The 143,495-nt window shown below is 44.9% G+C and overlaps 5 protein-coding genes and 2 long non-coding RNA genes across 11 annotated transcripts in view; 3 read left to right on the top strand and 4 right to left on the bottom strand.

The window, feature by feature from the left end:
• Positions 1-4,725: 4,725 nt before the first annotated feature.
• Positions 4,726-18,736, top strand: POMGNT2 (protein O-linked mannose N-acetylglucosaminyltransferase 2 (beta 1,4-)). Of its 2 annotated transcripts, none has more exons than XM_081882987.1 (3): positions 4,726-4,991; positions 12,947-13,068; positions 16,439-18,736. In XM_081882987.1, exon 3 carries the CDS (start codon positions 16,529-16,531, stop codon positions 18,263-18,265), a length of 1,737 nt encoding a protein of 578 aa, XP_081739113.1. In that variant the 5' UTR covers positions 4,726-4,991; positions 12,947-13,068; positions 16,439-16,528; the 3' UTR covers positions 18,266-18,736. The 2 variants fall into 2 exon arrangements, with proteins under 2 accessions (XP_081739113.1, XP_081739114.1); XM_081882988.1 differs by lacking the exon at positions 4,726-4,991 and adding an exon at positions 5,046-5,401.
• Positions 18,737-28,028: 9,292 nt separating this feature from the next.
• GASK1A (golgi associated kinase 1A) lies at positions 28,029-52,518 on the bottom strand. Of its 3 annotated transcripts, none has more exons than XM_081882975.1 (5): positions 51,866-52,514; positions 36,974-38,371; positions 31,108-31,230; positions 29,367-29,470; positions 28,029-28,411 (listed from the first exon to the last, which is right to left on the bottom strand). In XM_081882975.1, the coding sequence occupies exons 1-5, from the start codon at positions 51,866-51,868 to the stop codon at positions 28,201-28,203; spliced, it is 1,839 nt and encodes a 612-aa protein (XP_081739101.1). In that variant the 5' UTR covers positions 51,869-52,514; the 3' UTR covers positions 28,029-28,200. The 3 variants fall into 3 exon arrangements, with proteins under 3 accessions (XP_081739101.1, XP_081739102.1, XP_081739103.1); XM_081882976.1 differs by lacking the exon at positions 51,866-52,514 and adding an exon at positions 40,140-40,223; XM_081882977.1 differs by lacking the exon at positions 31,108-31,230 and having other exon boundaries at positions 51,866-52,518.
• A 10,227-nt stretch (positions 52,519-62,745) lies between these two features.
• RPL14 (ribosomal protein L14) lies at positions 62,746-68,967 on the bottom strand. The gene is made up of 6 exons (XM_081883092.1): positions 68,815-68,967; positions 67,600-67,701; positions 66,432-66,526; positions 64,977-65,076; positions 63,686-63,739; positions 62,746-62,854 (listed from the first exon to the last, which is right to left on the bottom strand). The coding sequence occupies exons 1-6, from the start codon at positions 68,815-68,817 to the stop codon at positions 62,780-62,782; spliced, it is 429 nt and encodes a 142-aa protein (XP_081739218.1). The 5' UTR covers positions 68,818-68,967; the 3' UTR covers positions 62,746-62,779.
• Positions 68,968-72,238: 3,271 nt separating this feature from the next.
• ENTPD3 (ectonucleoside triphosphate diphosphohydrolase 3) lies at positions 72,239-100,570 on the bottom strand. The gene is given in 12 exon segments (XM_081883102.1): positions 72,239-72,498; positions 76,387-76,524; positions 77,560-77,670; positions 78,230-78,502; positions 79,445-79,675; positions 84,009-84,168; positions 86,662-86,812; positions 92,495-92,612; positions 94,204-94,331; positions 98,683-98,737; positions 100,507-100,512; positions 100,514-100,570. Coding segments are annotated over 12 exon segments (1,653 nt in total). The 5' UTR covers positions 100,562-100,570; the 3' UTR covers positions 72,239-72,264.
• Positions 72,595-74,057, bottom strand: LOC309353648. The gene is made up of 2 exons (XR_014161972.1): positions 73,350-74,057; positions 72,595-72,757 (listed from the first exon to the last, which is right to left on the bottom strand). It is a non-coding gene; the product is annotated as an uncharacterized lncRNA (long non-coding RNA).
• A 7,147-nt stretch (positions 100,571-107,717) lies between the features above and the next one.
• LOC309353666 lies at positions 107,718-114,392 on the top strand. Its single transcript, XR_014161989.1, has 2 exons — positions 107,718-108,575; positions 112,533-114,392. It is a non-coding gene; the product is annotated as an uncharacterized lncRNA (long non-coding RNA).
• A 26,167-nt stretch (positions 114,393-140,559) lies between these two features.
• Positions 140,560-143,495, top strand: part of GGCT (gamma-glutamylcyclotransferase) — a 23,145-nt gene continuing 20,209 nt past the window's right edge. Inside the window, exon 1 of one of the 2 annotated variants that reach the window (XM_081883069.1) lies at positions 140,560-140,654. The gene's annotated coding sequence lies outside the window, so the exon portion shown is untranslated. The remainder of the gene's footprint in view (positions 140,655-143,495) is intronic. The other variant, XM_081883070.1, reaches the window with a different exon arrangement.

Raw genomic sequence — 143,495 nt, 5'->3', positions numbered from 1 at the left:
AGAATCTTAGAGTTGGTAGGGACCCAAGGGTCATCTAGTCCAACCCTGTGAAATGAAGGAATCTCAAGTAAAGCATCCATGGCAGATGGCCATCCTACCTCTGCTTAAAAATCACTGAGGGAGGAATCTACCACCTCCTGACTCCCAAGAGAGTCGGTACCACTGTCCAACAGATCTTACTGTCGGGGACATTGGTGATGCTGTGGTCTAAACCACTGAGCCTTTTGGGCTTGCTGATCGGAAGGTGGGCAGTTCAAATTCCCACAAAAGGGTGAGCTCCCTTTGCTCTATCCCAGCTCCTGCCAACCTAGCAATTCAAAAGCACACCAGTGCAAGTATATAAATAGGTACCACTGTGGCGGGAAGGTAAACAGTGTTCTGTTGTGCCAGAAGCAATTTAGTCCAGCTGGCCCCATGACCCAGAAAGCTGTCTGTGGACAAGCGCCAGCTCTCTCGGCCTGAAAGTGAGATGAGCGCCGCAACCCCATAGTCGCCTTTGACTGGACTTAACTGTCCAGGGGTCCTTTACCTTACTGTCAGAAAGCTCTTCCTGATGTTTAGTCGGAATCCCCTTTCTTGCAACTTGAAGCCATTGGTTCGAGTCTTCCTGCCCTCCATAGCAGGAGAAAACAAGCTTGCTCCATCTTCCATGCGAAAGCCCTTGAGATATTTGAAGAGTGCTGTTGTTTCAAAAGTGAGGTAGCGCTCACTTTTAAGATCTGAATTTCAAAATGCTGCAACATGTTGTTGGACTGTAACCCCCATCATCTCTGACCATAGGACATGCTGGCCAATGAAAGGAAATGGAGTCTACGGGCCACACATTCCTTGTCTCTGGCCTAGGTACCTTGTCAGTGCCAATCTGGGGGGTGGGAGGCAACACAGATATTGTTGTTGTCATTTAGTCGTATCCGACTCTTTGTGACCCCATGGACCAGAGCACGCCAGGCACTTCTGTCTTCCACTGCCTCCCACAGTTTGGTCCAACTCATGTTTGTAGCTTCGAGAACACTGTCTAACCATCTCGTCCTCTGTCATCCCCTTCTCCTTGTGCCCTCCATCTTTCCCAACATCAGGGTCTTTTCCAGGGAGTCTTCTCTTCTCATGAGGTGGCCAAAGTATTGGAGCCTCAGCTTCACGATCTGTCCTTCCAGTGAGCACTCAGGGCTGGTTTCCTTCAGAATGGATGTGTTTGATCTTCTTGCAGTCCATGGGACTCTCAAGAGTCTCCTCCAGCACCAGAATTCAAAAGCACCAATTCTTCGGCAAAAGAACACGGATATACCCCCCCTCTATTTCTCTAGGGTTATGTAACAGTGAAGGACTGCTGTCAGTTTATTGCTCGTGAGGAATCATTAAAAGCGATTGTCTGATGAAACCTAGAGCTGTTTGATCATTTCTTAGAAAAATTGCAGGAGGGGGAGAGAAAATGTCTTGTTGCACTTCAAAGACTAACACGGAAGACGGTGGGGTTTTGATGCAACGTGCTAACATAGAGACATCGCCCCCCCAGGAAATGGTTAGAATACAGTGGTACCTCGGGTTAAGAACTTAATTCGTTCTGTAGGTCCCTTCTTATCCTGAAACTGTTCTTAACCTGAGGTACCACTTTAGCTAATGGGGCCTCCCGCACTATTTCTGGGTTAGGGGAGTCTGTAACCTGAAATGTCTGTAACCCGAGGTACCACTGTAATGGGCTTTGCTAATTATCAGACCTTTCCCCAAAATCCACCCAGCAATAGCTTGTCAATGCAGGAGGGCAATTTCACTTGGGGGCTTCCAGCCTTATTCTGTATTAGCAGCCTGGATCCTGACATGAATATATTCTATCAAAGCACCTGTGATGTGCAGTCGGGTGGGTGGGGGAGGAGGAACGCACAGCTATTAAAAACTTAGTTTTCCCCAGATACGCATCAACTGATCAGGGCCAAAGACTTCAGCAGTTAAAGCCTGACATTAATTTGCTGGAAGGATGCTTAACAATCGTATCACCTTGGGACAATCTCATTATGCAGACAAACACCAGCTAATATGAGACGACAACGCAAGCCCCCTCTGATTGTTATTCTTATACCGTTATAGGGCAGCAGGCTTTATTGATGATGTTCAAAATTCCTCCTTGCTATGAGGCTGACATTGACCCACAAGATTCGCCAGGTGAAATCTGAACGTTAGGACAGAGAGATTTGGGGGTGGTCCGAATGGGGCCTGTTCCCAGCATTCAGCCAGGCTGGACACAGACCAAGGGAGTCCGCGGCTTGGGAGAGAACCTCCTTGGCATGACCAGGGGCAAACTTTGGTCATCTTTCATATATATATGATTTTCATATATATATGATGACTTTTTAAGCCTGGAAAAGAGGTTAAAAAGTCAGGGGTCGTCTTATATGCTGGGTATGGGAGTCCGCCCCCGCTGCTTCGGAAGCAGCAGCAGTGGCGGTGGGCTCTGCTCCGAGCCGAGTGGCTTTCTCCTGCGTGAAGTTGCCCAGCATTATTAGGTGACTGGGCTTATAAGACTGCCAATTTGGGGGGTTGTCTAATACTCCCAGTCGCCTAATACGCCGGAATCTATAGTAATCCTTTCCTCCCGCATCTTTTATGATAGTCCAAATTCTTTACCTCTTGTATTATGTCCAGAATTCAACCTTATATTATTTTAAACGATATACCAACAATGAGGGGTTTGACAACGGGTTGACATAAACGGGCTCTCCACACCCTTACAGTGGTACCTCTGGTTACATACGCTTCAGGTTACAGACTCTGCTAACCCAGAAATAGTACCTCGGGTTAAAAACTTTGCTTCAGGATGAGAACAGAAATTGCGCTCCGGCGGTGCGGCGGCAGCAGGAGGCCCCATTAGCTAAAGTGGTGCTTCAGGTGAAGAACAGTTTCAGGTTACGAAGGGACCACCAGAACGAATTAAGTTCTTAACCCGAGGTACCACTGTACTTCTGCTCAAAGACTCATACCCGCTGCCTTCAGATGCATGTTTCCTGGGACAGCAAAGTCGCCTTGAGTTCTGTGCAAAAGCACCTGTTATTACAGCTTCGGTTTTCCCAGTAGTGATGTATGGAAGTGAGAGCTGGACCATAAAGAAGGTTGATCGCCAAAGAATTGATGCTTTTGAATTATGGTGCTGGAGGAGACTCTTGAGAGTCCCATGGACTGCAAGAAGATCAAACACATCCATTCTGAAGGAAATCAGCCCTGAGTGCTCACTGGAAGGACGGATCCTGAAGCTGAGGCTCCAATACTTTGGCCACCTCATGAGAAGAGAAGACTCCCTAGAAAAAACCTTGACGTTGGGAAAGATGGAGGGCACAAGGAGAAGGGGATGACAGAGGACAAGATGGTTGGACAGTGTTCTTGAAGCTACCAGCATGAGTTTGACCAAACTGCGGGAGGCAGTGGAAGACAGGAGGGCCTGGCGTGCTCTGGTCCATGGGGTCACGAAGAGTCGGACATGACTAAACGACTAAACAACAACAACAACATTACAGCTTCACAACTAGGCCTGGATCTCTCCCCTGTCTTTAAAAGTGCACCTTATATCCTCACCTCCATCCAAGGAGGTCTTTGTGTTAGGCCTCTCTCTCCACCCCACATCCTAACATCCCTCTAAGGTGGCTTCAGAGACAATCCAAAGGGTCACACACAGAACTTTCTGGTGACGGTAGGCGTTTCATAAAATCCTAGAATTGTAGACTTGGAAGGGCCCTCAATGTATGGAAGTGAGAGCTGGACGATAAAGAAGGCTGATCGCCGAAGAATTGATGCTTTTGAATTATGGTGCTGGAGGAGACTCTTGAGAGTCCCATGGACTGCAAGAAGATCAAACCTATCCATTCTGAAGGAAATCAGCCCTAAGTGCTCACTGGAATCCTGACAGAACCTGAAGCTGAGGTTTGGCCACCTCATGAGAAGAGAAGACTCCCTGGAAAAGACCTTGACTTTGGGAAAGATGGAGGACACAAGGAGAAGGGAAAGACAGAGGACAAGATGGTTGGACAGTGTTCTCGAAGCTACCAGCATGAGTTTGACCAAACTGCGGGAGGCAGTGGAAGACAGGAGTGCCTGGCGTGCTCTGGTCCATGGGGTCACGAAGAGTCGGACACGACCGAATGACTAAACAGCAACAACAACAACAAAGGGTCCTCGAGGGTCATCCAATCCAACCCCCTGCAGTGCAGGAATTCCGAACCCCCAAATCAGAAAATCCTAGAATTGTAGATTTGGAAGGGACCTCAAGGGTCATGCAGCCCAACAATGCAAGAATCATTATTAATTTTTTTGCCCAACGCGGAACTCGAATCCACGACCCTAAGAATAAGAACCTGCAACTGAAGCCAGACGGTCTGGATCAAGTCCGCTCGCGTCATGCATTACTCCGGGAAGAAAGAGACGTGTGGACCCCATGCAATGTTTGACCCACTCTCTGCCTTCTGCACCCGCTCGACAGGATTCCCTCTTGCAAACAGATCCCTCCCCCCGCACCCCCTTCCTTAGAAGACGCCGACTGGCTTTAATGATCCAGCCTTTTCCCAGCTTCCTCCCTCCCGTCCGGCCTGCGGCAGAAATACCTCTCTCTCCAACCCCCTCCCACCATAAAAGAGAAAAAAGGGCAGCCCCCGACCCGCCTCCCCAGGTCACCTCCCCCCAGCGATGGTCAAGGGATGAGCGGCCTGTCCATCACCTAAAGGGGCGGAGCTAGAGGATCCTGCTCTCCTCCCTTCCCTCCTTCCTTCCTTCCTTCCTCCCTTCCCTCCTTCTTTCTCTCCCCTTCTCAAGTTTCCGCTCCTCCCTCCTTCGCGCGAACCGTCCCGTCGCTCCTGCTCGGCGCCGGGGGGCGGGGGGCCTAATTCGGTGCCAAGGCGGATTGCTCAGCCGGCATCGCTCTCCCGAATCGGGAGAGGGAGGAGGAGGAGGAGGAGGAGCCGCCGCAAGAACTGCTGCAGTGTCCTAGGAAGGAAAAGCAGCGTCGGCAGGGGGTGAGGTTTGGCACCTGGCCGGTAGAGGGGGCTGCAGGGCATTTTGGGGGTGGGGTGGGGGGTGGCAGAGGCTGCAAATGGATGGTTTGCATGATCAGTGCCCAAAACCTGCGCGCCGGAGTTCCAGAATGGAACGTCGATCATCTCTGGACGTTCCATAGAACGCGCAGAGAAATCCTCCCCCGCTCCTGTTAGACACCCTCCGTCGTTTCGATGGCGTCCTGACTGCAAGATCCTGATTCGAGGGCAGAATATTCCGATTTATTCATTTATTTCGCGTGCTTGTGTGTGTTCTTGTTCGTGAGATTTTGGTGCTAGAGATGCTCCGGCGCAGGCTCTTAAAGAGAACGCGGTTTTACGCACAGGAAGCGGAGATATGCCCAATTGATGAGGCCAAGTGCGGGATCGGGGTAAGTTTTAGATGGCTGATGAATGGTAAGGGCTTTATTTCTCCGTGATAGATGGATAGATAGACAGACAGACAGACAGTGTTTTTTTCTGGGGGGACGAAGGGGTACACATACCCCCTAATCATTTTGTGAATCTTTGTACTTTTGTCCATGTACTGTATTTATTTTTCCCAATTTGAACTATAAAATGGTAATTTTCTTGAGTGAAAATGAGAGTAGCCCTGAACATTTTTAAGGTGGGGGGGAAGTACTGGATAGATAGATAGAAAAATAAGAGTGCTTTTTTCTGGGGCTATGCAGGGGTACACATACCCCTAAACATTTTGTGAATCTAAGTTTGGCCTCATATTTCAATATGAGTAGGAAAATGAGAGTACCCCCCTAAACACATTTTAAGAAAAAAAGCACTGGGTAGGTAGATAGATTTTATTTAATCTTTATTTATTTTTTATAATTTGTATACAATTTTCTGTTTCACAGTTTTGAATACTCATTTAAACATCTCTAAAATATCAATGACTTCCCTTCTTCTCTCTTCATAGTTCATTTGGCATACCATATATCCCTGCCTAGTTTAAACAAACCAAACCATTCAGTATTCCGTTATTACATTCATCAAAACTTATTTACCCTGTTGAATTTATCTTAATGCTGCCAACGATAGATGGATGGTGCTTTATGACATTTAGGAAATGTCAGCAGCCCAGTGCTGCTTCTGAACCGGGGAAGGAATATTATCCCCTGCTGGGTTCCTTCCCTACATTGGATCTGAAATTTGACTTGAGTGTAACCTCCTGTCCTTTCAGGGTCAGGGGAATAGGGTCTTAAAAACTATCTATATTGTAGTACATGTGTAAGCAAACTAAGGGCCGGATCCGGCCCAATCGCCTTCTAAATCCAGCCCGCGGATGGTCCGGGAATCAGCGTGTTTTTACATGAATAGAATGTGCCCTTTTATTTAAAATGCGTCTCTGGGTTATTTGTGGGGCATAGGAATTCATTCATTATTTTTTTCCAAAATATAGTCCGGCCCCCCACAAGATCTGAGGGACAGTGGACCGGCCCCTGCTGAAAATTTTGCTGACCCCTGTTGTAGTATTTTACAAGCGGAGGGCACAAGGAGCAAATAGGAGTTCAACTATACCAAATATCTACTTAAGAGTTATATGCCCTATAGCTAGCCGTTAGGGAGCGCTGCTTCTGGGGTTTTCCTCCTCTAAAAAAACCCCAACTCACTGCGTCCTCTGAATGTCCAAAGCCCATAGACTGGCAAAGATGGGCGTGTGTCTGTGTTTGAGTGTAATATTTGTGTCCATATGCCTGATTGTGGGTTTCCTATGTTCATAATTGTGGCGCATCTCTATACAACTCAGATAGACTTATAAGGTATACATGGGAGTTTGTCACTTAAAGCACCCCCTTCTATGCGTCTACGCAGAAGTAAGTCCCGCTGCGTCAAGTGTACATAGGACAACGCCCTTAATGTCTTTGTCATGCAACATCCCAGCAGCCTATGATACTCTGAAAGCTCGCTCTGTGTTTTGATCGATATACCGCCCAAAACTGGTTTGAAGTCCATATCACGATGTTTGTTTCATAATTTTTGACCTGGCATCGTGTTGCGAATCATGATGTGTGTGTGTGTGTGTTATGCAAAAAAATAATAATCACAATAGAGGGGGGTGGATTGTGAAGCCGGCCAAGGCCTTTCTCTACGTAGCTCCATCCTTATTTCAGACATTGTGATATATCAGTATATTGCGGTGTTTAAGGTAAAGGTAAAGGGACCCCTGACCATTAGGTCCAGTTGTGACCAACTCTGGGGTTGCGGCACTCATCTCGCTTTATTGGCTGAGGGAGCCGGCATACAGCTTCCGGGTCATGTGGCCAGCATGACTAAGCCGCTTCTGGCGAACCAGAGCAGTGCATGGAAACGCTGTTTACCTTTCCCGCTGTAGCGGTACCTATTTATCTACTTGCACTTTGATGTGCTTTCAAACTGCTAGGTGGGCAGGAGCAGGGACCGAACAATGGGAGCTCACCCCGTGGCGGGGATTCGAACCGCCGACCTTCTGATAAGCAAGTCCTAGGCTCTGTGGTTTAACCCACAGCACCACCCGCATCCCATTGCGGTGTTTAGCTGGTGATATATCACAAAGTTGAAAACCAGCCCTACCCACCAGTAAAACACCAGTCTGCAAGGGCCCAGAGATTCACTTTTGTTTCCAAGTGCTTGTTCAGAAGTGAGTTATGCCAGAGCTATTGTACTCTAAAGCTATTCTTTTGAAAGCGTACGACACAACCTTGGACGACATTGTGAGATGTGATTAAGGGCAGGCTCCCAGGCTTGTTCCTGTGTGTCTCATGACCGGGACAGAGAGGCAGAGTGCTCACTCACCTTTTCTAATTTATTGTGGGGGTATCTGGGTACAGTAAGTTATCTGATGGCCAGTGGATTGCTCCTCTATATTTTACAGACCTCCCTCTGTCTAGTTACCCCTCACAAGCCTTCCGTCTCACTTACCCGAGAGTAAGCCCCTCTGAAATCCATGGGACTTATTTCTGAGTAAACATTCATACGGATGCACTGTAAAGTACTCAACTGGGGGTGGGGAATATCGATACAAATCACTGCTTTAAAAAAAGAAGAATTAACTATCATATGCAGTAGCCTAAACAACAGATGTTAACATTGATTTTATTGATCTCTCTTCACCATCCAAGGTCAGAAAGCCATGAACAATAAAGGGAGCAAAAAGCTGGTGAGAGATAAGAAAATATTTCATAATGTTGCTGTGAAGTGTATTTATTATCCTGTATTACTTTGAGCTGTTTAGGAAGAGTTGTATCTCAATCAGTACGGTGCTGTGTTTCCAAACTAGGCTCTCCTGCTGTTTTTGGACTACAGTTCCCATCATCCCTGACCACTGATCCTTCTAGCTAGGGATGATGGGAGTTGTAGTCCAACAACACCTGGAGACCAAAGTTTAGAAAACACTGTTATAGCACGTCCTCTGCATGCAAAAGATGGCAGATCCAGCCCAGGACATCTTCAGGTGAGGTTCAGAAAGACCCTTGTCTGAAACCCCACAGTGCACTGCCCCTCATTATAGACAACACTGAGTTAAGAAGATGGTCCGACTGATAAAAGTTGACTTCTAGTTTTCCATAACGTGTCTCTCTGAAAGCTTGCGAAGAGCTGTTTTCTTTAGGTATAAGCTTGGAAGCAAAAGCTGTCGTTTTAGAGGGATCTGTTAGAATTGGGGCTTCTGCCAGATTCTTTTAAGGTTATCAGCGGTTCCCAAACTGTGGTCCATAGACCACCACTGATCCCTGTGCATCATTTGAGTCATGTGCCTGTGAAGAACAGTCAGTGCAATGGCTGTGAACAGCAGACAAAGCACGTTGAATATCAGACTTGTTTTTAATTGTATTTTTTAATTTTTGTTTTCATTTTTTCATTTCATTTTATTATTTGATCTGGCATTTTTCCATTCTATGGAATTCAAGTTGTGCTACGAGAAAAAGCAATATAAGGAAGAAAAGAAGCAGTAGAAATTATAAGACAGCATCGAGTGCAATTGCTATGGCAGGCAGAAAAACCATGAAGTGGTCTGCCAGCCATTTTCAAGTGGTACATGTATGGGAAAGTTTGGGAACTATGGATGTATCTGGTATTTTTCCGTTCTTTGGAATTCAAATTGTGTTACAAGAAAAAGCAAAAAGTAGAAAAGAAGCAGTAGAAATTATAAGACAGCATCGAGTACAATTGCTATAGCAGGCAGAAAAACCATGAAGTGGTCTGCCAGTGGTACGTGTGGGGAAAAGTTTGGGAACCACAGATGTTGCCTGGAAACACGGTTTCCATGTTGTTTGAAGCCAAATCATAGCTTAGTGTGAACACATGAGCTCCTGGAGAGAAGATTGTGGCTGCTTTGCTCCTCCTGAAATCATTCTGCAGCTGAGCTAAGCCATGGTTTGTCTTAGCAAGTCATCTAAACCTGGCTTTATGGTTTAGCTTACCATGGTGTGGCAGTAGAACAACCAAGGAGGAGCAAAGGGATCTCCTGGAGCCCGCCTGCCTGCCTGCCCATTCACGTTAAACCATGGTTTGACTTAGTGTGTCGTGCAAACCAGGCCACCATGAGAGATGTCTGAGCGGTTGACCTGGTCAAAATGGTTGCTTGTGTGATTGGCATTTTCTTTGGCGTATTTGGGGATAGAGTGCCAGTTTCGGATACTGCTGAACGGTTTCAGTCAAGAGCTTTCCGTTATGCAGGCAGAATGAAGAAGGCCAACCTTCTCGTGCCAAATTTTTGTTTGGGGTTGTGGCGTGGAAGCACGAGATTGCAGAATCTCCAAGTTCTCTTCTCTCTCCCCTTCCATCCTGTAGGGGTGAGGGACCTCAGGCCCAGAGACCAAATACAGACCTCTCTGTTTAGCCTTTGAGACTTTTCCCAAACCAGTCTCCCGGAGTGCTCTCGTTCTCTGTTCTGTTAACGTTCATAATCTCATCATGCTTTGCAAATATTTTGACTCTCCCTTTCAAAAGATCCTTGCAAGCATCTTTCCTTTTGCTTGCACGCTCTCTCTCTCTCTCTGTTGCATAATATTTCACCGGGGAAGTAGATTGTTGGTGACAGCTGATCTCGTCTTAACCCAGGCAAAAATGCATAGCAGTTCTACAGCGTTGAATATTGAAGTTCACATTGCGGTCCCAAGGGCTATGTGTTATTAATAAAAATACGGAGTTACTTTTTTGGCTGGGCACATCTATCTTTGCTTTTGAAACGGATGTTCAAAATCTGACAGCATAGCGCTGTTTGAGTAACCCATAATCATCACAGCCTATATTCTGCTTAGAAGAACGTTACACATCTGAGTCTTTTCTTTTTCTGTCTTCAGTGGGAGAATTGAGCAGGTGTTTATGTTTCTCCAAGTAATGTACAATACATTTCACCCACTCCCCATTGAAGTTGCATTTATGCCATGCCAAGCCAAGCCATAGTTTAGGAGAGAATGTGCAACCATGTAGCTCCTTCCCGTTCTTTCTGCTTCTGTGTTGATCTAAACCATGGTTTGCTGTAGTGTTTCCTCTGAACCTGGGCCCGTGGTTTCACTCTTCCCAGACGAACAACGAGCAGTGACCAAGGTCTGCCGTATGGGTTACGGCTTGTGGTTTGTCTAGAAGAGAAGAAGAAGAAGAGTTTGGATTTGATATCCCGCTTTATCACTACGCGAAGGAGTCTCAAAGTGGCTCACATTCTCCTTTCCCTTCCTCCCCCACAACAAACACTCTGTGAGGTGAGTGAGGCTGAGAGACTTCAAAGAAGTGTGACTAGCCCAAGGTCACCCAGCAGCTGCATGTGGAGGAGCAGGGAAGCGAACCCAGTTCACCAGATTACGAGACTACCGCTCTTAACCACTACACCACACTGGCTCTCTAGGAGAGCTAAGCCACAAACCTGGGTTTGGACAACACACCGAGCCAAAGCTTAGCACAACATGCTAACCAGAGACTTAAAGTTGTGACTATCTGATGTGAAGGAGCGGCCCAAACATGGATTCAACTTCTATGTATCCACCGCACTGCAGCTCTGCCCTGAATGCAGATACTAAATGTGGATTTGCTTCTGTTGGCGTGAAAACAACTCAAAACACCTTATGTCTCTGGTTTGAAATACAGCATCAGTCAGTTAATGAAAAATACATGGCATTCCTGGTGAGTTGTAAGGGATACAATGTAAAGAGATACTTGAAGTGCCTTAGGGCTTGCAATTTGCAATAGGTCTGCGTCCTTTTTGGCCAAACGATTCCCACGCCACATGTAGGACATCCGAGGATGCTGGAGAAGTCCGACGAAAACAGGAGATGAAGTTGCTGGCTGTTGGTTTCGCTTAGTCATCCCATGTCTCGAATGGAAGTCAGTCGATACTCAAGATTGCTATGTGCAGCAGCTGTTGCTTTTAGTCCAACAAGCGACTTGCAATTGATTCCGCTTCCCGGCGCATCTGTATTGTGCTCTCTTTGCATTTAAGTGAATGGACTGGAGTCATGTCATGGCAACAGGAGACAGCAAGGCAAATAACATAGCTATTGGCAGAAGACTGACTGCAGTGGAACAGAAACAGCGCTGCATACTGGGTGGAATTCGAAGTGATGGCCTTCATACACCCCTAACGGCGTCAAGCAAGACAGACAGGGGAAAATTTTGCAAATTTGCCGCAGGCCGGCCAACTTTGTCCCGTGCCGTGTTCTTGATGGCTTTCAGAAAATTAAATACAGTATGTTTGAATTTTAGCTTTATTATTTTGTTACTTTTTTGTGTTTGCCATCCTGGGCTCCTTTGGGGAGAAGGGTGAAAGGAATATAATAAATGGATATTTATATGGTATCGTAGGAGTTATGCAGCAACCTGGGAGCTTGCCTTGCCTCCTGATCACGCCCCCTCTTAATAAAAGGGTCCCTGAGTGAATGAGCAATTGTGAGAGCCTTACTACCACTTGTGGGATGCGGGTGGCGCTGTGGGTTAAACCACAGAGCCTAGGGCTTGCCGATCAGAAGGTTGGCGGTTCGAATCCCTGCGACGGGGTGAGCTCCCGTTCCTCAGTCCCTGCTCCTGCCCACCTAGCAGTTCAAAAGCACATCAAAGTGCAAGTAGATAAATAGGTACCGCTCCGGCAGGAAGGTAAACGGCGTTTCTGTGTGCTGCTCTGGTTCGCCAGAAGTGGCTTAGTCATGCCGGCCACATGACCTGGAAGCTGTATGCCAGATCCTTCAGCCAATAAAGCGAGATGAGCGCCGCAACCCCAGAGTCACCCACGACTGGACCTAATGGTCAGGGGTCCCTTTACCTTAACTACCACTTTCAAGCAGGTACAGAGGAAAAGTTTGCGCTTTGAAACGCCGCGTGTCCCAGAAATGGTGAGTCGAGCTCATTAATGGCCCATCTAATAAATAAATCATCCCTGGTGCTTTCTTACAGAGCGACTGCATCTTTTAAAAGACGGGAGATGCTTTGCTGCACAGACTGCAAATGTGAGCTGTTAGAAATTTATGGTCACTTACCTCCTCCCCAGGTTTAGAAACAGACAAAATTATTCACCGTAGGCATCAGGAGAGTGGCCATTTTATTTTGGATCCCTTTCCTGGTTATCCCAAACATGGAATTCACCTTTCTCACAGCTGCCGGGTTGACATTTTCCGGAGCAATCCACTATGATCCCAAGAGCTCTTTTCTGTTAAGTCACCGCGCCGGCTCAGTCCACATCAGAAGCTGCAGTACAGAATATATTTTCCCCCAATGTTCCTCGCTGTATACTAATTTTTGCTTCACCGCATTTCATTACACATTCCACTTGCCATCAGTCTGCCGCGAGTCCGTTACTGACCAAAAACAAAACAAAACAAAGCAGCTGCTAAAGGACTCTAGCATTATTGCAAAATGCTGTGACATGGGCTTTGGGCATACAGTTTAGCAATGTGATTGGAAAAAAATGCAGATATTACAAGTGCCTGATTTATCTCCCTTGGTTTGCTTTTCAGCACAGTCCAGCTGGTGATTTTTTTACAGCTGCAAACTGCAAGGAGTATGAAGCCAGTCTGGATATTCAGGCCCTGAAGAGGAATCTGAAAATCAACTGCTTTGAATCTTCAGGTGCTGGCAGGCAAGTTCAAGTCTCTTGGCTGTGAATGTGTAGGATTTCATCGCATGCCATGGTTTCCTGTTCTGAGAGATCTTATATACATAAGAAGCTCCTACCTTCATGTGGGAGGAAAGTTTTTATTGGAGACGACAAAGGCATTCAGAAAAATCTGTGTGGCCCTGACTTCGTAGGACTCTGTCATTCAAAATGCAAGTAGTGGGGGGTTTTGTTTTGGTTTATATATATATATATATATATATTTAATTTTCTGTTTTACAATTTAAAATACTCTTTTTGCATCCTTAAGATGTCAGTGATTTCCCTTCTTCTCTTTCCATGGTTCATTTTACGTTTCATAAATCCCTGCATATTTTACAAAAACTACAATTCAGTATTCCATTATTGCATCCATCAAAACTTATTTACACTGTTGAATTTATCTTAATGATGCCAGTGTTTTCAGCTGTACACCATTATTTCCCATATATTCAATAAACATTTTCCAATCTTCTCTAAACATATGTTCTTCTTGTTCTCTTATTCTAGATGTTAAGTCTGCGAGTTGTGCATGTTCTGTCAACTTAAGTTGCCATTCTTCTTTAGTTGGGTCCTCTCTCGTTTTCCATTTTGGGGCTAACAAAACACGGGCCGCAGTAGTAGCATGCATAAATAATCTTTTTTGACACCTGGGAATTTCAATCTGAATTATCCCCAACAGAAAGGACTCTGGTTTGGGGTGGGGGAAAGTACTTTTAAACATTTTTTTCTATTCATTATGGATCATTTCCCAGTACTCCTTTACCCTCTTATAGGTCCACCACATATGAAAGAACATTCCCTCCACGTTGTTTTTGTGTGTGAGTTCATTAATTCAAGAATTTGTTGCCCCCTGGGTGTATTTTGCTGCCGTTAAATATGTGGCCATGCTCCATCGCTGCCCTCCCTGTTCCACTGAATCGCCAATCAAGATACTATACTCAAAGTTTTAAATGCTGTGTATCCGTAGGTTCCGTAGGGAACTTACGTAGGGATGCGGGTGGCGCTGTGGGTTAAACCACTGAGCCTAGGACATGCTGATCAGAAGGTTGGCAGTTCGAATCCCTGTGACGGGGTGAGCTCCCGTTGCTCGGTCCTAGCTCCTGCCAACCTAGCAGTTTGAAAGCACAAAGTGCAAGTAGATAAATAGGTACCGCTCCGGCGGGAAGGTAAACGGCGTTTCTGTGTGCTGCTCTGGTTCACCAGAAGTGGCTTAGTCATGCTGGCCACATAACCCGGAAGCTGTATGCTGGCTCCCTCGGCCAGCAAAGCGAGATGAGCGTCGCAACCCCAGAGTCGGTCACGACTGGACCTAATGGTCAGGGGTCCATTTACCTTTATCCGTAGGTTCCACTTAAAATCAGCATTAGATATTGTGCTGAAGCTTTTGCGCATTTTGTGCTTAACTCGTCTCCATTGGTACCATCATGCCTGTTCATTTGCTATCAGTAAGAATTGAACATCCAATGATGCTCTGGGTGTTTTTTTGGACTACAACTCCCATCATCCCTAACCACTGGTCCTGGTACCTTGGAATGATGGGAGTTGTAGTCCACGGGAAAAAAAAACAGTCGGAGTTTGGAATACCCTGAACTAGACCAATGAAATGATGAGGTGCGTTTTTTTGTTTTCTTCCTGATCTCGCATCTAAAGCTGCTATCTTCTGCTACTCTTGTGTGGAATCAAAGTAGCTCACTCCTAAGCCGTACGGGAGATTGCGGCCTAGGAAAATGGATTTTCTGCCAAGAAATAGCCTATCGCTTAGATATAACACGCTTGGAGAAAATGTGCGGTAGTTTGTTGGCACTGAACCGTATCCCCGTCCATCGTAAGTAGGAGAGCTTTTAAAGCTGAGGGACTAGTTTGGTAGGAACAGGAAAATATATATATTCAGCTGCCTTCTCTTTTTCCCATGGTTGAAAACTATTTTTCTTCTCCAGTTTTCTTCATGTGTGTGTACGCTTGCCCTCTTCTTTGAATGTTTAATTGCCTTAAAAGCACAACAAACTTCCTGTCTGCCTCCCAGGCAAACTCTGGAGCTTTACAAAATGGTAAACGGTAAAGGGACCCCTGACCATTAGGTCCAGTTGTGACCGACTCTGGGGTTGCGGCACTCATCTCGCTTTATTTAACCTGAAGCGTATGTAACCTGAAGTGTATGTAACCCGAGGTACCACTGTATTGCTCTTTTCCATGGTCAGTCTCGGATGTACAGAAGCCGTCCCGGTTCAGATTTGATCCCGGAATGTCCTGCTTTCCCTTAGGACGCCCCTATTTTCATCAGAGAAATGTTAGCGGGTGTGGAATAGGGCGTCCCTATTTTCATTGGAGAAATGTTGGAGGCTATGGAGTTATGTGACTGCCCGAGCCAAGACGTTAACTACCGTATTGGCCCAAATATAAGCCGTGCCCGAATATAAGCTGTACCTTATAAAGAAAAAAAAGATAATATCTGAATATATGCCGCTCCCTTAAAATTCTGCAGGCACGCACACCCGTTCCGTTTCACCGTATCTGTTTCAGCAGCGATATCGTAAAAGCCCATTCTTAAAAGGTCGCAAATTTAAGCCGCAGTTTTCATGGTCGGAATTCAGTGAATTTTGGCTTATATTCAAGCCAATACAGTATACAACCTTTAGAAGACATCTGAAGATACAGGGAAGCTCCTGCAGCCAATCAGAAGCTGCGGAAGCCCCGTCCGACATTCGGTTTCCAAAGAATGTTCGCAAACTGGAACAGTCACTTCCAGGTTTGCAGCATTCGGGAGCCAAAGTACGACTGTACAGTGGTACCTCGGATTATATACGCTTCGGGTAACATACACTTCAGGTTACACACTCTGCTAACCCAGAAATAGCCCTTCGGGTTAAGAACTTCCGGATAAGAACAGAAATCGGGCTTTGGCGGTGCGACGGCAGCAGGAGGCCCCATTAGCTAAAGTGGTGCTTCAGGTTAAGAACAGTTTCAGGTTAAGAACGGACCTCCGGAACGAATTAAGAACTTAACCTGAGGTACCACTGTACTTTATTTTCCTCCCCATACACTCCTCCAGCAATGAACTTTTATAAGGCATAGTTGAGCAAACCGTTTTCTATTTGATAGTCATTTGGTAGCATCTGTGCCTCCGTCTGCAGCATGACATGTATTTTTGCACTGCTAAAATTAGAGAGGAATCTGTTTTGTGCAGCTGCTCTGAAAAGTATTTTTGAATTTATATCGGCACGTCTTCCTCTTTGCATAAAAGCTGGGAAATGTTTGAACTTACTTTTTATGTAAAAAAAAGAAACTTTACAGGAACATTCCCGAGATGAAAATTAATTTTTCTCCTGGTTTCTGTCTCTCCTTCTTATTTTAGACCTCGTTCCGCAATGTTAAAGAGGACTCATGATGCCTCGCTCTTCCTCCGTCTTTGCCACCTGCCCGCCTGCTAGGGTTTGCGTCCAGAATGAACATAGCAGCTGTGTTTAATGCCTTGCTGGTGTCTCTCCTGGCAGCCGTGCTGTGGAAATACATCAAGCTGCGAGATCACGCCTTTGTGCTGGAAGAGGAGCTGGTCCTCACTCGCCAGACGCAGGAGCTTTCTCAGGTCCGCATCGACTACCACGCTGCTCTTCAAGCCCTGGTCCAAGATGGCACCAGGATGGTATGCACCGGGAGGATGCATACGGACCGGATCTGCCGCTTCGAATCCCTCTGCTACTCCACGGAGGCGGAGGAGTTCATCTTCTTCCACAGCAACTCCTCAGTCATGCTCCCCAACCTGGGCTCCAGAAGATTCCAGCCTGCCCTCCTTGATCTCTCCTCGGTGGACGACCACAACACACAGTATTTCAACTTTGTAGAACTGCCTTCCGCCTCGCTCAAATACATGCCCAAGCCGGTGTTTGTCCCCGACGTGGCCCTGATTGTGAATCGATTCAACCCGGACAACCTGATGCATGTTTTCCATGACGATCTCCTCCCCATCTTCTACACCATGCAGCAGTTCCCAGATTTGGACCCGGACGCCCGGTTGTTTTTCATGGAAGGCTGGGGGGAAGGCCTGCACTTTGAGCTCTACAAGTTGTTGAGCACCAAGCAACCGCTTCTGAAAGAGCAGCTGAAGACTCTGGGTCGCCTCCTTTGCTTTACCAAGTCGTACGTGGGCCTGTCCAAAATCACCACGTGGTACCAGTACGGGTTTGTCCAGCCCCAGGGGCCCAAGGCTAACATCCTGGTCTCCGGGAACGAGATCCGACAGTTCACCAAATTCATGACGGAGAAGCTGAACGTGAGCGCGGAAGGGTTGCCTGGCGAAGAATATATCGTAGTTTTCAGCCGGACCATCAACAGGCTCATCATCAACGAGGCAGAACTTATTCTGGCGCTGGCCCAGGAATTCCAGATGAAAACCATCACCGTCTCCATAGAAGACCACACTTTTTCAGATATCGTGCGCCTGATCAGCAATGCGTCTATGCTGGTCAGCATGCACGGAGCGCAGCTCGCGATGTCCCTCTTCCTGCCCAGAGGAGCCACTGTTGTGGAACTCTTCCCATATGCCATAAACCCTGAGCATTACACCCCTTACAAAACGCTGTCTACTCTCCCTGGCATGGACCTCCAGTACATTGCCTGGACCAACACCGAGAAGGAGAACACGGTGACTTATCCAGACCGGCCTTGGGATCAAGGAGGAATTGCCCACTTGGACAAGGCGGAGCAAGACCGTATCGTGAAAAGCGGCGAAGTTCCGCGGCACCTCTGCTGCCGCAACCCCGAGTGGCTTTTCCGCATCTACCAGGACACAAAAGTCAACGTGGCTTCCCTGATCCAGGCCATCAGGCAAACGGTGAAAACGAAGCCTGGGCCCAAGAGGCAGAAGGGAACGAGTGGCCTCTACCCGGGCAAAGTCAGAGACGCCAAGTGCCAAACCTCCGTCCAGGGCACCAGCGAAGCCAAACTCTCTGTGTCCTGGCAGATCCCTTGGAACCTGAAGTACCTGAAGGTCAGGGAAGTGAAATACGAAGTGTGGATACAGGAGCAAGGGGAGAACACGTACATGCCTTTTATCTTGTCCCATCAGAACCACACCTTTTCCGACAACATCAAGCCCTTTGCAAACTACCTAGTGTGGATCCGTTGCATTTTCAACAAGAATCTCCTCGGACCCTTTGCAGACGTGCTGTTGTGCAGCACGTAACCGCCAGCCAGTGTGGGATAGGGGATTTTATTCCGCCAAGGGGCTTTCAAATAAAGCAGGCTGGTCCCATTGACCTCTGGTTTCTCATGGGGTTGACCAGGACTTTGAAGACCATGCTAGTGCCTCAGTCTCCATTTTCTGGTGTTCCGTGTGTATTCTCTGCGTGGCATTATTTTCCGTCGCTGTCTGAGCTCTCTTGGTCCTTGAAAGAAGCCTACAGTCCAAGGAGATGACGAAAATGAAATCGGAACGGAAGGCAGCCATTGTACCTTCACAGTAACTTTCAAAATCTCCCTTTTGTGTAGTGAATATTTTAAGCTCAGCTTTCTACCGGGATTTAATGACGTCTCTGGCTGGGCAATCTCTTTCTTATTCTCCACTGTTTATTTTTATGCTCCCCCCCAAAAAATATCTGTATCCCAGAGCAAAAGATTTGGTACCAGAGTTCTTCATTAAATGGTTGAAAACGTACCCAGGCAATTTCTCTTTCTTTGATATTTATGCTTGAAATTTTCTGGAGGGTTATTATATGATAAAGCTTGTGTGTGTGTTGATTTGTGTTATCAGTGCTTTTTTCTGAAAAAATGTTTAGGGGTGCTCTCATTTTCCTACGCATATAGAAATACTGCCACTCTATGAGGCCAAACTTAGATTCACAAAATGTTTAGGGGTATGTGTACCCCTACGTCCCCCCAGAAAAAGCACTATGTATTATGATTGGTTTAACCATTCTATTTTGCACCTTGTATCATCTAACAGCGCTTGCCCTTTTTGTTGAAATTGAAAACTGTTTAAATGTTAAAACTGAGATTTTAAAAGGCGGGAAAAGTCATCACAGAGGATAAGCATGTACACAAGCAAAGGTAGGTAATGGGAAAGGACCCCTGGATGGTTAAGTCCAGTCAAAGGCAACTATGGTGTATAGCACTCGCTTTTCAGGCCAAGGGAGCTGGCGTTTGTCCAAAGACAGCTTTCCAAGTCATGTGGCCAGTATGACTAAACCACTTGTGGCGCAACGGAACACCATGATGGAAACCAGAGCACACAGAAATGCTGTTTACCTTCTCCTCGCAGCAGTACCTGTTTATCTACTTGCACTGTTGTGCTTTTGAACTGCTAGGTTGGCAGGAGCAGGGACAGAGCAACGGGAGCTCAGGATTCGAATCGCTGACATTCAGATCGGCAAGCCCAAGAGGCTCCGGGATTTAGATCACAGCACCACCCTCGTCCCATGTACACAAGTACTGTGATGTGTACCACTTTCCAGTTTTGACTAGCAAATTTATAAAAGCGCTCAAAATCAGATTTACGTTCAATTAATAGCAACGTATCATGCTGTTTTGTGCTCAGATAGCTGTTGAATTATGAGAAATATCTTTTGAAATTGAGTGAAAAGGATAAGCAGGCATCAGCGTTCCAAAGTCAACATTTCATTGCTGTAAGTTGGAGTGGCTGAGAGTAACCTGATTCCCTTTTTTGATACCCCCCCCCCCATGCAATACAACGACAAACAAAATGGACAACAAGCAGACTTGGAATTCAGCATATTATTTTCAGGGTGCATTTAGTAATACACAGAGGAGGCGGGTCCATTGGGGTTAATGTGCAGCCCCTTTAACTACAGCCTGCCTTCATACCCTCCAACATTCTTTAGATGAAAATAGGGAAATAATAATAATAATAATAATAATAATAATAATAATAATAATAATATAATAATAATTTAATATTTATACCCTGCCCATCTAGCTGGGTCTCCCCAGCCACTCTGGACAGCTCCCAACAGAATATTAAATACACGATAAAATATGAAACATTGAAAACTCCTAAACAGGGCTGCCTTCAGATGTCTTCTAAAAGTCAGATAGTTGTTTATTTCCTTGACATCTTATGGGAGGGCATTCCACAGGGTAGGCACCACCACCGAGAACCTCTGCCTGGTTCCATGTAACCTCACTTCTCACAGTGAGGGAACCCCCAGAAGACCCTCAGAGCTGGACCTCAGTGTCTGGACTGAACAATGGGGGTGGAGACGCTCCTTCAGGTATACTGGGCTGAGGCCGTTTAGGGCTTTAAAGGTCAGCACCAACACTTTGAATTGTGCTCGGAAACGTACTGGGAGCCAATGCAAGGCCTGAGTTGCTGCGCTCATTAGGCCTGACTCTCCTTTGCAGATCCTGTTCTGCTACTAAAAGAGTTCACTCCGGCTTTCTCAGTGTGATTTACTGCTGGCTCGCTCCTGTCAGTGGGGCTTAATTTCCAACTAGATTGTGCCCAAGTGTTGAAGAAAATGAGTGATATAACACCATGTGCTATCAAGTGATGCACATCATGTGTGAAATGGCCCAGAGATTTGAACTGCTAACTTTTCTTTTTTCTCTTTTTAATGACCTCTTTTGATGAGTTTTGAAGACATCCTTGTCAGGTTTCGAGCTGGGATGTGAGAGCAATTATCTGTGCTTAGAGCTGATTCTTTTTTTCTTTTCCCCCTTGTGTGTAATAAGATTTTATTTCCCCCTGCATGTAATACGTTTTCATGGATATTCCTTTATGGAAGAACAATGTTATGTTGGCATTAGCTTTACAAAATTAGGAATTTATTTTTTAATTAAATTTTCGGTTTTACATTTTAGAATATTCATTTAAGCAGCCTTAAAAAATCAATGACTTCCCTTCCTCATTTTGCATATCATAAATCCCTGCATATTTTACAGAAACTAAACCATTCAGTATTTCATTATTTCATCCATCAAAACTTACTGTTGAATTTATGTGAATGCTGCCAAAGTTTTCAAATGTACACAATTTCCCCCCATATATTCAATAAACATTTTCCAATCTTCTCTAAACGTTTGCTCCTCTTGTTCTCTTATTCTGTATGTTAAATCCGTAAGCTGTGGATATTCCATCAGTTTATGTTGCCATTCTCCTTTAGTTGGGGCCTCGCTCGTTTTCCATTTTGGGGCTGCTAACGAAACACAGACTGCAGTACAGTGGTAACCTCTGGTTACATACGCTTCACGTTACAGACTCCGCTAACCCAGAAATAGTGCTTCAGGTTAAGAACTTTGCTTCAGGATGAGAACAGAAATCGTGCTCTGGCAGCGCGGCGGCAGCAGGAGGCCCCATTAGCTAAAGTGGTGCTTCGGGTTAAGAACAGTTTCAGGTTAAGAACGGATCTCCGGAACGAATTAAGTACTTAACCTGAGGTACCACTGTAGCGGCATACAGAAATAACCTTTTTTTCACACCCAGAATTAGAAATTATGATGCTCAGGTATTGTGGTGCGGTACATTATTTCAAGTACCTTGCCATTTAAGGCTTCAATTCTGGGAGTATGTCCCATTAAACTTACTTCTGGGTAGATATTTCTACGAGTGGATATGTAGATATGAGTTAAGTTTATACAGTAATAGTTGGATGGGGGTCAATGAATCACCCTTTAACTTCCCAGGCCCTTTAATGATTTGACTCATAAAGTACCCTTTAATGAATAACTAATATTTCCTTCCAGACTGAATAGCTTCTTTTCTGCTTGAATGAACACTCAGGAGGCTAGCATGAAAGGAAAACAGAATCAATTTATTATTTCTTTCGCCTGAAGTCATTTGAATGTGATGTTGCTCTCAAAGGGTCAAATTTCCCCACGGAGAAATTGAAGCAGTTGAGCAAATGTTAAAATAACTCAGAATGACTAGGTAAATTGGATTGGCTTTCCCCCTCCTTAAAAAATTACCGTACCTTTTTAAAATAATAATTGCTATTAGTTTTCCACTACAGTCCAATAATAGCCTCGTTATAACAATACCAATTTATAATACAAATATTAATACCAATCCTTCAAATACCTAATTATATAAAGTGAGGGGCCCCACATGTTAGATTTGATTATTTTCTTTATTTCTGCGTTCCAGAACCCTGTTAATTTCCATTACATTCAGGTCATTAATAATCCCTTATACAATACTAATGCAATACTTATGCAATACTAATAGCTTCTATTCGTGTTGACACAATTATAGTGGTACCTCGGGTTACATACGCTTCAGGTTACATACGCTTCAGGTTACAGACTCCACTAACCCAGAAATAGTACCTCAGGTTAAGAACTTTGCTTCAGGATGAGAACAGAAATTGTGCTCCGGTGGCGCGGCAGCAGCAGGGGGCCCCATTAGCTAAAGTGGTGCTTCAGGTTAAGAACAGTTTCAGGTTAAGAACAGACCTCCGGAACAAATTAATTACTTAACCCGAGGTACCACTGTATTTATAAAACTGCAAGTGAGGAACTCAGAACTATATCATTGTTCTTCCTGTGTTTGGCAATTATTCTGTCCATGGTGTTTCTTCCTGTCCTTTTAAGATGTTATGTCTTCCTTTCCCCAGGTTGTTGCTGTTTCCATCATGCCTTGGGCAGAGATTTAATTGTTGTTGTTGTTGTTGTTTAGTAGTTTAGCTGTGTCTGACTCTTCGTGACCCCATGGACCAGAGCACGCCAGGCACTCCTGTCTTCCACTGCCTCCCACAGTTTGGTCAAACTCTGTGTCCAGTTCTGGGCACCACAGTTCAAGAAGGACACTGACAAACTGGAACGTGTCCAGAGGAGGGCAACCAAAATGGTCAAAGGCCTGGAAACGATGCCTTATGAGGAACGGCTAAGGGAGCTGGGCATGTTTAGCCTGGAGAAAAGGAGGTCAAGGGGTGATATGATAGCCATGTTCAAATATATAAAAGGATGTCACTTAGAGGAGGGAGAAAGGTTGTTTTCTGCTGCTCCAGAGAAGCGGACACGGAGCAATGGATCCAAACTACAAGAAAGAAGATTCCACCTAAACATTAGGAAGAACTTCCTGACAGTAAGAGCTGTTCGACAGTGGAATTTGCTGCCAAGGAGTGTGGTGGAGTCTCCTTCTTTGGAGGTCTTTAAGCAGAGGCTTGACAACCATATGTCAGGAGTGCTCTGATGGTGTTTCCTGCTTGGCAGGGGGTTGGACTCGATGGCCCTTGTGGTCTCTTCCAACTCTATGATTCTATGCTGGTAGCTTCGAGAACACTGTCCAACCACCTCGTCCTCTGTCATCCCCTTCTCCTTGTGCCCTCAACCTTTCCTTTAATAGGGTATTGATGCTGGGGGGATAATATTCACCCACCACCCGAATAGCCTTCGGACTTTTAATGGAACGTCAACACCTTAATGGAGAACATTGGCTGTCATTTGCCGCAGCAATGACAGTGTTGACAGTGTCAAGTTTTCCCTTTCTCACCTTCTCCCCTGTCTCATTACCATGACCAGAGATGATTTACATGAAAATAGGATATTCATTTTGTGAAGGTTCTTCCGCCTGCCTCCCGTGATAAGTCATCTTAATCATCTCCATGGCAACCGGCTGCGGCTGACGAAAAGGCAGGAACACGTTAGGAAAACGTAATATAAAAAGAAATGATACAAAAAGGTGCAATAAAAAAAATGGGGCTTTTCAAAGTTGTCATCGCCTGCTCTTTCAGTCCGGAGATGACAGACAGAGGAGATGCAAGCTGGCTGTTTGAGTTGACCAGATGCCGATGTGATTTGCTACACCCAGGAGCACACAAAGAGAGAGGGTTCAAGCGCAGAACAGCATGATCAAAGCAGATCAGTTTGAGTTGCCAAATCCATTTTTACTGTCGCTACTCAGGCATCTTTAAAATCCAGCCTTTCCCCACCCCTTCTTTTTTTTGACAAGGCTCCTCTAGCCATGCGATTGTGAAAGAAATGGAATTTCTAGAAAGATTTTACCAGTTGTGCGAAAGCTTGCTGGCCAGAATCATTGATGGGCACATGCTCTTGATGTGAGTTTGCATATGGTAATGTTTAGGTTAGGGTTGCCACCTGTCCTATATAATACAGGATTAGGGACGCGGGTGGCGCTGTGGTCTAAACCACTGAGCCTCTTGGGCTTGCCGATCAGAAGGTTGGCGGTTCGAATCACCGCGACGGAGTGAGCTCCCGTTGCTCTGTCCCAGCTCTTGCCAACCTACCAGTTCGAAAGCACACCAGTGCAAGTAGATAAATAGGTACCACTCTGGCGGGAAGAGAAACGGCGTTTCCGTGCGCTCTTGTTTCCGTCACAGTGTCCTGTTGCGCCAGAAGCAGTTTAGTCATTCTGGGCACGTGACCTGGAAAGCTGTCTGTGGACAAACGCCGGCTCCCTCGGCCTGAAAGAGAGATGAGCAACCCCATAATTGCCTTTGACTGGACTTAACCATCCAGGGGTCCTTTGCCTTTTTACGTTTTTTATAATACAGGATTGTCCCTTATTTCAATGTAAAAGGCTATGTCCTGTATTGATTCAATATAGGACAAAGTTCTCCCTATTTCTGCTCTCCTGCTTCATGCATGTGCCTCTCACTTCTTTCCTTTCCTTTTTTTCTCCTCACCCCTTTTCCTCATCCCGACTCCAAGGAGGAACAAACCAGGGCAAGGTTTTTGTGTTGACCCCTATAGTTCCCTGCAGTTTCGGGTGGGTTAAGGCAACCAGTGTGGTGTAGTGGTTAAGAGCGGTAGATTCGTAATCTGGTGAACCGGGTTCGTGTCTCCGCTCCTCCACATGCAGCTGCTGGGTGACCTTGGGCCAGTCACACTTCTCTGAAGTCTCTCAGCCTCACTCACCTCACAGAGGGAGGAAGGGAAAGGAGATTGTTAGCCGCTTTGAGACTCCTTAAAGGGTAGTGAAAGGCAGGATATCAAGTCCAAACTCTTCTAATCTTCTAACCATCTGCAGAGCTGCAGTCTGGGAGTGCCAGGCCCTGTCCCTAGAGAACAACAGGTTCTGAGTCTCTAGAAACACGCGATTTTGTGTCAGTGTAGCCCAGAAGCCCCAATTTTGAACATAGTTATCTACACGATAGTTGAGAGAGAAGGGTGGGGGAGAAGTAGCTCCCCACAAGGAAAGCTTGACAGCTGAGTGAGAATTTGAACCCGGATCTCCCGGGTCCTAGTCCAACAGTCTAACAATGGCACATCACTGATTAAACTCGATGAGACATGAAAGGTGAGTTTGTCTATATGTGGTGGTTGTGTCAGAAAGCCATCACCATCGCTCCATAAGATGCACCAGACCATAAGACGCACCTAGTTTTTGGAGGAGGAAAACAAGAAAAAAAATATTCTGAATCTCAGAAGCCAGAACAGCAAGAGGGATCGCTGCACAGCGAAAGCAGCGATCCCTCTTGTTGTTCTGGCTTCTGGGATAGCTGCGCAGCCTGCATTCGCTCCATAAGACACACACACATTTCCCCTTACTTTTTAGGAGGGAAATAGTGAGTCTTATAGAGCAAAAAATACGGTACATTTTGGAAACTGATAAGAGAGACAATCAGTTAATTATATCCTAAACTGGATCCCACCTTGCATTCGATGGCTGCAACGTGTAAAAACGGCCGCTCCGCTAGATAAACCAGAACCTATTTTGTAACAAACACATATCGCTCACAAAGAAAAACCAAAAAACAAAACCAGCCAGACAAAATTAATCCAAAACATCTGGGACCAACTAGAGATTGTGAAATTAACAGCATTAGGAAGATCAATGCAAAAAATATAATTTCATATTAGGAAATGAAATCCAGCAACAGAATGCATTATAATAAGTTATGTATCACTGATTTGGATAATAGCTTTATGACTGCATTAATTTTCTATTGCATATGCTCTTCCTTGTAATCGTATCTTGTGCTCTTTTTAATATATATTACTTGTATTATATTGTATTTATATCGGATATGAATATGTAGAATTGTATTACTCTAGGCTGAATGTTTTAAGTGTGGTGTTTGTGTACCTGTGGGTCACAAAGAGTCGGACACGACTAAACAACAACAACAACAACCACAAATAATCCATACTCTCTGCTTTGCGGGATACAAAAAAACTAAGGAGTAAACCCGTCATTGGAGTCCCTAAGACTTGCCTTCAATCCGGAAACTTCTGCAGCCAAGCTGGAGCCAAATGTCTTGCTCTGCTTTCCTTCATCAGCAAGGCTGAGAAGCGGAAGAGTTGTTTTCTGGGCAGCCCAGGACCTGGAGAGGTGACTTTTGTCCTGCCAACATAGCAAAAACAACACAGGAGGCAGCAGTTCCGAGTTACCGGTCTCTGCAGCAACAGCAGGCGCTGTGATTCCCCAGCAGTTTGACTTCGCCCCTGGAGGCTCACTCCATTGGCTCTCGAGACAAGCAGATGCCAACAAAATCACAACTAAACTTAAATTTTGAAAAAGAAGGCATCCATCTTTACCCCACTTCATTACAAGAACTGTATGAAACACATATACCCAATCAGGAATTTTACTTACCTACACATAGATGTAAGGACGCGGGTGGCACACAGAGCCTATGACTTGCTGATCAGAACGTCGGCGGTTCGAATCCCCACCACAGGGTGAGCTCCCGTTGTTTGGTCCCCGCTCCTGCCAACCTAGCAGTTCGAAAGCACGTCAAAGTGCAAGTAGATAAATAGGTACCGCTCCGGCAGGAAGGTAAACGGCGTTTCCATGCGCTGCTCTGGTTCACCAGAAGCGGCTTAGTCATGCTGGTCACATGACCCGGAAGCTGTACACTGGCTCCCTCGGCCAATAAAGCGAGATGAGCGCCGCAACCCCAGAGTTGGTCATGGACCTAATGGTCAGGGGTCCCTTTACCCTTTACCTTTACTTACACATAGATGTATGCACACCACAAAAAAATTCCATATTCTCTATCCATGTCAATGGTTACCAATTTGCTTTCAGGCCGGATACTGGGTGGCTGGTCTCAAATTTAAGAATCAGGCATTGGAAAGCTTTAACCCTCCAGATGTTGTCAGACTCCAATTCTTAACAGACCCAAACAGCAAACAGCCATTGGTTACGGATGATGGCAGCTGGAATCCAACAACATCTGCAGACTCTCTCAGGTGTTAGTTGCATTTCAGTAAAATATACTTCCATATTAATACGTCTCAGGAGAAATGCCTGCAGATGAGGGCAACCAAGATGATCAAGGGTCTGGAAACGAAGCCTTATGAGGAGCGCTTGAAGGGTGTGTTTAGCCTGGAAAAGAGGAGACCGAGAGAAGACATGATAGCCATCTTCAGATATCTTAAGGGCTGTCACATAGAGGAGGGAAGCATGCTTGCTCTCTCTTGCTTTGGAGGGTAGGACTCGAACCAATGGCTTCGAGTTGCAAGAAAGGAGATTCAGACTAAACATTTGGAAAAACTTTCTGGCAGTAGGAGCTGTTTGGCAGTGGAATGGTCTCCCATGATAGTTGGTGGACTCTCCATCTTTGGAGGTTTTTTAACAGAGGATGGATGGCCATCTGCCATGGATGCTTTAGCCCGGATTCCTGCCTTGGAGGGGGTTGGACTAGATGATCATTGGGTCCCTTCTAACTCTACGATTCTATGATTCTACGAAATGTGCCCCATTGTAATTCTGTCTGTTTCACACCCATCTAGCAAGGGAAATTTCCCCCTTCAAGGGAATGTGAAAGGACATCGGGATGCAAATTCATCCTCTGATGCTCATGTGGTACCCATTGACCCTACTAGATGGACCTCAAAGGGATGGCAATATTCATCTTCATCTCGTTCATGTCAGAAAGCACAATTGGGCTGGCATCGGGTCCAGAGATTGCCTTTCCACAAACAATTTAACAGTGGTATGTGGAAGAACCATACACTACAAAACAGAAAAGGTGATGTAGGATGATTCCTCAGATATAAATACAACAGACCCATTTTGTCACACATTTCTTTTTTAAAAATTAGCTTTATTTTCAGAATTCACATATGACAGAAGTTACATAGCCACTCAAAGGCCTGTGTGTCTGCTGGCAGATCTGGGCACAGAGGTATTTTCACAGACAAAGCTCAAAAGCTCCTTTTTGTTGCAGGTGAGCGTGTCACCCTTGTCAAGAAAGACTAATGCGAGGATTCTTTTGTGCCCGTTAAGTTGTGCTCCTGAATATACCTAAGCAGAATCTGTCCTCTCCTGTCGATGGTTTGGAGCCATTGCTTCATTCCTTCACGTCCACCCTGGTTTCCCCAGAATTCCTCATCGACATACAGAGATTGCAAAAGCAGGTTTTGCAAGCATCCTGACTTGAGCACAGTCACAGCTGTCTCAGGAAACCTGACGAAAGAAATTAAAAGTTATGTTTTTTATAGACAGAATCCCATATTCTAAAGTATTAGTGCATGAAGGCTGCATACGAAGCAATCCAACTTCTGCTCCCTGGGATCTATTTCTTTTCTGCCTGATATTTATTGAAGGATTAATTTCATCCTACCCCAAATCTCTAAATTTCTCTTTATTTCTTTCCAGATATTTATATAACTATCTTTACATAAGTTAATATTTTTAGCTGTTAGTCATACCCCCAAGTATTTATATATAAACATAAGTCGGAAACTTGTTGTAGATCCTTTTTACATTGTTTTGTCATATTTTTCATCAATATCTTAGTTTTATTTTTATTTAATTTGATTCCTGCTACTGTCCAAATTCCTGGATCCTCTACAACACTTTCAGTAAACTGTACTTAGGATCGTCTACTGTAATCACAAGGTCATCTGCAAAAGCTTTCAATTTATATGTTTTATTTCCTACCATTATTCCTTTTATTGTATCATCTGCACGTGTCTTTTTTGCCAGGGTTTCTAATACTAATATAAATAATAACGGTGACAGGGCAGGGGACACCCTTACCTTGTCCCCTTCATTATTTTACATTTTTCCATAATCCCGTTGTTCACAATCAGCATAGCTTGTTGTTCTGAATAAATTGCCTCAATACTTTTACCAAAAGCCTCTCCAAAATCCATCATTTCTATCGTTTTCTTCATAAATGCCCATGAAATATTATCAAAGGCCTTTTCTGCGTCTATAAACATTAAAGCGACTTGTTTCTCATTTCTGACCTCCAGATTATTATTTATTAAATAAGAATGGATAGTCACTAAACCATCTCCTGCTCAAAAGGAACAGGGCTGTCCTAGTTTTATCATCAATATTTTGAGCACCATGGAGAGGAAATGTTATTGAATACATACAGCCCACAGGTAATACTCGCCAATGCCCATCTTACCCGTCTATGCCTTGCAGCAGCCTGAAGTTCAGTTTTGCATCTGGATGGCCTGGTCTGCCTGCGTTGTCAATAAATACTAAATGTGAAGGCTTGCTCCTCCGGATCTGTAAAAGAAGAATCAACTTGGCAGTAAGAAGAAAAGAAGAAGAGTTTGGATTTGATATCCCGCTTCATCACTACCCAAAGGAGTCTCAAAGCGGCTAACATTCTCCTTTCCCTTCCTCCCCCACAACAAACACTCTGTGAGGTGAATGGGGCTGAGAGACTTCAGAGAAGTGTGACTAGCCCAAGGTCACCCAGCAGCTGCATGTGGAGGAGCGGAGATGTGACCCCAGTTCACCAGATTATGCGTCTACCGCTCTTAACCACTACACCACACTGGCTCTCAGGACACAGGTACATGAATGTGAACAGTCTGTTACAGAACATTTTGGGAAATGTTGGCATGTTTACCCTACAGCTCAGTGCTATATGGATATTTTTATGTGTGTGGCGATATCCTTCACAAAGCAATTACGCTTACATCACTAAATGCGAAGTGGTCCTTAGCCACAGAAGTCTCTCACTTCCCCCAAGAGACTTTATAGTTCATCTTCTTTCATTCCTATTTTCTTTCATCCAAATGTTTACTTTGACATTTAGGGCCCGGGGAGATGTTTTAGTAAGAAGCAAGAATTCATCGCCAGGCTAGTCCACATATCACCAAGCGTTAGAACAGAAACTCAGTAATGATACAATGGGCAAAGGATATTGGACATAATATACAACTTTCATAGTGGGAGAAATTATGGAGGGAGGATTTAAAATTCACAGCATGCTGCACATTGAAAGAAAATTATATGAAAAACGATGTATCTTTGGTAACTGGCTCCTACTAAACTAGCAAAATGTATAGAACTGCTACAAATATATGTTGGAAGTGTAAAGAGAAGGAAGGCACATTCTACCACATGTGGTGGACGTGCAAGATGATAAAAGCATGTTGGGAAATGATTTACAATGAGTTGAAAAAAATGTTTAAAATAGCTTTTGTGAAAAAAAACAGAAGCTTTTCTATTAGGAATTCTAGGTCCAAAAACACCAAAGGAACAGAAAATACTGTTCATGTACGCTACGACAGCTGTGAGGATGTTATTAGCCCAAAGATGGAAGGAAGATAAAATACCTACAAGAGAAGAATGGCTGATGAAGATGATGGACTATGCTAAAATGGCAAAAATGACCAGGAAGATCAGAGATCAAGAGGACAATAAATTTAATAAAGAATGGCGAAAATTTATAAGTTACTTAAAAGAACACTAGATCCAGGTAGGTAGCCGTGTTGGTTTGATGCAGTCGAAATATATAAAATAATAATAATAAATTGTCCGGTAGCACCTTAGAGACCAACTAAGTTTGTTCTAGGTATAAGCTTTCGTATCTGAAGAAGTGTGCATGCACACGAAAGCTTATAGCAAGAACAAACTTAGTTGGTCTCTAAGGTGCTACTGGACAATTTTTTAAATCTATTTTAAAAGAACACTGTAAACAATTAAAATCATTGGCAGGGTTTTAAAAAAACACTTGCAATGTAACGACAACTATGGTGAGAACTGAGTGTTAAGAAAATATGGAGAACATTATATGATGCAGTTGGAAAAGAATAACTATGGAAACCACAGAGGGGTGAAGGGAAGCCCAGGGATTCAGAGAATCCTTTGTTAGAACAGAAACCAACTCAATTCACAGTGAAGTGGCATACCAAGATATGAACCAAGACCAGCTCGGCAGGATTTTGGCACTTCTCGTGGAGCAGTTCCTGAACACAGGGCTCAGAAGGATCTGGCTGGAAACCACAGCAGTATCGATCCAGGCGGTCGTGGACCTGCAGGAGATGTGGAGGATTCAGAGGCGTAAAAATTCTGTACGGAAGACAAATATTTGTTGGCAGCTGGCGGACAATCTCTAGGTTGTTTGTCCTTGGAGACTGTGTGGTCTACTGGACTGCAGAGTAACCTAGGATCTGGAGCCTAGAATCCGGAGCCTAATCGTAACTGCCCAGATTAGTCACTCATTCAGCCCCACCTATAAAACAAGAATGTCAATGGGAACCAGGCAGAGGGCCTTCTCGGTAGTGGCGCCCACCCTGTGGAAGGCCCTCCCATCAGATGTCAAAGAGATAAACTACTACAGTGGTACCTCGGGTTAAGAACTTCATTCGTTCTGGAGGTCTTTTCTTAACCTGAAACTGTTCTTAACCTGAAGCACCACTTTAGCTAATGTGGCCTCCTGCTGCTGCCGCGCCGCCGCCATGCAATTTGTGTTCTCATCCTGAAGCAAAGTTCTTAACCCGAGTACTATTTCTGGGTTAGCAGAGTCTGTAACCTGAAGCTTCTGTAACCTGAAACATCTGTAACACGGGGTACTACTGTATCTTGCTTTTAGAAGACATCTGAAGGCAGCCCTGTTTAGGGAAGTTTTTAATGACTGGTGTTTTAACGTATTTTTAATTTTTATTGGAAGCCGCCCAGAGTGGCTGGAGAAACCTAGCCAGATGGGCAGGGTATGATGATGATGATGATAGTGATGATGATGATGTGACTGGCAGTAGCATAGCATGGGAGGACCGTGGCCCCGGGTGCCCCAGGACAGGATTCCAAATTGAGGTCGAAGCCGCAGGGAGGCAAGCAGCGAATGGGACGAGCCTTTGGGGCTGGGATGGGGGCACCCTTCCTCATGGCCAGAGAAGGGATGCTCACGCACAGCCTGACCTTGGGCTGGCCAAGAGGGAGGGCGCTGTCGTTGCCCACTGAGGAGGGAGGGGAACTTTCATTCCTCCTCACTGCTATGAGCTGAATAAGGAGCATGAAATCCACTCTCGACTCTGACTATATTTCAGACTCCCTGGATTAGATGCTGGCCGGCGAAAGGACTAGCCACTGTCCAGTCCACCAGGGAAGCGCAACACTTGCTTGGAGCCAGGAACCTACACTACAAACTGGTGATGGGCACCTCTAGATCAGGGGTCGGCAACCTAAGGCCCATGAGCCACAAGCAGGCCACGGGGGTCATTCAACCAGCGCATGAGCCGCCCTCGAACCTAGCCATCCACTCGGCGAGTCCCCGCTCGATGCGCTAAACCGCCACAGTGCAGCATGGGGACTCACTTCCGTGGCGCCAGAAATTGCATCTGCACAGGCGCAGGAACCGAAAATCGCGTCTGTACAGACGTAGGCGCTGGAAATTTTGTCTGCGCAGATGCAGGCACAGGAAATTGTGGACTTGCGCACATGATCTGGCCCACAGAGGGATCTCCACTGGAGTGAACCGGCCCACGCGAGATAAACCTTGCTGATCTCTAGAGGCACACAAGACTGTGAGAGGTTGGCCTACCAGGCTCCTTAGAGCATAGCACATCAACCTTTCCCAGGCCTGGTGTCATATATGATGTCTGATGATGGAAGATGTTGGCTAAAAGAAGGAACAAGGAGCACAGACTGAAGCCCGTGCTTTGTCAGATGGGCCACTTATTTCAGTCACCCTCCACAGCAACAGAAAAAGGCATCAGATTCCAAAGGTGCCAAGTTTCCGATGCCAAGGAAAACATTGGAGCGAGCTCCCGGTTCTTCCTTTCCCCCCAGGTTGAATTCAAGCCAGGGTTACTGTTATGTACTGAGCTGAATCCTAGAATAATAGGATCCAGAATGCAGCAGTCTGATTGGTCAGCAGGAGCCACCCAATCCAGCTCCAGGTGGAAGTGAATCAACAACCTGACTGGCCTGCAGGAGCAGCCAATCAGACTCCTGAATGAAGTGAATCAGCAACCTGATTGGCCTGCAGCAGCAGCCAATCAGGCTTCTGGAGAAAGTGAATCCGCAACCTGATTGGCCTACAGGAGCAGCCCAGAATTAGCCAATCAGCCACCACCCATTCTGAAAAAGCAATTGTCTGGCAAGGTTGGAGGCTGCTGAACAGGCCAGACCATCTTGGCTGTGAGTCCTGGAAGACCTCATCTGGAGTCTCTGACTGACTCCAACTACAAAAGCGGAGGCTGCTGAAAAGACTCTTGGGCTGGGGGTGTTGTTTTGTGGGTTATGTGGGGTGGAGATCAGGAGCCAACTCCTAGGGGCTGAGGTCCCTTTGGCCCCCAATAAAGTATTTGAGGGTCTCCCCCCCCTAAAGTTGATGGGCATTGCCATTCAAAGAGTGGGTGGGTACCACTTCTTGCAATTGGGCTGGGCTTTCCTACCACCCCCCAATATTTTACTCAAGTTGGCACCCTAGGGTGGGGGTCGTTGCTGTCGTCGCTCTCCGTATTCTCCATCTTTATTTCAGATTTTGTTGCGACTCATGCGGAAACGGTTCCGTTTGGTTGCGTATTTTTAAAAAACGCTTCATTTATTATTTGTGACTCCTTTTGCGATGCGGCAGTTCAGTATTTGTTTCATGTTGCAAGCCGCCTCGAGCCTGGTTTGAACTGCACGCTCCAACTTGTGCAGTTTAAGTGAGGCGTTGATTTCTCGGGCGATTTCGTAACATGAGAAAGCACCGTTTGTTCTCTTTTTCACTGTACCGATAAGTCACACCATTTCAGCAGATGGCGCGTTAGTGGAATATCTGAAAGTGTGAGAGTTGGCAGCCGTTTAATGATGGTTCAGATTTCTCGCCTTCTGAGGTTGCCAGGGAAAATACTGATACCTTCCAAGAATTATCCTAGAGCCATCATTACACAGTTGGTGGCATTGAAATTACTGCTCTTGCATCCATCCCTCCATGGTTCTGTATATTGTTCTTAAGATTGGACAGGATGGGGACCGGGGGGAGGTAATATGTATTTTATGTCTCTATCGGGAACATAGGAAGCTGACAACAGAAAGGACTCTGGGTTTTTTTGGGAAAGTACTTTCAAACATTTTCCCAATTCCTTATGTATTTTTTACCTTGGTTTCCACCCCAGCCCCAGTCGAAACGCTGTCTCCCTGTTGCTGGTTGCTCAACAGCGCCTTCCAGTGTCATATTTTAATAACACATTAAAAGGTAAAGGTACCACTGACCTTTAGGTCCAGTTGCGGACAACTCTGGGGTTGTGCGCTCATCTCGCTCTACAGGTCGAGGGAGCCGGCGTTTGTCTGCAGACAGCTTCCGGGTCATGTGGCCAGCATGACTAAGCCGCTTCTGGTGAACCAGAGCAGCGCACGGAAACGCCGTTTACCTTCCCGCCGGAGCGGTACCTATTTATCTACTTGCACTTGACGTGCTTTCAAACTGCTAGGTTGGCAGAGCAGGGACCGAGCAACGGGAGCTCACCCCGCCGCGGGGATTCGAACCGCCAACCTTCTGATCAGCAAGTCCTAGGCTCTGTGGTTTAACCCACAGCGCCACCCGCGTCCCTATAATAACACATTAAAAACATTAGAAATAGGATGTCGTGTGTCCATATATGTTATCAAAACCATTCCTTAACATTAAAAACCAGGAGTGTAAATCTACCCTTGGAGCCAATCTCTCTTACAATGCCTCTGTAAGGTTTTTATTCTTTAAAGACTAAAACCTTGTTCTCCCTTGCATTCCACACTTCACGCAGCTCTTTATCTCTATAACCCTAGTACCTGCCAAAATAAGTATTAAAATACACACACAAGCCAAGCAAACAAAAAAATGTTTGTATCTGGAAGAAGCAAATATGTTGAATAAATTTTGCAATGATGCCAAACTCCAGTTGCTGCATATTAACTGCCCAGATAGCCTGACCATCCCTGTTTACCTCAACGAAACTCGACAGGTTCAATGGGGATTGGGGTCCAAACTAGATGTTAACATAGAAGTTGCATTTAAGAGCATTCCCTTCTGGTTTCAGCAGTGGGAAGTCAGGGGGAGATATTTAACTCTTTCCCTTCTGTCTGCTTTCAGCTCGAAACCTTGCACCCCTTTTCCCAGCCACAAAGTTACAGAGAAAAGCAGAAAGGGATAATTTGGGGCGTGAAAGAAAAATAAGACTATTGGTGTGTTTTGTGCTGCAGTTTTTGGAGGATAAGTTTGTCGAAGCGTGTGTACGCCTGTGCTACACACCTATAGCACAATCTCGTATGGAAACTGGGGCTGTGAGAACTGCCAGATATTTCAAATCAAGTCCTGAAAATAGCATCTGCTTTGTTGTCATTTTAAAAAAATCATCCACAGCACATGACACTCTCTCTCTCTCTCTCTCTCTCTCTCTCTCTCTCTCTCTCTCTCTCTCTCTCTCTCTTTCTCTCTCTCTCTCTGAGATTTTTCTTGGCAATGAACCCTTATTCCTGTGGAGAGCTGTTCACAGAGCAATCGGAATTATATCAGCGACTCAAGGTGTTAAAAAAAAACCATTCAAACCCACAACCAACAGAAATAGTCTCTCTGTGTGCAGTTTAGGATGGATTTCCAACGAGCGCAGCTGGTCTTTGGGAAAACATGTGAAAGAGCCATATATTAAGAGAGCTGCAAATAATAAGATTATGGCGAAGTCTTGTGCTCACATTTAATAATGGAAAAGCTCTCTCATCTTGGTGGGATTTGCAAAGAGTTATAGGAACACAAGCCATCAGGAGAATACGGCTTGGTTCTCTGCATGAGCGAATCTCTACAGGTCAGTGCACTTAAATCAAAATCTCTGCCCAGCATGGCAGAGGAACATCAGAAAATGCCTTATAGTAAGCCAGGCCAGTGGTTCTTCTTCGTCTTCTTGACAAAGTAATAATCTTAAATAAATAAGAATAAAAATGTGCAACCCACCACTGAGACCGCTCCATTGTAATTATCCAACCTCCCAAAATTTCAACACCTCTTGTGATGGTTTGACCCCTTTGCATTTTAACAGTACAAATTCTAGAAACACCCTCCATATCTCTTCAAAATTATTTATCCTGCTTATTCCCCATCTTATCTTAATGTCACGTGTTAATTTATCATTAATAGCTGTATCCTACACCTCCTTATACCATTCTGCCATTTTATATTCTGCTTGCCCCTTCCACTTCCTTGCTATCATAACTTGTGCAGCTGTCAATAAATTTGTGAGCAAAACAGCCAAGTCAAGGCAACCAATGTTGGTGGACTTAAAGATGTTCATTTGTCGCAAATTGATTCTAAAGACTATGCAGTGCAAATTTTAAGTGATTTGGAGCCTTGGTATGGAAGCATCAAGCAGTGTTCTCATAGAAAATTGACACGTGATATTCCAAGGCTTAAAATGAATTTTAAAGCAGAGTTTACAAAACATGTGAATGAATTTACGGCTGTACAGTGGACGCTCGGGTTGCGAACGTGATCCGTGCGGGATGCACATTCACAACGCGCATTTGCGCGGGTTGCGATTTGGTGCTTCTGTGCATGTGCCAAGCGCAGTTTAGTGCTTCTGTGCATGCGCAATCGCCGAAACTCAGAAGTAACCCATGTCACTACTTCCGGGTTTCGGTGGTCCGTAACCTGAAAAAACGCAACCTGAAGCGTCTTTAACCCGAGGTATAAGGAGCACCATTGAGTCTCTTATCATGACTTGGCAGTTGCACTGTTCAGGAAAAGGAAGGAAGGAAGGAAGGAAGGAAGGAAGGAAGGAAGGAAGGAAGGAAGGAAGGTTGCTCCACCACCAGGTTTACCTGCAGGAGAAAGTCAAAAAGGGCCAGCTTGGCCCATTCCGAATGCAGGACGGTCAAACATCGTCCCTTCCCAAGAGTTGTTCTGGAATCTTCCATGCCACACCGTTGCCTCAGTAGCTCCTGGTACTGCTGCCACCCTAGAGCAAAGGAGTTCTGGTCATTCCCGGGATCATTCAGATGTTGTATGTCGGGGGCCCACCATACAATGGGTCTGGCGGCACCGTCGGTGTATTTGTAAGGGAGCAGGGGACCGCCAAACTTCCTGGCCACCGCAGGCAGGCTCCGGTGGAGCCCCAAAACTCTGTCCAAGTGGAAAGCTAGAACCTCATAGAGGTCGGTGGGCCTTTTGATTACTCCGCACAGCCCCTCAGAACAGAGTCTTTTGGTGTTGTGGGAAATGGCGTCTTGGCTGGGCGAAAGGCCGACCCGGAGTATTTGCCCATGGGCAGGGATTCGGTCTTTGCTCACAACTGTCCCATTGGCAAGGAGTTTCATCTTCTCCACATCGTCCGGCGTAAACCACGGAAGGGCATTTTCGCCCAACCTCAGACTGCCCTCTCGTCTTCCAGAAACGCCGTTGGGTTGGGGCTCCTTGCACCACTGCGATTTCTGCAGCTCCTCTGCATCTCTGGCCCAAAACGGAGATGGTTCTGGGTTCTGAGAGCGAGAGTTTTCCATCGGTCTCCCAAGGCCTGCCGTGCCGCGGAACGACTTTCCGCCTGAGGTGATGGCTTTGATGACACCTGAGTGTTGATGTTTGGCGCCAGCTGCCTGCGCATCGGCCTTACATTGTTCCTGAGGAGAAGTCTGTGGGCCTGTGGATGCATTCTTGAGATATAAAAGAGCTCCAAGCTCCGCATCTCGGAAAGGATGAGAGGATGGGGCCGACTCCCTCTGACCCGCCATTTTCTTTGTGCTCAGATCTTCGCTGGCAAAAGCGGCATCAATCTTTCTCATGTTTTTCTGGCCAGTCCTGAAGGGATAGGCTTGGCGCCGGATTTCTCTGCTGCATTCGGAGCTTTTTGCTGCGACATTATGTTTCTTAACCTGCCCCTTTGATTTTAAACCCCTAAGATTTCGCCCTCCCTGGCTCTTCTGCTTGCGGGCTGAGCTGGGGTTTGGCAGAGTCTGTCTTCCCTGATGCCTGGGCCATTCCCGGTGGCTTTGACGCCAAGCCTGCCAGGCAATGGGGACAGTAGAGGATGCCCACAAATGCTTTGGACGGGCAGCTTTTCCTTGAGGCTCATTCCCAGGCAGGTATTGGAAATTGGACTTCTTGTAGCTGTTCAGGGATGTCGAAGAGAAACTAGTAAGAGCCACCACAGACAAGGCGAGCAAGAAGCAGAAACCAGTCACAGGAGATTTCTTTAGCCTCATTCGATACCATGTTCTTTGGGCCTGAGGAATTTGAATAAGAAAAAGAGTGATTTTTCATAATATAGACATGGAAGCACAGGAACGATTGCAGAAGAGGGGTATAAAATTTACAGCTTGCTATGGTCTAAGAGAAAATTACAGTCGTGCCTTGGATCCCGAATGCCTTGGTGCTTGGACGTTTTGGCTCCTGAATGCCACAAACCCAGAAGTGAGTGTTTGCGAATGTTCTTCGGAACCCAAACGTCCCAAATGTTATTTGGAACCAAGCTTCCTCACTTTGGTGAATAGATGGAAGCAGGGATCTAAGGAGAATGATTCTCGCTTCATATTTCTGTACAAGTGTAGAGATGTATCCTCCAACATTTCTCTGATGAAAAGAATAATAATAATAATAATAGGTAAAAAGGTAAAGGACCCCTGGATGGTTAAGTCCAGTCAAAGGCGACTATGGGGTTGCACTGTGACGGAAACCAGAGCACATGGAAACGCCATTTACCTTCCCGTTGCAGCGGTACCTACTTATCTACTTGCACTGGTGTGCTTTCGAACTGCTAGTTGGCTGGAGCTGGGACAGAGCAACGTCACCTCATCGCAGGGATTCGAACAGCTGACCTTCTGACGAAGAGGCTCAGCGGTTCAGACCACAGCGACACCCGTGTCAATAATAATAATAATAATAATATAATGGAAACTGTGAGAAGGATCTGAATTCTGATAGCACAGAACTGGAAGATTGGAGAAATACCATCAAAGGAACAATGGGAAAAGAAGCTGATGAACTATACAGAGTTGGCAAAGTTAACAGATAAACTGTGTAAAAAAGATAATAGTGACTTTGAGAAAGAATGGGAACTTTTTACATCATATTTGCAGAAACAAAAAAATAATAATAGAGTCATTGGCAGGATTTAAATAAACATTTGCAATTGTATTTATAAAAAACAAGAAACCTAATAGTATGACAATATAGAAGTATATATAAACAGCAGGATGCAATATGAGATGTAATAAACCAGGGATGGAAGTTGAGGGAAGTCAGCAGGGAAGGGGAAAATTTGAATGCAATGTAATGACTATAGGTATTGAGGGGGTTTTTAAAAAACAAAACCCAACCCAATAAAAATTATTTAAAAAAGAAAGAAAAGAAATGACACCTACAGGACATATGCTATGAGCAGTTTCGAAAGAAAGAAAGAAAGAAAGAAAGAAAGAAAGAAAGAAAGAAAGAAAGAAAGAAAAGAAACTGTGAGAAGGATCAGGAACATACCAGAGAGTAAATTCTATTGAACTCAGTGTGACTTAGTTCTGAGTAAAACTGCTTAGGATTGCAGTGTAAGGCTGCACAATCTTTACCCAGTTACCTGGGAGTAAGCTCCATTGAATACAGTGGTACCTCGGGTTACATACGCTTCAGGTTACAGATCCTTCAGGTTACAGACTCCGCTAACCCAGAAATATTACCTCGGGTTAAGTACTTTGCTTCAGGATGAGAACAGAAATTGTGCTCTGGCGGCGCAGCAGGAGGAAGAGGCCCCATTAGCTAAAGAGGTGCTTCAGGTTAAGAACAGTTTCAGGTTAAGAACAGACCTCCAGAACGAATTGAGTACTTAACTCGAGGTACCACTGTACAGTGGGAGTTACGTCTCAGTAGAAAGCGTGAGGCTCCATTTACAATAAAGGAATAAACACTCAATTTGTTTCCTAAGAAATAGCTGGCTGCTGAAGCATTGAGACTAAAGAATTTAAAGCGGATTGGTGACTTTTTGGTGAGGGGACCTGCAGTTCATACTAGCCTGTGTCTCCAGAGTAGTTTCTCATGGCAATCAGCACATCTGTTCCGCTGTGTCTATTCTTCGACTGTAACTTGCTTCTCGTTCCTTTGTGTGCTGGTTTGTGGGGGCATAATACTAGAAAGGCAGGTTAAAATAAATGAAAATTACAAGCAGAAAATTACAAGTTAAAGCTATGGTTTTCCCAGTAGTGATGTATGGAAGTGAGAGCTGGACCATAAAGAAGGCTGACCGCCGAAGAATTGATGCTTTTGAATTATGGTGCTGGAGGAGACTCTTGAGAGTCCCATGGACTGCAAGAAGATCAAACCTCTCCATACTGAAGGAAATCAACCCTGAGTGCTCACTGGAAGGACAGATTGTGAAGCTGAGGCTCCAGTACTTTGGCCACCTCATGAGAAGAGAAGACTCCCTGGAGAAGACCCTGATGTTGGGAAAGATGGAGGGCACAAGGAGAAGGGGACGGCAGAGGACGAGATGGTTGGATAGTGTTTTCAAGGTTACCAGCATGAGTTTGACCAAACTGCGGGAGGCAGTGGAGGACAGAGGTGCCTGGCGTTCTCTGGTCCATGGGGTCACGAAGAGTCGGACACGACTAAACGACTAAACAACAACAACAACACAAGCAGGCTCACTTCCATTCTGGGGGCAAGCCGGATTAAAGTTGGTGGGGAAAGGCCCCAGGATAGTAGTCATTCTGGAAGACTCTGGAACGCAATGGTACCACAAAGCAGATTTTTATGTGATGTCGCAGCCACCCTTAAAGCCCATCTTTTGAGCGTGCACCTTGTTACCGGAACGTGCACAGCAGCCTCTTGCACAAGAGATAATCACTGCCATCCTGGCTGTTAAGTTGTGGGTGAACATATCAGACGACACAGTGATTCTTCAAACAGCTCTTGTTTATTCACAGACCCAGAACAGAACTGAAGGGTTCAGCCAGCCTGCTTATATAGAGCTCCACTACAATGCAACAGTAACCACTTTCTGTAACTATCCAATCACTGAACGTCACTTTCAATTCCTTATTTGCATTTGTATGAAAACTATCTACAGTATCCCCCTGCTAGCCCAGGGTGAGAACTTCAGTACATAACACTGGCAAATGGGTGCCATGGACAATAGCAGACCATCCAAGAATGGATTGTGCTCTTGGTCAGGACAAAGAAGTGTGATTACCTGACCGGGAAAACCAGGAATCTGCAAATATTTCCATTGTATCACTTGATGGGTGTTATATATTCAGTGGTCTACGTTTGCCTGAGCTTGAGTCTGGACTAAGGATTCTGAGCTCCTGTGTTCTGATTCGATACATGATGTCCAATCACAGAACATTTCAGAATTTGGGCCTCTGCCATTGGCCCTTAGACTCTGAGTCGTGATTTGCAGCTTAGAAGTTTAGACAGCCAATCGCGTTGGGAGTGGGAGTGGCCCAGGCTTTCAGGAATGTATATAAGCAGTTGCTTTGCCCGTTTCCCAGTTATGTAGTTCGATATAGGTTCTGGCTGTCATCGCTGTGTCTTGCCTTGTGGGAACCCACCTACATTTCAATGGGTGTGAGGTGGAGGGCAAGGGATAGATGGGGGCAAACCTGATTAGCCGGTTTCTGCCAGAAAAAAACCCCTCCCTGTTTGTGACATATCTATGATGCTTACTAAGGGTGTTGTGGGTAAAAGGGAAAATTTATAAAAGTAAGAGCAACCTTTTGTTCAGGGCTTCTTCCATGTGGTGGGTGGAAGTCCTGTTGCAACAGTCTTTTGAATAAAGATCAGGCCTACAGGCTGCTGTTTTGCTCCTATATTCTTGGCTGGTGTCTTTGGCGATCCAAGTGAGCCTAAGGATTTTCCTATAACACCTTTAAGCAGACACCACGGCAAAGCTCCAGGAACTGAGCCATCGCAAGCAAACAAACTCCCAGCCTCATTCTTGCGCCTCACAAAGCTTCTCGTGGGCTCCCCAGTCTCCTGGCTGAAAGACTGGATAGAATTTTCTGCCAAAAAAACTCCTAAGCAGTATAATAGCCGAGCAAAGGGACATGACAGAAATCTCTGCATTGAACCTGGATAAAATTTAAGCAAAGCGTCCACATTGGGGGACTCAGACTCCAGCAACGCTACCTGAATGAACTCCAAATGAGGCTCTCTGCCTTTTCTCCATCTGTACCTCTTCCTCCTCGAAGTCCCTTCCTTATTATTATAATAATACATTCTATCCAGGACCTTTGCTGCAAGCTTGGTCTCGCATCGCGGAAAACAGAACCAACATAAATTGTGAGGAGATGCCAGAAATCTGTTATTAATTTCCTTGTCTGCTCCTGCTCTGATCTCTTCAGAGGCAGCGAACATCCTCTTCTTGATGCATTCCAGCGCCTGCCTCTCTCTCTCTCTCCCTTCTAAAGAAAGTGATTGACAAGATCGTTCCCTGTCCTGGTTAAATGCCGTGATGATGGAACAAAAAAGAATAGATATATGACTCCTGGTTGGTGTGTGTGTGTGTGTGTGTGTGTGTGTGTGTGTGAAGGCTGGAAACGCAGAAAAGTACAGCAGAGAAATTACTGTAGGGTGGCCACTTAATGCTTTGCGGGGGGAGGAAATGCATCACTTTAAATAAATTTTAAAAGAGGGTACAGAGTTACTTTTTTATGCAGAGTAGGTTAACTATCCGAGGGACGCAGATGGCGCTGTGGGTTAAACCATAGAGCCTAGGACTTGCCGATCAGAAGGTCAGCAGTTCGAATCCCTGCAATGGGGTGAGCTCCCATTGCTCAGTCCCTGCTCCTGCCAACCTAGCAGTTTGAAAGCACGTAAAAGTGCAAGTAGATAAATAGGTACTGCTCCGGCGGGAAGGTAAATAGTGTTTCCGTGCGCTGCTCTGGTTGCGCCAGAAGCGGCTTAGTCATGCTGGTCACGTGACCCGGAAGCTGTACGCCGGCTCCCTCGGCCAATAAAGCGAGATGAGTGCCGCAACCCCAGAGTCGGTCACGACTGGACCTAATGGTCAGGGCTCCCTTTACCTTTAGGTTAACTGTCCAGGTGTTGACTATTGGTGGGCAACATCTAGGCTTCTGGTCTCCCTTCTTACAGTTTTTTTAAAAATCTTTTATCTTACAGGGTTTTTAAATCTTTAAATCAGACTCGGAGGAGACATCCCTTTGAACAGAGGATGCCTTCAAACAGAAGTCTGTCCCCTCTAAAGTAAGGCACATGGTCATCCTAAATTAATGGAACAGCTACTCTTTAGCAGATCTACTAGGAGCAAATGTTTTCAGCCTGCTGCTTTATGCTACAGACTCCAGCTCCCCAACCTTATACAGTGGTACCTCAGGTTAAGAACTTAATTCATTCTGGAGGTCCATTCTTAACCTGAAACTGTTCTTAACCTGAGGTACCACTTTAGCTAATGGGGCCTCCTGCTGCTGCCGCCCCACCACCGTTCGATTTCTGTTCTCATCCTGAAGCAAAGTTCTTAACCCGAGGTACTATTTCTGGGTTAGCGGAGTTTGTAACATGAAGCGTCTGTAACCTGAAGCGTCTGTAACCCGAGGCACCACTGTACTGTACTCAACATTAAGGTCTCACAACAAATGTAACTGATTTGTAAGAAATACAGTTGTACCTTGGTTTTCAAACAGCTTAGTTCTCGAACATTTTGGCTCCCAAATGCCACAAACCCGGAAGTGATTGTTCCAGTTAGCGGACTATTTTTGGAAGCCAAATGTCTGAGGGGGCTTCTGATTGGCTGCAGGAGCTTCCTGCAGCCAATCGGAAGCCAGGCTTTGGTTTCCGAAATTTTTAGGACGTCAAAAGGACTTCCGAAACAGATTCTGTTCGGCATCCAAGGTACGACTGTACTGTACAACCAGAAAAAAAGAGACAAGGCATGTACTTTTGTAAACCAAGAAAATCTCTAATAAAAATATTTAAATAAAAAGAAAATAAAAAAAGAAAACTGTTTGCAGCTTCCAAGCACAAAATATTGCTTTCTGGTTTGTGTCCCCTGGCTTTGGCGAGTTTTGGCTTGAATCCCTTCTGCTCTAGGCTGTTCACCATCAACAAAACGCAATCTCCCGTTCCCTCTCCCCTTTCACAAATGAAAGATGATATCTTAAAATTAAATGCCTTGTGTTGATTCTGGCACCCAATATCAAAAGCCTAAAGCGGCTTAGCGGTTGTGAAGAAGATGGTGTGGAGATTGGGGGTTGGGGAGGAGACGACCCACAACTGCCTTGCTTCTGCAAGCAACATGCTAAACATTTCCCCACTAAAACGCCTGCCTGCGTCAGCTCCACACTGACAAAGGAGAGAGGCGTTTTTATTTTATGGCTGAAATTCAGCCCAGTGCCAAACCCATACATACGGTTTTGATTGCTTGCATGTATACAGGAGAGGTGGGACAACATGTTTCCCCTTGGAAGTTAGGAACATCCCTTGGAAACGGAGAATAGCGCTGCATGCATTGCTTGCAGAACACCCCAGATTCAATTCCTGGCATCTCCAGTTAAAAGGATCTGGTTGAAGCGGGGGATGGGCAAATCCATCAATATCAGTTTTTCTGGGTTGCTGGTTTCCCTAGACTTAGGTCCAGTTCCACACATTTCCACATCAATTTGCAGGTTGCTCTTTCTAAAACCTCGTGAAACTTCTCCAGCACTTTAGCACAAATTTCCCCTCATATCCACAGGTTTGCATGCAATTTGGACAGAAAGTGGTTTGTTTGTTTTTTGCATGCTGTTTTCACTAATTTATGCATCCTGATGCCCATTTCCCCCTACTATATTCTTCTTGTAGCCGAGTAAGATTGTCTTCCATAAACACAGTCTTAAAAGTGAGTCCGTAAGTGACTGTGGAGGCCAATTCTGGATGCACACGTCCTTCCACAGTGGGGACATAGGTTTCCAGGCAGGAGTTGATCACGGTGAGGATTTGCCAAGCGTGCCTTCCTCTTAGCATATTTCTCCATTTTGTCCTGAGTTTGAGTGTCTTCAAAGTCCACGACACCTTTGGAAAAGGCTGTTCTTCAACTGGAGCGCTTGCAGACCAGTGTTTCCCAGTTGTCAGTGTTTCTACTACTTTTTTAAGATTTGCCTTGAGAGAGTCTTTCAGCTTCTTTTGTTGACCACCAACTTTACGCTTTCCATTGTTAAGTTCAGAGTAGTTGCTTTGGCAAACAATAATCAGGCATCCGCACAACATGACCAGTCTAATGAAGTTGATGTTGAAGAATCATTGCTTCGACACTGGTGATCTTTGCTTCTTCCAGTACACTGGAATTAGTTTACCTGTCTTCCCAAGTGCTATATACACATTGCTTGTCTGGAAAACAGCATTGCAAAACTTGGGGAAGTGTGATTTTTGAAGAGCGGCCAAGTTTTGCTTTGTGTATTGATTCAGAAAGTGTAAATTTGCCTTTAAATGAGGACTGCTTCTAATCTGTTGGTGATCCTGAGGTGGGAGGCCTGTCAGATGGGAATTCACTGAATGAATTTCCTTTACTTATAAAGGTAAAAAACAGAGGTGTGTAGAACCAATGAAAGCTTATGCCTTTGTGGGGAGATATGAAAAAGACTTTGGTGATATTCTGGGAATTCAGCACAGAGGAGAAGAAGTGCTAATTGGCAGTTGAATATGTATGCATACTCCATCCCTTTCCCCACTTCCATGGCCCCAGACATTGGCAAGCCACGCTATGCCACTGGCTCCAAGTTGTCTCTTGTCAAATGTTGGCGCAATTACTTGGCTAAGGAAAGAGAAAAGCAAATGTGGGGCAGAAGCATAGCTGTCAAGCGTCCCTTATTTGGCGAGACAGTCCATTATCCAGGCTCCATGTCCCGCTGCTGTCCCTTATTGATGATGTCCCTTAAATTTCCCAGGTTTCAAACGAAGCAGCTCCTCTCCCTCCCTCCTTGCCGGCCAGGGAGGAGGGAGGCTCCAACTGTGTTGCTTGACTGCGTTGCTCACCCAATAAGAAGTCTAAGAATGACTGGGGGGGGTAGAGCTTGCATGCCTTGTGCTGATCAAATCGGCTGCTTTGCTTGGGGACTCGCCTTTGCTCAGCGCTTCCCAGCGGAGAGGTGACAGTGGTATTCCTTGAGGCTTGAGGCTTTGTTTGGCTGCTTGCTGGGCTTTCTGCCTTTGGTTCAGAGGGGCTCAGAAGTTGAACATACCTGTGATTGAAATATCCCTTATTTTGGCTGCTAATCCCTTATTTTCAAATCTGTAAGTTGACAGCTATGGGCAGAAGAGGGTGGGAGAGACAGAGGAAACTATTCCTTCCAGAGAAGGAAGCTGTTATTTAAAAGCACAGTAGCCCAGAAAACACTCCACAGTTATTTGCACCCAGACTGACACTGTAGTTGCTTTTTTGCTGAGATGGGGGCGTTGCCACGAATTAGGCCTTGCGAAAGAAGTCAGAATGCAATGAGCTGGCAATGATGTTGTCTGGATTCTCCATCAGCAGAGGCTGACTGAAGTCGGAACAATTCTAGGCTGAACATCTCGTACAGAAGGAACCACAGTCTTGTTTTATATTTTTCTTTCTTAATGGGATTACCAGCTCTGACTCCCAATGGCTTCAAAAGCTGTTGTGTGCCTCCTCAGATTTTGCAAAGCCGTTCTTAATCATTTGTTTTTCTGAAGGGGAAAAAAATGCTTTACATATTAAAAAACCAACCCTCTATTTTCACACCGCATACAAAACCGCAAAACACAGATTTTCAGTTTCTTCAAGATTTGCAGTGTGCTAGTTTGTTCCTCATAGGGGACAGCATCGGGTTCCATTGAAGGCATGCAACTCAGCAGATATAGTCTCCATTTTCTTTTCCCCAAGGAATGCATAATGTGAATTCTTTAGATTCCAAGATAGCCAGATGAAAGGAGTGGAATTAAGAGTGGGGATCCCTGCAAGTCGCCTGGAGTTTACTTTTTGTACAAAAATGAAAAGGAAAAAAAGCAACTATAATAAATAATCATCCTCAAAGGAGACTCTCCCCCCCCCCCAAAGCAAAATAATTTTCACTTGTTCTGAGACCTACATTTCTGCTGCCATTGAGAGAAAAGAACAGCAAAAAGCCAACACACATATGCTAAAAATCACCACTCATGCAAAGGAGAGTAACCTCTCCAATTCAGCTGTGTACATTGGCCACGATCCCAAAGTCCGCGCGAACGCAGGTTTCCTTCATGGTCTTCCCTGGCCCAGTTCCTGGCCTGGCTGACTTGCTCCCGCAAGTCAACAAGCCACTTTTTCAGACACCCAAGAGGTTAAAAAGTGGGTTGTGGGTTTGCCAGTTTGCTGAAGTGACCTGAATTGGGAGTCGCTGCCACTGCGGAAACATGAGAGAAAGGCCCAAGTGCACAGGGATCTCTGCCGCCACCGTTTCTGCATGACATCAGCAAGGGTTTTTCAGCTGCAGGCATGAAGTGTGAGTGGAACCAGCCCTATCATTTGAGACTGTGGGCAATTGTAATCATAACAGAATGTTTTGAGCAGCCAAGTTTTTTCTGCTGCTGACGAACGACAAGGAGTGAAGACGAGCACCATCCTATGGGAAACAAAAGGCTCATAGGTAGGGGGGTATCACAGAGATAGAAGAGGCACCCCACTTTCTGGGTAACAGCCACAATGCCACGAGAATGAGCAAGGTAAGTCCTACCCCACTCAGCAGTGGTTCTTGCCAGCCATGTGGCCCAATTGGTGGGTGGGTGACTCAAATACACAATGGATGAATGAAGCACTTTGCGCACATACGGTATACTGTACTACAAAGATCAGATGCACCAAAATAGCACATCCAGTTGCCTAAATGGATGTGGTGCAGATTTGCCTGGAAAGACTTAGGTTAGTCGCTTCCTTAAGCAATGGAGAAAGTTGCCATGTTGCACGCTGAAAGAAAACTATATGAAAATGATGTACCATTCGTATTTGACTCCTAGTAAGTTAGCAAAATTAAAAGACGCCTGCTTCTTGGGAGAAAAACAATGACAAATCTAGACCACATCTTAAAAAGCAGAGACAAAGGTCCGTATAGCTGAAGCTATGGTTTTCCCAGTAGTGATGTATGGAAGTGAGAGGTGGACCACGAAGAAGGCTGATTGCCAAAGAATTGATGCTTTTGAATTATGGTGCTGGAGGAGACTTGAGAGTCCCATGGACTGCAAGAAGATCAAACCTCTCCATTCTGAAGGAAACCAGCCCTGAGTGCTCACTGGAAGGACAGATCGTGAAGCTGAGGCTCCAATACTTTGGCCACCTCATGAGAAGAGAAGACTCCCTGGAAAAGGCCCTGATGTTGGGAAAGATGGAGGGCACAAGGAGAAGGGGACGACAGAGGACGAGTTGGTTGGACAGTGTTCTCGAAGCTACCAGCATGAGTTTGACCAAACTGTGGGAGGCAGTGGAAGACAGGAGTGCCTGGCGTGCTCTGGGCCATGGAGTCACGAAGAGTCGGACACGACTAAACGACTAAACAACAACAACAACAACAACGAAGTTAGCAAAAATGTGTAAGACAAGTACAGCTACCTGCTGGAAATGTAAAGAAAAAGAAGGTACCTTTTATCATATGTGGTGGTCGTGTAAAGTAATAAAAGCATTATGGGAAATGATATATAATGAATTGGGGGTATGTGTTTAAAATAACTTTTGTAAAAATAAAAAAAAAACCCAGAAGCTTTTTATTTAGGAATTGTAGGTACCGACATCTCAAAGGAGCAGAAAAGACCTTTTTATGTATGTGACAACAGCTACTAGCCCAGAGATGGAAAGAGAACAAAGTCCCGAGCAGAGAAGAATGGCAAACCAAGCTGTTGGAGTATGCCGAAATGGCAAAACTGCTCAGGAACCAAGAAAACAAAAACTTTAAGAAAGAATGGGGAGATTTTATAATGTACTGTATTTTTCGCTCTATAAGACACACCAGACCACAAGACGCACCTAGTTTTTGGAGGAGGAAAACAAGAAAAAAAATATTCTGAATCTCAGAAGCCAGAACAGCAAGAGGGATCGCTGTGCAGTGAAAGCAGCAATCCCTCTTGCTGTTCTGGCTTCTGTGATAGCTGTGCAGCCTGCATTCGCTCCATAAGACACACACACATTTCCCCTTACTTTTTAGGAGGGAAAAAGTGGGTCTTATAGAGCAAAAAATACGGTATTTAGGAGACCACTGAAAGCAGATGAAAACATTACCAGGATTTTAATAACACTTGTAATGTAACAAATACTGTGGACAATATGAATACATACAAAATATGGATTATGAAATAATATGCAGTTGAAAACGTTGACAATAAGACCCATGAAGGTGATGGGGGGGGGGGAAGGCTAGAGATTCAGAGAAATCTCTAAATGTGGATATTTATTTGGTATTGTTATAACTCTATGCTTGTTAAATCAAATAAAAAATATTTTTTAAAACAACAACAACCGCAAAGGAGAAAGAACCATCCGTTGCACAATTGACAACTCTGGGATGGCTCTATGCAAGAGTGCAAAGCTCCCTTTAATATGCAGACGACATGTCTGCATCAGTGCTCAAATGTGCAACCTTGCACATATTTTTGAAAGCACTACAGCTCTCTCAGAGAAAGGGGGGGGCAGGCTCAGCATTCTTGTCCTCCAAGAGCCATTACTGCTAAAACAATTCCCTTCTCGCTATCTTGCTAACATCTAGCGTCAGGAATCGGTAGGAATCCTTGCCGTGAGTGTTGTGTTGAGGACTGGAAAGTTGAGATCCTGGCTGGTAGGTGTGGAGGGAAAGAATTGGCTCTCTGCTTGACTTCCCGGACAAGGATTCCTAGAAGTTATACTGGAACTAGCTCACATGGTAATGCCGAGAATGTCAGTTGGCTCAAGGAAATAGTCACAGAAACTCTCCGAAGGAGACTTCCATCTTTCCTTTAAAAACAAATCAACTTCATGAACTTTTGTGGAAGGGAGGAGGATGGTTAACTGATGCTTTCATTGCAATACTTGGCACTGGAAATCAACTCATCCTCAAATGCCTGAAGGCACGAAGGATGGAAATATTTGCGCATGGGCAGAATCTTGGGACAGCATCCTAAAAAGCAGAGACATCACCTTGCCAACAAAGGTCCGTATAGTTAAAGCTATGGTCTTCCCAATAGTGATGTATGGAAGTGACAGCTGGACCATAAAGAAGGCTGATCGCCGAAGAATTGATGCTTTTGAATTATGGTGCTAGAGGAGTATTTTCCATCGTTAGGTTTTTACCTCTTATCTTCAGTACATTTTATTTTATTTTATTGCTATGGCTAGCGGCTGGTGCAAATAAAGATTCTTCTGATTCAAGCTCTCGAGGTTTCAAACAGAGGTCTTTCTCTGCCTTCCCTGGAGAAGTCAGAGATGGAATTTCCGACCTTTCGCATTCCATGCAGTATTATTATTACTACCACATATTAAATTTCTATACCTGTAGATCGCAGGGTGGTTCATAACCATGGCCTGACATCTCTTCTCAACAGGCCATCCTGGTTTAGTCCACCTTTCCCCCAAAGTAAGGTCCAAACCAAGCTGAACAACAGTTTTCATTGCCGTCCAGGATAATAAGACCACATTCCCACATGACGCCTGCTGTGCAACTGAACATATAAGAGGCTCCCAATTTGCTTTCCCTCAGCTGACTTGCCACTCAGTTGCTGGCCGCGGGGCCAGGATGGCACCTGTCACAAATCCTAAAACTCATCCGTCTTGTATCGGTCAGCCGTAGATGAGGCACAACTTGTTTTCTTACAGTTCCCCCAGGGTGGGAGTTAATACCACGAGACACGCGGCCGGCTCCACATCACTGGAACCGAAGCAGGGGAAGGCACACTGGGCAAGTCTGCATTTTGGACAAGGGGAAATCCTCGAAGAGTGGAGAACTGTAACGTGGGAACAAGACCTTTGCAAATCCATTTGTCCCCCTCAAGGACTTTGTAGACTGAAACTACAACTCTAGCGGGGCCGGCCCTGCCATTGGACAGAGTGGGGGGGGCTGTCTGAGGTGGCAGACGCTGAGTGAATGGCGACATCCCTCCATTCCTCCCGATTCCCCTGTTGGCCTCAGGTATACCGTCCCATTGTCAGTAAGATTCCTCTGCCAGGATGGTGGGGTTCTCTCTATGGCCTGGGGTGGCAGGTGGCTCCTTTGGCTCAGGCAGCAAAATTCCTTGAGCTGGCCCTGAACCCCGTATAGTGGTACCTCAGTTTACGAACTTAATCCTTTCCATTAGTCCGTTCTTAAACCAAAACCGTTATTGAACTGAGGTGCGCTTTCCCTGATGAGGCCTCCCGCCGCCGGTGCCCTTCCTCCGTTCAGATTCTGTTCTTAAACCGAGGTAAAGTTTGCAAACTGGGACACTACTTCCAGTTTTGCAGAGTTCGTAAACCAAATCGTTCGTAAACAGGACTGTACTTAAACCGAGGTACCACTGTATTTGGGAGTAAGCAACACTGAACTTCCTAGGACTGCACTACAGTGGTACCTCAGGTTAAGTACTTAATTCGTTCCGGAGGTCTGTTCTTACCCTGAAACTGTTCTTAATCTGAAGCACCACTTTAGCTAATGGGGCCTCCTGCTGCCCCCGCACCACCAGAGCATGATTTCTGTTCTCATCCTGAAGCAAAGTTCTTAACCCGAGGTACTGTTTCTGGGTTAGCAGAGTCTGTAACCTGAAGCATATGTAACCTGAAGAGTCTGTGACCTGTGTACTAGAAACAAAACTCTTACCATGCTGAGATGGACAGTTTTCTTCCTTTTCCTCCCACCTCCTGCCTTCACCTCCGGCAGAAGACCCCGGGCTCGGTTGCCTCTTTTAATTGGTTGCCCGTTAATTTCTCATCGCTCAGCTGGAAGACCCCATACGTCGAACTTCCCAAGAGCCCAGAACATCAGCCGTCAAGATCTCTGGTCTCTCTCCATTTCTCGCTCTCTCTTGGGGTAACTGCAACCAGATGTTACATCTTCAAGGTGCATTCCCAGCCGCCACACTTTGCTGGGATAGTTTGGTTTGCAAGCTGAGCCTCCTCTTACTCATCTTTCAACCAAAAAAAGAGAGGCAGAGGAGGGAGTTGGATTTTCAAAAAATACAGCCTGTGAATCTCTTGCTAAACTTTCCAGGTGCTGCTCTGTTTCGTAGAAGTGTTCAGAGGGACCCTGTGCAAATGGGGGAAAGATGATTCTGAGCCATAGGACAAAATGCTCGCTGAGCAGCCAGCCAACTTAGTTGCTGAGTGTTCAAAGTGTGCCAGGACTGGCAGACTTGTGGGAGGGGGATCAGAGGAAGGGGGGAGGCCTGCTCGCATTGCAGAAGCTCTTTTCACAATAAAAGCCTTCTCGGATTTCTCTTGAAACACTAAAAGCCTGAGCCGCGAGCCTTAGTCCTGGGGGGGAAGCTGGCCAGGCGCTCCTCTTGTACAGAGAAGAGAAGCACACTGCGTCGTTTGTGGGCAAACGGTTCGCCAATGAATACTAGGTTGGACAAAATGCAGAAGACTCGAAGAAGTGGGTCCAGGAGGGAGGCAGTATTGCGCAGTGGTCAAAGCAGCGGTTCCCAGTGTTGGTGGCATTGACCTGGGTGGGTGCTAAGAAGCAAGGAGATCAACAGTTATCTCATTGTGCAGTTATCTTATGGGCAGTATTGTTTGCTTCCTTTTGTTTTCCAGTTGCTGTGTCCAATATATAGCCAGTTCATTATTCCTGTTGTGCCTCCCAGAATTTCTGGTTGCTATGAGCTTCTGTTCATTTTCACCACTGTCATAATTATCCTGTTATCTTTATTATTGCTATAAGCTTGGGAGGGGTGGGGGTTCAAGGCTCCCCTAAATTCTGGGATCTGGGAAAGGGTTCGAATTCAACCAAGTTCTGTGTTAGTTAGGTGAGATGTGTCTAGTATCGCAATTTTTCTGATCTGAGCTGGGAGGGATATGGTCAGTTTGCAAGGGTCAGCAGGCTTGGGAAAGTGGAGTCAGAGCACCATGTGGGTTGACAATTTGAACCCTGGATTGTGGCCGTGGGAGAAGCAAGACCCTCTTGGAGTGTAATGCTGGAAGACCCTCCAGCTCAGGTGGCGTATATGTGTAAATAAACCATATATCATAAAGACACCACAGTCTATGCCATGCCTCATTTCCAACCCTGCCTTGGACCCCTGTACTCTCGCACAACACAGAAATTGGGGTGGCAGGTAACATTATTTTGTAGGAACAGTGTTTTCCCTTTTTTTAAGGCTATGGGTAGGTTTCGTTGATAAAATCAACAACAAAATCGACCCACAGTCTTAAGGGGGGGGAACCATCCCTCAAAGTATACACAAATACAGTGGTACCTCGGGTTACAGACACTTCAGGTTACATACGCTTCAGGTTACAGACTACGCTAACCCAGAAATATTACCTCGGGTTAAGAACTTTGCTTCAGGATGAGAACAGAAATCGTGCTCCGGCGGCGTGGCGGCAACAGGTGGCCCCGTTAGCTAAAGTGGTGCTTCAGGTTAAGAGCAGACCTCCGGAACGAATTAAGTACTTAACCTGAGGTACCACTGTACAAAGCAATGTTGCTTCTGGGGGATAGCTCTCATGCCCTAAATCGGCCTTTCTCAACCTGTGGGTCCCCAGATGTTGTTGAACTACAACTCCCATCACCCCTAGCTAGCAAGGCCAGAGCTCAAGGATGATGGGAGTTGTAGTCCAACAATATCTGGGGACCCACAGGTTGAGAACTGCTGCCCTAAATCTTTTCCAGCAACAGATTTTTCAACGTTGTTGTTCCCTGGAAACATGCCAACCCCCCAGGTAGAAATTAGGCACCCTGATATGCAAACTGGGAACCAGAAATGTTGGGTGGCTTAAAATCAGTAATGATACAATGGGCAAGGGATATTGGACATACCGTAATATACAATTGGCATCATGGGGAAAACTATGGAGGGAAGATCTAAAATTTACAGCATGTTGTATGTTGAAAGAAAATTATATGAAAATGATGTATCGCTGGTACCTAACTCCTACTAGATTAGCAAAAATGTATAGCACTGCTACAGATACATGTTGGAAGTGTGAAGAGAAAGAAGGCACATTTCACCACATGTGGTGGGTGTGCAAAAGAACAAAAGTATATTGGGAAATGATTTATAACGAGTTAAAAAAAATGTTTAAAATTACTTTTGTGAAAAAACCTGAAGCTTTCTTGCTAGGAATTTTAGGTCCAGAAATACCCAAGGATCAGAAGAGACTGTTTATGTATGCTACAACAGCTGTGCGGATGCTATTTGCCCAAAGACGGAAGGACAAACTACCTACAAAAGAAGAATGGCTGATAAAGATGATGGACTATGTTGAATTGGTGAAAATGACCGGGAAATTCAGAGATCAAGAGGACAATAAATTTAATAAAGAATGGGGAAACTTTATCAGTTACTTGAAAGGACACTGTAAACAATTGAAAACATTGGCAGGATTTTAAAAATACTTGCAATGAAGCGAGAACTATGGTGAGAATTGAGTTTTAAGAAAATATGGAGAATATGATATGATGCAGTTTGAAAAGAATAACTATGGAAACCATGGAGGGGTGGAGGGAAGTTTGGGGATACGGGGAATCCTATTTGTAAAATGATTATGATTTATAGGTAAAAGGTAAAGGGACCCCTGACCATTAGGTCCAGTCGTGGCCGACTCTGGGGTTGCAGCGCTCATCTCGCTTTATTGGCCGAGGGAGCCGGCGTACAGCTTCCGGGTCATGTGGCCAGCATGACTAAGCCGCTTCTGGCGAACCAGAGCAGTGCACGGGAACGCCGTTTACCTTCCCGCCAGAGTGGTACCTGTTTATCTACTTGCACTTTGTGCTTTCGAACTGCTAGCTTGGCAGGAGATTATGATTTATGCATGATGCTAATTGTTATGAAAAATGAAAAAAATCATTTTCACTTTTAACTACTATCATCATGATTATGATTTATGCATGATGATAATTGTTAAAAGTGAAAATGAATTTTTTAAAAGAGGAAATGTTGGGCTGTTCTTACACTAAACAGCTCCCTCCTGTCCGCCATGAATACCATCAGCTCGTCGATGCTCAGGCAAACAGGTGTAGCCAGGCGAGTCAAGCTGAAAGCACTCTTGTTCTTTTCTCCCATTCCTTGCCATAGCTGTCAACTTTCAGATTTGAAAATAAGGGATCAGCAGCCTCAAAAATAAGGGATCAGCAGCCTCACCTGTCCCGGGGACAGTCCACGGGATATCTAACAATCTGGGATAGCTGCAGGAAACGGTGCCGGAATAAGGGAATTTCCCGCAAAAAAAGGGAAGGTGGACAGCTATGTTCCTTGCTCCTGTCCTCGATACATTACGGTGGACCGGTCTGGTCCCAGAAAACAGGCTGGCTTCGCCCGCCTCACCTCCCCGAGGTCTCAGGCCGCGGGCGCCTTTCCAGGTGTGCCAAAGAAAGGCAGAAAACAGAGCTGCCCGTTTCATTTCTGCGCCCGTTCCATTATTCTCCTCGCCACAGACTGCGAGCTTTAGCCGGTTTAATGAAGTGAAGCCCTAATCATTTAATCAATGAGGGTCAGTTGCAATCAGTGGGGCAGCAAGTTGAGGGCACGCTGGTTATTTATTTGTTTGTTTTGCTTTACGGTAGTAAGGAATCAGGGAGAAATTGATGTGGGTTCAGGCCCTCCTGAATTTCTGCCCTCAACCAGGAGAAAGTGTACACTAGTGGCCAAAATTGTGGAAACCTTTTGGAAAAGGTGTATTTCCAAGGTGTGATAGCATAAGTCACCTGTCTGGCTCTCTAAACACTCATGCTCATTGGCTACATTCAAGTGAAAGAAAGCTACTGCATATCTACCTAAGCAAGTTGTTCTTCCTTTTTCTGGTTATTTGGCTATAACTTTTGATAGAATACAGATAATCAGCATTTTTTTCTGAGGGGTACGCAGGAGTATGCATACCCCTAAACATTTTGTGAATCTTTGTACTTTTGTCCATTTACTGTACAGTGGTACCTCGGGTTACAGACGCGTCAGGTTACATACGCTTCAGGTTACAGACTCCACTAACTCAGAAATATTACCTTGGGTTAAGAACTTTGCTTCAGGATGAGAACAGAAATCGTGCAGCAGCAGCGCAGCGACAGCAGGAGGCCCCATTAGCTATTTATTTTCCCCTGAACTATTTATCTAAACTATAAAATGGTGATTTCCTTGAGTCAAAATGAGAGTACCCTAAACATTTTTTTTAGAAAAAAGCACTGCTGATAATTGAACAAACTTTGTTGCATTAAATTATCTTTCCATTGATATATAATTTTATGGTATTACAGTGGTACCTCGGGTTAAGAACTTAATTCGTTCCAGAGGTCCGTTCTTAACCTGAAACTGTTCTTAACCTGAGGTACCATTTTAGCTAATAGGGCCTCCCGCTGCTGCCACACAATTTCTGTTCTCATCCTGAAGCAAAGTTCTTAACCTGAGGTACTATTTCTGGGTTAACGGAATCTGTAACCTGAAGCGTCTGTAACCTGAAGTGTCTGTAACCCAAGGTACCACTGTACTCCCCGAAAAAGTGGTGTCATGGGCCATCCAACCTCAGAAATACTCTTTTTTCCAGAAGGTTTCCACAATTTTGGCCACTAGTGTATGAATTAACCAAGAAAAGGGGGACAGGAAATGTATTTGTATCCAGGGAGGCGGTACCCTTGCAAAGCAATGATCACGATGGGAAAGAGAAGGAACGAAAAGCAAAGCCATGCTTCCACCGGAGGAAGCACAATCGCACAAAGCTGTAACTGAGTCAGCAGAGGGTTGGATTAGATGTCCCTTGGGGTCCCATCTCAACCGGAAAATTCTAGGATGTCATGCAAAGGAACAAAGCACCGGTCAACACTTCAGTCGTCTATCCACAGGGCTGATCCGTTGTATGGCATAAGAATGCCTTCCATAAGTGTGTGGCCACAGTCCTGATTTGTGTTGGAAGACAGCGGTGGGTGACCAATGGCTTCTTACTGAATTTTGGGCAGGCCAGAGGATGAAGAAGAAGAAGAAGAGTTTGGATTTGATATCCCGCTTTATCCCTACCCAAAGGAGTCTCAAAGTGGCTAACATTCTCCTTTCCCTTCCTCCCCCACAACAAACACTCTGTGAGGTGAGTGGGGCTGAGAGACTTCAGAGAAGTGTGACTGGCCCAAGGTCACCCAGCAGCTGCATATGGAGGAGCTGAGACGCGAACCCAGTTCACCAGATTACGAGTCTACCGCTCTTAACCACTACACCACACTGGCTCTCTAGTCATGACTCTGTTCTCTAGTCCAAGGGGAGGATGTGAAGAGAAGGTGAAGAGGACGCATTGGGAACAAGGCTGGTGCATGAGCTGCTCTCGGCCTAATGAGCTTTGCTTTTCTCTGCCGATGACAGAATAATCGCAGGGAATCAGTACCAGAGTCATGTGCTATAATAATAATAATAATAATAATAATAATAATGAAGAATAATGAATAAGTGCTTGAATAATAAGAATAATAAGAATAATTTATTATTTATACCTCGCCCATCTGGCTGGCTTTCCCCAGCCACTCTGGGCGGCTTCCAACAACACACTAAAATACAATAACCTACTAAACATTAAAAGCTTCCCTAAACAGGGCTGCCTTCAGACGTCTTCTAAAAGTTTGGTAGTTATTTTTCTCTTTGACATCTGGTGGGAGGGCGTTCCACAGGGTAGGTGCCACTACTGAGAAGACCCTCTGCCTGGTTCCCTGTAACTTGGCTTCTCATAGTGAGGGAACCGCTGTAGTATGGGGGAATGGCTATAGTAAAATACGCAGGAATGTATAATACGTAAAATGAACCATGGAAGGAGAAGAAGGGAAGTCATCGGATATTTTAACGTTTGTAAAATGTTTATTTTGAAATGAAAAATTGAAAACTTAATAAAAATCATTTTTAATAAAAAAAAATCTATTGGTGAGAGATTAGGAAAAGTGGGAATAGACCCTCCAGATCCTGAGGCAGTATATATCAAATTTTCAGGCAGTAGGGGTAAGTGGAAGGAGTAGAAATCTCTACCTGCCCATCAAGCCTTGTTTGTGCACTTACAAGCAAGAGGAAGAACTTAGATAACTTTTGAAGGCAGGGGACTGAATTAGATGGAGATTGGTTGATTTGATCTACATCTCCATTTTTGTGTTGTTGCATTTCCGGTTTTTTAATTACAGTGGTACCTCGGGTTACAGACGCTTCAGGTTACATACACTTCAGGTTACAGACTCCACTAACCCAGAAATAGTGCTTCAGGTTAAGTACTTTGCTTCAGGATAAGAACAGAAATTGTGCTCCGGCGGCACGGCAACAGCAGGAGGCCCCATTAGCTAAAGTGGTGCTTCAGGTTAAGAACAGTTTCAGGTTAAGTAAGGACCTCCAGAACGAATTATTTAACCCGAGGTACCACTGTATTCTAAATGCAAGTCTTTTACTATACCGTTGCTTGCAGTTCTGAGAGATTTGGAAGCAGGAGAAATGTCACCTCACCTGTCTGAATTCTCCAGCATTCATGTTCAAACATCATTGCACGCTTTTCTCGGGCACCCTGGCTTGGGGAAAATATGGTGTTCGGCTTTCAGAGGGAGCGATTTTATTTTTTCAGTGGAGCTTGTTGGAAATGGGCAAGCAGGGCAGCGATTCGGGTCTCGCCCTTCCTTACCTGGTTTATTTGTAAAAAATTATATGGGACTTTTCACATACAGTTTCACAAAAGGCCATCATAACACGGCATAAATACAATGACGAAAGACAAATGAATCGGCATGAAACAAGCAGAGAAACTAAATCTACCCAAAAATGGAAAACGAGCAAGGTCCCAATTAAAGAAGAATGGCAACTTAAGTTGACACAGTATGCAAAACTTGCAGACTTAACACATAGACTAAGACAACAAGAAGAACATATTTTTGGAAAACATTTATTGAATATAGGGAAAAGAATTGTGTACAGCTAAACGCTGGCAGCATTCAACAGCGGAAACAAGTTTGGATGGGTGTAATAATGGAATACTGAATGGTATAGTTTTTGCAAAATATGCAGGAATTTATGATATGTAAAATGAACCATGGAAAGAGAAGAAAGGAAGTCACTGGATATTTTAAAATTTGTAAAATGTTTATTTTGAAATGTAAAACAGAAAATAATAATAATAATAATAATAATAATAATAATAATAATAATAATAATAAATTATATAGAGAGAGAAGCAAAATCAATAGCACAGACAAGGAAGTTAATGGACCAATGTAAATAAGGCCCAGCTGGATGAACGAACCTTTTTGATAATGAAAGCGGCAAAGGTAAGACAGGGGCTGAAATTACAAAGATTTAATACAGGGATCAGCAACTTCTGCCCCTCCAGATGTGGCTGCTCTGCAACTCCCATATTGGCTGGATTGGATAGGAGCTTAAGTCCAACATCTGGCTTGCCAGAGGTTCTGCTGAGCTGTGCTGCTGATCTATCGAATCTCTGACACACACATTGAAGTTTTCATTTGGTACATATTCTTCTTCTCGCCAATGAGGAAACGGCACACTTTGCCCGAGGATTTCAGATCCCTGGTCTAAGCCCACCTCCAAGTGTGAGTCACTGTTTCTATCCGAATTGGAAGAGCTTTTTGCAAGGTTATTTTGTCTTAGTAGCAGAACTCTACAGTGTTGCTCAGAGAGACATTTGAAATCTCACGTTTATTGGCCACTCAGAAAAGCCTTGCTTATTTAAATCATCTCAGCTGGAGTTCTGCAAAGGCTGCTTTGTGGTTAGAAAAGCAATTGGAAGCTTTTCAGCATGCACAGTTGGGTTAAGCCATCGGAAGGAGTAAATACTTCTGGAAGGCATGATGGTTGATTATTTCCTGTCGCCGCATGCTTATCTGAGTCATAATCATAACCAGGGAATAAAATGAGTATTTGGGAAATACAAAAAGTACTCCAGTTTGGGGGGCGGGTGGGGGGCATATAACCTTAGCACAGATGTTTCTGTAATCTCTAGAATACGGGTGTTTGTTAATTTTTTCATAAAAGGTTTCTCACCTATTGACAATGCTCTCTTTGGAGGTGACACCCTGTTACTATATGGAAACAAACTTCTTTATTATTATTATTATTTGAATTTATATACTGCCCTGTACCCGGAGGTCTAAGGGCGGTTCAGAGAACAAAATCAGTATATAAAACCACAAAATACATAATCAATATCAATATACTCTGCAAGCTCGTCTTTTGTTTCCCATTCTAATGAAAAAAATTATGCATTTTAGACAGAAGTTTATCTTTATTTTGTAAGAGTACTTTTTCAAATTGTGAGCTTTGGTCCAGAAATCCATTCTTTCTATCTAATTAAAAGATGCTGTGTATTTGGTGATATTGTAAGCAATCTTTAACTTGGCTCCTTCAGTTTTCTGTTGATTTCAGTTAGGGTCCCCCTTCCCGTAAAATCTCTTACCAATATTATTTAACGCCTAGCTACATTGTAAGGCTGCCACAAGCCATTCTCTTTCAGCCACAGAACACACAATATAGAAATAATGGGCTGTATATAAATTCAATAATGGCATTAGCGCTGTGGCATTTTAAAAATATGTTGAAAAATATGTTTTCAAACCTCCCCTGCAAAAGGGTCCATCTCCAGTCTGGTAACCGCGTATATATCCCAGAGGGAAACCTAGTTTTTAACAACTGTCCCACACTGCGACCGTTGCTTGCTTATCTCTGTAGCCAAAATAGCTTTCGTATTCTCCTTACTCAGAATGCACAGCCCCTAACAAAAATGATAATTAATAGGACATCTGTAAACTGAACTTCTTATAACAAGCACTGTATCTCTCCTGTAGGATGTCTGAGAGTTAACAATTTTGGTATATTGCACAACAAATGTCTGCGGTTAAATTTCCTTATTTTAATATTCATTTGCAAACAGATTGAAAAACAACCGGCGCTTCTAATATCAACATCCATTTTATTTTCTGCACCAGACTCTCAATCCCCGTTCTGTCCATCAATAAAGCTAGAGATAATTTGATTGGAATAAATACTGGCAAGTTGAGATAAAAGACAATTTTCCACAGGTACAGATTTGCAGTGTTCACCTGTCAGTTTTAAGAGAAATGCATGATCATGTTTTCCCCAAGAGTTTTCAAAAGGGAGAAACAGCACCACCTTGCGACAGACCACATAGTTGCCTACAGTTGTTGTGTAATGTGTTTGTGCAAACAACCATTAGCAGGTGCTACGGGAAGGTTGTTTCTTCTTCTAAGAACCCCTATAAAGCTCCTCAAGGTTTCTAAAGGATGTGCGTCTGTCTCTGCCCACAGCTTCAAAAATCTAACAGGCGCAACACAAGAGGAAAAAGGAAAGGGGAGGGAAGAGGAAAGCAAGCTGTTCTTTCTCTGGCTCATCAACAGATCCAGGTTCGTCTCTCCCTTGCCATGATGAGGATGCAATCTCCCAAATAAGTTAAGTACTTAATTTGTACTTAAGTACAAACGGGTTAAGTACTTAATTCGTTCTGGAGGTCAGGTTAACTTGAAACTGTTCTTAACCTGAAGCACCACTTTAGCTAATGGGGCCTCCTGCTGCCGCCGGAGCACAATTTCTGTTCTCATCCTGAAGCAAAGTTCTTAACCTGAGGTACTATTTCTGGGTTAGCGGAGTCTGGAACCTGAAGTCTGTAACCCGGGGTACCACTGTACTTGATGCCTTCTCTGTAAAAACCTTATGAGAGAAACCCAGCTGGAATAAAGCTGCACTTCACTGTGCCTCCATCTCTTCCCTCTCCATCGGCCAACACAGACCCACATCCCCAACCTGGGTATCATGTCACATCCTGGCTGAGAGGCTCAAAGAGGATGTATCCATTTACTGCGAGTGCACACTGAACACATACAAATATATGGAAAGAAGAGAAATTGGGCAGATTAGGCCAGTAGGTGGCATCTCAGTTTTATCTGATTGAAGGTATTCTCACAAACGTGCATCAAAATAAAGACATCAACACGAACGTATACAGTTTGAGCCAAAATATGGCACTAAAAAGTGGTAAAGCCCCTTTGACATGATTCAGGAGTCAAGGCTTAACATAACCAATAATGGCTGCCAAGAGGTGCAATTCAAAGAAAGGCATGCCTAGGTTGGTATAAGGAAGCTTCCAATGCATGTAGTTTGAGCTCTGTGGAGGAAATATGGGGTATAAACGCTTTAAATAAATATTGTATATAGACTGGCAGCCCTACCTAGAGTTATGAGGGACTGAACCTGGGACCCTGTGCATACAAACTGTGTTCTATACAGCTCTGTTCAGTTAGTGTTCAGTTACATTAACACCAACAGACACATAGTCAAGTGTCACCAAGGTATGTTGCAGAACTCTAGAAAGAGGAGCGTGCTTATTTATGTCAAGTGCAAACTTGAACAGTTAACCAAAAGACATGGTAATTCTTAACTGGCTATTGCCTAGTTGGCACCCACACCAGGTATCAATTTGCCTGAACTTAAGAGGGATGGAATCGTAGTATTCAGGTTTTATCACAAATCTGGTCAAAGCAGCTGAAGAAACAAGTCATACGGCCATACGAGGTGCACATAAAAATGAAATTTTATTTGCTGACTATTTATTCTTTTTTGGGAGGAGGAGCAGCAGCAGCTTTCTGCAGCTTCTTCACTTCGTGCTTGATGATTCTGTTTCTCTGTAAGGAAACAAAATTATACAGTCGTAAGCAGGACTCACATTTTCAACCTATCTAATTGACTTTATTAGTTACTCGTAAGTGGGCAACTGAAAGATATAAGTATTACAATGCAGGTTGGGGTTATTTTGCTTGAGCAGCCGTCAACGGTTTCCTTTTCCATTTCACAAAAATTATGCTTGCAAGAGACTGCAGAAGCGCACATTGAGTGACAAAACTTCTATCTGGTCAGGCGCAGCCCTATGATGTGGCAGGATGGGGCAACTGCTTCAGTCGGCAGATCTGGAGGGGTGGTAAACAGTCCTCGACCCCCACTTTGAGGTTGCCTCTTGTAAGGAATGGGGCACCATTGAAGTGAACCTTTAAACAGACTTTGCCAACATCAGAGCAAAAATGGTAGGGCTGCCTCACTCTGATGATTGACGCCTTCCTCGGAGTGCACAGCATGGAGGGGGAAAGGTAGAGAGGGAAGTGGGAAGTGAAGGAAAAGGCAGCCATCTACATAAAACACCGCTTCCCTGTTTTCCAGTGTAAAAACTCCCAAGGCAGCGGAGATAACCCTAGAGCCAGCGAGGGTGGCAAGTTGTGTTCCATCCACACACGGCTAGCACTGTTTTTGGACCCACTGCAATTTCCGAGGGAGTCTGCAAATGCAGCCTTGCGTATGATAAATTGCAGCCCATCTAATCAAACCCAGAACATGAAACTACAAGGTGCTCACACTGATATGCAAGACAGTTCTATTCAACTAGTTAAAGGAGGTGTGGTTATTCAAATTACAAAAGAAAAGGAATATAAAACTAGATTACCAGCAGTTTTGCTTTTACCTACCATTTTCTTGGCCTTCATGACCTTGTAACGATCAAAATCTGACATCTTGGCTTTCTGTGGAAAGATTTTCCAGGACAGACAAAAAATAATTGTTAGAAACATAACCATCTTGCTAAATAATGCTGAGTTTTGTTCAAACTTCCAAACTTGTTTCAACCCAACGAAATACATATCTCATGCCTGCCAATTTAGCTTCTGAGCATTCTTATTTATCTTGTTAATTGCATTTATATCCTGCCCTTCCCCCAGCAAGGTCAGGGTAGTGTACTTAGTTCTGCTCATTTCTCCTTTTTATCCTGACAACTCCCATGAGAGGCAGCGTTCGAAAATTGCCAGGGGCCACCATCTGGAGGTGCATGCCTAGGCATCCTTGGATCTTGACGGCTTTCACACAGTACCAACACGATGATAATGAATTTCAGGAACCAAAAAGCCGTTTTGAAAAACACAACTTTTGAGCCGTCTGGTCCCAAAATGGCAGCTATGCATTCCGTATTGGTGGCTGTAAGCCTGGTTTAAGGAGCTGTTTGGCGCCCAGCTTAGATATCTGAGTTTCTAACACTGTGAAAGAGAATTCTTCCACCAAGGTCTGCAAGGTAGGCCAGTTATCTGTTCTGAACGGCACTTCAGAGAGCATGCGGGGCAGATTTGTTTATTGTTAATTATAGCTATTTTTACTGGCCCTTCAAAAAAACTTCTAGGGCTCTTCAGAAAACCAATAACCCAGCAAAAAACAATTAAGGTTTTAAGAGCGGTGGAGAAAGAGTCACCCCGATTCTGAAAGTCCATGAAAGTAGGTACAGTGGTACCTTGGTATTCAAACTTAATCCGTTCCAGGAGTCTGTTTGACTCCTAAAACAGTTCGAAAAAGAAGGCGCGGCTTCCGATAAACGTTCGCAAACTGGAACACTCACTTCTGGGTTTGTGGTGTTTGGGAGCCGATTTGTAAGGGAACCTAACCATTCGACTACCAAGGTACCACTGTACCAGGCAAACCTCCCTAGTAAGAGCATACTACAGAGAAGAGGGGTTTTTCAGTGCTGGCACCCAAAAAGTCATCAATTGCAAAACCTAAAGGTCCTGTCCTAAATTAACCTAACATACCAGCAGCCAGGCACATAGATAGGTGGCTTTTTAACTGAACAGATTTAGATTCAACCATGTTGACCTGCTAGTACTTTTGCTGCTACTAATCATTCTCTTGCCCAAGCAACAGCTTATTTAGCTAGATTAGCACCAGCATCTCAGCCCAATGTTGCAGACTTCATGCTACAGTATTTCAAAAACATACCTTCTTCCTGGCTTCAATTTTTTGTGCCCATCTGGTAGTTTTCCACTTCTCATTTATGTTTTCCTTCTCCCAAGCAGCTCTCACATACTTTTGACGAGCACTAATTTAAGAAAAAACACCAATATTTGTTACTGAAACTAAACACAAGCTCTCATTTTCAGATGAATCTCAGTAGCCAGCATCAATGCACTGAAAAACATTCTACATTGCATTTCCCCGATAGCCTCTTGACCTAATAGTAAGGAGTAAAAGCTTGGTAGCAACCATACATCTGCCCCTTCAAAAAATATTCTCATAAGAGCCACTTAGAAAAAGTAACACTTCAGATCCTAACATGGCTTGAAAAATTATCTGCATGGGATTTTTTTGCTTTGTAAGGACAGTGGTCACAAACAGCAGGTTCTTTATATAGGCAGCTCTTAATAACAATGATTATGTCATACGTTTCAGCAGACATGACCCTATCATGCCAGTCAATTTTTGGGGAGGGCGGGGGGAAGGTTTGTGAAGTAAGGGCTGGTACCCATTTTTAACAAGCTAGCAAATTAGGACCTTCAGCCCAACTATAGCAGGATACCCTTCAAGCTGATACCAAGTGAAGTCTTCCTCTAAAATGGAGGGAAGTCCTTTCCATCTCTCCATCTCATTTTTCCAGATAGAAAGAAGACAAGGTCCCTATCAGAGAGGAACGGCAAACCAAACTGATGGACTATGCTGAAATGGCAAGGCTGACTGGAAAGCTCAGGAACAAAGAGGATAAAAACTTTACAAAAGAATGGGAAAGAATTTAAGTTATCTAAGAGACCACTGTAAGCAGCTGGAAACATTGGCAGGATTTTGATTTCACTTGTAGCTACAAAATACCATGGACAATATGGAGTGATTTAAAAGTTAGAATATGGAATATGTAGTTGTAAGTGTTTAAAATGGGACCCCATAGAGGGGGTGGGGAGAATTGTGCGATTCAGAGAAATCTCTGTATAGTACCTTGGTTTTCAAACAGCTTAGTTCTAAAACGTTTTGACTCCCGAATGCTGGAAACACGGAAGTGACTGTTCTGGTTTGCGAACTATTTTTGGAAGCTGAACATCTGACGGCACTTCCACAGCTTCCAACTGTGCTGAGAAGCTGTGCTTTGGTTTTCAATCATTTTGGAAGTCAAAGAGACTTCCGGAATAGATTTCGTTTGACTTCCAAGGTACAACTGTATATGGATTTATATTTGGATTTTTATAACCTTGTATATGTAAAATCAAATAAAAATGATTTCAATAAAATGGAGGAAAGCCCTACGAAACCACACATATTCGGCAAACATTTCAGCCAATGCTGAACATGATAAACTGTTAAGAGAAGTATCTTGCACTTTGCTAGAGCAGTAACAATGCAAGCTATTTCCACAATTTTTCAAGTTTAGAGAGGAAGTGATGCTAGATTACAAGAAAAAAAACACACCTGTGAGGAAACTTGAGAACAAAGTCAGTCAGCTGCATGCACTTGAAGGGCATAGCTTGCCTTCGGACACCGCTGCAAGGACCATCGACTAGTGCCTAGAGAAAAGAGAAGGCTTTCAACAGGACCCTTGGATTCAGGGAGAAAAATACAATGTTGTTTTGCCAGTCTAAAAGGAAACCTGAATTGATTTAGGTTCTAAACTGAAGTGCAGAAAATTGAACAGAGAAAGGCAAACAGCACCAGTTGAAACAATTATAAAGCAGCAGTTTCTTGAAAGCCAGAAGTTCCCTTACTACCTTAATAGCTCACCTGCATACAAGTGGCAGAAAGAAAAGCATCTATGGCAACCTTTTAATGGTTAAAGTAGCCCATTTAGAATGCAATCTGACACACAATTTCCCTGTGAATAAGCTCAACTGAACATAGTGGGAACTGACTTCTGAGTAAACATGCATGGGATTGTGCTGCACACACTGGACAAGGCAAATGGGATATGGCAGATTACACAAGAAGAATTTGTGAAAGAAGTTAAATGTCTGCAAGTTTACCTTTAGCACAACCCCACCTAAATCTTAGGCAATTGCTCAGTCACAGAGCACACATAGACCAGTCATAGGAACTAGAAGCTTGAGATCTTCAAAAAGACTTACATGGTGTGTTTTTTACAGGCAAACTAAGGACCACCTGCACCCATACACTTGTACATTAAAAACAACAAAGGGCCCTTCTCATTTACCTGCCATTTAAATTAGTGAAATTGTCAGGCAGAAAGAAGGACTTTTGACTGTTGACTTCAACATTTTGGAATTTATTGTCTGTCCACCTCTGAAAAATCACCATCCTCCAGACTTCTAGAAAGGTTCTAAAGACTTGTTTCATGCGGCCTATACATAATTGGGTTTTTCCTGTAGTGCTATGTTAAATGGATGATTTAGTAACTAATTATATATTTTAGGCTTGATATTTTATTACTGCTTTCAAGTACTTGAAATGACTTTGTATATATGTTATTGCTATTCTATTTGAAAATATTTATCATGTACACCATCATGGCAGAGGTGGCTTGCAAGTATTTCAAATAAAAAGGAATGTTTATTTAAAAAATAATGGCACTGACTCTGTTCCTTCTCAGTCATCAAGAGGCACACAAGGAAGCATTCAAACTTACCCTGTTCTGATCAATAACATCCACAATCGCTACCAGCTTGCCCGCATGTGGTCCAAAAGAAATATAGGCAACTCGGCCAATCTCAACGTAGCGTTTGAACACCTTAAAGAGACAGAACATTATTTTAAACAACTTACAATGATGCACTGCTGGACACTTAGGAACAATTTGAACTGTGAACAGTACCGGATTTACTTATAAGCTAAACAAGCTATAGCTTAGGGCCCCACTCTCTTGGAGGCCCCCAAAAACTTTAAAGGGGAAAAAACCGGATGTAAATTTCCAAAACCTAAGATAAAAAACAAATAAAATAAAACCTACATACAGCAACAATGTTTCATGTTGTGTGGGCTCCTATGGTGGCATGCTTATTTGCCTGCATCTTCCTGCTAGCCTGCTCCCTAAAAAAATCACTGGTTTGCTCATTTCCATATATAGGGTTTAGATACCTATGAGGTCCATAAATTACTATATAGCATAAATTCAACACACAAAAACGGTGACAATTTCTTGTTGACAAAGGGCAGCTGGACATAGAAAGGGCCCCATTACCTTCAGTAGCTTAGGGCCTCATCAAACCTAAACCCGGCCCTGACTGTGAACATAGCACTATTAGGGAACAGAAAAAAGAAAAGAAAACGAAGACTGAACAGTAAAACTCAAGATTTCCCGAAGAGCAGATTTCAGGCGGCAGCTGTTCCGCGGGGCCGAAGGCTGGGTGGCACGAGGCGGTTGGCGGCGGGGCTCCCTCCCCCCAAGACCGCACTTTCCCCCACCGCCCCCATTCCTGCCCTCTTGCCCCCCCCTTTGGTCTACAGTGGTACCTCAGGTTAAGAACTTAATTCGTTCTGGAGGTCCGTTCTTAACCTGAAACTGTTCTTAACCTGAAGCACCACTTTAGCTAATGGGGCCTCCCGCCGCGCAATTTTGGTTGTCATCCTGAGGTAAAGTTCTTAACCCGAGGTAATATTTCTGGGTTAGCGGAGTCTGTAACCTGAAGCGTCTGTAACCCGAGGTACCACTGTATTACCTCCTCTCCCCCCCCCCCTCCGAAGCCTTAACGGTCTCCCCCCTCCCTCAAGCGAAGGCCCTTCCCGGCCCCCCCCTCGCCTCACGCCGCTCCCTCCCCGCCCCGCGCGGCCCCCCTCGACGGCCATTCCGGCCCCCACCCCAGTCGCCCTCGAGGTAAAGCCACGCGGAGGAGCCCGCGCTCACCATGATGGCCGCCTCACGAGCCGAAGGCCGCGGGGAGAAAGAAAGAGCTGCTTCCGGTCGCTTCGCGTATCCGTTTCCGCCGCTCTGTACTGCGCAGGCGCCCCGGGCGGGACCTCATGCGTCGATTCCCCTCCGCGCTCCTTCGCCGGATAGAAGCGCCGCCGGTAAGGCGCATGCGCGGCAGTGGAGGCGGAGGGAGGCGGGCGAATCCGAGCGCTCGGAGAGAGCGCATGCGTCGCGAGCGTAGCTGAAGTCCCAGCGCAGGTTGGGAATGGGGAATACTGCTTGCTCGCGAAGCGTGCGCGCATGCGCACTGAGCATTCTGTGTGCCGCGGGGGGATAAGCTGGATTTAGAAAGGAAGCGAGTATTCCGAATAGTTGGACAGTCTTGAGATGCGTGGAGAGTGCAATGCTCTGCTGTGTGGTGGTGCTTTGCAAGGCAGAGTGAAACCCAGAGGTCCGGAAAAACACGAACACAGGACAGCCCATGTCGGAAGTGGGTCTGGGGCTATTTTCCTAAAAAAATAGATTTAAAATTCTTCTTTCTTTTCTTTTCTTTTTTTGAAATTTTGCTCAACCACTTTGGGAATTTTTCGAAAGTCGCGAAAAACCTGGGTAGCAAAAAGACAAGAAAAGAAAGCTCAGCTGCTTTTGGGTCCGGATTTTCACTTTTGGAAATATGGGAACCCTAAAATGACTGAGCATTTCCTCATCTGACTCATTCACTTTTTGAATCGTAAAATAAAAGGTGCTGTACGTACTTGCAAGCTGTATATAACCTGCGCACACAGTTTCCCCACGCTTTCAATATACATGAAGTTGTAACAAATAAAATGTGGAAAGAGAAGGGAAGTTATGGATATCTTAAGGATGTATAAATGAGTACGTACTTTAAATTGTAAAACAGAAAATTTAATAAAAATTATATAAAAAACAAAATGTGCGAGGGGGTATTGTTTTTGTTTTTTATTATATCATGTATTTTTGTGTTTTTATATTGCAAACCGTCCCATGGTCCTCAAATGGTATAGAAATTTAATAGATGATGATGATGATAATCGTCATCATCTCCATTTGAAAGTTACTCCCAGCAAGTTCAGTGCAGCCAGTGGATCACACTGCTAAGAGTTCAGGACTCCCTATTTTTGTGCACAGTTAGTGGGCACCGCTTGCAAATATATTGGCGCTCCAGCCCTATCATTAGGCAATGTGAGGCAACAGGCTCTCGTGCTGTTTATCCCTCAGTGTTCCCCTGCTTGCGACATCCAAGACAGCCCTGTGAACTCCCTAAGGTAGTCTGCTTTCTTCAGGTGCAGTGGAGAACGCTCTCCAATTGCTGAAGTAAGAGCACAGAATGGGACATAGGGGTTTATTTTAGGTGTCGCATATAAAGCTTATTATAATGGATGGATGGTGGCTAACAGATTGAGGTTGAATCCTGACAAGACAGAAATAATGTTTTGGAAGAGGAGCGGGAGGCGCTGTGGGTTAAACCACCAAGTCTCTTGCTGATCAGAAGTTTGGCGGTTCAAATCCGCACTATGGGGTGAGCTCCCGTTGCTCAGTCCCTCCTCCTGCCAACCTAGCAGTTCGAAAGCACGCTAGCGCAAGTAGATAAATAGGTACAGCTGCGGCGGGAAGGTAAACGGCATTTCCACGTGCTCTGACTTACGTCATGGTGTTCCGTTGTGCCAGAAGTAGTATAGTCATACTGGCCACATGACCCGGAAAGCTGTCTGTGGACAAACGCCAGCTCCCTTGGCCTGAAGCAAGATGAATGCCGCAACCCCATAGTTGCCTTTGACTGCACTTAACTGTCCAGGGGTCCTTTACCCTTTTTTTTTTTTTTACTGTTTTTGGGGGACTGGGCGAGCAGGTTCTGAATGGGGTAACTATGCCCCCCGAAGGACCAGGTATGCAGCCTGCCAGCAATTTTGGACTCACAGCTGTCCATGGAGGCACAGGTCTACCAGCTCCATCTGGTATGCAGGCTGAGACCCTACCTGCTCATGGACTGTCTCGCCAGAGAGTTGCTTGCTCTGGTTATCTCCTGCTTGAACTACTGCAATGTGCTCTACGTGGGGCTATCTTTGAAGGTGACCTGGAAACTACAACTAATCCAGAATGCGGCAGCTAGACTGGTGACTGGCAGTGGCCGCCAGGACCATATAACACTAGTCCTGAAAGACCTACATTGGCTCCCAGTATGTTTCCGAGCACAATTCAAAGTGCTGGTGCTGACCTTTAAAGCCCTCAATGGCCTCGGCCCAGTATACCTGAAGGAGCATCTCCACCCCCATTGTTCAGCCCAGATACTGAGGTCCAAGGGCCTTCTGGTGGTTCCCTCCTTGCAAGAAGTGAGGTTATAGGGAACCAGCCTTCTTGGTAGTGGCACCCGCCCTGTGGAACACCCTCCCATCAAGGAAATAAACAACTGTGTGAATTTTAAAAGACATCTGAAGGCAGCCCTGTTTAGGGAAGTTTTTAGTGTTTGATGCTTTATTGCTTTTTATTATTATTACTATTCTGCTTGAGCCACCCAGAGTGGGCAGGGTATAAAATTATTATTATTATTATTATTATTATTACAAACATGAGAACAGAATTTGTCTATCACCCACAGTTCCTGAGTGACCGGTGTATTATATTAGCACTCCTTGTATTGCTTCAATTCCATTTTCTCTATAGCCTAGCTGAACCCAAAGGGCTTAGACCTGCTTTTTGCAGTATAGAGCTAGTTGCTTTTAGATACCATACATAGTGAGTGTACCATTCCAGATCACTGAAAAGAATAAACTGTCAGACTCTTCAGTGGCTGTTGTATGCCTGAAAAGACAATCAGTTGGGCATGGCAATTGTGATTAATATTGAATTGTTTTGTGGAGAGATGAAAGGGGATCTTGGACAGCATGTAATGAACAGGAAAATTAGCCAAAGTCTTAATAGATAAAGACACTTAAAATGGTTATACGCAATCACATGATATTATGATAAAGGCTGATCTGAAAAGCCCAGTGATTTGATTGGTTTAGGATGATGTCATTGGATTGCAACTATTAAGATTGCTGTGATCCTTTCATTGGTGAAATGCAATGACATGTGTAATCTGGAAGTGTATAAAAGATATGGCTTTGGATGTGGTTCTTGTCAGCCTCCTCCTTATTTTTGAGGCTGTCCCTATGCGTATTTTTATTTCAATAAGGGCCTTTCTTTTAACTTGGAGCCGGCACCCTTTTGTTTGGGGTTTCTGGGAGGAAATGCCTCCAGTCTAGGAACTTCTTTTTGAATTTCTCCAACAGATGCATCAGGGCTTTTTTCTGCCCGTACTTCATTTCGTCTTGTTGCTGCACCAGAATGGCTTAATTCGAAAGTACCCGCCGTTTTCCTTATGTTGTAAAACACTGCTTTTTCAAATAAGAGACTGTTCTGTTCTCTCTGTTATGAGCGTATTTATTCTACAGGAAACACGTGGTCGACATGACAGGCGTTCTTTCGCATGCGCGACACCACACAGGAATACACAAGGAAGATGAGGCACAGTAACGCCACGGCTGTGAAAAAGAGCAGCAGCCCAGCAAACAGGGAGGGGCTCATGGGGGACAAGATCATATTGCTCTCTGCCGGAATCATGTTGGTGAGACTGAGCATGTAGCCTAGCGACCAGGCTATGCTGTTGTTATCGACCTGAAACACAGGAAAAGAGCAGCAAATTAGACTCTTCAGATAATAAACCTCAGGGCCATTCTAGAAGATAGAAGATCTGCTTTTCCTATGTACTGTGGGTTGTTGTTTTTTAATATGACCAAAAAAGTTGCTATAAGAAATTAATAGCATATTTTCATACATTTGTGAATAGCAAAACTAGCATGTTGGGTGCATGTAGCAAAAGGCCAGTTCACAAATATCTGTATGTGGAAGCAAATCTTCAGCAGATACAGTGGTACTTCGGGTTAAGTACTCAATTCGTTCCGGAGGTCCGTACTTAACCTGAAACTGTTCTTAACCTGAAGCACCACTTTAGCTAATGGGGCCTCCTGCCGCCGCTGTGCCGCCGGAGCACGGTTTCTGTTCTCATCCTGAAGCAAAGTTCTTAACCTGAAGCAATATTTCTGGGTTAATGGAGTCTGTAACCGGAAGCGTATGTAACCTGAAGCGTATGTAACCCGAGGTACCACTGTATACAGAGCCAGGGCTTTTTCGGCTGTGGCTCCAACCTGGTGGAACGCTCTGTCACAAGAGACTAGGGCCCTGCGGGACTTGACATCTTTCTGCAGGGCCTGCAAGACAGCTGTTCCACCAGGCCTTTGGCCTGACTCACTCCTTTGGCAATCTTCACAGAACTCTAGCCCAATGGTTGCCATCAATTTGATTTGAATTAATTTTATAATGAAATGATTTTAGAATGTTGTATTATTTTGTTGTTGTTAGCTGCCCTGAGCCCGGCTTCAGCTGGGGAGGGCAGGATATAAATAAAATATTATTATTATTATTATTATTATTATTATTATTATTATTATTATTATTATCCATCCCACCTCTTCCCATTCATTGCGTCTTTTCATGTTAACTCCATCTGCATTCGCACACAGACACTGTTCTCAATGCTCTTGCTAAGAAATAAAGGAGTGGACAGATGGCACAAGTGGGACTATTGCATCCAATAATGAACCTGTGAAGAGGCTCTGATTCAAACTGAAGATTTTATATGTGACATGAGAGGGTGCATGCACCTGAATCTTATTGCTGTATAATGTTACACGTTCAGCCTGAGACTCTGAACTAGCTCAAAACTGAAGCTCAGACTGTCTGAAAGGTCAGTATGCCAACTAATAAAATACTCTGGTTGATAATGTTTAAAACAAACAAAATAATGTCAAGCAAGGATTTCCAAAACATGCTCTCCTCTGCCAAAAATAATAATATGAGTATTTACAGAGCAACAATGCTCCTAGGATTGCCAGTATATAGCATCACGAGCCCCCGCTTGCCACTTTTTTTAACAATGCCAAGATATGTTGTAATAATTTCTGGTCATTTTTATTTTGCTTCTGTAATCTGTTGCAAAATGCAGAGTAAAATTATTTTTTGCTGATTTTTTCCTATGTACTGTGTTGCTTCTTTCGTCGGATCTTCACACGTAGCGGTATTTCTGCAGGAGGGATGTGTTATGTACTGAAGTTCTCACCCTGGGCCAGCAGGGGGATACTGTAGATAGTTATGCAAATAAGGGATCGAAAGTGACATTCAGTGATTGGATACTTTTAGAAAGTTTTTACAGTAACGTTGTACTGGAGCTCTATATAAGCAGGCTGACTGAACCCTTCAGTTCAGTTCTGTCCTGGCCTGTGAATAAACAAGAGCTGTTTGAAGAATCGCTGTTTGAAGAATCGCTGTGTCGTCTGATATGTTCACCCACAACTTAACAGGATGAGCAGTATCTTCTGTGCAGGGAGGCAGGGATTACTTGGCTAGCAGGAGCATAGGTATTTGATGCTTTGCAAAAGAAAGCAGAATAGACGTTTTAGTCCAGATTGGCCCACTTCAAATGTATTGGGAAATCATGGTTTTCCTTTGCAACAGGTTCATGGGCTTTGTGCAGCCTCCTCCACTGTTCCCTCCGCCCAATTTAAAAAACAAAGACAATTTTTTAAATTAAAATTTAATTTGCTGACTACTCACATATGATTGCTACCAGTGCTTTCTTCCTCGTTTTTCTTTTTTAATAGAAAAAGGGGGCCAGCACCCGCCAGGAAGTCCTTAATGACAAGCACCACACTTTTAACATTTGGAAAAAGGTGCCAGCACTGTGTACCCTGAAGTAACTCCAGAAAAAAGTACTGATCCCTGGGGTGATGCCAAAAGTTTTGGTGTCCCCCAATTGTCCATTAGTATACACTCATATACACACATAAATATACACACAGGTATATATTTACTAGGGATGCGGGTGGCGCTGTGGGTTGAACCACAGAGCCTAGGACTTGCTGATCAGAAGGTTGGCAGTTCAAATCCCTGCGACGGGGTGAGCTCCCATTGCTCGGTCCCTGCTCCTGCCAACCTAGCAATTCGAAAGCACCTCAAAGTGCAAGTAGATGAATAGGTACCGCTGCAGTGGGAAGAGCAACGGCTGCTCTGGTTCGCCAGAAGCGGCTTAGTTATGCTGGCCACATGACCTGGAAGCTGTACGCCAGCTCCCTCAGCCAGTAAAGTGAGATAAGCGCCGCAACCCCAGAGTCAGCCACGACTGGACCTACCTTTATATATTTACTATCCACTCCCAAGGTCCCCCTGCTCTGATGCCACACTGCACCTTTCAACGTGCGACCCATGGAGGGTTGGCCAAGGGTCAAGGCATCCCTCTACTTGAAAAAAAACCTTAGCCACCACTTCAAAAAACCTCAATCTGCCATCCGACAAAGTCCTGGAGGAGCATCAGAGCTCAGTGGTAGAGCAGATGGTCCCCAGGATCTTTGAATTGGGCTGGGAGAGACCCCTGACTTATATCCTGGAGAGTCAGTCTAATAAATCCTAAACTAAGCAGACAGATGCTCGGACTCTGTAAGCCAGCTTCCGATGTCCCTAGTTGCTGGAAAAAATTTACACATCACTTGCAAAGACAGGCGAACTAATGTCAGCGTCCTGGAAGAAGCAGAGATCACCAGTGTTGAAGCAATGATTCTTCAACATCAACTTCGTTGGACTGGTCATGTTGCCTGATGATCGTCTTCCAAAGCAACTACTCTATTCTGAACTTAAGAATGGAAAGCGAAATACCAGTGGACAACGAAAGAGGTTCAAAGACTCCCTCAAGGCAAATCTTTAAAAACGTAGTATAGACACCGACAACTGGGACTTTACCAAAGTTGTTGTGGACTTTGAAGATGCTTAAACTCAGGACGCAAGGGAGAAACGTGCTAAGAGGAAGGCACGCTTGGCAAATCCTCAACTCCTGCCCGGAAACCTATGTCCTCACTGTGGAAGGATGTGTGGATCCAGAATTGGCCTCCACAGTCACTTATGGACTCACTGTTAAGACCGTGCTCATGGAAGACAATCTTACTCGGCTACAAGTGATCAACAAAGAAGTAGTGGCTGGAGCAATTCTGTTCACAGTAAAGTCAACTGTTTTCCAAATTTATTTTTAATTTTTGCAACAGTTAAGAAACATGTTATGAACTGAAGTTCTCACCCTGGGCCAGCAGGGGGATACTGTAGATAGTTATGCAAATAAGGGATCAAAAGTGATGTTCAGTGATTGGATAGTTTTAGAAAATTGTTATGGTTACATTGTACTGGAGCTCTATATAAGCAGGCTGACTGAACCCTTCAGTTCAGTTCTGTCCTGGCCTGTGAATAAACAAGAGCTGTTTGAAGAATCGCTGTGTCATCTGATATGTTCACCCACAACTTAACAAAACATCTATTGACAATGGCTCTGAGTCCCTAACTTTGTTTTCATCTTTCAAGACTTCCACCCTTAAGACTCCCACCCTAAGACTTCCAAAGTCTTAATCTTTCAAGACTTCCACTATCTTTTGAGGGAAGGGGATGAGGGATGGAAGTTAAACTTACTTCCTTCTGAAAGCGGATCTGTGGCCAAGTCTCTGCACTGAACTTATACCCATGTATAAGCAGGTAATAGATGTAGTTAGCTGAAAAGCAGTAAGATTTTGCGTAGATTTCATCAAATTTAGGTATCATGTACGGAAGCTGAAAAACAAAAACGGTTACTGAAAACCAAATCAACATTAATATTTATTTCGTTGGGGGAATTTCTACTCTGGCCTTCCGTTGTGATCGAGGTCATTAGGGCAGGTAAAGAAATGGTACTCTGAAAATCCAAGGCAAGACTTGGTGTACGGTAATTAGCTGTGAATATGAGTTTGTCAAGAGAAAGAAATACAGCAAGGAAACAATATAAATGTGGAGATCTGCCTGGAACCAATCGTCCCAACTTGTTTTGAAGTGATATATATTATATTTCTAGAGGATACCTGTTAAAACATCTGCTAGGGAACTGTATATTGGTTTTAGTTACCGTATTTTTCGCTCTATAAGACGCACCAGACCACAAGACGCAGCTAGTTTTTGGAGGAGGAAAACAAGAAAAAAAATATTCTGAATCTCAGAAGCCAGAACAGCAAGAGGGATCGCTGCGCAGTGAAAGCAGCAATCCCTCTTGCTGTTCTGTCTTCTGTGATAGCTGCGCAGCCTGCATTCGCTCCATAAGACGCACACACATTTCCCCTTACTTTTTAGGAGGGAAAAGGTGAGTCTTATAGAGCAAAAAATACGGTATTTGTATAGAACTGAGTATGAGAATAATAGAATCATAGAATTGGAAGGGACACTAGTCCAACCCCCTCCAATGCAGGAATATTAGATTTTTGTCTTACCATTCTAACAATAAAAATAAAAAGCATGATCCAGCAACATTTAAACACTTGCATCTAGATAATTTGGCTAGATAATTCTCAGCATTAGGAACATGCTTCTGTTGTCAAGTTTCAGAGTCTGAATCTAAATTTTATGAAAAGCAAGACATATTCACTTGGAAGTAAGTCTCATGGTAAATAGTGGAAATTATTCACAGGAAAGTGTGCGTTGGAATGCAGCCTAAATAAATTTTGTCCTGTCATTTTTTCCCCTTAAGCATTCCGATGAATAAGAGTGTTTAGCTTTGCACAGGTATAGCAAACTTTTGTCAACAGTTCCCTTCTACGAGTTCAGAAGATTGATACAGACCTGATTCCAATTCTGTGAACATAATGTCCACATGCTTGAATTAAAATCAGCCAGTGAAAATTCTCCAGTTAAATTCAGAGCATTGACTGTGTAGTAAAATCCAGAAAAGGCCTATGGATTAAGGCAGGTAAAAGTTAGACCTCAACGGTGGTTTTATTTTTATTTTTTCTTACTTATTTACTATTTTACAAAAACAAAAGCAAGACAGAAATGAAATGGGATAAAATCTGTAAACACACAAACATGTGTATGTCTAGAAACATGATTCTAAACAATAGTTCACCAAATTTCCTTTAGAGCAGAACATGGGAAACAACAAATTGGGATATTATCCTGCATGTTATTCCAGAAATTTCTTAATAAGACCCCTTTTCCGATGAACATTTATTTTCTTGAAAACTCCTTATTTAGCTCTTATCTGGGAAATCCTTATTATCTAAGTTCCTTACCCTGTTCATCCAATAATAGCAACCAACTTTTCAACTTATCTCTTTTTCAACTTATCTCTTAATCATACATAACATGATTATTTGGGGGAATTCAGATAAGCGATATCCTGTAATTTCTTGAATAGTTTCCAGTTGTGAAGAAATGCTGACTACACAACTACACATACATGCACACATAGACAGACGAACAGCACAATAAGCACCAGGCAAATAAAACGTACCACAAAGTTCCCTTTAACCTTTGGCTGATAGACGCCATTAAACGAACAGTCTTCCTTCCCCCTGCAACTTGCGAAATCAAATAACTTGGATACGGCTTCCCTGCAAAGAGCTGGATCTCCACTTCCAGTGACATTTACAAGCTGGTCTGGGTTGTCGTTCTCTGGCCTTAAAAATGCCGTGCAGAGACTGCCATACAAGTATTTCGTGGTTACAACAGTTTTATAATTCCGAGGATAGCATGGGTTACTGATCCTGGATTTATCACCTGAATTCTGTCAGTTGACAAACAATAAACAAACGAGAAGGTTTTAAACAGGAGGGATAATTTCAACAGGAGTCATTGTTACAGGCAACGTCACTAAAATAGGCCGTATGTTTTGCATTTTTCCCTTTCCAATATGCATCCATAAAGGGAGGCAGCTTTGCAGTAGAAAAACCTCCCCCAGTGCTTCTCTGAATTCCACCTTTCTGAAGTTGCTTTGGCTTAATAAAAACCACTGGGTTTTTGTTACATCAGCTTTTGACTTCCTCTGTTTTCTAGTCTCTCCATCTCCCCCTGTGGCCAGTAACTCGGACATAACTTAGATTGTCAATCGCTTTTTTTTTGTCTTAAAAAAGTTCAACCATTCCTAAAATGGCATTTGGGCACGTCCCGCTTTTTACTTTTTGAAAGAAGACTGCTGATTGAATCTCCACTGCTCCAGGCTTTTTGTTATGAGAAAATAGCAAACAAGCCATGCAAACTTATGTACTGAAGTTCTCACCCTGGGCCAGCAGGGGGATACTGTAGGTAGTTATGCAAATGAAGGATCGGAAGTGACATTCAGTGATTGGATAGTTTTAGCAGGGGGATACTGTAGATAGTTATTCAAATGAAGGATCGAAAGTGACGTTCAGTGATTGGATAGTTTTAGCAGGGGGATACTGTAGATAGTTATGCAAATGAAGGATCGAAAGTGACGTTCAGTAATTGGATAGTTTTAGAAAGTTGCTACAGTAACGTTGTACTGGAGCTCTATATAAGCAGGCTGACTGAGCCCTTCAGTTCTGTTCTGGCCTCTGAATAAAGATGAGCTGTTTGAAGAATCGCTGTGTCGTCTGATATGTTCACCCACAACTTAACACAAACTGTTTGTTCCACCACTGAACTCTCTACCCTTCTCTGCATTCAAGAAGCAGACCGTCCTAGCAGAAGAACATTCCCTCAGCCCTACCTGTAGTATCGATGCCAGCAGTTTTTTCTCTGCTTCATCTCTCCCGTAACACTGGAAGCTGTGCGTGTACACACTGTATTCATAGCCGTACAGCTGCACTGGCAGCGTGCTGTTGGTCGTGTCGCCAGTCTCATCAGGGATGAACGATATTTGAGTGGAGGCCCCTCCTAAATCGAGGGCACCCGTGGTCTCTGCTCCGTGGGGATGGACCCAGGCCCTCCAAAGGTTTCTCTGGAAAGGAAGAAGGTAGATTTTGTTATGTACTGAAGTTCTCACCCTGGGCCAGCAGGGGGATACTGTAGATAGTTATGCAAATGAAGGATCGAAAGTGACGTTTAGTGATTGGATAGTTTGTATGCAAATGAAGGATCGAAAGTGACGTTCAGTGATTGGATAGCTTTAGAAAGTTGTTACAGTAACAAGGTACCGGAGCTCTATATAAGCAGGCTGACTGAGGCCTTCAGTTCAGTTCTGTTCCAGCTTACAAATAAAGAGCTGCTTGGAAGAATTGCTGTGTTGTCTGATATGTTCGCCCACACTTAACAGATTTGACATCCCGGGCCACCATGGGGTTCTGCTCTCCTGTCTAAACTTCCCTTCTGAGCTTACAGGGCGTCACGAAACTGTGCTGAGATCGATGCAGAAAGCGCTCCCCAGATCGCCTGTGGAAGCCGTATAAATCAGAATGTTCTTCCAAAGAATGAAGCCAAAGAAGTAGCAAGACGTTGTCACAACAAGAGTGTGGAATAGTATAGTTCACCCTACGTACATTTGATCAGGGTGGTTGGGGCGCCACCAGTTTCACTTAGGAAAATATGCCAACCAGGCCTGTATTGCAAGCCAAATGTGTAGGCAAAGATGTTCAGCCCGTGCACAGTCAGCACCACAATGCTGAAACCAACAGGACGGGCCAGTTCCAGGTTTGAGGGGGCATTGGGCAAAGTGTGTGGGCCCTGGCAAGCTTACCTGGCCATAAAACAATGAACAGGGTGATCGTACAATGACTACTCCAATCGACACAATATAATATCACCACTGGTGATGAAAGCAAACAATAAACGTCCATAGAAATGGCAAAAGCAGTTTATTTCCCAAATACCGTATTTTTCACTCTATAAGACGCACCAGACCACAAGACGCACCTAGTTTTTGGAGGAGGAAAACAAGAAAAAAATATTCTGAATCTCAGACGCCAGAACAGCAAGAGGGATCGCTGCGCAGTGAAAGCAGCAATCCCTCTTGCTGTTCTGGCTTCTGGGATAGCTGCGCAGCCTGCATTCGCTCCATAAGACGTACACACATTTCCCCTTACTTTTTAGGAGGGAAAAAGTGAGTCTTATAGAGCAAAAAATACGGTAGATTTTATCTTGAACAACTGCAAATGCAGTAAATGAAGAGTTCACTTATGATATATCAGTGGTTCAGTGCTCATTTCTTCTCTTTCCAAAATAGGTTTTATCTTGAACAATTGCAAACGCAGTAATGAAGAGTCCACTTGTGATGTACCAGTGGTTGAGTCTTGGATGTTGTTCTGGTAATCAGAAGTTTCATCTCTAATGAATCCTCTGACATTGCGATGTGAGTGGCACTGTGGTCTAAACCACCGAGTCTCTTGGACTTGCCGATCAGAAGGTTGGCGGTTTGAATCAGCGCAACGGGGTGAGCTCCTGTTGCCAGGGGCGTAGGAAGGAGAGCGGTGGGGGCAGTTTGCCCCAGGTGTCATCCCAGGGGAGGGGGTGACAAAAAATCCCCCCGGGCAGATCACCGCCGCACCGATTGCACCCCCGGCGGATTGACGCAGCAACAATCAGCCCCCTCTGGGCGGGACCACCGCCACATCAATCATCATCCCCCCAGTGGACCGTCGCTGCGCCAATCGGACAAATGCCAGCTTCCTCGGCCTGAAAGTGAGATTAGCGCTGCAACCCCATAGTCGCCTTTGACTGGAGTTAACTGTTCAGGGGTCCTTTACCTTTACCTTTTTACCTCTGACATCGTCCTCTTTCTCTGCTCCTCCCGATGGAAACATGCAGATGGAGCCAAATACAGTGGTACCTCGGGTTACATATGCTTCAGGTTACAGACGCTTCAGGTTACAGACTCCGCTCACCCAGAAATAATACCTCGGGTTAAGAACTTTGCTTCAGGATTAGAACAGAAATTGTGCTTCGGCGGCGCGGCGGCAGCAGGAGGCCCCATTAGCTAAAGTGGTGCTTCAGGTTAAGAACAGTTTCAGGTTAAGAACGGACCACTGGAATTAATTAAGTTCTTAACCTGAGGTACCACTGTATACCCCTGCTTTAAGTCATGGACATACTGTCTTCTTTTGTGTATTATTTACTACAAAGCTCGATGACTAAGCTCTTTAGCGATAAAACGTCGGATTATGAGCCCTGAACCACTACTATATCACAAGTGGACTCTTCATTTACTGCATTTGCAATTGTTCAAGATAAAATAGTTGCCCAGGCTTCCATAGTAGCAGCGGCACCGCTCTGAGCAACCCCAGGTGGCTAGGTCTAGCTGTCCTTTTGATTTCTCACAATAACCCAGAGCAACACTACATCAGGTGCATTGTGGGAAAGTTGGCTAGATCTGGCTGTGTGGCACTGATCAGTGCCAGGCCAGAAAAATAATGCCACCCCTCAAATCAGCGGACATCATCAGTGGCCTCTGTCAGGGTACTAGTACCTTGGTAACTTGGCCAGATGCTATCACCACTCCTGTCAACAGAGCTCCTTATTCTGTGCACAGGGAAAGAGTTCCCTGTGGGATTTTGTCAAAGAGCTGTGAAAGCAAAGGGGCTGCCGTACATAGGGACAGGGCTATTGTGCCATCGTTTCCTCTGTTCCCAGTTTGGTGTTTTAGCACCAAAGGATGAAAGGAAGATTGCTCCACTGGAAGAACTGGGGGAACCTGAGAAGGGCAAGGCTTAGGAGGACATCGAGTGTGGAATGTAAACCACAAAGTTGCATCTGCAAGTGTGATCAGGGTGTCTTAGAGTGGTGGTGACTGTTGTAATGTGCTTGGCTTATTCTGGAGTGAGGATTGCCTACAATTTAAAACTTCTGTGAAATTTAGAGGGGTTTCCTTTGCCTGGGCAAGCTACCTTTGAAGGTGCCTCAGAAATTGCAACTAATCCAGAATGTGGCAGCTAGACTGGTGACTGGGAGCAGCCGCAGGGACAGTATAACACTGGTCCTGAAAGACCTACAATGGCCCTCAGTTTGTTTCTGAGCACAATTCAAGGTGTTGGCGCTGACCTTTAAAGCCCTAAACCAGGGGTCAGCAACCTGCGGCCCATGAGCTACAAGTGGCCTACGGAGGTCATTTAAATGGCCCACGAGCCACTCCTGAACCGAGCCGCCCGCTCGGCGAGTCCCCGCACACTGCACTAAACTGGCACAGCGCAGAGCAGGGACTTGCTTCCGCAGTGCCAGAAATCACGTTTGTGCAGACACAAACGCCAAAATTTGCGTCTGTGATCCGGCCCACGGAGCGATCTCCATGGGAGTGAACCGGCCCAGGTGAGGTAAACACTGCCCTAAACGGTCTCGGCCCTGTATACCTGAAGGAAGGTCTCTACCCCCACTGAGGTCCAGCTCCAAGGGCCTTCTGGTGATTCCCTTACTGCGAGAAACGAAGTTACAGGAAACCAGGTAGAGGGCCTTCTCGGCAGTGGCACCCTCCGTGTGGAACATCCTCCCACCAGATGTCAAACAGATAAACAACTACACAACTTTCCGATGACATCTGAAGGCAGCTCTGTATAGGGAAGTTTTTAGTGTTTCATTATGCTATTATTATTATTATTATTATTATTATTATTATTATTATTATTATTATTTATACTCCGCCCATCTGGCTGGGTTTCCCCAGCCACTCTGGGCAGCTTCCAGCAAAATATAAAAAATAATAAAATGTCAAATGTTTAAAACTTCCTGACAGTCTGCAGGCAGGTAGGGTCTCAGCCGGCGTACCAGATGGAATTTATAGGCAGCTGCCCTGGACACAGAATTGACCTGTGCCTCCAAGGACAGCTGTAAGTCCAAAATGACTCCCAAGCTGCACACCTAGTCCTTCAGTGGCACAGTTACCCCATTCAGGACCAAGGAGTCCCCCACACCTGCCCGTCCCCTGTTTCCCCAAAACAGTACTTCTGTCTATATTTGTTGGAAGCTGCCCAGAGTTGCTGGGGCAACTGAGTCAGATGGGCGAGGTATAACAACAACAACAACAACAACAACAACAACTTTAAATGGGTGTTGTTATTTTAAGAACATGACTCAATGTCATCCCCTTATATGATGTTTTATGCCTTTAACAGGAGACACCAGTTTGCTAGGTAAAACAGAAGACTAATTCAATGCAGGAACCTTTGCTATAAAGATAATCTTAGTACTACAACCACAATTTAAGGTGGTTGTATATCTATATATGGATACATCGTACCACAATCTTCCCTTTCCTGGAGGTTATGCTAATCTCAGCGTACATCCGTTCAAACACTAGCAACTCATCAAAGAATAGTATGCAATAAAAACATGCAGTTTTTTCCACGCACCTCCAAGAAATTGCCCATTAAATAGTTGGCTGTTATCCATCCGTACACCCCTTCCTCTTGCCCGGTTATGATTTGAGTGCCCCTAAATTCAAAGGGCAGGTCTGCGAAGTATTTTTGAATGCTCCGAAGGACTTCATGGGCCGCTGATTCATTTTGCAACCTAAGCAAGTCACAAGAATACAAAACGCTGAGTGGCCGAAAGGAGACGTTTGCCCTTTGTCGTCTGCCAAAACTAGTGACTAGACTTGGCAAGTCAAGGGTTGATTCATACATGCATGTACATCACTTAATTATTCAACACTGGATGGTCCAGGGAAATGTGTGGGCTGCTTTCGTGGGAAAATACCAGGTCCAAAATGATAGCAGGGAATATGAATGTTCTACTTGTAGTGATCACTTTGTGCCAGCTGGTCCACACATCAATAGTCAATGCTCTGGTTTGCACATTACAGTAAAGGTAAAGACTGTTAGGTCCAGTCGTGACTGACTCTGGGGTTGCGGCGCTCATCTCGCTCTGTAGGCCAAGGGAGCCAGCGTACAGCTTCCAGGTCATGTGGCCAGCAGGACTAAGCCGCTTCTGGTGAACCAGAGCAGTGCACAGAAACGCCGTTTACCTTCCCGCCGGAGCAGTACGTATTTATCTACTTGCACTTTGACGTGCTTTCCAACTGCTAGGTGGGCAGGAGCAGGGACCGAGCAATGGGAGCTCACCCCGTGGTGGGGATTCGAACTGCCAACCTTCTGATCGGCAAGTCCTAGGCTCTGTGGTTTAACCCACAGCGGTAGTTAATGACTTACCATGAATGTGCATATCTGGGCTGTGAGTCCCCTCACCACTGACGCAGAGAGAAAACAAACCATGAATTCTGGTTTAGCTGAACAACACATCATCAGTTGTTTTGAACCCCCCCCCCCCAAAAAAGAAGTCCCACAATCAGTATGCCGAAAAACTAACCATGGCTATAGATTGGGGTTTGTTGGGAGCATCTAAGTTCTGGTTTATGAATCCTGGTTTATATGTGATGCTAGCCAAAGATCATGGTTTGTTTTCTTTTCTATTATTATTATTATTATTATTATTATTATTATTAACCCCACCACCGAGACCACAGAGAGGACTGTGTGTCATGAGGGGCAGAGCCTCCATCTCTGAGGTTGTCCCCCCCCCCTCAATCTCCAGGTTGCAGATTCTACCATTCTGCTTGTCTCAGTCATGGTCTCCTGAACTCGGGCCCCCAACTGTTTTGGGACTACAGTTCCCATCATCTCTTGCTAGCTAGGGATGATGGGAGTTGTAGTCCGAAAACAGCTTTGGGAAACCCTGGTCTAAGTAACGAACATCAGCATAGCCTGAATTGTGCCAAAATGCTTCAGGGAATGGGTGCCGAGCAAAACCACACCAGGAAAAAAAATATGCTGTGCATCTTATTTATACGGATTAATCACTGGTGTGTTTTTAGTATAATCTATGTGCCCTTGCCGCGGGACCACATTCATCCAGTGCTTTACCAACTGCACTGGCTCCCGGTGGAGTACAGGGTCAGGTTTAAGGTGCTGGTTTTAACCTTTAAAGCCCTATACGGCCTAGGACCCTCGTACTTATGGGACCACCTCTCTTGGTATGCCCCGCAAAGGACCTTACGGTCCACAAATAATAATATCTTGGAGGTCCCGGGCCTCAAGGAAGTTAAACTGGCCTGAATCAAGGACAAGGACTTTTCGGCTTTGGCCCCAGCTTGGTGGAAAACTCTACCGCAGGAGACCAGGGCCCTGGGGGACTTGACATCTTTCTGCAGGGCCTGCAAGACGGAGTTGTTCCGCCTGGGCTTTGGTCCGGGCCCAGTTTGACCCCTTTCTATGGGACCCTGTAAGTTACCTCTTTGGCCCTTTAATCGGCTCATGTGGGACCAACATGGATAGCTGGTCCTGATGAATACTTGAGGTTCCTCACCCCTATGTTGTAATTTGTGGGCAATCATTTAATTTTATCCTGATTCTAATTTATAAGCTGTATTTTAATCAATTGTTTGATTGTGTTTTAATGTATTTGATGTTAGCCACCCTGAGCCCAGTCTTGGCCGGGGAGGGCGGGTTATAAATAAAAATTTACTTACTTACTTACTTACATTGGCCGTTATCTATACCATTTGTCAACACTTAAAAGAAAAATCTGTGCACGCACAAAGGATTTTATACAACCACTGGCACATGCACAACAACAAATGCAGGCTGTTGTCAGGTATGCAACATGGGCCAAGCCCCCACTTTCTCCCTCCTCCCTGGTTGTGGCAGCCCATGGCACAAAGTCCTTGTTTGCCCCCTCCCCCCAAGATTACACATTTATTACAAAATATTCAGGAACACTCTGATCTGGGATCAACTGTCTTCTACAAGGCAGTCAATAGTCACAACAAGTTGAATCTGAGGGAAGATTCTACTCACCAGCAATACCCCTTGGGAAAATCCAAATCCCTCTTTGGTTTATGGGCGTTGTCTTAACATGCTCATATCTATTAATCCCCATAGACTGATAGGTTTTAAGGCGAGGATGAGAAGACTTTGTCATGAATAATTTCCCCCGGCTTTATCCACTTAACAATGGACAAAACGATACACACAACACATCAGCGTCTGCTGTGGTTTCCAACCATACCTCAGAAGTCTCATGCCGGCTGTGGCTCCCAGGTAGACAGGTGTGGTCCTATGTAGGTCTGATGGAATTTTCTCCTTTACTTTATTCATGCAATCATTAATGGGCTTAGCAATTTCTTGAGGGTTGCTCGCATAGCTGGATATCCCAGGACCTAGGAGAAGGGGGTTAATGGATTCAGTTTTGTTACTCACCAAGACTTTTACTATTCCGCTCTATCTTTAAGCTAGTGTCATTCTGAGCACTTTTGTTTCTTTATTTGGAAAGCAAATAAATAAATTTAGTAAGTAAATAGTGTGTAGGAACACTTGAACATTACAGTGACCATAGAACCAGATGCAGAGAGAAGGCCTTTGACAACGTTGAATGGACTTTCATGAAAAAAACTATTGAGATTATGAACTTCGGAAAGTCATTTCTTAGAGAAATGGATGCAATTTATTCTGACCAACAGACAATGCTGATAGTAAACAATGTAATAGGAGGAAAATGTAAAATAATGAAAGGGACGAGACAGGGATGTCCCCTGTCACCATTATTGTTTATTAGTTTTAGAGATCCTGGCTAGAAGCATAAGATCAGATGAAAAAAATAAAAAGGATAGCAGTAAGTTATAAAGCATATAAGCTAAAGGCATTTGCAGATGACCTTGTGTAGAAGACCCTTTGACTAGTATACCGAACAGATTCTTAAGTTTGGAAAAGTAGCAGCTTTTAAATTAAACAAAAGTAAACCGAAAGTATTGGTGAAAAATGTGATGGAGCAATATAAAAAAGACCCACAACAAGTAACAGAACTGACAATTGAGAAGAAAGTTAAGTATGGATAACAGCTAAGAATATAAATATTTTTAAAGATGGAACCATAGAATGGTCGAGTTGGAAGGGGACCACAGGGTCACCTCAAGTCATTTTATTACTGTCGATGACCAATATCAAGCCTAGGGTCATCTAGTCCCAAATAATGCACCATCAAATATATAAGATGTTGGAAGTATGCAAGAAGTGTCATGTGTCATGTTTCATGTTTCAGGCAGGCTTCATTCCTCCATGCTGTGCCCCAGTCCACGGGATTTCAACTGGTGGATTGTAAAACTTATCCCTGTTCCTCCCAGTGGCATAGCATGGGTTGCCAGTGGCCCGGGCCACACAGAGGCAGAAGGGAGGGGAATGGAGGGAGTACGCATGCACATTCAGCTGCCTAATGGCACCTGCGTCACCCAGGAGATCACAGCCTGAGAGATAAGAAAAGGCAACTGTTCCATTGTCTGGAGAGTTCACTTCCTGGTTTGCATGGCGAAGCCGTTTTCAATGGAGACCAGCATCTAATCATTTCTGTTTCAAATTATAATTGCTTTAATTCATTCCTATGTAAACCACTTAGTGAGGTGTATTATTATTTTTACCCTACAAGTAGCACATTACATTCCTAAAATAAGAACCTGTAGCTACTTTCCCTCCGCCCACATGTGTGGTTTACAGCAGTATAACAGCTCTGGCTGACGAAGTTGAAACCTAGTAAGGCTCAACATTATCCATTTTGGCCTGGGATAAATCCAGACGGGTGGCCCTTAAAAGTTAAAAACACATAAGCACATAAGCAACCAGGGTGAGAATTCTGCTTCAGATTTATATAGATAGATTATGCCGAAATGGCAAAAATGACCAGAAGAATCAGAAGTCCGGAAGACAAAAATTTTAATAAAGAATGGGGAAAATATATAATTTATCTTAAAAACCACTGTAAACAGTTAAAATTGTTAGTAGGATTGGAATAGCACCTGTGGTTTAATGGTGAATTTTGGATATAATGGAGATGTAAAAGATCTGGATTATTATAAAAGATGCAGGAGGAAATGACTAACAATAGGACCCACAAAGGGGAGGAGGGAAGTCCAGGAGATTCTGTGGGATCTATGTTGTAAGTTAGATATGTAATTGTAAAACTGTAATTTTTTGCTTCAGATTACAGCAGAGCCGAAATGATCCTGCCTTTAATTAGTTTTTTTAAAAAACCAAACCAATCCCACAAAGCCCATAATTTTCAGACGGGATTCTATTTGCAGGCTTCGGTTCCTATATATATTTCCATTCCTGTAGTACAAGAAGCTTGGAAAGAACTTCAAATGCTCTTTCTGAAATGACACGGCCTAATTGCATGCATGAAAGGATTTGCTCAGGAGTTTGTACCCACCAATTGAAAATCTCACTTTGCTGAACAGCAACCTGGGTGGCACTGTCGGTTAAACCACAGAGCCTAGGGCTTGCCGATCAGAAGGTTGGTGGTTCGAATCCCCGTGATGGGGTGAGCTCCCATTGCTTGGTCCCTGCTCCTGCCAACCTAACAGTTCGAAAGAACGTCAAAGTGCAAGTAGATAAATAGGTACCGCTCTGGTGGGAAGGTAAACAGCGTTTCCGTGCGCTGCTCTGGTTTGCCAGAAGCAGCTTAGTCATGCTGGCCACATGACCCAGAAGCTGTGCGCCGGCTCCCTTGGCCAATAAAGCGAGATGAGCGCCACAACCCCAGAGTCGGCCACGACTGGACCTAACGGTCAGGGGTCCCTTTACCTTTACCTTTTAACCTTTGATTAAAAGAGTCTGTGCCTCAAAAGAGAAGAAGGAGAGGGAAACCGTGATCCATGCAGAGAAAATCCCACGGTTTAAGCAAAATTTAAAGCCTAGGTAGGCACTAGGAAATAACAATGAAAGGGTTAGTCATGAGATACAGTGAGTTAGCATTCGTGTTGAAGCAGGCGACCTCGAGAGTCAACCTTACTCAGATTAAACGACCTCACAGGGGCGTTGTGAGAATTAGGGAACAAAGAAAGGGAAGAACCCTGGCACTCTTTGGAGTTATAGTGGATTAAAAAATGAACGTAAGAAGAGGCTGCGGGATCAGGCCAGTGGAGCATCTAGTCCAGGATTCTGTTTGCAGAAGCCAAACAGATACCCGGGGAAAACCTGCAAAAAAGGATTCAAGCACGAGAGAACTGTCCCCTCTTGCAGTTTTCAGCCACATGCCTTCATATGCAATGACCATCATCGTTGTTCTAACATCGTTGTTCTAATCCAGAATGCGGCAGCTAGACTGGTGACTGGGAGCGGCCGCCGGGACCACATAACCCCAGTCCTAAGAGATCTGCATTGGCTCCCAGTACGTTTCCGAGCACAATTCAAAGTGTTGGTGCTGACCTTTAAAGCCCTAAACGGCCTCGGTCCTGTATACTTGAAGGAGCGTCTCCACTCCCATTGTTCAGCCCGGACACTGAGATCCAGCACCAAGGGCCTTCTGGCAGTTCCCTCTTTGCGAGAAGCAAAGCTACAGGGAACCAGACCGAGGGCCTTCTTGGTAGTGGCGCCCGCCCTGTGGAACGCCCTCCCTTCCGATGTGAAGGAAATAAGCAGCTATCTTCTCTTTAAAAGACATCTGAAGGCAGCCCTGTTTAGGGAAGTTTTTAATATTTAATGCTGTATTGTTTTTAACACTTGATTGGAAGCCGCCCAGAGTGGCTGGGGAAACTCAGCTAGATGGGCAAGGTATAAATAATAAATTATTATTATTCTTATTATTATTAGCCTAATTTTCTTAGGTGTGCATACACACAAGCATTCGCACCCACAGGAACAAGCTGCCACCGCAGTTTCCATTAGACTGGGGCAACAGAGAATGCAGATGATTTCGATCTGCCGCTGCCACTGCCGTCCCCACTTGCTAATCTGTCACATTTTGAAATGCCACAGGCACGCAAATGGCAAGTCGTGCACGATTTCCACCCTACTACATGACGCACCAACTTCCCACGCCCATTTGGAACAGCAAAACCTGTCCCTGAGTCATTTGCCCAGTCAATACCTTCCCACTGAGAAGCCCGCCCCAATACAAGAAGGCTGCTTCAATTGCTTTGCCTGCCATTCTACAGTGGTACCTCGGGTTACATACGCTTCAGGTTACATACGCTTCAGGTTACAGACTCCACTAACCCAGAAATACTACCTCGGGTTAAGAACTTTGCTTCAGGATGAGAACAGAAATCGTGCGGCGGCAGCGGGAGACCCCATTAGCTAAAGTGGTACCTCAGGTTAAGAACAGTTTCAGGTTAAGAACAGACTTCCAGAACGAAATAAGTACTTAACCCGAGGTACCACTGTATTTTGATTTATAGTTGTGGCAGGCAAATTCAGCCACTAGTTGCTTAATTTTGGGGTTTGTTGCATTTCATTCACTTATTGTGTAAAGTGCTGTGATTAATAATGAAAAATAAAATAAAAATAATTCCTTGAAAGCACTATCATACCCCTTTAAACAGTCATGGCTTCACCCAAAGAAACCTGGAATCTATAGTGTGTTGTTGTTGTTGTTGTTGTTGTTGTTGTTGTTAATCGAGTTTATATACCGCCCTATACCCGGAGGTCTCAGAGCGGTTCACAGACAAAATCACAACATATATAATCAGAATAATAAAAACAACAACCCAATAACATCCCCTCAGAAAAGGGGGTATAGGGTTTTAAAAGGTTAGAAAGGAATTTTTTTCCCTGGTGCCTAAAGGTGTGTAATGAAGGTGCCAGGCGAACTTCCCTGGGGAGAACATTCCACAGACGGGGAGCCACTGCAGAGAAGGCCCTGTTCTTGTGTTGCCTCCCTCTGCACGTCTTGAGGAGGAGGCACATGAAGGAGGGCCTCAGAAGATGATCTCAGGGTCCGGATAGGTTCATATGGAAAGAGGCGGTCCTTGAGGTATTGCGGTCCTGAGTCATTTAAGGCTTTATAGGTCAAAACCAGCACTTTGAATTGGGCCCGAAAATTCATTGGTAGCCAGTGCAGTCAGACCAGGATCGGTGTAATATGCTCAAACTGTCTTGCTCCACTGAGCAACCTGGCCACTGAATTCTGCACTAGCTGACGTTTCCGAACCATCTTCAGAGGCAGTCCTGCATATAACACATTGCAGTAATCTAACCTTGAAGTTACCAGAGCATAGACAACAGCAGTTAGGCTATCCCTGCTAAGGCTGCTGCAAGTACTTAAAGGGAAAGGGACCCCTGACCATTAGGTCCTGTATTGGCCGACTCTGGGGTTGCGGCACTCATCTCGCTTTATTGGCCGAGGGAGCCGGCGTACAGCTTCCGGGTCATGTGCTCAGCATGACTAAGCTGCTTCTGGTGAATCAGAGCAGCGCACGGAAACACCGTTTACCTTCCCGCCGGAGTGATACCTATTTATCTACTTGTACTTTGAGGTGCTTTCGAACTGCTAGGTTGCCAGGAGCTGGGACCGAGCAATGGGAGCTCACCCCGTCGTGGGGATTCGAACCGCCGATCTTCTGATCGGCAAGTTCTAGGCTCTGTGGTTTAACCCACAGCACCACCCGCGTCCCAGTACTTAGGGGGCTACTATTCCCTTCACCGAGCTACAAATCTCTCTTCCCAGGGGGCTCTGGGAATTGTAGTTCTGTGAGGGGAACAGGAGTCTCCAAGCATCAGTCGGCAACTTTAACCAACTACAGTTTCCAGGACTCTTTGGGGAAAGCCATGGTTGTTTAAAGTGGAACGATGATGCTCTTAATGGACAGTGTATGTTGTTGTTTAGTCGTTTAGTCATGTCTGACTCTTTGTGACCCCATGGACCAGAGCACGCCAGGCACTCCTGTCTTCCACTGCCTCCCGCAGTCTGGTGAAACTCATGCTCAAACTCACCGTCATAATGGACAGTGTATTAGGGGTTTCAAACACAGAAGCTGCCGTTTCTCTTCCTGCCGCCCTCCTTCACCCAACTCATACATTCCGTCCTTGGTATTTGTTTCAGGGCCACCCCAAAATCCACATTTCCTCCTCACCTTTCACATTGCACTTGAAGGTCTGGCTCACAACTCCCGTGTTGTTTTCTTTCTCTGCCGGCCATTCATATACATAGACAGTCGTCCGAGATGATCCTGCATCAAGCACTATTCCATACTTGGTGATGGGAGGGGGGGGGGAGAGAAAGTTATAGATTAGAAGACAAGCATGGTTTCTTGTTGGAAACAATCAAAGAAAATACAAGCGTTAGAAAAGGAGCCCAAGTCCCTAAGAGACACTTTTTGTATTAAGCTAGAGTGATTTCTTTCCTCCTTCCTTCCTTCCTTCCTTCCTTCCTTCCTTCCTTCCTTCCTTCCTTTTTCTTCCTTTTTCTCTTTCTTTCTTTCTTAGTGATTTCTGGCTTCTTCTTTTCTTTGAACAGCTGTTTCCCTATGGGCCGGCTCTACCGTTGTGCAGAGTGATGGAGCCACCTCAGGCGGCAGATGCCGTGGGGCGGCAGCAGTCGCTCCTGCCTCCAACCCCTCTCCCTGGCCATTCCCATTCTCTTGAGCTTGCTTCTCCTACCTGTTCCTTCCCACTCGCAGTTGAGAGACGGAAGGATAATACTGTGGGCATGTCCAAACTGGTAGGGCAAGCAGGCAGCTACACCCATCGGGTCCCAATCCTGCCTCGAGGAAAACAGAGGCAGCCAAGATATGTTTCTTCAAGAGGAGCTTTCAAGGGGGAAGCCTTCAGCCTTTGGGCATGTAACTGTCCAGAGATCTTCTTAATAAGGATCTCACCCTCTTATGTAATTACTGCCCTAAAATCCCGCTGTGCTGGCGAAGGGAGCTCTTGTTGGTTGGCATGTTATGCCCAGGGTTTTAATACAGGGAATCGCAAGCTTTTTGTTGAGCAGTACTCTCCTTTAATTGGGGTAGCTCCCGGCTGGTTGCCCACGGAAGTATAAAACAGGCATGGGCAAACTCAGCCCTCCAGATGTTTCGGGACTACAACTCCCATCATCCCTAGCTAACAGGACCAGTGGTCAGGGATGATGGGAATTATAGTTCCAAAACTTATAGAGGGCCGATTTTGCCTATGCCTGGTATAAAGGCTAGGAAAAGTTGCTTACAGTCCTTTTTTGTTTCAGTCTTTACAGAAAAGGAACCCAGCCTCTTTCCCAACCAGTCCTGAGTGAATTTCCACCCCACCCTCATCCCGTCTCTCCCACTTCCTCATTCAAAGCCATGATTGGCCGGCTCTTGGGTCCATTCTGAAGCCACATCTAACCCCCTTTTAGATAGCCCACCTGAAGCAAGGGGGGGGGCAGGGAGACAGCACCAGGTCTGGAGGCTGGGTATGTCTCTTTTGTGGAACAAAATTTGGATGGGGGAAAGCAGAGGAGCATTTATTTGAATGCACATGTCCAAAGGAACTTGAGGTTTGATGTTCCAAGATGTCTTTGTCCTGGATCTTAGTTCATTTCACTTATTATCATACAGATTCTACCAAAAGAGGTCTTTCTTGGATAATACTTTCTATGCTAACAGTGATTAGCTTCTAGAAAGAGAGGCAGGAAGACCTGCAAGGCGCCCCTTTTCTAATTGCAGCCGCTTGCAATCAAGCTGTGCTTACTTTCTGCTGCTGGAAAACTCTTTCCACATGCTCAGAAGCCCTCTTGACTACCATTACATCACCAGTTCAGCAGCTGAGCCCCGGCACCCAAAATAAGCAATGGATACTGCAGCATATTCATTCAACTTACCTTCAGCCCTGGCGAAAGGACCTCTCTCCGATTCACTTGGATCAGAGTAATAGTAACAATAATTGCTATGCTTAAAAGCAGAAAGACAAAAGTGACTATGGTTGACATTTTGTACAGTACTCGGGAACCTAAAAAATAAGAAGGGGGGGGGACTGACATCATGAATTTGTCAGGGTTAACGTTATTATTTTTCACTGCACTGTAACCTAAGAATTCTAGGTTCTACATTTGCTCGGAATGAGGAACTCTGTTCATCTGAGTGAACCCAGAAAATATATATACAGTGGTACCTTGCAAGACGAATGCCTCGTAAGACGAAAAACTCGCAAGATGAAAGAGTTTTTCGTTTTTTGAGTTGCTTCGCAAGACGAATTTCCCTATGGGCTTGCTTCGCAAGACGAAAACGTCTTGCAAGTTTGTTTCCTTTTTCTTTTTCAATACATTCCTATGGGAATCCGTGCTTCGCAAGACGAAAAATTCGCAAGACGAAAAAACTCGCAGAATGAATTAATTTCGTCTTGCGAGGTACCACTATAGGATAAACGTATGAAAACCCATTAGAAGCCTTTGATGTTTGGAACGAGCTAGAAAAGTACAGTGGTACCTTGATTCTCAAACTTAAGTCCATTCCAAAACCAAAGTGTTCCCAAAACCAAGGCGCACTTTCCCATAGAAAGTAATGCAAAACAGATTAATCCGTTCCAGACTTTTAAAAACAACCCCTAAAACATCAATTTAACATGAATTTTACTCTCTAACCAGACCACTGATTCATAAAATGAAAGCAATAATCAATGTACTCTACTATAAAATAAATAAGACAGTATTGTAGATGATAAAAATTATCACCCACAGAGTCACAAAAACAAATTAACCGAAAAAGCCTCAAAAACAAAAACACAAAATAAATAGCAAAAACAAAAGTGCCAAACTTAAACCATTCTGGAAGTCCGTTTGACTTCCGAAATGTTCGAAAACCAAGGCGCAGCTTCTGATTGGTGCAGGCACTCCGGAAACAATAGCTGACAACTGCATTGAACGTTCAGCTTCCGAAAAACTTTCAAAAACCGGAACACTTACTTCCGGGTTTGGGGCGTTTGGGAACCGAGGCGTTTGAGAACCAAGGTACCACTGTAAATGTATTTTCATTGACTGGTCTTGGTAGAATGACCCTCCTACCCCCCCCCCCCATCTCCAAACAGAGCTCTGGTGCTTTTCACAACTGCGTAACAGACAGAAATTCAACAGGAACAGTAGAAACTGATTCATAGGCATTATGGAACATACAAAGAGCCTTGTCTCCAGCCTCTGGTATTCAGAGGCATACTAGAAATAATTCCTAGCCTATTCTTAACTACTCTCTATTGTGAAAACCAGAAATATTGCGCAGGCGTAGCCAAGACCGGCTTGCCAGCTCCTACACTTATTCAGGACTTACACTTATTAGGAAACCCAACAGGATTTTGTGCTTAAAGACCAGGGAGGAGGAACGGGGAGGATACTGATAACCGAGATGTAGGACATTACCATTTCCCTTCTTTGCTTAGGGATGATTCATCATCTCATCACAACCCAGTGGAAACAGAATTAGCAGCACTTCCTTACCTTAAAGCCTTGTTGCATAAATTGATCTCTTAAAGCATGGGAGGTGCACGGCTAGCAGTGTTCCTTTAGCTAGCAAAGGAAGGATTAATCATGCCTTTTTTTCGGTTGCCTAGTAGTTATCTTCAAAAGGTGTACATTTTAAAGGGTGTTTTTTCTTAAAACTATTGCACGTAAACAGGCAAATGTGCACTTCTTAAGCATCTTCTTCCCTAGAACTGACAATTATTGCTTAAGCTGGTTTTGTATCTCCCTGCTTTGGTTAGTCTAGATGAAGGTAAAGGGACCCCTGACCATTAGGTCCAGTCGTGACCGACTCTGGGGTTGCGGCACTCATCTCGCTTTATTGGCCGAGGGAGCTGGCGTACAGCTTCCGGATCATGTTGCCAGCATGACTAAGCCGCTTCTGGCGAACCAGAGCAGCGCACGGAAACACTGTTTACCTTCCCGCCGGAGCGGTACCTATTTATCTACTTGCACTTTGACGTGCTTTCGAACTGCTAGGTTGGCAGGAGCAGGGAACGAGCATCGGGAGCTCACCCCGTCGCTGGGATTCGAACCGCCGACCTTCTGATCGGCAAGTCCTAGGTTCCGTGGTTTAACCCACAGCGCCACCCACATCCCTACTAGTTGGTTACTCTAGGAAATGCTAAATATAGCAACAAGAAAAGTAGGAATGGACTCTCAATGTCAAAATGTTCTCAGTGCTACCAGAGAAGAAGAGAGGGCAAGCTTCCAGGAATCTAAGGCAGCCTTGGGAGAGTTTGTCATGCAAATGAACTGTCCTTGAAACATCTGTCATTGAATTCAGCATCTGCCAGTAGTTGCATACCAGTATTTTACAGAAAACCAGACCCAGCCAGCAAATCTTCTGGCAGATACACACCTCATGACCTTGTGTCAGCTGAATGTTTTATTGCATAGTAATTGGCTGTCAGGAGGTTCGTAAGGCAGGAGTGAAACACAGGGCAGTGTTGAAGCCTCAATTTAAACCAAACAAGGCCATTGTCTGCCAATGCCTAAAGGGAAAGAGAGCAACCTTTAACTCCAGGTGGGCTAAACTGTGGTTTTGGTTGTCCTCTAGACGTTTTGGATTCCCATTAGCCCCAGGCAAGATGGCCGCTTCTGAGGAATGATGGGTATTGGGGTCCAAATACCGGTTCCCCATCACGGCTTTACCCAATCGTGTACACATGTGCTCACAAGTAAGTCCCATTGAATTCATTGGGGCTTTCTCTCAGGCAGATGTGCAAAGGCTTGACGGCGTCAAGAAGTCGTTGATGTTACGCCTGGAGTGAATGCCGTCCAATATTTAGGCATGGTTGTAGGGATGTGTGCAGAATTCTGCTCGATTTAGATGAATAACTTCAACTAGGTAAAAGGTAAAGGACCTCTGCACAGTTAAGTCCAGTCAAAGGCAACTGTGGGGTTGCTCACCTCGCTTTCAGGCCAAGGGAGCCAGCGTTTGTCCACAGACAGCTTTCTGGGTCACGTGGCCAGCATGACTAAACCGCTTCTGGCGCAACAGATGGAAACCAGAGTGCACGGAAACACTGTTTACTGTCCTGCCGCAGCGGTACCTATTTATCTACTTGCACAGGCGTGCTTTCGAACTGCTAGGTTGGCAGGAGCTGGGACCGAGCAATGGGAGCTCACCCCGTCGCGGGGATTCGAACCGCCGGCCTTCCGATTGGCAAGCCCAAGAGGCGCAGTGGTTTAGACCACAGCGCCACCCACAAATAACTCCATCTATCCTGAGAGTGCAGGGTGGAAGATAATATTTTGGAAGAAACATCAACAGGAGCCTTAGATGTAAAACAATAAAAAAAGAAGGAGCTGTCTTAAACTGAGATGGCCTTACGTCAACACACCACCACAGTCCTAGTCACCAAACGTGAGCCCAGAGAAGGATGTCTTGCAAACAAGAAAGTCTTCCCCAATACATGTAGACATGTCCATAACCTCTTGCTATGCCGCCTAGGAGACCAGGAAGGACACATTTGTAAACTGGAAGGGAGTTGGTTCTTTTTGGCTGTCGGTTGTCTCAAATAACTAACCAACAAGTAAAAGGAAAAAATGTGAGCTGGTAACTTTTTGGAATTAATTTCAAGGCGGCTCTAGCACAAACTAAAGCGAGTCCCTAGGGGATGGGAACTGCAAACAGGAAGACATTTCTGTCATTGTCCTCACACAGGTGGAAAAATTAAGAGGGTATCCCTAGCAGATTGGAGGGATGTAGGGAAGGCGGCAGAATACAGCTCGCTAATGTTTTCAGCCATCAGTCTTATTTCACAGAAGGTAGAGGAAAAGCCAACAGCTACATTTTAAAAAAACCCAGAAAGAAATCCCACACAGCTTTTGTGTTTCGCTTTTAGAACAGTATCGTTCTGGAGCAAGGGATAAAATAAATACATTCAATTCCCACGCCCTAATTCAAGTTAACAGACCTCACAGGACTATTTGTTTCCAATAACTTACTGAAGATGAAAACATGAAGTCTGCTCAGCAGCTAACTCTCTCCATTACACCAGAATGTGTGTGCAGTCGGCCAGGAGAGGACTTTGGAACAGCAGTCGAGGGCTCCACGCAGATAGATGGGCTCCCAATGTGGCAGGAGCTGGTTTTCATGACATTTTGCAAAAATCGAAGTCATAACGCTGTGCTGTCTAAAGCCCACCTCAACCCACATGACCATTAATTAAGTCCAAAGTCTAAAATCACCTTAACTGCAGCACTGCCCTGAACATACATGATAGCTATAGGTACATTAGGAAATGAACGTACATTTCCTAACATACCTATGGCTATAAAGTATTATATACATGGCAACCAACCCATCTTGGCATGTTGCCACGGCAACCAGCCACAAGTACTGACCTGTATGTTCACAGGATTGTCGGGACAGCGCAGTAAACATCTCTTTTTCTTCAAGCTACACAGCAAGAGAAACAGAATATTCAGCGTGAGGTTGGGTTTATGAAAAACAAGCAAGGAGCTGGGGGGGGGATTATTGCAGGCCCATGACTGCAAAAGGAGCTATTTCTTCCCAGAGATGGAGAACGTGAGAAAGTGCTTTGCAGGGGCAGAGGAGAAGGGGGACAGCTATTGATCTGAGGGGTTGGCCAAATCGCAGCATGGCAGCATTAAAATAGGTGGGATTCTCAGCCAGAAAATGACAGGGGCCTGGTCTGCGCATGCCCTACAGTGTATGGATTTCAGGTACACAAAAAAAGCAGCAGCTCCCTCACACAGAAAAGGACTTCTTAATTTCTCAAACAGAGGCAGGGAAGCAGGTAGGAAAACAGTAGCCCTACGGGAATGGGCTTAGGAAAGGGATAGCTAAGGTGAGGCATTTTGAACTACAGTTCTTCATCGTCCCCAACCGTTGGCCTGGGTCTGGGGCTGATTCCAAACTTCTGGGGGGCACTGAATTGGCTGTGTGAAAGAGAGAGAGAAGGAAGGAAGGAAGGAAGGAAGGAAGGAAGGAAGGAAGGAAGGAAGGAAATACCACCAAGCAGAAGTTGCACACCTGTATGAGGCAGAATAATATTATGATAACAATTTATTATTTATACCCCGCTCATCTGGCTGGGCTTCCCCAGCCACTCTGGGTGGCTTCCAACAAAATATAGAGATACATTGTTTGTGTGTTCCTGCGTGTGTAAGTTGGTGTGTGCTTATTATAGAGAAGGACAAAGCTTTCCAACTGCACATATTATGGGAATCTTTTCAGATGAGAGGACGTGAGCCTGAAAGAGCACGGGACAGGCAGTGTGCCTGCCGGAAATATCTCTGTGGATGTGAAAGAGAGAAAGTGCATGATGTGGGGACTGCCTCTGTGTGTGTGTGTGTGTGTGTGAGAGAGAGAGAGAGAGAGAGAGAGAGAGAGAGAGAGAGAGAGAACATAGGAGGAGTGTGTGCATGAGAGAGGGAGGGAGGAAGAGAAAGTGCACACTCTCAAAAGCCAAAGCCATAGACATGAAATTGCTTAAATGTAGCCTCGGGCAGCAGCCACAGTGCCTAGGCATCTTCCGTGAGGCATTAGACCAGGCATAGGCAAACTCAGCCCTCCAGATGTTTGGGGACTACAACTCCCATCATCCTTAGCTAACAGGACCGGTGGTCAGGGATGATGGAAGTTGTAGTCCCAAAAACATCTGGAGGGCCGAGTTTGCCTATGCCTGCATCGGAGCTTTTGGGAAGCAAGGCCCCTGGTACCTCGGGTTACATACGCTTCAGGTTACAGACTCTGCTAACCCAGAAATAGTACCTCAGGTTAAGACCTTTGCTTCAGGATGAGAACAGAAATCGTGCTCCGGCGGCGCAGCAACAGCAGGAGACCCCATTAGCTAAAGTGGTGCTTCAGGTTAAGAACAATTTCAGGTTAAAAACGGACCTCCGGAACGAATTAAGTACTTAACCAGAGGTACCACTGCACATGGCTCAGTACCCCCCCCCCCCAAACACACACAACAAAGGAAAGGAAATCTCTATTTTTTTAAAAAACATATCTAGTTGTTGCTCATTGCCATCTCTAAGCACCATGCTTTCTAAAACGCAGTGACGTTGCTAAAACATTCAAAGAAAGATGCAGCATCTGTCCAAGAGGAAAAAACCAAATACCGCGACTTTGCATTCAGGGAAAAGCACCAAACCAATCTCAGCTCCGAACACACGTTTAAAATATTGCCAACGCTCCACCTTCCTAAGGAGCATTCGCTGCGTGGTCCGGTCGATTGCTAGCCTCTGTCTCCATGTCCTTGGGCAAGCGGGACTCAAATCATCCATACACGAAGGCTTTCCCTAGGTCATGCCTCGGCCAGCCTGGTGACCCCACCCCCACCCCGGAAGCTTTGAACCCCCAACATCCACCACCGGCCCCATCGGTTCCAAACATCTGGGGGGCACCGAGTTGGGGCAGCCCGCTGGGGAGCTCCAGTGGCGTAGCGTGGGTTGTCAGCACCCGGGGCAAGGCAAGTAATTTGCACCCCCTAACCCTTGGATTTGCGCCCCCTAACCCCCAGATGTTGCGCTCGGTGCGGCCGGCCCCCCCTGCACCCCCCACGCTACGCCACTGGGGAGCTCCAAACTCCACGAGCCTGCGTTCACACACCCAGGAACAGAGGCGTCCCCTCCCGACACACCAACACATCCCACCCAGCAGAATCTCCCCAGCCAGATCTTCTCTCCACAGGTCAAAAAGCAACCCCCCCCCACGATCCTCAGGGTGCAGCTCCTTGCAAATCGCCTGCAAGCCGTCGGAAGGGAGAAGAAACCTTGCAGGCAGCCGGGCTGCTGCGCTCTCCAGCTGCGTAACGATTACGCACGGAAAAGAACCCTTGCCATTCTAATCCGAAGGGAAACCCAAACGCGGGAGCGCACGATCCCTTGCGCCCCGATGCCTTTTACCTTCCACTGCGGCGGCAGCCAAGATGGGGAAAAGCAGAGTGGATCCTTCTCCTTATATCCCGCGCGGGGGGTAGGACAGCAGCCGCCTGGGTGGGGGACCGGGACGCCTCATCGCCCTGTCAGCCGGGCAGCGATGCCCCACAGCAGCGGCGTTGATGGGGCCAGAATAGATGGAGATGGAGGAGGAGACAGAGGAGGCTGACGCCGCTGCAGCCCGGCAGGTTCTTCCTCCCTCCCGCGGCGTCCGAGGAGGAAAGCTCCGGGAAGCTCCCGCGGGCTCCGCCTCTCCGCCGGGAATGGCAAGGGGGCAGGAGGCAGAGCTGGGAGGAAGGGCACCAGCCGGCCACCCGCTCGCTGCCAGGCGAGCGCTTCTTTGCAACCCCCTTCCTCAGGCTTCCAAATAGTGCTGTGGTTTTTTGGGGGGGATTTTTTTAAAAAAAATAATATTCAAGATTTCTTCGTTTACAAAAATACATGCATGGTCTCTTTTTTCCAAGCTGCGTTTTCTACAGATCAGTTTCATTTGTTGTGAGGCATTAGTGTTACATACAGTGTTAGAAAGACTGAAGTGTGCTAGAAAGATCTAGAAAGTGTGCTAGAAAGTGTGCTAGAAAGAAGTGTGTTAGAAAGATCTGAAGAAGTGTGCATGCACACGAAAGCTCATACCAAGAACTAACTTAGTTGGTCTTTAAGGTGCTACTGGAAGGAAAAAATTTTTTTGTTTTGACTATGGCAGACCAACACGGCTACCTATCTGTAACTCTACAGTGTTAGGTTAGGAAGAAGAGAGGGGGAGGGGGAATGGCAAGTGGGGTGGGGTGGCAATGCTTCAATCCTTCTACTGAGTGTATGTGCGGGGTTTTGTGTGCAGGTTCTCTTAGGTAAAGGTAAAGGGACCCCTGACCATTAGGCCCAGTCGTGGCCGACTCTGGGGTTGCGGCGCTCATCTCGCTTTACTGGCCGAGGGAGCCGGCGTACAGCTTCCGGGTCATGTGGTCAACATGACTAAGCCGCTTCTGGTGAACCAGAACAGTGCACGGAAACGCCGTTTACCTTCCTGCCGGAGTGGTACCTATTTATCTACTTGCACTTTGATGTGCTTTCGAACTGCAGGGTTGGCAGGAGAAGGGACCAAGCAGCGGGAGCTCACCCCGTCGCGGGGATTCGAACCGCCGACCTTCTGATTGGCAAGTCCTAGGCTCTGTGGTTTAACCCACAGCGCAACTTGTTATCATAGCTAGGAAGTGGAAGGGACAAGGGGAACATCAAATGGAGGGATGGGTTATAGCTATTAATGATAAATTGATGTGCCCTATTGAGGTAAGACGAGGAACATGCGGGAGGAATGGTTTTGAGGAGACATGGAAGGTATTGGTAGAATTTGTATTGTTAAAATGGAAAGAGGTCAAAACATTGCAAGAGGTGTTGGAATTCCGGGAGGTTGATCTTGGTGGTGGGGTGCACATTTATATATTTTTTATTTATTATTATTGACAAAACAAAAAAATAAGATGATGACAATGATAATAATAATGATGATAATGATAATGATAATGGGTCGTCTTCGTCCCCCAGTCTGGGTCTGCCCCTGAGAAAAGAAGTCCATCTCCTCTGCTGGCCTCTGAGGTTTTCAGGAAATGAGTTGCCGGGTTTTTCTTCTTCTTCTTCTTGCTTGGAGGACTAGAAATCACCTTGTTGTACACAGACCCACTCAGAATAAGGGATGGGGAGCTAGCAGAAGTTAAGGCTGAAATGCTATCCCAGGCATTGGGGTGCCAGCTTGAATAAAATAAGGGCTATTACTGCGTAATCAGTAAGAAGACACAAACCATTTGAATGACAATGCCCATCAACTGGGGGGGCAGCCCGCTCAAATGCTGCAGGGGGCCCCAAAGAGACCTCAGCCTCCAGGAATTGGCTCCTACGACTCTAAGTCATGGGTAGGCAAACTAAGGCCCAGGGTCCGGATCTGGCCCAATCGCCTTCTCAATCTAGCCCACGGACGGTCCAAGAATCAGCATGTTTTTACATGAGTAGAATATGCCCTTTTATTTAAAATGCATCTCTGGGTTATTTGTGGGGCATAGGAATTCGTTCATATTTTCCCCAAAAATATAGTCCGGCCCCCCACAAGGTCTGAGGGACAGTGGACCGGCCCCCTGCTGAAAAGGTTTGCTGACCCCTGCTCTAAGTCATCACTGTAGCGCCCCCTAGTGAGCCCTCTTGGCTCGGCACTCAGTGCAGGCGAAACAGAGCCACCTCTGTAAGGCCCATTCCACGCAGTGGGCCTTACTGGGTAAATATGGCAAGGATCGGGCTCTTGGTGAGATGTGTCCTCCTTCCCTTGCCTCTGTCCACACATGATATTTTCTGCACCCAGGGGTACGAGGGAGTCCAACCACGAAGGGAAGATTAGAGGGTGGAAAATGTGGCACTGCTGGAATCCAAGTGTGCAAGGAGGTTGCTTGTTTTGAATACATGGACCTAGCAGATGGGGGATGCAGAGTCAGTTTAGGCTGCAATCCTGCACCTGCTTAAAACAAAAAACAAAAAAGGAATTTGTGGCATTTGACGGCATTCTAGTGCAATATTGCAGTGGGCAACTACTAATGTCTTGCATGCCAAATCCTAGCAAGTGAAAATCACTGGCTGGTCAACCAACTTTTACATCCACTCATAAGAAAAAGCATCTTTAAAAGCAGAGACATCGCCTTGCCAACAAAGGTCCGTATAGTTAAAGCTATGGTTTTCCCAGTAGTGATGTATGGAAGTGAGAGCTGGACCATAAAGAAGGCTGATTGCCAAAGAATTGATGCTTTTGAAGGAGACTTTTGAGAGTCCCATGGACTGCAAGAAGACCCAACCTCTCCATTCTGAAGGAAATCAGCCCTGAGTGCTCCCTGGAAGGACAGATCCTGAAGCTGAGGCTCCAATACTTTGGCCACCTCATGAGAAGAGAAGACTCCCTGGAAAAGACCCTGATGTTGGGAAAGATTGAGAGCAGAAGGAGAAGGGGACGGCAGAGGACGAGATGGCTGGACAGTGTTCTCGAAGATACCAGCATGAGTCTGACCAAACTGCGGGAGGCAGTGGAAGACAGAAGCGCCTGGTGTGCTCTGGTCTATGGGATCACGAAGAGTCGGACATGACTAAATGACTAAACAACAACAACATAAGAACATCACAAAAAAAAGAGTTGAGCTGGATCAAAGGCCAGCCCCCTCAAATATTTTATTGGCTCCTATGATTGATTGATAGATAAAATATTGAGTATAACCATATTGTCCAAACTAACAGAGGCAACAAAAGGGCCAACTAAAACAGATTCTCTCTGTTCTCTTCCTCTCCCATCAGAAACCTTTCCCTGGAAATGTGAAGGGTGAAACGAATGCCGCACATCATCAGGCTTCCCTGTTATTTCTGGATTTTCCAGAAGCGATCCAGGAAGGGCAGAACGGTTGCTAAGCAATGCTCTCTTGTGGTTTCTCCACTTCCCACTTTACTTGTGCGGAATAGAGAAAGGAACGACAGAGGAACTCCCTCCTGCTCACTATCAGCGCAAGGATGTGGGAGGAAGATTCATCAGGATTCAAGAACACAGATTGAACGAAGTCGCCTACTTCTCTGGCATCAGTGGCGGCTGATCGTGTTGTTGTCCGTTGCCAAGAGAATAATGGACACAAAGAAGCCTAGCGTTAACATACGGCATCCTTGGGCAAATGTGAGGGTCCCAAGGCCCCACCACTGTGCCAACACCTGTCCTGGACTCCTTAATCATAGCAGCTTGGAGCTGGTATTTTTTAATTTCCCAGAATGCCCTGAAGCATGCTGATAAATTTAACTTTATCACAGGCAGCCCAGTGCTTATTGCAGCGATGACACTAGCTTTCTTCTTTTTTGGCGATCATTCGTAGCCGAGTAAGATTGTCTTCCATGAACAATTTGATGCATGTGTTCTGGGATATAAGGGCTGCTGGGTTCAATGACGCTTGCTCCCAGGTAAATGTGTCTAGAATCGCATGCTCACTCATCTCCAAAAGATTCAGCAGAACATTATTTAAAACTGCCAAGTATGTTTGTCCTCATGTCTTCTCTTTGGCGAACACTCGTAGCCAAGTAAGATTGTCTTCCATGAACATGGTTTTAACAGTCAGTCCATAAGTGACTGTAGAGGCCAGTTTTGGATCCACACATCCTTCCACAGTGGGGACATAGATTCCCAGGCAGGAGCTGATCACGGTGAAGGTTTGCCAAGCGTGCCTTCCTCTTAGCACATTTCTCCCTTGCGTCCTGAGTTCCTTTGCGTCCTGAGTTCGAACGTCTTCAAAACGCATGACACCTTTGGTAAAGAGGCTGTTCTCCAATTGGGATGCTCACAGGCCAGTTTCCCCCAATTGCTGGGAGGCCCCTTTAGCTAAAGTGGTGCTTCAGGTTAAGAACAGTTTCAGGTTAAGAACGGACCTTCGGAATGAATTAAGTACTTAACCCGAGGTACCACTGTAATGGCTGGTATGGGCCTGGTAGGGGAGAATCCAGGGAGCCCAACACTAGGGGGAGCCAGAGCCAACTGAGCCTAGTCTTATTTTATTCATTTCATACAATTTATATACTGCTTAACTGCGGTGAGGAAACTCAAAGCTGTTAACGGAAAAGATAAAACCATAAAACGATCACCAATTATTATTTTTTACAACCAGAATAGACTGGACTAAAGCCATCTGTCATGGATACTTCAATTGAGAGTCCTGCATTGGCCGCGGGGCAGGGGTATGTGTGTTGGACTAGATAACCCTGTAACCCTGGCGGGTCCTTCCAAACTCTAAAATTCTGTGATTCTAAAACAAATTAATTCTCATGCAACTGAAAGCTATTCTCATTTTTTGAACCTTTCTGCCCACTATGCTTTAAGCAACAGTTTAACAGCTCTAGTCTGTGTGATGTTTTGCCTTAATTCCAGTACTTTTTCTCATTTGTGAGTTGTTGATACTGTTATTTTTTCATTGTTATTCGGCCATTTCTGTACATAAACTATAAATCAACCTTTTTCATTCTGAAAACTGCCCTGTGATCTTTGGATGAAGGGTGGTATAATAATAATAATAATAATAATAATAATAATAATAATAATAGTGACATACATGGTTTGCCCCCTCCTCATTTAATCCCCATAACAGCCCTGTGAGGTAGGTAGGTTAGGCTGAAAGGCAGAGACTGGCCCAAAGAAACCCAATAATTGAGGATTTGAACCCCTGAGCAGCCCAGGTATTAGTCCGTCACTCAAACCACCACTCCTCACTGCCTCTTTCTACCAACAATCTTTCTTTCTACAAATTTTCTAGGTAGGTTTGTCTAAGTGGGAACGCCTTCAGCAGACGCCGGAAAGAACACAGCGAAGACACCTGTTTAATATCAAGAGGCAGGGAGTTCCAAAGTCTCGACTACGCCACGCTAAATGATTTGATTTCTTAATTATTATTATTTTAACAGCTGCATGGCAGGTAGCCTGTGGCGGCTGTAAAAGTGCTGATTTGGCCGATTGAAGGGGTCAAGCGGGCACCTATGGGGCAAGGGCATCTTAATCCCACCCTCCTCACCGCTGGGCAACCAAGCCTGGCAAGCTGTCAAACAGGGCCTACACCAGGGGTCAGCAAACATTTTCAGCAGGGGGCCGGTCCACTGTTCCTCAGATCTTGTGGGGGCCGGACTATATTTTTTGGGGGGAGGGGATGAACGGATTCCTATGCCCCACAAATAATCCACAGATGCATTTTAAATATAACAATAACAATAACAACAATAATAATAATATATACCCCGCCCTTCTGGCTGGGCTTCCCCAGCCACTCTGGGCGGCTTCCCAATAAATATTAAAATACTGTAATACATCAAACATTAAAAGCTTCCCTAAACACGGCTGCCTTCAGATGTCTTCTAAAAGTCAGGTAGTTGTTGTTCTCTTTGACATATGGTGGGAGGGCGTTCCACAGAGTGGGCGCCACCACCGAGAAGGCCCTCTGCCTGGTTCCCTGTAACTTGGCTTCTCGCAGTGAGGCCCTCGGTGCTGGACCTCAGTGTCCGGGTAGAACGATGGGGGTGGAGGCGCTCCTTCAGATATAATGGATCGAGGCCGTTTAGGGCTTTAAAAGGGCACATTCTACTCATGTAAAAACATGCTGATTCCTGGACCGTCTGCGGGCTGGATTTAGAAGGTGATTGGGTCAGATCCGGCCCCCGGGCCTTAGTTTGCCTACGCACGGCCTACACCCTCGGGACTGGTTCCTTGTCAGGAAGAAGACTGGTAGGTGAGGTGCGGTGGAGGGCAGGCTGCGATTGGTGGGGCTCCGTCCCTGTCTTCCTTTGGGACAGCCTTCACTGCAGGTAAACCCACTGGGCCCCCCAAGACAGGGGCCCCTCAAACCTGGAGTCAACCCTGAGGAGGCAGGCATAGGGTGATCGCAAAAAGAAGCCATGGGGCGTCAGGATGTGAAGGGAATGAAGGGAGAGGGGAACGGTTAATCATTAATATTATCTACACATAGTAAATTCCTGCACTCTGCTAGGATGGTCAAAACAGCCCAAAATTGCAGTTGCTTGCAAAAGTCTAAATCAGACAGGTCAGGAGGTCGTTTTCTGCCTAACCAGCTACTTGAAACTGCTGATGCTAGCTACAGGTCAGAAGGTCGCTTCCTGCCTAGCCAGAAAACTGCTGTTAACCGAGAAAACCACTAGCAAGATGTTTCCTACTTTACTTCTGCTTAGTAATGCAAGAATAAGAAGAGATACGAAGGGAATGCTTAGCTAGCAAAAGAAGACACGTGTACAAGGAGGTGGGAGGGAGTGCTTGGCTTAGCAGAAAGACAGGAATGTTTAGCAAGCAATAAAATGTGTTAAGCAAGCAATATTTGCTAGCCGATTGGGGAAGTCTGGGGGTATAAGAAAGTCTGCTGAAGTGTCTTGCTTTACAGCCAGTATTTCTAGGAACTAACTAGCAGGCTGTCTCTGAGTACAGACCTTGACTCTGTGCTCAGATCTCAATAAACTCTTTTTCTCCAAAGAAGATTTTGCTTTCCTGGTACTTTTGTTCCCTCCGAGGTCCAGGGGATGGCGTGGCTAATGGATCCCTAGGTAAAAAAGGCTTCATTTCTTTGGGGGCTCGTCCGGGATCAGCCCCCTCCCCAAATACGGACCGGAGGGCCAGGCTCAACCAAGGTGAACAGCTCCAATCGGCGTTCGCATTTCCGGTGCACACCCTGCCAGTTTGTAGGGGGAGATTGCCACACCGTCCTGGAGCGGAGACATCTAGTTGAGGGAGAACAAGAGGACAGAACGGCGCCGAGGGGACAGGTCCGCAGCGGAGAAAGGTAAGCCCGAAGGAAAGGGCTAGGGGCCCGAGGGAAAGGGCTAGGGGCCCGAGGGAAAGGGCCAGAGGCCTGATCAGCCTCACCTGGTAGTTGGCAGTAGAGTGCCCGGCAGTAAGAATGCCACCAGGAAAGGAATTGGTAAAGGTTTGGGAAAGGGAATGGGGCAGAGGGAATTGAGTGTTTTGTTGACATGTTGTGTGTCAGATACTCCAGTGGATGAATTGTTGAATGAGGGCCAAGGCTTAGTGTCCCCTTGGCCGAGCGATTGTAGGGTTGTGCATTTTCTGACAAACTGTAGCATGTGACATGTTGAAATTAAGTTATTTTGGTGTGTTTTGTGTATTGCGTGCTGAAGTTATTTTGGTGTGTTTTGTGTATTGCATGCTGAAGTTATTTTGGTGTGTTTAGTGTGTTGAAATTATATTGGTGTGTTTTGTATGTTGTATGTTGCATGTCAAGATACTCCAGTGACTGAATTGTCAAGTGTGGGCCAGGGCTTAGTGTCCCCTTGGCCGAGCAATTGTAGGTCTGTTGTGTGTGAAGTGTGAGAGAATTTTTACTGTGAATAGTAGCGAAGGATCTGGAAGAAATGGGTTCTGGCCAAAGTAAAAGTACCCCTTTGAAATGCTTTTGGGGATTCAAGCTAATGAGAGGGGAGGACGAGGACATTGTGTAAATTAGATTGGCCCACCCCAAAATAACAAATTGGCCGTCCACTGGGACCCTTGATTTGCAACTCATTAATCCATTATATCAGAACATTTTGAATGTCCACCCTGATCAAATCCCCTACATTTCCACATGGAAGACCAATATGGAAAAGAACCCCCCCCTCCTGGCTGAAGTCATGCTGCCAAAAGGTCTCAGGCAGCAGTATCTGCTCAGTCAGGAAAACAGGAGGACAACCCCCCAGTCCTCCAGGATTCAGAGAAGGAAGAAGATAAAGTTTTAATGCCCCCACCGCCTTATGCCCCGGCAACAGCCCTGGCACCACCCCCGCCACAGGGAACAGATGGCCCAGCCCCAATCCCGTGGACAAAAGAGTGGGGAAAGCAGTGAAAAGAGTGACCCTCCATAGGGCACATAAAGCACAGGAGAAGGGCGCGGCCAGAGTGATGCCTCTCCATAGAGTGTATGACCCTCTGGCCCCCGCGGGACCTGATGGGGTGGTGCCCAATAGAACTCATACAGTTCAACATGTCCCTTCTCTAGTGCAGATGTTTGTAATTGGAGGAACCAAAAACCCTTCATTTGAGGAAAACCCTGCCAAAATCATTAAGCTGTTTGAGGGAATTTTTTTTAAACATACAACCCCACTTTTTATGATGTGTAATATTTGATGGATGCCCTGCTAACTACAGAAGAGGCTAGGCAAATTCATGCTGAAGTCCGAGCACACATGAGAGCGCAGGGGGCAGGAGATCAAGCTGTTGCAGCAGGATATCCTGAAAATACACTGAATTGGGATTATCAGATCACTGAAGGGCAAAATACTCTCACCATTTATTGCCAGAATGTCTTAAATGGCATGAGGAGGGCAGCCAGAAAACTCACCAACTTCGTGGAGGCCAGAGAAATAGTACAAGGAACAGAGGAGGCCCCTGGAGCCTACTTAAAGAGGCTGAAGGAAGCCTACCGCCAGTATACTCCTGTGGACCCAGATGAGGCTGCCAATGCCCCTATCATAAAAACTGCTTTTGTAGCCCAGGCAGCGCCCGATATTTGCCGAAAAATCCAGATGGGCCACACCCTGAAATGGATGTTAGAAAATAGCCCAAACCACTTATAATCAGAGAGGAAAAGAGACCCAGAAGAAAAAGAAGTACCAGGCAAAGAAGTTGATGGCCCTGAAGACGGGAGGTCCACCGTTAGAAGAAGAGGAGGGCGAGGCCGCTTAGGAAAGAATCAGCGTGCCATCTGCCGAAAGGCACCTATTTCCTCTCCCAGGCTAAAATGAGGAAATGTCAGATGCTACTACTACATCCGCGTTAAAAATTCCAAGTCACCAGAGCCCTGAGCCTGGCAAAGGGACAGAAGATAAACATTTATACAGATTCTAAGTATGCATTCCTGACTTTACATGCCCATGGAGCCTTATGGAAAGAAAGAGGTTTGCTTACCTCCAGAGGAAGCCAGGTGGCCCACCCACAAGCTTTATTGAACCTTCTGGATGCTGTATGGGAGCCCGATGCAGTGGCAGTTATCCATTGTTATGGACACAAGACTGGACCAGGAGAAGTGGCCAGAGGAAACCGATTGGCAGACAGAGTGGCCAAGGAAGCAGCCCAAGAACTGGCCCCCGCCTCGGTTATTGGAGCACTGGTCCCAGAAGAAATTTTAAGCACCACTGACATGCCAGCTTACACGAAGCAGGAAAGGGACACTGCAGATGCTCAGGAGCTGACATTGTCCAAAGAAGGATGGTACCTTACCCCTGATGACAGGATATGGATTCCAGAGTCCCTTTCTCGGCAGATTACTCAGAGATACCATGATTCAACCCACATAGGACCAGATGCTACAACCAAGCAGCTGGAGAAATGCTTCTATACAGCCCACCTCTACCAACTGGCAGCCCAGATCTCCAGGAAATGCCTGCTGTGTCAAAAGAATAATCCCAGAGCCGGACCACTGGCTCCCCCAGGGATTCAGCACAGTAGAACGGCACCTATGGAAGATCTTGTCGTGGACTTTACTGAATTACCCCGTTGTGGACTACACCGCTACCTGCTGGTGGCAGTGTGCACCTACACCGGAGGGCCGAAGCATGGCCAACAAAGACTGAAAAGGCATTTGAAGTAACCAGGTGCCTGCTTAGGGAAATCATCCCTCGCTATGGATTGCCAAGGTCCATAGGATCTGACAATGGACCAGCATTTGTTCATGCAGTCCTACAGGGACTGGCAAAAGCGCTCCAGATCAACTGGAAGCTGCATACTGCTTATAGACCCCAGAGTTCTGGAAAGGTAGAGAGAATGAACAGGACTTTAAAGAATCAGCTATCCAAGCTGACGCAAGAAACAGGGTCTAATTGGGTGTCCATGTTGCCCTTGCCTTTGCTTAGAGTCTGTAGCCTCCCATTGAAACGTATTCACTTGTCACCCTTTTGAAGTGATGTTTGGGAGACCGGTTCCTTATGTGTGCATGCTTTCACCTATCCCTGCTCAAGATGTGGAATTGAACAATTATGTACAGTCTCTCTCTCGAGATTTTCTCTCTCAACCCAGGCCCGAACTTCTTGCATGACCAGTTTGAGCCAGGTGACGTGGTGTGGATGAGACCGGTCCCAGGCACCACTGCCGCCGTGCTGGAAGGGCCCATCTGCTCTCCACACCCACAGCTGTGAAGGTCGCTGGCACCACCCCTTGGGTCCACCACATAAGAAAGCTGCTTCAGATTGGACTGTGTCTCAGCATCCTGAAGATCCCCTCCAGTGACGACCGCCTTGCTGATATCTCTATGCACGGTGAAGAATTGGATGGGAGGGGCGCCCGCAGGCAGCGCCCCCAACGTAGACATTTGTTCTCCAGCCAATTTAGAGGCACCACCAGGACTTTTTTTATTGGTACCAGAACTCACTCCAGACGATGTGGAACCACGTTACACCCTTGATGAACAGCAGTGGACCAGCCAAGAAGGAGCAACGCTCCAGGAAGGACCGGACAGCCGTGTTTTTGTGCCCCAACATCTGGCCAGCACAATTGTAAAGAATTACCACGAGCCCACCCATTTGGGAGGCCCAGCTGCTAAGGCGCACCTTGGGAGAATATTCTATATCCCAAAATGTGCCCTGTGCGCCAACCAAGAGACTGAGAACTATCGCCCTTTGAACTTCTATATGGCAGGCCAACCCCTTTCGTCCGAGGCATCCCCGCCGGTTTGGGCAGATGGGAGATCACATCACCCAAGAACAAGTGCAATCCCTGTGTTTGTTGTGTGTGTTTGCTCTCTTTCCAGGTATTCCCTCAAGCGTACACCTGCAGTCCCGTGGCAGTCTCGCTGAGTCGGTTCACCAGTCCCTCTGAGTGACAGCGTCTGGCGACCCCCTCATCCCCAACTGCAGTGAAAGTAGTCGAGGTGATCCCCTGGGTACATCACACGCATCTGAAGAAGGGTGTCTGGACTTGCAAAAGAAATCCCGCTGACCCTCTGAAGTTGATCATCACCTTGTGTCTGACGCTACCAGGAAAAAGCGTTAGGCCACGGGCAACGAGATCCTGCGACTAATCATCACAAGGACAGTTACAAAGACTTTCTCTTTTCTCTCTTATTTTCTTTATTGACTTGCTCTATGTCTTATTGCCCTGACCCTACCGAACCATACCAACCCTATTGGCCTGCTGGCCTCTGCTACGACTGGTTCGTCTTGCCGGTGGTAAGAGATGGCGTGCTCCTTGGCTATTGGCAACTGGGGTTTGATGAGGTTACCATATTAAGACATCCCACTACCCCGTTGTGGCTCCTCTTCCACACCACTGTCCAGCACATGTGGATAGTGCTCATACGGGAAGTTGCAGAGACGTTCGAAATCTATCGAGTTCTGGACTGCTCTTGCTGCTGTGGGAGGGTAGTCAACTGTTATCCGGGGGGTAGAGCACTGTACCAACCTGATCTAGCGGACCAGGTTCTAATCTTAATGCAGGCGATTGATGAGACGGAACCTATCTTAATGCAAGTACCGCAGGGGTGGGAGCCTTAGCCAGGTGTGCATTGAAATTACTAAACAAGTGCCAGTAAGAATTGCCACCCCAGGATTTCAGCTTCCATATGCTCTGGTCACTAGGGAGGCAGCACGAGAGTTCAATCCACCCAACAGGGCTAATAGAAAAATTGACCCACATAGTGGGAGCATCAGCTCACCGGTGGGCTCTCATCCTTGAGGCTCAACAGGTAGTCGGGCACAAATATCAGTGGGCTCTTCAACAATGAGCACACCCCCTGAATATTGGTGGGAGGAACCATGGAGATATTGGGTTTGGTGGGTAGGAGTGATATGTACCGCCCTTGTCGTATGGATGCTCTCGTATTTCTGTTGGCATGAACGGTATCGTATTTGTGGGGAGAATAGGCCCAATAATGCTTCTATTGCTTTTCTGCTTCTGTATACCCTGCTTATTGCAATGCTTGCAGCAAATGATGCAAAGACTCCTGTCACGGAAGCTAGGACCCACAGTCATCGCTGTGATGAGGGAGTATAGGCCCATACCCCAGAACGAACCTAAGTATTAGGTTGTTCAGAAGAAGAGGAGGGAGTGAAGGGAGAGGGGAACGGTTAATCATTAATATTATCTACACATAGTAAATTCCTGCACTCTGCTAGGATGGTCAAAACAGCCCAAAATTGCAGTTGCTTGCAAAAGTCTAAATCAGACAGGTCAGGAGGTCGTTTTCTGCCTAACCAGCTACTTGAAACTGCTGATGCTAGCTACAGGTCAGAAGGTCGCTTCCTGCCTAGCCAGAAAACTGCTGTTAACCGAGAAAACCACTAGCAAGATGTTTCCTACTTTACTTCTGCTTAGTAATGCAAGAATAAGAAGAGATACGAAGGGAATGCTTAGCTAGCAAAAGAAGACACGTGTACAAGGAGGTGGGAGGGAGTGCTTGGCTTAGCAGAAAGACAGGAATGTTTAGCAAGCAATAAAATGTGTTAAGCAAGCAATATTTGCTAGCCGATTGGGGAAGTCTGGGGGTATAAGAAAGTCTGCTGAAGTGTCTTGCTTTACAGCCAGTATTTCTAGGAACTAACTAGCAGGCTGTCTCTGAGTACAGACCTTGACTCTGTGCTCAGATCTCAATAAACTCTTTTTCTCCAAAGAAGATTTTGCTTTCCTGGTACTTTTGTTCCCTCCGAGGTCCAGGGGATGGCGTGGCTAATGGATCCCTAGGTAAAAAAGGCTTCAGGAACACTGCAGTCATTTTCTGCCAGTAAATTTCCCGAGATGAATAAGCCTTCAATTAGCAATTTCCTGCAATTAGCCGCTCCTTCCTGCACACTTGCCACCCCAGTTATTCCACCCGCAATTCTTCTCCAGTCGAGGCAGAAGGAAGAAGCCGTCCATCATCTTGATTCACTCGATCCATGTTGAACTTGCAGGTGCAATTGCAGGCGACGTCAATTGCCCCGTGAGCTTCACTTTTGCTGCCAAAAGGGAGAAGGAAAGGCCCTTTTGAAGGCGTTTTCTTTTCACGAGCGAGAGAGCGAAGCAAAGTAGGCAGTAACTACCGTATTTTTCGCTCTATAAGACGCACCGGACCACAAGACGCACCTAGTTTTTGGAGGAGGAAAGCAAGAAAAAAAATATTCTGAATCTCAGAAGCCAGAACAGCAAGAGAGATCGCTGCGCAGTGAAAGCAGCTATCCCTCTTCCTGTTCTGGCTTCTGGGATAGCTGCGCAGCCTGCATTCGCTCCATAAGACACACACACACATTTCCCCTTACTTTTTAGGAGGGAAAAAGTGAGTCTTATAGAGCAAAAAATACGGTATGTTACCCACCCCGAACCCTGTTCCCCCATGCGTATAAAACGTACACATTTCAAATTGTTGCAGATATAGTGTATCCCTTCCTTTCATTGAGACTGGAGCGCATGATGTGTTGTTTTATCGTTTTTAAGATCATGAGGATGTTTGGAATATATGCAGCGGCAAATAAGTTATTTTTAAATGTAAGACAAACAAACAAGGAACATTATGGTTTGTGCACCACCATTACGTTGGACAGGAATGTCCTAATACTGTGTTCCATAGTATATGGAACATAGTATATGACAAGCTTAAAAAAATGTTTAAGTATAACTTTATAAAAAATACAGAAGCTTTTCTACTAGGGATAAGGGACACAGGTACAGCAAGAGAAGATCAGAAAATATTCCTCTATGCCACAGGAAAGGCAAGGATCCTAATTGCTAAAAACAGGAAAAAAGAAATTGTGACAACAAAAAAGGAATCGCAAGACAAACTGCTAGAGTATATTGAACTGAGGCAATTAGAGATCACAATAGGCAAGAATTTCAAAAAGCATGGGGAAAATGAAGAGAATACTTCACGAAACAGTGCCCTAAAATTCATACTTGGACTTGTTTCGATTAATGTCTGCAGGAGACTTTGTGGATATTTAAGCTTATAAGAAGTAAATAATGAGGCCAGATACAGGATAAAGGAAGTCTTTTATTTGGTTGTTTGTAATGTTGTATGTTATGCTTATTGTTTATGTTCGTGTTTAATGAGGGTGGATTTCTGTATTGGGGGGTGGGGTGCGGTTATGTTATGTTGTAAATAAAATTTCCAATAAAAAAGAGGAATGTCCTAATGCATAGGGAGATGGATAATTAAGGTGATCATTAAAATAATAATAATAATAATAATAATAATAATAATAATAATAATAATAATATCTATACCCTGCCCATCTGGCTGGGTTTCCCCAGCCACTCTGGGCAGCTTCCAACAAAATATTAAAATACAATAGTCCTTCAGATATTAAAAGCTTCCTTAAACACATGTCTTCAAATGTCTCCTAAAAGTCTGGTAGTTGTTTTTTCCTTTGACATCTGGTGGGAGGGTGTTCCACAGGGCGGGCGTCACTACCGAAAAGGCCCTCTGCCATTGAAGTCAAAGATCTGCCATCCCAAATGCTTGCAGCGCAGGTCTAAGCACGTTTCCCCCCCAGAAGTCCCACTCTGTTCAGCCATGCTTGTTTTTTTTTTATGCTTGTTCTTTTTTTTCTATTATTTTCATTAAATTTTCTGTTTTACATGTTATAATGGTTGTTCCACTGAATTGAAATTTCAGCCTTCACGACAGGAAAACGGCCAAGTGAACAGCTATTTTCATGGAGGAGGGTCAAGATATTAACTGATATGCATGAAATTTCAGATATAGCTATATAATCCCTAGTATAGTAAGATAAGACCTTTGGAGAAGGCATTTTAAAAAACACGTTTTTTATGACCCGCACTACTATACACTCTTACTTGAGAGCAAGACCCGTCAAATTCAACAGGGATTACTTCTGGACTGCTAATAAATTATAGTCTTCTTATATTTAACACTGTTTATACTTGCTCTGTATTTTAAAATGAACTCAACATCATATACTCCAGTAGCCAAAGGTGACTTCTGCCCCCTATATTAATTTTCAAAATTAAGCAGATCTTTGCCCGTATCTGTTTGCACCAAATAATTTCTTCTGCTTTTCGGTGGGAGATTAAGAAGTTGTGCAGGGCAGTACACGAACTGAAACGCCATCCTCTTTTGAAATCTGCAGTTCTCCAGATTTTACAGCATAGTTCTCCGCTCAAACAATGCATACAAAAAATACTAGGATAAAGGGTGTGTTTACAGCATACAAAGCACTTCATATCAGAGGAGATTGCTGTGCAAGTGTGTGTATGTTAGCAAGGTTGCGCACAAAATTGTGTGTATCAGAAGAGCCTCGCACTAAAATGCTGGTGAGTTTTCACAAGGACTTGCCTGGTCTTTGTGTCGAAAAGAACTGGAGTCAGCAGGATTATATGCAGCGGTGAGTTGTTGTTGTTTTATCAGTGCTGGAGACAAAGCGTGCCTGGAAGCACCGTCAAACGGAGAGTGCGTTCTGATTTCCTCTGTGCTCCGAAAGGAAAGGATTAGTGGGGAAGTCTGGTAGAAAACAGAAATCCAGAATGGAAATCCCAACAAAATTAGCAGCTGCTTTTGTGCTGCTTCACAAAACACATACACTTTCCTAGGTACTACGGTTACAGTAAAGTAAAGGTAAAGGGACCCCTGAACATTAGGTCCAGTCATGACCAACTCTGGGGTTGCGGCGCTTATCTCACTTTATTGGCCGAGGGAGCCGGCATACAGCTTCCGGGTCATGTGGCCAGCATGACTAAGCCGCTTCTGGCGAACCAGAGCAGCGCACGGAAACGCCGTTTACCTTCCCGCCAGAGTGGTACCTATTTATCTACTTGCACTTTGACGTGGTTTCGAACGGCTAGGTGGGCAGGAGCTGGGACTTAGCAACGGGAGCTGACCCCGTCGTGGGGATTTGAACCGCCAACCTTCTGATCAGCAAGTCCTAGGCTCTGTGGTTTAATCCACAGCACCACCCGTGTCCCTTATGGTTACAGTACCAGCTTACAAATTTCAGAGGCTCACATGCTGCTCATTGTAGGGCCTTGGACAGGGTTGATATTGAAGCAGAATCTTTCCTATCATGAGAAAACATGGCTTTTGCTTGGAAGAAATGTCAGCAATGGCAGAACTCCGTTGGGTCTTAATGTTGCCAGACCCGAGAAAGGAGGCACCTTTTATCACATGTGGTGGACATGCAAGGTGGTAAAAGCATTCTGGGAAATGATATATAATGAACTGGAAAAAATGTTTAAAATAACTTCTTCAAAAAACAACAACCCAGAAGCCTTTCTTTTAGGAATTTTAGGTGCCAAAAGCCCAAGGGAGCAGAAAGGACTATTTATGTATGCGACTACGGCTGCACGGATGCTATTAGCCCAGAGATTGAAACAAGATAAAGTCCCTACCAGAAAAGAAAGGCAGACCAAGTTGATGGACTATGCCAAAATGGCAAAAATGACCAGAAGGTTCAGAAATCAGGAAGACCAAAACTTTAATAAGGAATGGGGGAAATTTATAATTTACAGTGGTGCCTCGCAAGACGAAAAGAATCCGTTCCGCGATTCTCTTCGTCTAGCGGTTTTTTCATCTTGCGAAGCAAGCCCATTGACAGCTTAGCGGATTAGCGCTACAGCGGTCTAGCGGCTTCTAGCGATCAGCTGTTAAGCGGCTTATCAGCGGATCAGCTGTTAAGCGGATTAGCGGCTTAGGAAAAGGGGGGGAGCGAAAAAACCCCGCGGGGACTCGCAAGATTTTTTTCGTCTTGCAAAGCAACCCCATAGGGAAATTCGTTTTGCGAAGCGCCTCCAAAACGTAAAACCCTTTCGTCTAGCGGGTTTTCCGTCTTGCGAGGCGTTCGTCTTGCGGGGCACCACTGTATCTCAAAAAACATTGTAAACAGTGAAAATCGTTAGTGGGACTGGAATAACACTTGTGTAATGGTTCTAGGGGTTGCTCGTGCGTAAGTCGTCGCCACACCTGGCTGGGTTACCTGGGTGAACCCTTTCTGTCCGGACAGCCTTTCACCCGTGGCTGTCTCAATCGCTGGCAGAATCCGTCAGTGGGCGTTTCTTGAACTTCTTCCAGCAAAGAAGTTCTTTGACGCCAAGTCTCCTCCTACTCTCCCTGCGCGGAAGTCTTCTGCGCAGGGAGGGTGTGGGCAGCGGCGTACCCGTGCTCTCTCCGCTGGTCTCCGGTGAAGAGTCCTGGAGCCTCCTCTCCGATTCCCCCATCTGCCCCCCTTCTCCACTGGTGTTACACTGATTTCCTTCCCCAGCAGATGGGCTGCCTCTCTCCCTACTGGGACCCTCTCTGGCATCCCTCAGGAGCCTTCCCTCCGCCTCTGGCTCCGATGGCAGTTCCCTGACAACTTGTAGTGTAACGATGAACTTTGGACATAATGGAGATATAGAAATTTGGATTATTATAAAAGATGCAGAATGAAAGGATTAACAATAAGACCTACACAGGAGAGGAAGGAAGTCCAGGAGATTCTTTGGAATCTTGCTTTTATATATTATGTTGTTATGTGAAAGTAAATTTTAATCTGGAAAATCAAATTAAAAAAATTATTTTTAAAAATGTTGCCAGATCCACTTGTGTTATCAGACTTTTGGAGCTTTTGGTTCGGGGGCGGTTATTGGGTCATTCTTGTTTTTATTTCTATTCTTTTTTTCATAACATTTTACTAATTTTCCAACAATAACAACAACAAAACAATCAACAATAAAGATAACGATAACGATAAAAACAAAAACAACAAAACCCCCTATTCCCTTCCTTGGTTCCACTGTATATCAATGTCCATTATAAAGTTTTAACCATTTGAATTACTTATTGTCTGTTCATAATAAAATTACAAGTATTCTTAAAACCCTGCCGATGTATTAACCTGTGTACATTGCTTCTGTATATATGCAATAAAGTCCTTCCATTCTTCCTTAAATTCGTTGCCGTCTCTTCCTCTTAATTTGATTGTCAATTTTGCCATTTCAGCATATTCCGTTAATTTAACTTGCCAATCTTCTTTAGCTGGGACACTTTCTTCTTTCCAATGTTGTGCTAATAATGTTCGTGCAGCCGTGGTTGTGTACATAAACAAGTTCTTTTGTGATCTTGGTAAATCCATGCCTGTAATACCTAATAGGAGAGCTTCAGGGTTTTTGGCAAAGGTTCTTTTAAACATCTTCATTTCATTATAAATCATTTCCCAATACTTCTTAACAATTTTGCAATCCCACCACATATGAAAAAATGTATCTTCTATTGTTTGTTTTTATTTCTATTCCAATTATGTACTTTTGCACATAGCTATATACACAAAAAGGTTGTGACCATCCAGAAAAGGCTAAATATTTCAGCGGAGAACATTCTTCTGAACTATATACCCATTGTATGGAAATTAACAGTGGGACAACGAAAATGGATTCTACGTGCTCTTGTGGTAGCCAAGGGACTGGTATTGATTAACTAGAGGGGGGGGAATGACCCCCTTCAATAAATGGATCGACAACAACACTCGCAACTTGTGAACGGACTGCTTACTCACTTATCCAGACTTTGGATAAATATGACAATATTTGGAATGAGTTTATACAAAATGTAGCAGGTTATTAATATTTCCATGTGTGTTAGGATAATAATACCAAATTTATAAAACAATGTATGGGCTAGGGTATTTTTCATATATTGTATATACTCATACAGTGGTGCCTCACTTTTCGAACATTTCCACTGATAAACATTTCGGTTTTCGAACGCTGCGGACCCAGAAATAAATGCTTTGGTTTTCAAACGCACCTCGGAAGTCAAACATGAAACGTGGCTTCCATATTGAGCTTTCCGTATTGAGGCTTCCATACTGAGACTTTGGTTTTCGAATGTTTTGGAAATCGAACAGTCTTCCGGAACGGTTTACATTTGGAAACTGAGGTACCACTGTATATTGTTGAGGTGTTTTTTTGTACACATTTTTTGTGCCTTTTTATTTTTCTTTCCTTCTCTTTTTCTTTTCATCACTTTATTTCTTCATAATTCAACTTTCTCCCCCAATAAAATATTAATACAAATAAATAAATAAATAAGCATTTTGTGATTTTATATTGTGATTTTATATTGTGATTTTATGTTGTGATACGCCCTGAGACCTGCTGGTATAGGGTGGTAAACAAATTTAAACAACAGCAACATACCTACATAAAATAACCTGATCTCCCAGCCCAAACAACTATGCCTGCTTATTACAGGCAGTGTAAAGGATCGCCCAAGTGGTGCCCAGGAGCAAAATGCCCTGGCATTTTCAGGGTCTCTTCCTATTCCGCCTGGAACCAATCGAACCAGTCGTAGCCATCGGAACAGGTTGTGATGTCCACTTGTTTGTAAGGGATAATGGGACTCATGATAGTTCCTCCAGCCTGCAGATGTAGCCGTGGACCCAATAAGCTCAGAAACATCCTATTATGTGATCATTAATATCCCCATTGTCTTACGTTTTATATTAGAGTAAGTTATGTATAAGCAGGAATCCCAAACTGAGCATAGAGATGAAGTCAAAAAGATGCAAAAGAATAAATTAATAGAAATTAAAAGAAATAATAAATGTGTGACCTTCCATTTGAGAAGCATGTGATCAGTTCCTTTGTGCCTCCGTTGCAGAAGCTTGTGATCAGTTCAGGGAGAATTTCACCTGGGATGATAAAAGACGATGATAAAAGAAGGGAGGGATGGAAGGAAGGAAGGATGGAAGAGAAGAGAAGAGAAGAGAAGAGAAGAGAAGAGAAGAAAGAAAGAAAGAAAGAAAGAAAGAAAGAAAGAAAGAAAGAAAGAAAGAAAGAAAGCGAAAGAAGGGGGAGAGAGAAAGCGAAGGAAGGAAGGAGAGAGAGAGAGAGAGAGAGAGAGAGAGAGAGAGAGAGAGAGAGAGAGAAAGCAAGGAAGGAAGGAAGGAAGGAAGGAAGGAAGGAAGGAAGGAAGGAAGGAAGGAAGGAAGGAAGGAAGGAAGGAAGGAAGGAAAAGTTAAGGGGAAGCAACCATGGTGGTGGTGAGGGGAAAGAGATTATTTGGGAAAGACAGAAGGAGGGAATTTCAGACATAATGACACCATGTATGTATTTCATGATGATAATTGATAAAATCACCACAATTGAGTTTTTGGCAGGGTTAGTGAGCAGATGGGCCTCCCATTATAAAGCGCTCTCTCTCTCTCTCTCTCTCTCTCTCTCTCTCTCTCTCTCTCTCTCTCTCTCTCTCTCTCTCTCTCTCTCTCTCTCTCTCTCTCTCTCTCTCTGCGCCTTCCCAGCTAATTATATAGATTTCTGTCAAACTGTGACATTCTTTCGTTGGCAATCCCAGGGTTTCGGCCTTATTCCCCCAAAGCCCTCTTGCTTGTGGGAGAGAGGAAAACAGGCTGCTATCGAAACCCATACAATGTCTCCGATTTGTCTAGCTGTTCATCGGAAAAAAATAACAGAGAAGTTGACATTCACTTCCTCGCCCCGTCATCTCCCTCTGTTGAAATCTCCAGAGGATTAAGATAGCATGGTGATGAGTGGGACTTGGAATAAACAGAGGAACAGAAGGAGCATGCGGATTCACGTGTCTCAAATTTTAGTGCCTGCAGATTACAAACAATATTGCCCAACTAGATTCTATAGGTTGTGTCTAAGGCAGGGGTCAGCAAGGGGCCGGTCCACTGTCCCTCAGACTTTGTGGGGGGCCGGACTATATTTTTTTGGGGGGGAAAGATGAACAATTTCCTATGCCCCACAAATAACCCAGAGATGCATTTTAAATACAGTCATACCTCGGGTTAAGTACTTAATTCGTTCCGGAGGTCCGTTCTTAACCTGAAGCTGTTCTTAACCTGAAGCACCACTTTAGCTAATGGGGCCTCCTGCCGCCGCTGTGCCGCCGGAGCACGATTTCTGTTCTCATCCTGAAGCAAAGTTCTTAACCTGAGGTAATATTTCTGGGTTAGCAGAGTCTGTAACCTGAAGCGTATGTAACCTGAAGCGTATGTAACCCGAGGTACCACTGTAAGTGGCAGCCTTCATAGGAATGATGGCCCATAGCTCAGAAGCATAGCATTGGGTTTCCCCTTTCACATGTTGTTAACCAAGTTTCATAATTTGCTTAGTGGGGTCTGTCAGACCCTCCAAGTGTCCCTAATTTCCAGGGACAGTTCTGGATTTACAGGAGCCATTCTGGTTTTTTATTTGTTCCCGGAATGTCCCGCTTTTCCCTAGGATATCCTTATTTTCATTAGAGAAATGTTGGAGCATATGGAGTTATGTGACCCTCGAGCCAAGGAGTAACTATACAACCTTAGAGGACATCTGGAGACAGCCCTGTATATTGTAGGATTTTTTTTAAAAAAAAGTTTAATGTTTTATTATGTTTTTACACATGTTGGAAGCTGCCTAGAGTGGCTGAGGCAAGCCAGTCAGGATGAGGTATAATAATAATAATAATAATAATAATAATAATAATAATAATAATGTAAAAGGTAAAGGTAAAGGATCCCTGGATGGTTAAGTCCAGTCAAAGGTGACTATGGGGTTATGGCGCTCATCTCGCTTTCAGGCCGAGGGAGCTGGCATTTTCCACAGACAGCTTCTGGGTCATGGGGCTGGCATGACTAAACCTCTTCTGGCACAACGGGACGAATGATCAAATTTGCAGATGACACCAAACTGGGAGGGGTGGCTAACACCCCAGAGGACAGGATCACACTTCAAAACAACCTTGACAGATTAGAGAACTGGGCCAAAACAAACAAGATGAATTTTAACAGGGAGAAATGTAAAGTATTGCACTTGGGCAAAAAAAAATGAGAGGCACAAATACAAGATGGGTGACACCTGGCTTGAGAGTACATGTGAAAAGGATCTAGGAGTCTTGGTTGACCACAAACTTGACATGAGCCAACAGTGTGACGCGGCAGCTAAAAAAGCCAATGCAATTCTGGGCTGCATCAATAGGAGTATAGCATCTAGATCAAGGGAAGGGAGTCTCCTTCTTTGGAGGTCTTTAAGCAGAGGCTTGACAACCATATGTCAGGAATGCTCTGATGGTGTTTCCTGCTTGGCAGGGGGTTGGACTCTCAATGGCTCTTCCAACTCTATGATTCTATGGAAACCAGAGCACACAGAAATGCCATTTACCTTCCCGCCACAGCGGTACCTATTTATCTATTGCACTAGTGTGCTTTCAAACTGCTAGGTTGGCTGAAGCTGGGACAGAGCATCCCCGTCACAGGGATTTGAACTGCCGACCTTCTGATCAGCAAGCCCAACACTTTAAAAAAATATTGAAATATACATTTATTAAGAAACCAGAAGCCTTTCTACTTGGAATAATAAGTTTGGAATTGCCCAAGAAAGATGTCAGATTGTTTTTGTATGCCACAACTGCAGCTAGAATTTTGTTGGCCAAAAATTGGAAATTACAAGAAGTACCAACAATGGAGAAATGGCAGATGAAGATGATGGACTTTGGGGGGCTAGCCGACCTGACTGGAAGAGTCCGCGACCAGAAGGAGGAGGAGTATCAAGAGGAATGGAAGAAATTTAAAGATTATTTAGCTAAATATGCTAAGATAACTTAAATAGAAATATTTGTGAGTAACAGATAGGCCTAGGATTTAACTATGTGAAATTGTATAATATTATGGTAGAAGTTAAAATGAAAAGAAAGAAAGATGTTAATTGAACAAGTAAATCTTATATGAAAATAGTGTTGGGAAACTGCTACAGTGAGCTATATGGAAACTCAGCCAGGGGGATTTGAGGAAGTCATTTAATAATGATAACAAAAGTGGGATTATAACAGTTAAGATAAATGTTTTGTTTGCTGTTTGTTTTTTGATATTATAATGTTTTTTCTTGTTTGTTGATGTGTTTGTTATAATATTGGAAAATCAATAATTTTTTTGAAAACAACAAGAGGCTCAGTGGTTTAGACCACAGCGCCACCCATGTCCCAATAATAATAATAATAATAATAATAATAATAATGGAATAGGACATCCCAATTTTCATCAGAGAAATGTTGGAGGGCATGTGCCCCCCAGGCTCGGGAATTTCAAAATCTCCCAGCTGTGTAGACAGCTTGGATTTCATGCTACCGGAAATCTGGGATCAGACCAAAGCCGTCCTCTTTTCTCTGGGAGAGACTGGGAGCCGAGGCTGCCTTTACTCCCTCCGTAAACAATGAAGGATCTTGACTAGAATCTTTGATCTCTGGAGAGGGATAAACAATTGGACGCTGCCTTTCCCAGCAAGTGATGAAAAGTTTGGCAAAGAGCCAAACGTCATTTTGTTGGAGCCCTGGTTTTCCTCCCGTCCGCTACCAGTTGTCAGGAAATAGAACTCATCTCCAGAGGACTGCTGGATATCAGTTGCCCAGGGAAGGGGCTCTTCTGAGTCCTCTCTTCCAGTACATGGCCCACATTGTGTATATGCCACTTCCCGGTCTAGGTGTCGGATCACACTGGATCACAGAGCAAACAGGAGTGTATACACAGCTCCAAAGAAAGAAGGGACAGCGTTTCAGCCTTGAGTCATCTACAGTGGTAACTTGGTTCTCAAACGCCTTGGAACCCAAACACTGCAAACCCAGAAGTAGGTGTTCCGATTTGTGAACTGTTTTTGGAAGCCGAACATTCTCCGTTTTGAGTCTTATGCTTCCGTTTTGAGTGTTACGCTGAGGTTTGTCTGCTTTTGCGTTTTATTTTGCATTTTTGTTTTTTTTGGCTCTTTTTCGTTTTTGTTACTGTGTGGAACCCAGTTCAGCTACTGATTGATTGATTGATTGATTGTGTGACTGGAGTATGTTGTTTATTGCTTTCATTTTATGGATCAATGGTCTCGTTAGATAGGAAAATTCATGTTAGGTAGTAAAGTTTATTGTAATTGCTTCTAGAGGTAATGCCCACGATTGTGTTTTTGGTTCTAGGACATCCTTATATTTTGTCCATGTTTTATATAATGATTTCCTTATGACATGATTCATAAATCCCCTGTGTACTTTCCCTTTTTCATAAGCTAAATACGCATGCCAACCCTAACGATTATTAAATCCTTCTAGATCTAACAAATCACCATCTTTTAATACAATCCACTCTTTTAGCCGATTTAGACAGACACCTGTGTGGAACCCAGTTCAGCTACTGATTGTGTGCCTGCAGTACGTTGCTTATTGCTTTCATTTTATGGATCGATGGTCTCGTTAGATAGTAAAATTCATGTTAAATTGCTGTTTTAGGGGTTGTTTTTAAAAGCCTGGAACGGATTAATTCGTTTTGCATTACTTTCTATGGGAAAGCGCGCCTTGGTTTTGGAACGCTTTGGTTTTGGAACGGGCTTCCGGAACGGATTAAGTTTGAGAACCAAGGTACCACTGTATTGCCAAAGGGGCACCAGTGCATTTGCACTCCATCACCCCCCCTTGACCCTCCCCAGAAAGCAACAACAACCCATGTACCTGGAGGATAGTGTAGCTGCTCCAACCCACCCAAGGAGCCACTTCCACTGACATTTCAGCTTTACCCTTCTCCAGAAAAAGGCCCATCTTGGATTAGATCAGATTACTGCGACACCCTCTGCATGGGGCTGCCTTTAAATGCATCTATTTTTTAAAAAAGATATTTATTAAAGTTTTCAAGAAATTATATAAAGTAAAAAAAAAAAAAGCAATAAGACATACATACATACAAAACATATACAATAACAAGTATAATTTCAATCCCTTATATTCATATAACTTACTTTCCCGACCTCCTCATACCTCCCCTCTCTGTATTCCAATCTCTAATTAAATCAATTCAGCAAATCCTTCCCCTAATTTCTGTTTAATTTTTGATCTTTCTTTTCTTAATTACATAATCATTACAGCTAAAAACCCCTTAATTTCTAAATCAACATTGTTCTAACATTCAATAATCTTACAATGTTTCTTAAGATAGTCCTTAAATTTCTTCCAATCTTCTTCCGCCGTCTCTTTTCCCTGGTCTCGGATTCTGCCGGTCATTTCTGCCAGTCCCATATAGTCTATAACCTTCATTTGCCATTCTTCCACGGTGGGTAAATCTTCTGTCTTCCAATACTTTGCGATAAGTATTCTTGCTGCTGTTGTAGCATACATAAAAAATGTTCTATCCTTCACCTCAGATCGTATAAATCTTTCGCCTTTTGCCTTTAAATGCATCTAGAAACTTCAGCTGGTCTAAGAATGCAGTAGCCAGAGTCTTTTCAGAAGCTTGTTTCTATAACCCTGTCATTGCTCCATCTTCACTGGCTCCCAGATTTTTTTCTGGGTCCAGCCCAGTGTCGGTTGATTTGAGACCTGCGGTATTTAAAGCCAGGCTCTTCCTCCAACTACTTTTATGTTGTTGAAGTCCCAAGTGAGGGCTTCCTGTCTGAAGTACAGTGGGTATCAATTCCGGTGGACAAACCTTTCCAGTGGTGGCCCCAGTCTCTGATCAATCACTTTGACATTTTAAAACTTGACTTCCTTCCCCCTCTTTCTGCGGTTCCTTAAATTTATTTTTAATATCTTCTGCATATCCAAATACACTTAATTTACTCATTTATTTATCTTCTTTAAATATATAATCTTATGTAACTGCAGGTTATCACATAATCCTGCCAGTGTTTTTATATGTTTACAATATTCAATATACCATTTCCACTCTTTTATAAAAAGCTTATTATCTTGATTTCTTATTCTTCTGGTAAGTTTCACCATTTCTGCATATTCCATATGTTTTTGTATCCATGGATGGCCTTACTTGTTTTTAGTCAGGATGCAGGTGGCTAAACCACTGAACCTCTTGGGCTTGCTGATCAGAAGGTTGGCGGTTCAAATCCCCGCGACGGAGTGAGCTCTGTCCCAACTCCTACCAACCAAGCAGTTCGAAAGCACACCAGACGAAGTAGATAAACAGGTACCATTGTAACGGGAAGGAAAATGGCGTTTCCGTGCGCTGCTCTGGCTTCCGTCACGGTGTCCCATTGCGCCAGAAGCGGTTTAGTCATGCTGCCCACACGACCCGGAAAGCTGTTTGCGGACAAACGCCGGCTCCCCCAGCCTGAAAGCGAATTGAGCGCCGTAACCCCATAGTCATCTTTGACTGGACTTAACCATCCAGCCGTCCTTTACCTTTTTTTAACCTACTTGGTTTTAGGTACCAGATGAATATGCTTTTGTTTCTACGAGGAGCTGACTTTGGTGGCGCCTGAAAGCTGTTGGCTTCAGGTGTTGGTATTTTCCCCCTGCTGGTGTGATTTTCTTTCAAGAGGCTGCTGCTTTATTGATTGTGACGCTAATGGGGTTGTTGGCTCACAGGTCCTATTAATGCATTTGCACAGTTATATTTATGAGTACTGGGAGCCACACTGAATGTTCTCTGTGGACTGAAAGACAGGGAATAAATGTTTCAATAAAGCCATAACATAATATAGCAAGTAGGACCTGCAGTGTGGACTGCTGCTGTTCAGGATTTCAGCCAGCCATACTCTTTGACCCAACTCCACCCCACCTCAGATAGTGTTATGTACTGAAGTTCTCACCCTGGGCCAGCAGGGGGATACTGTAGATAGTTATGCAAATAAGGGATCGAAAGTGACATTCAGTGATTGGATAGTTTTAGAAAATTGTTACAGTTACATTGTACTAGAGCTCTATATAAGCAGGCAGACTGAACCCTTCAGTTCAGTTCTGTCCTGGCCTGTGAATAAACAAGAGCTGTTTGAAGAATCGCTGTGTGCTGGTCCCGGGGGGGGGGGGTTACCGTGAGGCGTGGTCTGAGTCCGGTCCTGGGTTGAGGGACTGGAGGCTGTCCAACAAGGGCAAAGCGGGGTCCAAGGCAAGGAGCCAGGCATGGTTAGGAACTCCGGAAGAGCAGGTCAGGGTGCTGGCAGGAACAGGTTTCCAGTGATGCTGCTCCCTCAACCTGGGACTGGGCTGACTGGCCTTTATCTCCTCTGAGGCCTAGGGCGGTCCCGGCCCACAAGTGACCCACCTCTCCTGGCCTTAAGGCGAGCACTCCTCCTGAGAGAACCCAGTTCCCTCCGCCTCTCTGCCCTGAGCCTCTGCAGCTCAGGAGAGGCTGGAGGGTTACTGGACCCAGAGGCAGCTTCCCCTGACAGGGCTGGGAGAGGCGCACCTGTAGGCAATGGGTCCTCAATCACCTCTGGAGCCAGAGTGGATACATCTGGTGTCTGCTCCTGAGGATCCGGCACAGGTGCAGGCCCTTCAGATTCAAGCCCCTGCCCCGGCTCAGCCGGCCCTGGCGACGGGGACTCCTGTGCAGGCTGGGACTCCTCGGGTTCAGATTCTGAATCAGATTCCCAGGCCATCACACGCTGTGTCATCTGATATGTTCACCCACAACTTAACAGATAGTATAAGGTGTAACTGAAAAGTTCGGTGAATGGTCACAGAAATCGGACAGTGAGAAATATTTGAATGTACAATCGGCATCGGAAACCCACAAAATCCTCACAATTGTGTGTGGAGATAAAGCTGTAATTCAAAAGAATGAGCAGTTTAAGCGTTTCCGTGACGGGCAGCAAACCATCAAAAATCACCCTCAGTCTGGCAGACCGTCGACAAGCAGAGCGGCAGCAAATGTCGACAAGAGTTCATGAGTTATTGATGAGGGATCAGGGTTTGTCCATCTGAATGATGGCGGAAGAATTGCATATTCCACGTAAAATCGTTACTGAGGTTACTGAGTTGTCCCACCCTCCATATTCTCCTGATTAGACCTCACTGGATTTCTTTCTTTTTCCAAAACTGAAATCTGCACTGAAAGGGCACAGATTTTCCAACATTCCACACGTTGACACCTCTGTGATGAGGGAACTGAAAGCAGTACAAAAAGAGAACTTCTCCAGAAGTTCCCAACAGTTCTGCAAATGTTGTGAATGGTGCATTGTATCAGAGGGGGCCTACTTTGAAGGCCTGTAAGATATGTATGTTCAAGTATTTCTCGCGGTCCGATTTCTTTGACCATTCACCAAACTTTCCGGTCCTACGTTGTAGTTTAGTTCTGTAGCCACTGTGCACAGTCTCCAATGGGTCGTTTGGGGTACACCCCTCTCTTATAATCTCCCCTAAGTATTTTTTCCACCTCTGCAAATCTTGAGATTCCCCTAAGTGCCTACTGTGATCTATCTATCTTGAGGGTGTGGTGTAGTGGTTAAGAGTGGTAGACTCGTAATCTGGGGAACCAGGTTTGATTCCCTGCTCCTCCACATGTAGCTGCTGGGTGACCTTGGGCCAGTCCCACTTCTCTGAAGTCTCTCAGCCCCACTCACCTCACAGCGTGTTTGTTGTGGGGGAGGAAGGGAAAGGAGAACGTTAGCCGCTTTGAGACTCCTTAGGGCAGTGATAAAGCAGGATATCAAATCCAAACTCTCTCTTTCTTTTTCTTTCTTTCTTTCTTTCTTTCTTTTTCTTTCTTTCTTTCTTTCTTTCTTTCTTCTTTTAAATATTTTTATAACTCAATTTCCATATAACAAATTATCATACCATATAATCACATACATTATTTTCCCCCTCCCCTCCCCCCCAAGGACTTCCCTCAGCCCCTCTCCCCGATTTCTCTTCTTTCTTTCTTTTTATGTATATTTAGGTATGTTTATAATCCTCACAAGGCCACTTTCATAAGACAGTCGTAAAATATAAGACAATGGTATGAAAAGCAATCCAAGACCATTTTAATAACAGCAGCATAAAGCCAGAATCCTTTTACAGAGACATCCACATTAAAAGCCTTAAAGGCCATGTAGATCGGCAACACCGAAAGACCAGTAAGAAAACACAACTGGAAACTGATGTGTTTTTAAGCCTCATCTGTAGTGTTGGGGTAAATCAGTCAGAAGAGAATTCCACAAGTGGCAGTTGGGGCCATCCCTGAAAAGGCCCTGCCTCTCCTGCCTGCCAAATATATTGTCTTGCCAGTGCTCAAAAGTAGTAATAGCACTCTCAACCAGAACATAGGAAATAGGATTGTATAAAATATACTTGTGAGTAGCATGTTCCGTACACCTTTTTTTAAAAAAAGCCTTTCAAGGTAGCTGTTCCTTTGCCGATTGACTACTTCATCATTTCCGCACGGGCAAAGAAATTGGGCCATCCACTAATCCCATATAATTGCCACCATCTGCCAGCAAAAGGATGTCCTGCTGGTGAATTTCCAGGAAGCCTGACGCTGATTAATCTGTGTAGCCAGTCCCTGTGGTAATATTGCCACTGACACACTTCTAAAGGAGAGGGTGCTGACTTTCCAGATTCAGCAGGTGGGTCTTGGCTGTCACCTCTGCTGAGACACAGTGGTTCCTCTAAATCACAAGGCATTAGAAGTATAATTAGAGGGGATCCTAAGGAAACCAGGCTCGGCTGGAGAGCTTTATGTCGCTTGTTCGCAAGCGGCGTCTATTCCTTTCCGTATTTGTGGTCGGTGCTGGGAGAACACCCTAGCAGACCGTATCTGAAATATGCAACGTTTAAAAGGCTATAAATGAGCGTGGTTTAGGAAACAGAATCACAAGAGATCCAAGGGCTATTCTCCCAGGCTGACACAATAAATACGCTAGCTGAAGAATCAAATTAAGTGGGAGATGGACTGTGCACGGGCTTTGTAGGAAAGAATGCCTGCCTGGGCCCTGTACACTGAAGAAGGGGAGAGAGAGAAAGAAAGACAAAGAGGGAGAAAGAGAGAGAAATAAAAAATATGAATGTGATCCTTGGTACACTTGCCAAGAATGCTGGTGTAGCATACACTCAGTCACCTAACATTACAAAGATCGAAGAGCCAAAGAGGAATCATTTGTAATTAGCTGGTGGATCGAGTTACTCCTGTTCCAGGAAAAAGTATATCTCTCCATTTTTCTGGCATTCTGTCTGGAAGAGTCCCAACCCATCCACAAAATTATAGCTACGAAGAACAGTAGTTGCACATGCTTTGGACAATTTAAGCCACACACCATAATTTCCAATTTAAGTCCTACCTAGGCTGAAGTTTTCTTCTTGATCTATTATAAATCGCACCGTCTCTCCATTTTGAGAGGTCTAATGTTTCTTGGAAGGCAATTTCCATAATTTTGTTGAGATGAACATGTAAAGAAGAGAGATTTCATCTTCTTACTTACTCCCCACCCCATACAAACAGTGTCTGTGCGAAGTTGCACGTGGTGGATTTCTACCATAAACATTATTGAGGACAGTGTGCTGACATAAATTATGTGCTGGTTTGGGTTAAATCCATATTCCCTCATAAAGTTTATTGGATGTCCATGGTTGAGTCGTTTTCACTTAGCCAGTTACCATACAGCATAGTTGTGAAATGCATAATTGCTAAGCCACTCTGTAATCTTAAAAACCGCTAGCAAAATGATGCCGTCGCATCCAAATTGCCCTTCACTTTAAAAAAAAGTTTGGCTGGTTTGGTTTATTTTACTCAGCGTACTGACAAGACACGATTGCTGGATGATTATTGTTTTTAGCTTCCAGGGTCTGGTTCTACCTTGGAGATATGGCATAACAATTTAACCCACACAGAGAAACGAAACATTGGGGAAGGGGAAGGTATAAACTGAGAAAATAAATAAGCAATCCCTTTCCTTCCTTATCATGGTGTTTATTGCATGGGGTCTGCTAAATGTCCACATTTCCCTTTTTCTAAAGCTTTGCAGTGGAAACAAACCATCTCAGAGGCCCAGTTCCAGAGAAAGAGGCAGTCTGGCGGTCTGTGTTTGTTCTTTTTCACATCTTGTTCTATGCGCTGCAGGTTTTTGTGATCATCTCTGCACCGCGACCTCTTGTTCACATAATACCATATTTAGGAAGGGAATCGTCTTAAGAAATATTCTCGCAAGCTCCCAAGGGCCTCTGCGACTCTCCATGCCAGCTGTAAAAGTTGGATGCTTAGAAGCGACAGACACACAAAGAAAGGGGGAAAAGCTTTGGTGGGAGGGGGGCAAAATAAATATCCATGTGTTGATATTAAAGGTGGGCTGAGTATCTACCCCTCCAGACAAAGGACCATTTGCCCAGGAAGGGACGCGGGTGGCGCTGTGGGTTAAACCACAGAGCCTAGGACTTGCTGATCAGAAGGTCAGCAGTTCGAATCCCCGCGATGGGGTGAGCTCCCGTTGCTCGGTCCCTGCTCCTGCCAACCTAGCAGTTCAAAAGCACAAAGTGCAAATAGATAAATAGGTACCGCTCCAGTGAGAAGGTAAACGGCATTTCCGTGTGCTGCTCCGGTTCGCCAGAAGCGGCTTAGTCATGCTGGCCACATGACCTGGAAGCTGTACGCCGGCTCCCTCGGCCAATAAAGGGAGAGGAACACTGCAACCCCAGAGTCGGCCACGACTGGACCTAATGGTCAGGGGTCCCTTTACTTTTATCTTTATTCTTCTAGGAAAACAGGTGCCAAAACTCACCACAAACACCTCCCACCTGAGAGGTGCTGAAACTGAGTTCCGGTGAATTCCGGCTGAAAAAAATGCCCTGCATTTACCCCTGTTGAAAGATGGGGGTATTTGGTGGCTTTTAGAGGCCGGCGAATTTCATAATTTTCAGGATGGATACTGTTATGTACTGAAGTTCTCGCCCTGGGCCAGCAGGGGGATCCTGAGGGAAAACTATCTACAGTATCCCCCTGCTGGCCCAGGGTGAGAACTTCAGTACAGAACAGGGACATTCCTGGATCAAATCAGAAGCCAGGATGGCCTTCATAATCCGGTACTGTCCGTGGAAAATTGGGACACTTGGAGGATATGGCTGTGGCTGACCCACAGCTCTGAACTGCAGATCCCCACTCCTAAGAGGCTCAGGAACAGGTTTCTAAGTTGCAAGTAACACTGGCGGTAAATGAGAGTGTGGTCATTGACAGCAGATAGCAGAATATACAATGTTGTTGTTTAGTCGTTTAGTCGTGTCCGACTCTTTGTGACCCCATGGACCAGAGAACGCCAGGCACCTCTGTCCTCTACTGCCTCCCGCAGTTTGGTCAAACCCATGCTGGTAGCCTCGAAAACACTATCCAACCATCTCGTCCTCTGTCGCCCCCTTCTCCTTGTGCCCTCCATCTTTCCCAACATCAGGGTCTTCTCCAGGGAGTCTTCTCTTCTCATGAGGTGGCCAAAGTACTGGAGCCTCAGCTTCACAATCTGTCCTTCCAGTGAGCACTCAGGGTTGATTTCCTTCAGTATGGAGAGGTTTGATCTTCTTGCAGTCCATGGGACTCTCAAGAGTCTCCTCCAGCACCATAATTCAAAAGCATCAATTCTTCGGCGATCAGCCTTCTTTATGGTCCAGCTCTCACTTCCATACATCACTACTGGGAAAACCATAGCTTTAACTATACGAACCTTTGTTGGCAAGGTGATGTCTCTACTTCTCAAGATGCTGTCTAGGCCTGTCATTGCCCTTCTCCCAAGAAGCAGGCGTCTTTTAATTTCGTGGCTGCTGTCACCATCTGCAGTGATCATTGAGCCCAAGAAAGTAAAATCTCTCACTACCTCCATTTCTTCCCCTTCTATTTGCCAGGAGGTGATGGGACCAGTGGCCATGATCTTCGTTTTTTTGATGTTGAGCTTCAGACCATATTTTGCGCTCTCCTCTTTCACCCTCATTAAAAGGTTCTTTATTTCCTCCTCACTTTCTGCCATCAAGGTTGTGTCATCTGCATATCTGAGGTTGTTGATATTTCTTCCGGCAATCTTAATTCCGGCTAGGGATTCATCCAGCCCGGCCTTTCGCATGATGAATTCTGCATATAAGTTAAATAAGCAGGGAGACAAAATACAGCCTTGTCGTACTCCTTTCCCAATTTTGAACCAATCAGTTGTTCCATATCCAGTTCTAACTGTAGCTTCTTGTCCCACATAGAGATTTCTCAGGAGACAGATGAGGTGATCTGGCATTCCCATTTCTTTAAGAACTTGCCATAGTTTGCCGTGGTCGACACAGTCAAAGGCTTTTGCATAGTCAATGAAGCAGAAGTAGATGTCTTTCTGGAACTCTCTAGCTTTCTCCATAATCCAGCGCATGTTTGCAATTTGGTCTCTGGTTCCTCTGCCTCTTCTAAATCCAGCTTGCACTTCTGGGAGTTCTCGGTCCACATACTGCTTGAGCCTTCCTTGTAGAATTTTAAGCATAACCTTGCTAGCGTGTGAAATGAGTGCAATTGTGCGGTAGTTGGAGCATTCTTTGGCACTGCCCTTCTTTGGGATTGGGATGTAGACTGATCTTCTCCAATCTTCTGGCCACTGCTGAGTTTTCCAAACTTGCTGGCATATTGAGTGTAGCACCTTAACAGCATCATCTTTTAAAATTTTAAATAGTTCAGCTGGAATACCGTCACTTCCACTGGCCTTGTTATTTGCAGTGCTTTCTAAGGCCCATTTGACTTCACTCTCCAGGATGTCTGGCTCAAGGTCAGCAACCACACTACCTGGGGTATACGGGACATCCATTTCTTTCTGGTATAATTCCTCTGTGTATTCTTGCCACCTCTTCTTGATGTCTTCTGCTTCTGTTAGGTCCTTTCCACTTTTGTCCTTTATTATGGAAATCTTTGTACGAAATGTTCCTTTCATATCTCCAATTTTCTTGAACAGATCTCTGGTTCTTCCCATTCTATTGCTTTCCTCTATTTCTTTGCATTGCTCGTTTAAGAAGGTCTTCTTGTCTATCCTTGCAATTCTTTGGAAATCTGCATTCAATTTCCTGTATCTTTCACCATCTCCCTCACATTTTGCTTGCCTTCTCTCCCCCGCTATTTGTAAGGCCTCATTGGACAGCCACTTTGCTTTCTTGCATTTCCTTTTCATTGGGATGGTTTTCGTTGCTGCCTCCCGTATAATGTTACGAGCCTCCATCCATAGTTCTTCAGGCACTCTGTCCACCAAATCTAAATCCTTAAACCTGTTCCTCACTTCCACTGTGTATTCATAAGGGATTTGACTTAGATTGTATCTTACCGGCCCAGTGGTTTTTCCTACTTTCTTCAGTTTAAGCTTGAATTTTGCTATAAGAAGCTGATGATCTGAGCCACAGTCAGCTCCAGGTCTTGTTTTTGCTGACTGTATAGAGCTTCTCCATCTTTGGCTGCAGAGAATATAATCAATCTGATTTCGATGCTGCCCATCTGGTGATGTCCATGTGTAGAGTCGTCTCTTGTGTTGTTGGAAAAGCGTGTTTGTGATGACCAGCTTGTTCTCTTGACAGAACTCTATTAGCCTTTGCCCTGCTTCGTTTTGATCTCCAAGGCCAAACTTGCCAGTTGTTCCTTTTATCTCTTGACTCCCTACTTTAGCATTCCAATCACCTATGATGAGAAGAACATCCTTCTTTGGTGTCACTTCTATAAGGTGTTGTAAGTCTTCATAGAATTGGTCAATTTCAGTTTCTTCAGCACCAGTAGTTGGTGCATAAACTTGGATTACTGTGATGTTAAAAGGTCTGCCTTGGATTCGTATCGAGATCATTCTATCATTTTTGAGATTGCATCCCAGTACAGCCTTCGCCACTCTTTTGTTGACTATGAGGGCCACTCCATTTCTTTTACGGGTTTCTTGCCCACAGTAGTAGATATGATGGTCATCCGAACTGAATTCACCCATTCCCGTCCATTTTAGTTCACTGATGCCCAGGATGTCAATATTTATTCTTGCCATCTCATTTTTGACCACCTCCAACTTACCCAGGTTCATGGTTCTTACATTCCAGGTTCCTATGCAATATTTTTCTTTACAGCATTGGACTTTCCTTTCGCTTCCAGGCATATCCGCAACTGAGCGTCCTTTCGGCTTTGGCCCAGCCGCTTCATCAGCTCTGGATCTACTTGTACTTGCCCTCCGCTCTTCCCCAGTAGCATGTTGGACGCCTTCCGACCTGAGGGGCTCATCTTCCAGCGTCATAACTTTTATATGCCTGTTGTCTTTGTCCATGGAGTTTTCTTGGCAGGGATACTGGAGTGGCTTGCCGGTTCCTCCTCCAGGTGGATCACGTTTGGTCAAAACTCTCCACTATGACCTGTTCATCTTGGGTGCCCTGCTCGGCATAGTTCATAGCTTCTCTGAGTTCTTCAAGCCCCTTCGCCACGGCAAGGCAGTGATCCATGAAGGGGGAATATACAATACAAAACCGTTAAAGCCCTGAATTGCTTTCAGCCAAATTTGGGCTGCTCTGCAGTTAATGGAAATTTTAGTATTGACTTCTGTTTGGATTAAACTTCACTCTGTTTGGCAGGCCGCGTCTTAATTTTTGTTTACCGTTACGATAAAAATAGCCAGGACACCATATCGTCCCTCCCTCCCTCTCTCGGCGATGGCTCAATCATAATAGAATTGACAATCCTGCATCTCAGAGAAAAGCTAAAAAAGAGAATCGATGTGTACACCATTTCAGCATTATCTTAGATCTGAATTTCTGCCTGATTCATTTAGGCACTCTAATGCATCCTAAGTCCAGGAAAGGCAGGGTTCAAACAGAGATGTTTCCTCGGGGAGAAGGAATTGATACCAACTAAGGTTCTCATGACCTTTCTGAAACTGAGTTACGCTCGTCAACCAAGTTCTTAAAATATCGCAGACTGAGGAAACGTTTTGGCAGGCGCATTGCTTTCCCATTAAAATAAAAGTTTAAACAGAGCAGCAATTTAACTACCTTTTAAAAAAATGTGTCATAATAATGCTATGCTTTGTCACGTAACTGACACCGTCTTCTTAAACTGCCCTGAATCCACTGTGACTCAGAGCATCATTTTCATCCTGATCTACACTTGCAGAAGAGCTTCCTCATTCCTATTCATGGGTGGCTCCATCCCCATTTTCCAGTGGCCCAAATTGTTTCCAGGCCTAATTTCAGGTGCTCATGCATATGTTTGAAGCCACAGATGCATACCAGCCAAGTGCCCTGGAAAAAAATGGGACATCCCTTTTTTTTCATGTGAGATCATGGTGACCATTTGGGGTGCTGTGCTCTCTCCCCCCCCCAAAAAAAAATCGGGGGGGGGAGAGTGAAGCATGGGTCACATGATTTGCCCGGGAATGCATCCCAGAAGACCCTGGACCATGCGTTATGTTCCTTGCTGTGATAACAGCCAGATCTGCCAGTTGAAATGTCCAGGCGCATTTTTACTATGTGCTCAAATACATGGCTCCTAGACACGTGCTGTGGTGCTTGCCGATAAGGTACATGGTCGATAAATGGGAACTTTTCATTCTGTGAATGAAATGGCCCAAACTGTGCCTTCGGCTGAATCAGTCCTAACCATAGCTGTCAACTTACAGATTTGAAAATAAGGGATCAGCAGCCTGGAAAATAAGGGATCAGCAGACAAAAGAAGGGATTTTAGTCAACCAGCTGAAATGCAAAGTTAAAAGGGACCAGATAATTTAGCCCTTCTTTTCCAGAAGTTGCTGCTCAAGACACCAGCCGATGAAACACTGCAATTAAATAACTACAAGCAGCAACCACTTTTCGCGCAAAACGACTTCCAAGCTACGAAGATGCTGCTGCAGTTCTGTATTTTTTCTCTCGTGCTCCATCTGCAGCTCTCAGTTCCATCAGGCAGGGCGGGAGGAAGGGGGGGGGAAACAGCGCCCGAAGTAAACCCGCAGATCAGACCATCTATGCTAGTCTACCACTACAAATCTATGGGAGAAGCCCTTGCAGTCCTTCCTCCGCTTTCCTCCTCTATGGTTAGCCCTTGGAACACCTGCCCACGCCTCCACCTCTGCCTCCTCCTCCTCTCTCTGAACTGCTTTCTCTATGGTTGCCCTCGCTCCTCAGTCCCGGCGAGGAGGGGCTTCCGGAGGCCGAGGCTGGTGAGAGGAGGCTGGAGGGAGGCGGGCTGGGCAGCCAAGCAACACAGTTGGAGCCGGCAGGGAGGGAGGGAGAGGAGCTGCTTCCTTTGAAACCCGGGAAATTTAAGGGACATCATCAATAAGGGACAGCAGCGGGAAATGGCGCTGGGATAAGGGCGTTTCCCGCCAAATAAGGGACAGTTGACAGCTATGGTCCTAACAAGGAGTAGCGTGTTTTCCGGGGGCTTCCAGAAAATGTGCATATTTCCCCGTGTTACTGGATGGCAAGCGCTCCAAATTATCTCTCAGCAAACAACTCAAGGTGCTTCTGAATCTGGTCATTGAGGCTTTCTCCCAATTGGTTTGCACAGAGAGTAGAGAGCATTTCCTCATCCTTTTCCTGATTGCAAAAAGTCAGATCTTGCGGTGGAGAGGGGTAATATTTTTTGAGGAGCAAGAATGATCAGCTTTATCATTTCTGGGAAATGATACATAATGAATTGAAAAGGATGTTTAAAATAATCTTTGTAAGAAAAAGGCCCAGAAGCTTATCTTTTGGGAATTATAGGGAGAGAACTACATAAATTGTATAGAAATTTATTTTGTATCCTACTTATGTATGCTACTACAGAAGCAATAATGCAATTCTTTGGCACCATTTTTGACTGAATTGGATAACGTCAGATTTTTTGTGAAATTGTGATTGCACAGGTTAAAGCGCTGAGGGCTGATTTCTTTTCCTATGACAAAAAGCCTTCTGTTTCCACCGCCAAACCTTTCAGGGGAGTGTTTGCAACCCTTTGGCATCATTTTTGAGTGAATTGGATAAAGTCAGATTTTTTCAGAAATTGTGACCCCGAGGCTTAGGGATTTTTTCAAAAAAATCTTTTTCCGCAGCTTAAGGCATCAAGGGCAGATTTCTTTTCCTATGATAATAAGCCTTTTGTCCACCGCCAAACCTTTCAGGGGAGCTTTTGCATCCCTTTGGCATCATTTTTGAGTGAATTGGATAACGTCAGATTTTTGCAGAAATTGTGACCCTCAGGTCAGGGATTTTTTTTGAAAAAAATCTTTTTCTGCGTTTTAAGGCACTGAAGGCTGCTTTTTTTGGAGTATGATAAAACATGGTTTTTGCATTTTTATGCTGTCAACCGCCCTGAGATCTTTGGGTGAAGGGTGGCATTCAAATCTAATCTAATCTAATAAAATAGTAAAGTAAAATTAAACAAAATATGACTCGGGTTAAGTACTTAATTCGTTCTTGAGGTCTGTTCTTAACCTGAAAGTGTTCTTAACCTGAAGCACCACTTTAGCTAATGGGGCCTCCTGCTGCCGCCGCGCCACCTGAGCATGATTTCTATTCTTATCCTGAAGCAAAGTTCTTAACCTGAAGCACTACTTCTGGGTTAGCGGAGTCTGTAACCTGAAGCATATGTAACCCGAGGTACCACTGTAGAACAAACTAGAACAATACAAACTAGAATAAAATAAAATAAATGAAATGAAATACTAAAGTAAAATGAAATAAACTAGAACACAATAAACTAGTATAGAATGAACTAGAATTGATTAGAATAAAATAAGAGAACTAGAACAGAATAGAATAAACTAGAATTGAATAAACTAGAATAGAATAAAAAAAAACTAGAATAGAATAGGCAGCAGAAGTACTGCAGGTAGCTGAGGCGCGCCTGCGCAGTCAGAAACGCCATTCCCCGCCTCCGCCTCCCTATCCTGCGAGATGCCGGCGCGGAAGAAGAGCGTCAACGCGCTTCCACCTGGGCATCCGGGAAGGCAACGGAGGCCGGCTCGGGAGCCAATGGGAAGGGCCGGCGGCGGCTCAGCCAATGGCGGCGTCGCGCGGCCCGTCTCGGCCGCCGGGTTTCCTGCCGGCGTTCTGCTGCTGCTGAGGCGAGGAAGGCGAGACTTGGGGGGGGGGGGGGGCGGCGAGGGCGGGCAGGGGCCGCGGGCAGCCGGGCCAGGGGAAGAAGGGGAGCCCCCCGGGGAAAGGGCGCGGGTCCCGGGGCCCCTGGAAGGCGGGATTAACTCGGCCTTCCGTGGAACTGCAGAGCTGGGAAAGGGACCCCCGGGGGTCATCTAGACCGACCCCCGAGACGCAGGAAGCTGAGCGAAGCATCCACGGCAGGCAGCCTCTGGGACAGTTCAGTCTGTGGAGCCTGAGGCCCTCGGGGTCGCGGGTTCGAGCCCCACGTCGGGCGTTGCCAGACCTGATGGACATCCTTATATACCCTTTTAAAATGTGGCTCTTTTTTTGGGGGGGGGCGTTATTATTGTTCTTATTTTGATTAGATATATCGTGATCTTTTCTGCGAACCGCCCTGAGACCTCCGGGTATAGGGCAGTATATAAATGCAATAAAAGAATAAATTTCAGGGGGTTGGACCAGATGGGTCTCGGGGGTCCCTTCCATCTCCATGATTCTTTAGAACAGTGTAAATAGCTAAACTGTAAAGAGAGAAAGAACATTGCACAGGAGAGCAGCTAAGGGGAACTTGATTGGGAAACCCAGCCAGATGGGCGGGGTATAAATAAAAAAAAAATATTATTATTATTATTGAAATAGGGATGGGGTCAAGTGTGTACACACACACAAGCACATCCCCAGTGTCTCTCTAGACCAGTGGTTCCCAACCTCTTTTTTGCCATGCCCCACCTAAGCATCTCTAAAATCCCGATTCCCCCCCCCCCCCATGACATATAATTCTTATTATTCAAAAAGTGGACTCCTATTCACATGGAGGAAGCCTAAAAGGCCATTCACTGTTCATAACTCATTCTCAAATTGCCCCCCTGTGGGGCGTGTGCCCTATGTTGGGAACCACAGCTCTTAACACACGCTTCTCTTCAGGATTTTCCCATAACCAGGAGGTTTCTTAGCACACTCAACTTGAAAAACTCTCTATGCTACACTGCATTCATTCTGATTTCATTTAGAAATCAAGTAGCTTTTATTATTGAAAGTACATTATACCTTCTTTTTTATATGTAATTTTTTATTTGGTTTTTCAGATTAAAATTTTACAGTCACATAACGAACGTACAACATAAAAACAAGATTCCAAAGAATCTTGTGGACTTCCCTCCTCCCCTTTGCGGATCCTATTGTTAATCATTTCCTCCTGCATTTTTTATGATAATCCAGATCTTTTACATCTCCATTGTACTCTGACTGCATTTAAGACATTTTGGGTCCTCTCATTTAAGACATTTTGGGCAGTAGAGTCATGCTTAAATGTGTCTGCTTCTCATAACTTTCTTAAGTTTTTTGGTTCCATTTCCCTCTTTAAAGTTCAGTTTTCTTAGAACTTAGAACGCTTATTAGCACTTAGAAAGGATTTGGTCCCCTGATCTAAACCGAAAAGCCGCCGTTTTGCAATAGCTGCTACATCATCTGTTTGCTGCTTACGAAGGTGTCAAGTCTGTTAAAAAGTCTTGGATGCAGTATGGATGAGGCATGCACTCTTACAAACTTCCTTTCTCCGTGACTGCAATGCTATGCACGCTTTCCTTGGAAAAACCTTTATTTAAACACAGCAGGATATACTGCTGAGTAAATATGCTTTCGTGTCTGCCAGGTTCCCTAGGAGGTTTTAATCTGAAGCCTCAGAACATCCACATCACGCATTCGGAGCACAACTAAGGCATTTTTATTTATTTATTTTTTTTAAATAATTTTTATTAAGGTTTTCCAAATTAGAACAAATAAAATCCAATTCATAAACTTTTTCCAATATCCAGGACTTCCCCTCCCCACCCCCTCTTGTGTTCCAAATCTTCCAAAAAAGCAATAATATTCAACAAATTCTTATTCCCAAAATACACTCATCATCAATAACTCAATTTATCCAAATTTCCATCCCCTAAGGTCGACCTCTTCCCTTCCACGAGTTCCCCCCTTTCAAATATAGTACAGATGAAAATAGAATAAAAACAAACAATAATTTTACAACCTTTGGATTCCAAATTTCCCTCCCCTCTTTCCCTGTTGCGTTCCTCCTATCCCTCCACTTCTAATGTCTTCCTGATGAACCCACATTTCACTAAACCCACATCCCTCTGGTTCTTTACCGGTCTTTTTTTTTTTAAATTACAGATGTCCAATCATAGAAGGAGTCTATCAAAGGGGGCCCATTTCTTCTATCCAGATTTTTATATCCAGGAGTATAAACTCCAATTTTATATCCATAAGCTTGTCAAATCTGGATATCCCAAATGTTCCCACTCCAGTTCTGTCCAGTTCTTGTTGTTTCCTTGTTCTTGTCAATCACTCTCCTCCTTTTTACTTCCCTGTTCCCTCACAGAAATGTTCTTTTTCCAAAGGCTTCTAGTGTCTCTACAGAGGCTTGTTATTCAGGAGCAAAACATAATCCATTGTTTCCAGTAAAGTGTAGGCCTCTGTAGACAAAATAATGTTCCATTTCTGCAGTTTCCCAGGAGATTAAAAGTTCTATCCAACTGTTCAAGTTTCCCGTCGAAAACACATGCAATGTCCCTCAGCTCCTCTAGGTGGATTACAATAACAAAGTTCCCTTCCAGATCACATCCGCCAGTCCAAATAACTTATAAATCCTTATTTGAAACAATTTATCTCCAATTTATAACAAATGTAACCGGCAAAGTCCTCATAACAAAGTCTCAATTTCATTCTTCCGTTTTGACAGCTCTTTGACAGCTGTCAAAACCTCCGTTATTCTTCTCCAGGCATTTTCACGAATCGCTCCAGGGATTCCGGGGGGGTTGCTTTTTAATACGAATTCCACTTTTCTCCTCCAGCTCAATCTTATAAATTTCCCTCGCGAAGTTGCTAGTTCGGCAAGATAAGGTTCCTCTCGATCTTAGTTATCCAGTCCTTTGTTTTGGCTCTTCTACAATTTGGGGGGGGGCTGACTTCCTTTTTTCCACCTCCCCCGTTCGCTCCAAATTCTAAAAATTTATCCCTCTTTTTAGTCCATATTCCAATTACTCA

The sequence above is a fragment of the Podarcis melisellensis genome, assembly GCF_964234715.1.
Source record: "Podarcis melisellensis genome assembly, chromosome: 12".
Classification (NCBI taxonomy): Eukaryota; Metazoa; Chordata; class Lepidosauria; order Squamata; family Lacertidae; genus Podarcis; species Podarcis melisellensis.
Note: the sequence above shows the minus strand (reverse complement) of the source record. Positions and strands in the feature narration are given on the sequence as shown.

Excerpts from the sequence above, each read along its gene's own strand:
- POMGNT2 (XM_081882987.1), top strand. The coding sequence starts at position 16,529 with ATGAACATAGCAGCTGTGTTTAATGCCTTGCTGGTGTCTCTCCTGGCA.
- GASK1A (XM_081882975.1), bottom strand. Across the intron at positions 31,231-36,973 it reads TTTTTGACTTTCTCCTGCAG|GTCCACGACCGCCTGGATCG; the intron begins GTAAACCTGGTG and ends CATCTCCTGCAG. Across the intron at positions 28,412-29,366 it reads CTGCTGCAAGGCATAGACGG|GTTTCCTGAGACAGCTGTGA; the intron begins GTAAGATGGGCA and ends TTCTTTCGTCAG.
- RPL14 (XM_081883092.1), bottom strand. Across the intron at positions 65,077-66,431 it reads GTTCTCAAGTTTCCTCACAG|TGCTCGTCAAAAGTATGTGA; the intron begins GTGTGTTTTTTT and ends TTCTTAAATTAG. Across the intron at positions 62,855-63,685 it reads TCATGAAGGCCAAGAAAATG|AGAAACAGAATCATCAAGCA; the intron begins GTAGGTAAAAGC and ends GTTTCCTTACAG.